The 121896-nt window shown below is 40.2% G+C and overlaps 4 protein-coding genes across 6 annotated transcripts; 2 read left to right on the top strand and 2 right to left on the bottom strand.

The window, feature by feature from the left end:
• Positions 1-787: 787 nt before the first annotated feature.
• Positions 788-34206, bottom strand: faf2 (Fas associated factor family member 2). 2 transcript variants are annotated; one of them, XM_072263774.1, is made up of 12 exons: positions 34130-34206; positions 26637-26726; positions 23119-23187; positions 22711-22845; positions 22101-22177; positions 21614-21752; positions 19661-19746; positions 18622-18713; positions 9388-9565; positions 6034-6205; positions 4832-4975; positions 788-3593 (listed from the first exon to the last, which is right to left on the bottom strand). In XM_072263774.1, the coding sequence occupies exons 2-12, from the start codon at positions 26703-26705 to the stop codon at positions 3411-3413; spliced, it is 1344 nt and encodes a 447-aa protein (XP_072119875.1). In that variant the 5' UTR covers positions 26706-26726; positions 34130-34206; the 3' UTR covers positions 788-3410. The 2 variants fall into 2 exon arrangements, with proteins under 2 accessions (XP_072119875.1, XP_072119874.1); XM_072263773.1 differs by lacking the exon at positions 34130-34206 and adding an exon at positions 26810-27173.
• Positions 34207-34340: 134 nt separating this feature from the next.
• On the top strand, positions 34341-62042 carry cltb (clathrin, light chain B). Its single transcript, XM_072263775.1, has 5 exons — positions 34341-34590; positions 43598-43644; positions 44741-44858; positions 54135-54246; positions 60463-62042. Exons 1-5 carry the CDS (start codon positions 34401-34403, stop codon positions 60632-60634), a joined length of 639 nt encoding a protein of 212 aa, XP_072119876.1. The 5' UTR covers positions 34341-34400; the 3' UTR covers positions 60635-62042.
• Positions 62043-83235: 21193 nt separating this feature from the next.
• On the bottom strand, positions 83236-97999 carry higd2a (HIG1 hypoxia inducible domain family, member 2A). Its single transcript, XM_072263772.1, has 2 exons — positions 97658-97999; positions 83236-84889 (listed from the first exon to the last, which is right to left on the bottom strand). The coding sequence occupies exons 1-2, from the start codon at positions 97803-97805 to the stop codon at positions 84720-84722; spliced, it is 318 nt and encodes a 105-aa protein (XP_072119873.1). The 5' UTR covers positions 97806-97999; the 3' UTR covers positions 83236-84719.
• Positions 96844-111224, top strand: nop16 (NOP16 nucleolar protein homolog (yeast)). Of its 2 annotated transcripts, none has more exons than XM_072263770.1 (5): positions 96844-96932; positions 105822-105930; positions 109466-109526; positions 109826-109932; positions 110798-111224. In XM_072263770.1, the coding sequence occupies exons 1-5, from the start codon at positions 96925-96927 to the stop codon at positions 110936-110938; spliced, it is 426 nt and encodes a 141-aa protein (XP_072119871.1). In that variant the 5' UTR covers positions 96844-96924; the 3' UTR covers positions 110939-111224. The 2 variants fall into 2 exon arrangements, with proteins under 2 accessions (XP_072119871.1, XP_072119870.1); XM_072263769.1 differs by lacking the exon at positions 96844-96932 and adding an exon at positions 98046-98237 and having other exon boundaries at positions 110798-111220.
• The last annotated feature ends 10672 nt before the right edge of the window (positions 111225-121896 follow it).

Raw genomic sequence — 121896 nt, 5'->3', positions numbered from 1 at the left:
AGTCTAGTCAGTAACATTGCCATAAAATATGGCAGCCCACAATAATATCCCACAAATAGAGCTGAGGTATTGAACGCTTAATTAATTTAGCAAGGCCAAAAATTATCCCTCTTAATATTACTAGGAAAACCTCCCAACTTCTCTTTAAACCTCTCCCAAATGAGAAGTGAAGTTGGTATTGTGTACATATCATGTCAAAAGTCTGCATCTCTCAGATGGTGCTCAGGGCTGTCAAATACAATTATCTCAGTATTTCTGAATATAAATGCCAATGGAGATACTAGAGACCAATTTTGTGTAAATAGGTTCATCAGTGAATCAGACATTTTAAGCCTAAAATAAAGTGCCATGAATGAAATTCTAACAGAAGGTGGCACATAAATAAATATCTTAGCTATTGTGAATGTACTGAACCAAATTATAAACTTAAAACACAAGAATCTTAAATTACAAATTACTCACACATTCAAGATATTATTATTTTGTATTCATTCAACTTCAATAAGTTACAAGACAGGGGTCAAGGATCTGAATTTACAGCAATATACACAGAAAATTCAATTTCAGATTGAGCATGGAAACTTATTTTCAGAATTCCATTTCAGATGCACTATCACTCAATGCCTTATTCTTGTTCTATCTTTTGAATCATGGTTTGAAAATGGTAATTTCCAAGTGAACAGAAAACAGTAGCAGGTTTTGGCATTAGTTTGCATTTAGCCTACGTAATTCTCATTACCTATCACAAATCTATTCACAGTCCGAACAGAAGCAAGTGGTTCAAAAACTTGCTCTCTTCAGAGTGACAGAGAAATTAATTTCAACATTTGCAAAGAAAAGCCATGAAATGTAGGAAGGTTATCCTCTGGCAAATTAGCAAGAATAATCGGTTATGTCATTAGAAGAAAATCACTTCCAAAATGGCTTTAAAAATTAATTTTTAATGTTGAGCACTCGATGAATTTGGCGCTTTAAAAATAAAAGTCTGAGAAACATCAAACTTCAAAAGAAAAACAAATGTGGTCCTTTAAAGAACGTTTGTTTCATTTTTCTCAAATAAGACCATCGGGAATATATTTTCTTACATTTTTACAAAATTATTACAATAATAATCTACATGAGCATTAAAATATCCAAGAAAAAATATTTGCATATTAGTAGACTGATGGGAGTACTTCTGCTAAGGGAAAGATTCTTAAATCATTCAATCCTAAAACATCAATGCTTGTTTCATTGTAGTTTTCCCCAACTCAAATTTAGAACTTTACACCAACTGCATCAAATTGGGAGCCAATCAGAAGCACTGGACAAAACACAAAGATAGGCATCCAAAGTTATTAAGTTGCAAAATTTTGTGGTAAAATATCTATGATACAAAATAACTTATTCTGTTTGGAAGACATTTGCTCCATATATCCAAATTCCTAATCTATTCAGGCTATGCAATAAGCCTCATACATAAACATTAATGGAGAAGTTTCTTTTTGCAGCTATAATCTGCAGATCCTCATTTGTATAATTATATACAAAACAGATCGCAATTTTTTTTGCAGATCATTAGCCAATGTGAAACCCAACAACTTGGTCCACATCTACGGAATGTAACGTCAAATATATGGAAAATTCAGTAATTGGTGACACAAAGTACATAATATTACTGAAATTATTGTCCATAATGCCAGACAGGTTTTCTAAAATTAAATACAAAAATGAATCAAGATTGTAGTTCCTTCAGTCTAAAGCACTGAAGGAACTTAAAACCAATACTAATCTTTTTCAAACCAACTTGTATGAGAGCCTATATTGCATCTGGAAATGCTGACTGCTTTGGATATCAGACACAAAAGTGATGCTGAATGGTATTATAGATCTATATATTAAAAAAAATAAAGGTCAGCTAGGCTTTAAACAAAACAAAGATCCTAAATCTGAACACTACTGATTAATAATTGTAAGCAAACTTAAATTGAACACATTTACATTTACAACACAGAATAAAACTTGGGCATCTAACCTTGGAGTAGTGTATATAGACACTCCAGAATAATCAAACATATTCACAATTCATAAAAAATTTCTAAGTATGTGTATTAAGGAAAAAACAGCTACAAGCACTTATCTAGAGTATAGACGGACTAAAAAGAGGAATATCTCAATGGTATCGCTTCATTATAATTAAATGAGCCAATATATTATTAAGGCCGATAGTTGTTTAGGTGGTAAAATAATTTCATTATTGGTTACCACCAAATATCCATTCAAGATCAAGAGAGAAGTCATATTGCATTTTGCTGGAACAGCAGAACAAATAACATGCAAATGATTAAGATGCTATTGAGTGAATGAAGTGCAATAATCCTAAACAATATTCCTAATTAAACAGTATTGAAGAAACAGTACATTTACTTGATGGATTGCAACAAACTGATAAGGAGGAGGCCTTTGAACACATGGTTTAAAAGTGGGGGGGGGGCAGGGAAGGTGGCATGCTCCACTGAAAAACGTTAACTTTCCTTGGTCCTATTCTCATAGGAGGCTATAAATATGCATTTTTCTAATAAGATAAAAACATAGCACTATAAATAAGTGCAACAAATCCAGCAGGAAAAGCTGATATGAATTTGATGCAACAATATCTGTACATGAAAGTACAGTAGTGGAGAATGACCAAGAACAAGCAAACACTGACAGGAAGCTCAGAAGGAACAAGTGGTGAAGACAATATAGACTTTTAATGCTCATTAAACCTGCCTAATTAGCGCACTGTGAACAGCTACTATCAGCTGTAATTAAGTTACAGTAAATGGTTTAAAAACAAATCTATGCATACAAAAATGATTCAACACAATAAAATTCTAAAACAGTTTTAATTTAAACTGTTGGAATAAATTACACCTCGAGGACGACAAGGCTGCTCAGGTATTAAACATGGAGCAAGCTCTAGTTACCACAGGCACTATAGGCTGACAAACTACTTACTGAGGCTTCACCATAGCAAAGGCCATGGTAATAAGAACTTAAACCAATTCAGCTTCCAATAATTCAATAACAGCCAACCCTCCTTTGGTCTATTTTTTCATCTTTTTTTTTAATAGAAATACAACATAAATATAAGTGGGGGCGGGGGAAACAAAACCAGCAGAAAGGTGTTAGGACCTTCCAAGGGTGGAGAAATGGGTTCATTTATTTTTTTTAAATCTTCTGATGGAAAACTGCTCAATGTTTCGGCTTTTTTGTTTAAAAGTAGAATATTGATGGACAGTGCAGTTCATCCCAGGAAATGTCGAGCAACCTAGCTGCATAGATCTTTGTCAATGTGTGCAGCAGAAACTTGGCTCGTTTGTGAAAAAGTCTCTGCAATCCTTTATACTGTGCAGCTATTGAAACTTATCCCATTACCGGTATCTGATTCAATCATCAGTAAGATCTTGAACAAACAAGACTTCACAGCGGCTTAATCCTGCCTGCTGCAGAGTGGGGGGATTCGGCTCCTTCTCTGTGGGCAAGCAAGGAAGCACTCTACGTGGAAAGTTAGCAACTATCTGAAATTTTTCTGGAGTTTCTTTCAAGGAAAACAAAAAGTCATATATTACCTAGAATGAAAGAACAGCATATTAATTTCTAGGAAAAAATATTATAACTTAAAGAAATGCAACAGCCCTTTTCTCCCTTAGATTTCCCCATTCTTGACACAGATTCAATGAATCATAGGTTACTATAAAAGGGCATTTCTATAAGTCTGGTCATTCACCAATACCTTTCCAAAGTGCCCACTATTCACTAGTTCCACTGTCATGAGTTCCACACAAGCCTAATCTTATCCTCCATAACATCCACATAGGTCTATTTCAAGAAGACATTGCAAATAGAAATGAAGAGCAGAAACCCTGACAGCTTTCTCAAGTTTGCCAAGGCCATGTGCAATGTGAATACCATAAGTACAAAATGAGATTATTAGCAGAAAGCAGGGAAACTGACGACCAGTTCAGTTAACTAAATGGGCAAACTCATGCACTAAGCAGGGATCAAATTTTATGGACACAAAAATGGTAATCATCTTTGTCACTTCTACATACTGGTGCACATCTTCTAAAGCTTTGATTATCGAGTTTCAACAAATGGCATTATTAATGGAACTTTCAGTATTAGCATATAATTATGAGAAAATGCTAAACATAGAAAAAGGAATGTTTAAACTAACAAAGGACTTCAAAAGACCTAGTTGCAAACTATTCGTATCTAAACTGGGAGAACTGAAGGGAAACGAGGAAATCTGCAAATGCTGGAATTTCAAGCAACACACATCAAAGTTGCTGGTGAACGCAGCAGGCCAGGCAGCATCTATAGGAAGAGGTACAGTTGACGTTTCGGGCCGAGACCCTTTGTCCTGACGAAGGGTCTCGGCCCGAAACGTCAACTGTACCTCTTCCTATAGATGCTGCCTGGCCTGCTGCGTTCACCAGTAATTTTTATGTGTCAACTGAAAGGAAGAAATGTTGCAGAACAACAATGCCAAACAATTTTCCAATATTGCTCTTGTAACCACCAAAAAGATCTGTTGCAATACAATAACCAGTATCACATTTTAATGCTTTGACAAACAAGTAAATGCAACTTCATACTTTTAAAGTTTCCAAAACAATTTACAAAAAACACTTCTGTTGGAGTGCTAATAAATGAAGCTGTAAAATGTTGTGTGTTATTACATTTTAAACCTGTTATTAGCTTATTTGCATCCATGCCCCAACTCTCCAACCATGATCTATCCCAATGTTAAAGAAATGCAAAATTACAAATATTTTATTACATAAAAAGTACAGAAGATACTTACTGTCAATGACTGGGTAAATAGAAATCGTCGCTCTACTCGAGTATCATTTGGCAACTTAAAGACAATCTTAACACTATCTGGATGGTCAGGAAAAGGCTCAGGGGGAAGACGTTCAGACTTGCGTTCCTTCTCTTCCTGCAAACTCTATAGTCACACAAAAAGTAACAAATATTTTTCCCCATTAAATTTATATGCATTGTTACATTTAATGCCAATTTGTGATAATTACTTAATTTTAGGAGTCAAGCACTATTGAAATACAGTTGAGCAGTAGTCGGGATGCAGCACCAGAGTTATTCTAGGTTCAATCTACCCTGGATGCTGTCTTCATGGAGTGTGTATGTTCCCATTACTGCATGGTGTTCCTCCCACATCCCAAAGATGTGTGGGTTGCTAAGTTAAATGGCCACTGCATATTATCTCTGGTACATCGTGAGTGGTAAAATCTGTAGGGAAGTTGCCAAGAATGTGGGGAGAATAAAAAAAAACTGGAAATAATGTAGGATCAGAGTAACTGGGTGGTTGGCAGTTGGGACCGACGTGCTCAAGGGACTGTATCTGTGCTGTATCTCTATAAATCTGAACCTGTTACCAATCCAGTGTAAATGTGATGCTATGTTGCTGAGGACTTGAAGTAATCTTTGGTCTACTGTGACTATACCAAAGGCAGATCAATGTAGAAACAGATGCAAGCGATTTGGCCTCTCTAGCCTGTTCCAGAATTCAATAAAATTTTGGAAAGAGATTGCAGATATGAGAATCTAGAACAAAAAGAGCAAACCGCTGGAGTTCAGAAGGCTGTGCAGCATGTGTGGAGAAAAGATCAAAGTGTTGATAGCTTCTTTTTCCCCTCCACCCCAACCCCACCTCTCATTGCTGCGTTCTTTACCCGATGAATTCCTCCAACACCTTGTTTAGTTTCAGATAATGATACGGAGCAGGAAGACTAGCTACATTTGTTTTTGATTACTTATTGACATTGAAACCGCATCTTAACCGGACATACTGAGGCCATTTAAACCAAAAATGGTTTGTTTAGCTCCGATAAACATTCCATTAGCAGACTGGCTATCAGGACACCGTGTTTGCTTAGAGATTAACATGGAGACAATTACAACATTACACAATGACTCTTAAAATGAATAAAAGTACATACTTTAACAAAATACCACTGTACATTTTTTTTTAAAAAACAAGCTTACTTGCTGCCTTCTTTCTTCTGCAAGCATCTGTTGCCTGACGTCCTCTTCTGCCTTTCTCCTTTTTTCTAGTTCTTCCTTCCTCTTCCTTTCTTTCTCCTGATCAGCACGAAGTGAAGCCAAATAAGCTTCATCTTGCTGTTGTCTCAGCACTTGCGTCTGATTCCTCTCCTCTCTAAAACAAAATTATGAGAACAGAAAAAATATCAGCATCATCAGCTATCAACAGGCCCCAACAGTTTTAACTGCACACTGTTTACATGCCACCAAGTCAAATACCAGCAATTCAACACATTGATGAAATCATAAAGACAACACACTAGCGGCTCTACTTCATTAGGAGTTTGAGAAGATTCAGTCTGTCACCAGACACTTACAAATTTCTGTAGATGGGCAGCAGAGAGCATTGGGACTGGCAACATCACATCCTGGTATGGGGAAGCTCCAATGCACAAGGTCACCAGAGGTTGCAGAGGACTGGAGACTCAACTGGCTCCATCAGACACACAACCCTCACTATTATCAAGGATTTCTTCGAGAGGCGGAATCTCGAGAAAGTTTCATCCATCACTAAGGACCCTAACCACCTGGGTATTGGCCCCTTCTCATTACTATAACCAGGGAGGAGATATAGGAGACTGAAGACTAACACTCAACGATTCAGAAACAGCTTCTGCCTTGATGTTATCAGATTTCTGAACAGTCCATGAACAGTTTTTTTGGTCATTATGCTTGTAATTTATAAAAAGTTGTCTTTATACCATATTGCTGCAAAATAAGCTTCATGCCAAGCATCAGTGATAGTAAGTCTGATTCTGACTTTAATATTTCAGAATTCCAGCATCTACAGCATTTTTGATGTTGTTTAATAAAACTATTTAAACAATAGTTTCCAATCAAAATTAACTACCATTTTCACCAAGGTTCACCAGATTGATTCCTGGGATCGCAGGACTTTCATATGATGAAAGACTGGATGAACTTGGAATTCAGAAGATTGAGGGGGGGATCTGATTGAAACGTATAAAATCCTAAAGGAATTGGACAGGCTAGATGCAGGAAGATTGTTCCCGATGTTGGGGAAGTCCAGAACGAGGGGTCACAGTTTGAGGATAAAGGGGAAGCCTTTTAGGACCGAGATTAGGAAAAACTTCTTCACACAGAGAGTGGTGAATCTGTGGAATTCTCTGCCACAGGAAACAGTTGAGGCCAGTTCATTGGCTATATTTAAGAGGGAGTTAGATATGGCCCTTGTGGCTAAAGGGATCAGGGGGTATGGAGGGAAGGCTGGTGCAGGGATCTGAGTTGGATGATCAGCCATGATCATACTGAATGGCGGTGTAGGCTCGAAGGGCTGAATGGCCTACTCCTGCACCTATTTTCTATGTTCCTATTTTAAAATTCATGCCCTGCCCCCAAAAGTAGTTCTTGATGCAGTGAGTTCCACACTGTTCTTTCACTGCCAGACTCTGAAAGCAATTTAACATGATGGTCATTCAAACTTGGATCACGAAGGGCAAGTGAAACCAAGTAGAACTTACATACAATGAAGCTGTGCTGTATCCAACCCAAAAGTGCTCAATGCCAAAAATTTCAATCCTAGTACTAACTTTATTGACTACAAACAAGTACTAGTACAGCTGCAAGAAGTTGTTTGTAATTACCTGGTTTTCGGCATTAATTACTCATAAAATATGGTCTGATTCTTCATCCAAGTCACAATAATAGACAAACACAATCTGTCTAAACTAATAACACAAACAATTGTACTTTTTCTCGTCATTACTGAGTACCCCATTTAAACAATCATAATCTAGATTCAAAAAAGTCTGTGAACCTCTGGGGTAATGCCTTCTACAAAAGCTATTTGGAGTCAGCTGTTCTGATCAGTGAGATGAAATTGGAGGTGAGAGTTGTAGGGGCGCTCTGGCCTAAAAAAAACACTAAATCAGGTTACTGACAGCACATGCTCTTCAAAAAAGATCTGTTTATGTGCACCATGCCTTCAACAAAAAAAACTTTCAGAGGACCTTAGAAGAATTGTGGAGATGCATGGAGCTGGGGAAAGCTAGAAATGCATTTCTAGATACCTATGTTCATCAGTCGACAGTAAGACAAGTTGTCTACAAATGGAGAAAATTTAGCGCTGTTGCTACTCTCCCTACGAGTTGACGTCCTGCAAAGATTACACCAAGAGCACAATGTGCAATGCTGAAGGAGGTGAGAAAATCCTGCAGAAATCTCGAGAACTGCTAAAGTCCGCGATCATGTGTCCACTATAAGAAAAACAATGAACAAGACAGAGGAAACCACTGCTCTCCAAAAAATTACATTGCTGCACTTCTCAAGGTTGCAGAAAATCACCTGGGTGTTCCACAATGCTTCTGAGACAAAAGTTGAACTTCTTGGCAGAAATGCACACTGTTATATTCGGAGGAAAAAGGACACTGCACATCAACACCAAAACCTCATCTAAACTGTGAAGCATAATGGAAGGAGCATCATGGTTTGGGGCTGCTTTGATACCTGTGGGCCTGGACAGCTTGCAATCATTGAGGGAACAATTAAATCAAAATTATATCAAGACATTTTGCAACAGAATGTCAGGTAGCGGTCTGTTACCCAAAGCTTAATAGAAGTTGAACGATGCAACAAGACAATGATCCAAAACACAAGAGTAAATCAACAAACAGAATGGTTTAAAAAGAAGAAAATTCATGTTTTAGAATGGCCAAGTCAGAGTCTAGACCTTAACCCAATAGAGATAATGTGGCATGACCTTAAGAAGGTTGTTCATACAAGGTATCCCAGAAATATTGATCAACTGAAACAGTTTTGTATTGACGAATGGTCTAAAATTCCTCCACACTGTTGTGCAAGTCTGATCAGCAGCTACAGAAAATTTGCTGCTAACGGAGGTTCCACCAGTTACTAAATACAAGAGTTCACGTACTTTTTCCAGACTGGACTGTGAATGGTTAAGCAATGTGTTCCATAAAGACGTGAAAAGTACAATTGTTTGCATGTTGTTAGTTTAGGATGATCATGTTTGTCTATTATTGAGACAGATGAAAATCAGACCATAATTTATAAGTAATTAACACAGAAAACAAGGAAATTGTAAAGTGTTCACAAACTTTTTCTTACAACTGTTTATAAAAACTGTATATAAACTGTATATACTTGAACAAGCCCTCTATCTCTGAAGAATCTACACATTATTTTATGTACCACGATATGTTATTCCATGCATTTATCCACATCATGGATTTGGTTACGTCGACTATAAATCAAAATTAGAAAATTAAGGCACACGTTCTATGATTAATGAAATAGTATTTTCCTTCTATATCTTACCTATCAAGTCGTTCTGATACCAAATATGTAGCATTAGCATCCATAATAAATGTCAGCTGATTCACAAAGTCTTCTGCCTGAAGAAGACCTTCCAGACGACCGACTACTGTCATCCTTTGCTCTTTCAGCATAATCATTGCCAGAAAAGGGTAGGTATTCTCCCGTAAAGCCTGAGATACTGAAATATATAACCACATATTAGCTCACTTTAGAAGAAAACCCCAAAGTTCAAAGTAAATTTATTATCAAAGTACACGTCACCAAATACAACCCTGAGATTCATTTACTTGCAGACATACTCAAATAAATTCAATAACTATGTCAGAATCAATGAAAGACCACACCAACTCTGCACATGAGTTTGAAAAAGACAACAGTGTAAATACAAAAAGAAATAACAATAAATAAATAATAATTAGAGAACATGAGATGAGTCCTTGAACATGAGCCCATAGGCTGTGGAAACATTTCAGTGACAGAGCATATGTATTTAAATAAAGTTATCCTCTTTGGTTCAAGAGCCCAATGGTTGAGGGCTAACAACTATTCCTGAACCTGGTGGTGTGAGTACTGAGGCTCCTATATCTTCTTCCTGATAGCAGCAGTGAGAAGAGAATGAGCTGGGTGGTGGGGGTCCTTGATGATGGAAGGTGTTTCACCGCATCAACACATCATGTAGATGGACTCAATGGTGAGGAGGGCTTTACCCATGATGGACTGGGCCATATCCACTACCTTTTGTAGGCATTTCCATTCAAGGGCAATGGTGTTTCCATACCAGACTGTGGTACAGCCATCTAATTTACTCTCCACCACAGAACTACAGAAATTTCTCAAAGTTTTAAATGCCATGCCAAATCTTCGCAAAATTCTAAGGAAGTAGAGGTGCTGCTGTTCTTTGTTCGTAATTGCACTCGCTTGCTGGGCCCAGGACAGTTCCTCTGAAATATCACTGAGGAATATATAATTGCTCCTCCTGTAGTCAATAAACAGCTCCTTGTTGTTGCTGACATTGAAAGGTTGTTGCTGTGGCACCACTCAGTCAAATTTTCCAATCTCCCTCCTATATGCTGATTCATCACGACATTTGATTTGGCCAATGACAGTGACGTCGTCAGCAAACTTGAATATGGCATCGGAGCTGTGCTTAGCCACACAGTCACCATTCATATATTTACACTTCGGCCTCGCATACAGAGTCACAGACCAGCCGATTTTGTGCTTCCGACAATACAAAGAAGCATCTCCTGAAATGGGACACCAAACCATTTGAATGTTTTTCATCTAGGCAAAAGCTGCACAAGAATCCACTAACAATATAGATCCAAAGGCATCTTTAATTAAATTACGATTTTAAGTTTTTATTTCAAAGAACCTGTAACTGGCTCTCAAGTGGTCAACATAGTTGTTTCATCAAACTCACATCTACAGGTCTATGCTGCCATTAGGAGCTCATGGAAGACTCCCCCCCCCCCCCATCACCCCCATACTTCACCTAACCTTCACTTATACTTCTCTTTCATTAAACACCCTTAAGCCATTCACTTCATCTATTCCTTTTCATTGCCACTCCCAGCATGGACCTGATGAAATGTTAACCTGATTTTTTTTCTCCACAGCTGCTGTTTAACCTATCCATCATGTTCTGTTTTTCAGCATCTGCAGTTAAGTTATACTGATAGACATTAACCTGAATGATTTCCTCCACAAGTGAATACACATTTAGCAAATTTCATTCGATTCCCCACTGCTCTCCTGTAAACTAGTCAGTTTACAGTGGCCAATTAACCATTCCACATCAAAAAACCCCATCAAGTAACTCTTATTCTTTCCCCGAGAAAGGAGCACCACTCTTTTCAACTCTCAACTCCCACCCCAGAACTCCTCACTCCCCAGGTAGTTCTAACCATCACTCCAGTAATTTTTTAAACCTTCTCCTGTGGACCCACTACCTTTTTATAGTACACTAACTAGACTCTTCACAGTACTCCCAGCCCCTTTATTAAAATCTAATTAGTGTCTAACATGACTTCCCTGCTTTTAAATTCGAACCCTCATTTTTCTTAATGACCTTATGAACCTGCACTGTCCTGAGAATCTGTATTCATTTCCTGTCCTTCTTCCATCTGGCCTCCACTTACTTTCTAGAAATGCACTGACCCACACTTGTGCACTGAAATTCATTCTCCAAGTGTAGTCTCATTTCCTTTATGTAAATAAAAAATTATTTATTGACACTGGATACACTTCCAATTGTCACACCCTCTCACATTTTAATGACATTTAGTAATGACTATTTAAGCTTTAATAGGCAATACAAGTTAAAACTACCACATCTTTCAGTTTTCTCCACTGATGTACTTGTTGACTGATACAACAGTATTGTAATCAAGGTCTCTTTCAGAATCTTTTTTTTCCAAAAAGTTCTATACCATTCCCTGCACCCTCTGCTAAGGCATGTCACCTTGCACTGACTTTTCCATCTTTCATGTCACATTGTATCATTTCTTAATGCATGTATGCATTTCTAAATAACAATAAAAGAGGATTGAGTGTTCTCATAATCTAACTAAGTTCCTTTTAACTCTCTTTTGGATCGGGACTACAGAGCGTCGTGGGAGCTGAATTCTGAAGGAGGGCAATTTTTTAAAAACTTCTTCGAGTACAAGAAGGGCGAGACTGCGCAGGCGCGTGACGTCAACAGGACCGCGCGGAGAGTTTAAAAAGGAGACCACCCTATACAGCGGGCAGCAGAGTGAGTGGGCACAGAGTTTAGGGCTTTGGCGGTAAACGGGAAGAGGCGAGAGCGAAGCGCCAACTCTTTCTTTTCTCCCCCCCCACCACCACTTCGCGAATCGGCCCGGACAGACAGGAACAGCAGGGCTCTCACAGCTAACGGTTTAAAAAGTTCGTCTGTTTGGCGAGGTAAGTGGGTGAGTAGACTTATTTTTCCTGTTTCATTCTTGTAGAATTAGATAGCATGCCTGCAGGGTTAGTGCTTTGTTCAGGGTGTCAGATGTGGGAATCCTGGGAGACCTCCAGCCTCCCTGAAGGCCACATCTGCGCCAGGTGCACCAACATGCAGCTCCTCAGAGACCGTGTTAGGAATCTGGAGCTGCAGCTTGATGACCTACTGCTTATCAGGGAAAGTGAAGAGGTGATAGACAGGAGCTACAGGGAGGTAGTCATCCCTAGGCTACAGGGGTCAGAAAACTGGGTCACTGTCAAGAGAGGGAAGGGAAATGCCCGAATAGTGGAGAGCACACCTGTGGCTGTCCCCCTCAGCAACAAATATCTTGTTCTGGATGCTGTTGAGGGGGATGACCTGACAGGGGACACCCACAGTGACCGGGTCTCTGGCACTGAGCGTGGCGCTGTTGCGCAGGAGAGAAGGAGGGAGAAGAAAAATGCAGTAGTCATAGGGGATTCCGTAGTCAGGGGAACAGACAGGAGATTCTGTGAGCCTGACAGAGATACCCGCATGGTGTGTTGCCTCCCAGGTGCCAGGGTGTCTCGGATCGGGTCCTGAATATTCTAAAGGGGGAGGGTAAGCAGCCAGTTGTCTTGGTACATGTTGGTACCAATGACATAGATAGGACAAAGGAGGAGGTCCTGAAGAGAGATTTCTAGGAGTTAGGAAGGAAGCTGAGAAGCAGGACCTCCAGGGTAGTAGTCTCGGGATTGCTACCTGTGCCACGTGCTAGCGAAGGCAAGAATAGTCGGATCAGGCAGATGAATGCGTGGCTGAGAGACTAGTGTAGTGGGCAGGGCTTCAGATTCTTGGATAATTGGGATCTCTTCTGGGGGAAGTATGACCTGTTCAAAAAGGACAGATGTGGGAATCCTGGGAGACCCGAAGGGGACCAATATCCTGGTGGGAAAGTTTAATAGAGCTGTTAGGGAGGGTTTAAACTAATTTGGCAGAGGGATGGGAACCGGAATGATAGAGTGGAGGAAGGGGAAAACAGAAATAAATCTAAGATAGTGAGCAGTGAAGATATCAGGAAAGACAGACAGGTGATGGGGCAAATTTGTAGCCATTGAGATGAGTTGCAATGCAATAAAGTTGCAGTGAAATCAAAGCCAAAAGTATCAAATACTGGTCTTAAGGTGTTGTACTTAAATGCACACAGCATAAGGAATAAGGTGGATGATCTTGTACAGCTACAGATTGGCAGGTATGATATTGTGGCCATCACTGAGACCTGGCTAAAGGATGCATGTCTCTGGGAGCTGAACATCCAAGGATACACAGTGTATCGGAAGGATAGGAAGGTAGGCAGAGGGGGAGGCGTGGCTTTATTGGTAAGAAATGATATTAAATCATTAGAAAGAGGTGATATAGGATCGGAAGGTGCAGAATCTTTATGGGTTGAGCTAGGAAATAGCAGGGGTGAAAGGACCCTGATGGCAGTTATTTATAGGTCTCCAAACAGCTGCAGGGATGTGGACTACAAATTACAACTGGAAATAGAAAAGGCTTGTCAGAAGGGTAGTGTTATGATAATTGTGGGGGATTTTAACATGCGAGTAGATTGGGAAAATCAGGACAGCACTGGATCTCAAGAGAGAGAATTTGTAGAATGTCTACAAGATGGCTTTTTAGAACAGCTTGTTGTTGAGCCCACTAGGGGATCGGCTATACTGGACTGGGTATTGTGTAATGAACCAGAGGTGATTAGAGAGATTGAGGTGAAGGAACCCTTAGGAGGCAGTGATCATAATATGATTCAGTTTGCTGTGAAATTTTAAAAGGAGAAGCCGAAATCTGATGTGTTGGTATTTCAGTGGAGTAAAGGAAATTACAGAGGCATGAGAGAGGAACTGGCCAAAGTTGACTGGAAAGGGACAGTGGCGGGAAAGACAGCAGAGCAGCAGTGGCTGGAGTTTACGCGAGAAGTGAGGAAGGTGCAAGACACGTATATTCCAAAGAAGAAGAAATTTTCGAGTGGAAAAAGGATGCAACCTTGGTTGACAAAAGAAGTCAAAGCCAAAGTTAAAGCAAAAGAGAGGGTATACAGGGAAGCAAAAATTAGTGGGAAGTCAGAGGATTAGGAAGTTTTTAAAACCTTACAAAAGGAAACCAAGAAGGTCATTAAGAGAGAAAAGATTAACTATGAAAGGAAGCTAGCAAATAATATCAAAGAGGATACTAAAAGCTTTCTCAAGTATATAAAGAGTAAAAGACAGGTGAGAGTAGATATAGAACCGATAGAAAATGATGCTGGAGAAATTGTAATGGGAGATAAGGAGATGGCAGAGGAACTGAACGAGTATTTTGCATCAGTCTTCACTGAGGAAGACATCAGCAGTATACCGGACACTCAAGGGTGGCAGGGAAGAGAAGTGTGCACAGTCACAATTACAACAGAGAAAGTACTCAGGAAGCTGAATAGTCTTAAGGTAGATAAATCTCCTGGACCAGATGGAATGCACCCTCGTGTTCTGAAGGAAGTAGCTGCGGAGATTGCGGAGGCATTAGCGATGATCCTTCATAAATCGATAGATTCTGGAATGGTTCCGGAAGACTGGAAGATTGCAAATGTCACTCCGCTATTTAAGAAGGGGGCAAGGAAGCAAAAAGGAAATTATAGACTTGTTAGCTTAACATCAGTGGTTGGGAAGTTGTTGGGAGCCAATTGTCAAGGATGAGGTTACAGAGTACCTGGAGGCATATGACAAGATAGGCAGAACTCAGCATGGATTCCTTAAAGGAAAATTCTGCCTGACAAACCTACTACAATTTTTTGAGGAAATTACCAGTAGGCTAAACAAGGGAGATGCAGTGGATGTTGTATATTTGGATTTTCAGAAGGCCTTTGACAAGGTGCCACACATGAGGCTACTTAACAAGATAAGAGCCCATGGAATTACGGGAAAGTTACATACGTGGATAGAGCGTTGGTTGATTGGCAGGAAACAGAGAGTGAGAATAAAGGGATCCTATTCTGGTTGGCTGTCGGTTACCAGTGATGTTCCACAAGGGTCAGTGTTGGGGCCGCTTCTTTTTACATTGTACATCAACAATTTAGATTATGGAATAGATGGCTTTGTGGCTAAGTTTGTTGATGATACGAAGATAGGTGGAGGGGCCGGTAGTGCTGAGAAAACGGAGAGTCTGCAGAGAGACTTTGATAGATTGGAAGAATGGGCAAAGAAGTGGCAAGTGAAATACAATGTTGGAAAGTGTATGGTTATGCACTTTGGCAGAAGAAATAGACGGGCAGACTATTATTTAAATGGGGAAAGAATTCAAAGCTCTGAGATGCAACAGGACTTGGGAGTCCTCGTACAGGATACCCTTAAGGTTAACCTCCAGGTTGAGTCAGTAGTGAAGAAGGCAAATGCAATGTTGGCATTCATTTCTACAAGAATAGAGTATAGGAGCAGGAATGTGATGTTGAGGCTCTATAAGGCGCTGGTGAAACCTCACTCGGAGTACTGTGGGCAGTTTTGGTCTCCTTATTTAGTGTGGTACAGAGAAGATTAACTAGAATGATTCCGGGAATGAGAGGGTTAACATATGAGGAACGTTTGTCCGCTCTTGGACTGTATTCCTTGGAGTTTAGAAGAATGAGGGGAGACCTCATAGAAACATTTCGAATGTTGAAAGGCATGGACAGAGTGGATATGGCAAAGTTGTTTCCCATGATGGGGGAGTCTAGTACGAGGGGGCATGACTTAAGGATTGAAGGGCGCCCATTCAGAACAGAAATGCGAAGAAATTTTTTTTAGTCAGAGGGTGGTGAATCTATGGAATTTATTGGAACGGGCAGCAGTGGAAGCCGAGTCATTGGGTGTATTTAAGGCAGAGATTGATAGGTATCTGAATAGCCAGGGCATCAAAGGTTATGGTGAGAAGGCGGGGGAGTGGGACTAAATAGGAGAATGGATCAGCTCATGATAAAATGGCAGAGCAGACTCAATGGGCTGAATGGCCTACTTCTGCTCCTTTGTCTTATGGTCTTAAGTTCCTGACCACACACCTTTCAACATTCATCCTACACAGGCTCCTTAATTAGTCTGGGTCATCTTTAACATAAGTTGACCTCTGACCTTTTCATCTTAGTATCTTTTTCAATTCTGTTCTTCAATGTCCTTCAAGATTTCCCAAATAGGATTTTAAATCAAAAGGTTTTATATTTTCTATTTAGACAAGTATGTTGCAATCTTAATTAACTTTCTGTATAATACTCAAGAACTTGATTAAAATTGCTCCTTACTTTCCAGTGAGGATTCTTTCATGTGATTGGTTGCCCAGTCAATGTTATCACAACCACTAGGCATCAGGGATCTCTGAACTGAGGTATGGCAGAAGCAGGAGTTAATCTAGGGAAGTTTATCATCAAACAGACTGCTGGATCTTTGTCAGGCTCTTCTCTCAACATTCTCCGAATCTCTACTTGCAACAAGGTCAACAAGAAATGCTATTACCTTGCCACTGATGGCATATTGGACCTTCAAAACTGGCCACTAATATTACCAAAAGGAATCAAGAAACTGCACACTGAATAATGTTCAAACACTCCAGGAAGCTACTGAAAGGAATGGAATTGCCCAAGGGAAATAAGTTATCAATGGCATGAGTCTGGGAATTAAGCCACAATAGTCATGCTCCAGCACTGGAAGGCTCCCTGGAACAAGATATCTTTCACTACTCTTGAGCAAAGAAGTGACAGACATCACTGTAAACAACTAGACACAGAAAGAACAAATACAAACACCAAAGAAGGATTTGCTTTCAGAAAACAAAAAAAAAAAAAAATCACATGCTGCAGCAGGTCCATCACAAGACTAATCAATCATCCAACTATTCTTTGCATCTGTAGTAGTTATCAGGGACAGATCATTTAAAGTTGCATTGAAATGGGAACCAGTGTGGTAGGGCAGATAGTGGAGAGGTTGTGGGAAATTATGATGTCAAGCCTACATACAAAGATAGGAACCACAAGGTTGAGAATGTTCTTGAGTTGTGTATATTTCAATGCAATGACTATTGTAAGTAAGTGAGCTTAGAGCATGGATCAGCACATGAAATAATGACATTGTACCCACTAGTGAGACAGTGTTGTAGGAAGGCAGGACTGGTAGCTCAGTATTTCCATTGTTTTAGATATGATAGATAGGGAAATATTAAAAAGAGAGAGGGCATGACAAGCCAGGGAAAATGCCACAGTTATCCTCACATTGTACAGACTGGAGGGCTTGACCATTGAGGCTGTATAATGGAACTGAGGAATAAGAGAGGGATGACCACATTAATGGATTATATATTATAGACCACCCAATAGTCAGCGAGATTTAGAGGAGCAAATTTATAGAGAGATATCTGACAGAAGGAATTTAATGCAGACAACTGTGAGGTGTTGCACTTCAGGGGACAAACCAGGGTAGACTTACATAGTGAATGGTAGGTTACTGAGAGGTGTGGTAGAACAGAGGGATCTGGGAATACAGATACAAAATTCCTTGAAAGTAGCATCCCAGGTAGACAGGGTCATAAACAGTTCTTGGCACACTGGCCTTCATACAATAAACATACTGAGTATAGGAGTTGGGATGTTATGTTGAATTTACATAAGACATTTATGAGGCCCAATGTGGAGTATTCTGTGCTGTCCTGGTCACTTACCTAGAGGAAAGATATCAATAAATTTGAAAGGATACAGAAAAAATTTACAAGGATGCTGCCAGGACCCGAGGTATAGAGAAAGGATGAATTAGTTAGGATTTTACTCCCTGCATTGTAGGAGAATGAAGAGAGATTTGATCAGGATACACAAAATTATGAACTGTATAGATAGGGCTAATGCAAGCAGGTTTTTTTCCATTGAGGTTGGGTGAGACTAGAACGAGAAGTCAAAGGCCAATGGTGAAATATTTAAGGGGAACTTGTTCATGCAGAGGATAGTGCAAGTATGGAAAAAGCTGCCAGAAGTGGTGAATGTGGGTTCGACTGCAACATTTTAGAGAACTTTGGATAAGTACATGGATGGAAGGGATATTGAGGGCTATAGTCCAGGTGCAGGTCAACGGGACTAGGCTGAAAAACATGGCATAGACCAGATGAGAGAAGAGGCCTGTTTCTGTGCTGTAGTACTCTATAATAAATTTAGCATTACCATTGATTTAAGGCATAATTTTAGATTCAGTGCAAATAAGTAATACTGAATTAAAAAAGTAAATTTCTTTAGTATATAAGCAGAGTATTTCCGTAAAGGTAAAAACACTTACCCCTATAGCCTTCTGGCTTACTGGTGGAACAGGCCCAGAAAAGCATCCTAGTGTTGATGAAATTTACTACCTCTGGAGAGCACATTGTATTACTGAGGTAGAAACAAATTGACATTTAGTTATCCAAAGACGGAATTCTCAAGACAGTCACCTTCAATCACACACCCTCCCCACATCACTACCAATATGTAGTGGAGAAACTTCATAATAGGACAGTATCTTTATGTGGCCGTTAGTAAGCTGATGTGATACCCCTACAGTCAAGTATCCTCCTAAAGGTCTATCTAGACATGCACATAAAGAACGGCCACTTTCATTCTTACTAGAGGCATCCTGATCACTGCTCAACCATATTTTAAAAAAATTATTGAAAATTACAAAATGGAAAATAAAAGTTGTTTTTCACGGAGTCAATTTACACAGTACAAAATCAGAACCTAATCAAATCAGAATTTCAATAGTTATATATTGAAACCTTCCTCTAAAGTTGTCCAAGATTATAATTATTATGCTATTCCCAAAGGGACCAAAATGAATCCTTGCCCCAATGAACCTGCTGAACCTCCACATTTTCACCCAGAGCTATCACCATTTACACAATAACAAATACGGAATGATACTTTCCATGGTCTCTGGGACACGCTCATTTAAATATCTACTTTAATTAACAAAAAGTCAATTAACTAGTCAAAAACTGATACAGCCAGTTGGTTTGTCATCCTTAATCTACATGCACATCGTTGTTAAGGCAAACATCAGCACCAAACAGGTCAAAATCAGAAATGGGCTCTCCAAGACTTGGTAACTTGATCTATTAAAGCATCAGGCCATCAGCAGCTGCATACATTTTAAAACATTAAAGAAAATAATATTTCATATCTAGCTGACAGTAAATCAGTAGAGCAGCCAGAAACATGTAAACAATGCCCATAAAGGTAGTTGTAGTATTATTGAAGACACTAAACACATACAAAAACGATCAAGCTTGGGTTTTGATGAAATAACAAACCAGAGTTTAGGTACAACACACTGCACTCACCGACAGAACTCATCTGTATCCTGATGGTCATCTCCATGAAGATAAACTAATAAATAACGAAGCTCCCGTTTGGCATCATTCAGTGCCTGGATTCGGTACAAATAATAAACCAGAAATAATGAGAGCTAAATTGTACGATAATCTTCCAAACTGAATATGCAAACAGTAAAACTGACTAAATAATTTTGATAAAGGAAAATGGTGAACACTTAAATTTTTGAACTACATTTTACAGAAAATGCTTGAGTAACCTAGAAAGTCCAATCAGTACACTTAGTAGCTTGTAGCAATAAAATAAATGCCACTATTCCTCCTGCAATTCAGCTTATAACAAATAGAACTGAGTTGTTTCCTATATAGGTAGAAAAATTCAGATCAATCTGGCATGACAGGGACACATAATTAGCTTCACTGAAAAAACTGGCCATGTTTCTATGATTAATTACTATGCAAATATGCTCTTCTGTTCTTTGGCCATAGACATATTCCATTTTTTAAAAATTTTTTTTAAGTAGTATGTATTAGGTAGGTAAAATGTAAAGTATTGTTCCTTTTGGACCAACATCAGAGTCTCAGCAAATTTAATTAAATTTAAAAGAAATTCACATTTTTATCATTTTCTATTAATCTGCAAAAGGCTAGGTCATGTAGCATACTATTCACAATGTTGTGCAAGGAACAAATTCACAAATCATGCTTCACGAAAATGTTGACCTGAAAGGGAGATGACAAATCCACATAGAACCACATTCCTGTAAATTTTCTGCAGTTTTGTTGTAAAGAAACTATATGTCCTTTTTTGCTTACTTACATACAGATGCTCAATCAATATGTAAGTCTCACTATTCCAGTGTTCCAACAGCATGAGAGTTTGTGATGTACAGTGCATAAGCTGCAGTATATTATATATTTAATAGAAGAATACTGATCTTCATTAATATGACACACATGGACTGGTTTCTTGTATGGAATAGCATTAATATTCAAGTTTATGTGCAGTTTATTGTCATTCAATCACACACGTGTATACTGCCAAACAAAACAACGTTCTTCTAGACCAACATAGCACAGCACAGTTCATACAATTCAGAGACACAACACAAAGTAAAATTACTACAAATAAATTTACAAAAAATTTACATTTATGACAGAAGTTAAAAAGTAAACAATATAACACTACTGGTGCTTCATACATGAAAAGCCCTAGGTGGTGGCAGGGAGTTTGGAAGTTATTTGGCCTGGGGAAAGAAGTTGTTTCCATCATAACAGCTCTCCAAATGCTACAGTACCTCCTGCCCAATAATAGGGTGTCAAAGAGATTGTTGGATGGATGGGAGGGATCATTGGCAATGTGAAGGGCCCTGCATATGTAATGTGCTAGACAAATACCTAATGGGTGGAAGAGAGGCCCCGATGATCCTCTCCGAAGTTCTCACAATCCACTTCAGGGACTCGTGGTCAGATGCCTTGCAATTCCCAGACCAGACGATGATGCAGCTGGTCAGGACACTTTTGTTTGTGCTCCTGTAAAATATGGTTAAAGTTTTGGGGGGGGGGGGGGGCGGGGAGAAGAGAGCCTCACTTGCCTCAATCTTTTCCAAGAAGTTGAGTTGCTGCCATGCTTTCTTGACCAAAGAGGTGGAGTTCAGGGACTGGAGGAGACTGTCTGATATGTGAACTGCCAGAAACTTGGTACTCTTAACTCTCTCCACAGAGGAGCCGTTTATGTGCAGTGAGAAGTGGTCAGGCTGTACTTTCCTAAAGTTAATAGTCATCCACAAATATTAACAGTGGTGGCTTCAGAAATAGTTTACCATTACAATTCTTGAGGATTGTAGACAATATCTGCGGAACCAAAAGTGGGTGGAAGTAGAACCTCAAATCATTACAACTGCAGAACACTCTCAACAGCAAACTTCAAATAAAATTTTAAAAAAGTACACTTATACAAACCTGACTGTATGTTCCTTGATAGAAGACTGGATGAATCCTCCCATATTGTTCCTCAAAATTCTGAATGAATGAAACTACATCTCCAACAGGGTCAGTTACGCGGCTCCGAGGATCTGGCCGAATAAATCGTATTGCAAACCTATGCAAAACAGAGTTTGTTTACTAATTTACAGGCCCTACCAGCCCAATGAGCCATGCCACCCTACAATCCTCCTATTTATCTCTACACAGGACAACTTACAATGTCCAATTAACCTACTAACCAGTACACGCTTCAACCATGGGAGGAAACCAGAGCACCTGGAGGACACCCACATGGGTCACATACTATGGAGAACATACTAACACGTTATAGACAGCGACGGACCTAAAACTCCGACTCTGATGACCCGAGCTGTAATAGAGTTGTGCTAACCACTATGCTAGCATTCAACTCAAGCTAGATTTCTAATAAATATATATTAAACAAACTATCAGAGAATCTCACCTAAAAATGTCCAGTAGCGTGTAATAGGTGAATCGGAATGGAAGCATTATCAAATAATAACTCCATCCTAAGAGGCCCTGAAAAATTGAACAGGCATCATTAATACCCATGAAGGGGAAACTCAGAATCCAGTTTAATATCACCAGCATATGTCATCAAATTTGTCGTAATCTTAAATAAAAACTTGAATTTCAGTCTAACCTAGCACACAAGGTGATATACTGCTTCACCATACTATCTGCCAACCCAGAAAGGAAACAAAGCTACAATGCAAGGTAGAAAGCTTATGCAATTCAAGTAAGGACTGATCTAAGAAATTCCTTTAATATCAAATTACTTTCCAATTTAGTTCATTTCTAATAGCAAATGTCATCCTGTCAGGCTTTTTCAGGAAAATTAATACATAGAAAGAAAGTGTGACCTGTTCACAAGATGGGACTATGAAAAATAGGGGACCATTTTATGAACACAAAATTTAAAAAATGAGTGCACTATGGAAAATACACCAAATTTAGTTACAGTATAAACAATTCAAAATACAATAATAAAGTACAATTTCAATTGAACTCTAATGAATTTTACAAAATAAGTAACTCTAAAATGTAGTTACCCTGGGCTGTGGCCTTGAAACTACATAACTATAGACCCGGTGGTCAGCTGTGTGGACTTGAAGTGGTCGAGACGAAGGTGGGTTGAAGACGCTGGGAACTCCTTCTTGTTCATTTAACCTATCTTGAACAGCTGCCTAGAAAATACATGGAGGTGTTTAAGAAACAAAACTGAATCAAGAATAAACCCAATCCTTATTAAAAACCTCTATTAAGATGAACAAATTCATCCAACCATCGAAGTATATGGGTTATATTAAAAGCACCATACACTTTATGGCAATGCAACAATATTAACATGCATAACAAAGAATTTTTAAATTATACGTAATTTTAAACGAACAGGAAACGGCCATACCATAGCCAACGATAATATTTTACATGCATATTAGAAAATTTGCTTTCTTTACCTCAATATTCCAATGGTGCTGTTCCAGTGTGCGTCGACATTGGTCCATTGAGTCGATACCAGTCAAGTCCTGCAGTGAAATGCAACGAAAATTATTTTAAAAATCAGTCACATTTTCATCTTTTAAACAATAACTTTAATGCTCTGATTGTTAAAGATGTTGAATGATAACTTATTTATGAGTTCTATTAGGCAAGTTTCCTCTAACTTTAGCATTTTTAATTAAAAGTTATCTCCTGTCGTGGTATGAAGAGCTCTGGAACTGGTACACAATGCTCAAAAATACAGAGTTTTGATTCTTCTGCATCATTTCAGTATTTAATAGCATTAATTTAGTCTCTATTTTGTATCGCTGCTTATACAATATACATTTTATACAAGTATAAATTTCCACCAATATTATAAAACCAAAGGCATTACCTTTACTCAAAACTATACTTTCTGGCTTTTACTATTCCTCTCATTAGTAATTGTCTGAAACAGGGCAAGACCATTTGCAACTCAGGTATTCCTCTCCCTAAGATTAACTTCCAACCATACAACAACTCCAAGACCAAAGTTATCGCCACTTATCTACTTAGCATTGAAATGTGACCATGTATCAATTCATCCACTGCCAAAACCCTTATCTTCTGTTGTGGTACAAGGAGCTCTGGAACTGGTACACAATGCTTAAAAATACAGAGTTTTGATTCTTCTGCTTCATTTCAGTATTTAATAGCATTAATTTATTTGTCTCTATTTTGTATCGCTGCTTATACAATATACAAGTAAAAATTTCCACCAATATTATAAAACCAAAAGCATTACCTTTACTAAGAACTACACTTTCTGGCTTTTACTATTCCTCTTAGTAATTGTCTAAAACAGGGCAAGACCATTTGCAACTCAGGTATTCCTCTCCCTAAGATGAACATCCAACCATACAACAACTCCAAGACCAAAGTTATCACCACATCTGCTTAGCATTGAAATGTAACCATGTATCAATTCATCCACTGCCAAAACCCTTGTCTTGACTTTTTCTTTGCATCTTAAATTGCAAATGCTGCTATTGACGTGTCCCATATAAACAAGTTAATATGACACAAACAAGTTTAAAGCTGTAATTAAAGTTTAAACTTCAAGCTATCAGTAGCTTAGGAACATGAACATGTATGTAATGTCAAAATGGTCTTTTTATTTTCTTGCTTTCCTTATAAGGAATACAGGAAACTGCCCTGCCTTGACAACGTTCAATTCCACCACCTGATAATGACTGAGAAAACCACAAGTGCAATCAATTTTACCTACTTTTGCATTAGTTTCAGTTACAGTGGCAATCTAAGAGTACAAAAGATCAAGTGAGATATTTCATACTAGATTTAAACTATTTGAGTTTTGGATGCAAAGTGATTGAGGCCTTGTTTTCTGCAGTTTGTTCTTTTTCCAGCTAATTAAAATCTGCCATTGTGCTCTTCCATTTAGTATTTTGATTTCAGGGCATTTCCTCAGAATAAAATTATAACTATTTATTTAAACAATTTCAGGATTTAACCACATTTTAATATGGACACAGAACATAGAACAGTACAGCACAGTATAGGCCCTTCAGCCCACAATGCTGTGCTGACATTTTAACTTACTTTAAGATCAATCTAAATCTTCCCTCCTATTGAACCCTCCATTTTTCTATAATCTATGCCTATCTAATAGAGTTTCCTAAATGCTCATTTATCTGCCTCTACCAGCACCCCAGCCGGATATTCCACAGACTCAACACTTTGTGTGTAAAGAACTTGCCTCTGAAACCTCCTATACTTTCCTCCAATCATTTTAAAATTATGCCCCGTTGTATTAGCCATTTGCAGCTTGGGAAAATGTCTCTGGCTATCCATTCAACCTATGCCTCTAATCATCTTTTACACCTCTATCAACCTTTCATTCTCCTTCCCTCCAAAAGAAAGAAGCCTTAGCTCACTCAACCTATCTTCAAAAGACATGTCCTTAGTCCATGCACCATTCTGGTAAATCTCTCTAAAGTTTTCACATCCTTTCCATGAGGTGACCATAACAGAAAGTGAGATTCTAAGTGTATTCTAATCAGGGTTTTATAGAGCTGTAACATTACCTCACGGTTCTTGAACACCTATACACCATAAACTTCTTAACAACCCTATCAACTTGCTTGACAGCTTTGAGGGTGGTATGGCCAAGTACCCCAAGTTCCCTCTATTCCACCACACTGCTAAAGATCCTGCCATTTACACTGTATTCTGTCTTCAAATTCAACCTTCCAAAATGAATCACTTCACACTTTTCCAGCTTGAACTCCTTCTTCCCAGCCCTATATCCTGTCACTATCCCACTGCAGCCTACAATAATCCTCCGCACTATCTATAACTCCATAACCTTTGCGTTTTCTGTAACCTTCCCTTCCACTTCCTCATCCATGCCATTTATGAAAAGCACAAAGAGAAGGGGTCCCAGAACAGTTTCCTGATATCCAGGCAGAATATTCTCCATCTATTACCACCACCTGGAGTTATAGGTCTATGGGGAAAGCAATTCTATATTCACACAGCCAAGTTTCCTTGGTTTCCATACCTCCTGACTTTGTGAATAAGTTTATTTATTGGGGGAATCTTATCAAACATCCCACTAAAATTCATATACACCACATCCACTGCTCTATCTTCAATGTGCTTTGTCACATCCTCAAATAATTCAATCAGGCACCTTAGCCATAACCTGACCCTCACAAAGCTGCACTGAATAACCCTAATCAGACTATTGCTTCACCAAATACTCATGAATTCCGTCTCTAAAAATACTCTCCAATAATTTGTCTATCGCTGAAGCAAGACTCACTGGACTATAATTCCCAGGGTTATCCCTACTCCATTTCTTGAACAATGGAATATCATCTGCCACTCTTCAATCACCTGTGGTACTCCTGTGGTAAATCCACAAGATTCCCAATTTCATTTAATCCAAAAACCGGATATAAAATATAGAAAAAGCATTTAAATGGTGAAATCAAATTAATGCTTTTGAATAAGTTTCTGTATAGAATTTTAAGTTAAAGTTTTAATAAAAGTGTAAACACTGTTCTGTGGGTTTATTATATTCCAGCTCTACGAGGACTCTTTAGTAGATTTCATTAAGTCAAAATTATGGCGTTTAAGTATGCACTATCTGCAAAATTAAAGTTAAATTGGTTACCGTTAACATTTGTTGCCAGGTAATGTTTATTTTGTACTTAGGTGAATTAAATCAATTCTACTTTTTCAACCGTTAGCATTTCTACTGTGGAAAATACGTTAAATAATATTGTCACTGATAAACCGAGGCAAGGGTGTAATAATTTGTGTCAGATCGGGCTTTACCATAAAATTTTATGAGTAGGGAAAATGCCACAGGTGCAGAGACTTCAGCGTTTCAGTATGATTAAATGAATCTTAAAAATGAATTAAAAAGTGGTCTGGAAAAGTAACCAGTGTCACTTTCAGTGGTATTGCTTTACATTAAGATATTCACCTGAAACTGCAACAGTTTCTCTGTCTGTTCTTGCGTTAGTTCCTCCTCTTCATTCCCAGGCGCCGCCATCTTGGACTTTGCGTTTCAGGCCTGTGCGGAAGTAGATGATCTTTGGGTAAAGTCACATTCGTAAAACCCAAAAAACTACAGCTCAAGGCTATTCCACTTCTGACCTCGGGTTATGATTCGAGAACTAGACCAGGCATTTGCGCGGATCAAGATTTGGATTTTAATGCGCTCGTTCCCGGCCAGTGCGCCAGTGCCGAAGGCAGCCGAACCTCTTCGGCAATTGTCGGGCTCTCCCAATGTCGACCTCAGCCAACTCGGTTAGCGGTGGAGTGGCAGGATGAGGGAATTCTCTTCTTCCGAGGCTGGGCAGTGCGGAGTGAGCCTGCAACACGCGGAAACGCGGGTCCCGAACGCGGCCGTCTCGATTCCGGTCCGGGGTTCTAGAACTCGGACCTCGCCGAAACTCTCAGACCACTTCTAAAGACACGTGTCTTTTCGTCTGCTTTTTTGAAAAAAAGCTCAGCTCCGGAAATATTGGACCACAGAGGCCAATCACATACAATATTGCGTTTAATCATTGACGTGCATTAGCCAACGGAGTCATTCAAATAAAGAAATTTAAACAACAGGAAATGCTGGAAACACTCAGCGAATCAAATAGGATCTGGTGTGGCAGGAGCTGCTAAATGTTTCCAGCCTCTTCTGTGTCTTTTTTTAAAATTATACTTTATCAACAGCTCTTTGATTTTCTTGTATAATTAAAACAAACACGGTAGGAAGAATTATGCGCATATTATGCGATTTCAAATTTATCGCCATGTTCATAACTTTCAAAGAACTGAATAACTAATAACATTTTTAAAATACTCCTTATATTGTTGCACGTCTTAGAACAACACCAAGACATTCCAAAGGAAAAGATTCTTTCTGGCAAACTCATACTAGAGAAGATCTGTAGATGCTGAAGGGCTTCGGCCAGAAATGTCGACTGTACTCCTTTCCTAAATGCTGCCTGGCCTGCTGAGTTCTTCCAGCATTTTGAGTGTGTCTTTCTGGCAAACTGATTGCATTGATTCTGCTTTGATATCAATTGCATGGTTTTTAGTGGGCAGAATATTGCTATTGCTCTCAGTGCTGTTAAACCATAAAGCCAAATCACTCCAGATAAATCGATCAACAGCGAATCCTGACATGAAGGGCACAATTAATGGAATCCCAAGTCAAACAAAACATCCACAATCTTGACACGTTTACAAAGCTAAAAAGACTATAATAAGTTGTTAACTTTTGAATCCGCACTGTGCACTTCACTGCCCAATGTTAACTAAAAGCTTCAAGGATATGCAGTTTCAGGGAAACAGTAATGGGGAAAAGAAACAATGTTTTAGAAGTAATAATGATGATGTCATTGCTTTTCAGTTCTCCAATCATAAGAGTATTGAACTAAGGTAGGTAAGTCAACAGTCTGGTTGTGCTTTTGGGCCATAAACAAGGTGGCAGTCCACAGATTCAAACAAAGAACACTTGCTTGTTCATTCTGGCTCTAGCTTACTCTCCATATTGTAGTGCACCACAATACAGCGTATTCTAGAGGGTTGGAGTACAGTTTCTGACATGATAAAGTTTCAAGCTTATATTTCATTTATAATGAGGCTTATTGTTTGTAATCAATTAAAATATGGGACTGAACGAGTTGAAAGAAAGGCAGCCAGGATGGTCTTTGGCTTCATTGTTTCCAAGCAAAAAAAAAGAATTACTGAGAGTTTTGTCCACCTAATGGTTGTTGTAAGTGGGTAGACACCAAATCAGGGTAGATGGGAAATGATCACATTGTTTTGGCAATAAGTCACTGTCTAACCACACACCTGGAGAATGAGAGTTTAAACAATTTACTGGAATGTGACGTACATAAAAACAGATCAAATTTCAGATATATGTGGCATCTTGTTAAGCTGTTTCCATCATACAACTCAGAGCTCTCATAATTATCAATGTTATATGTTTTATCATGACTATATAGCACATAAAGATGACGAAGGTATTTGCATTGCATTAAATACAAATATCTCATGGCTCCTTTTCAAAGAATTACACATCACTATTAAATTGATATTTATATGTCTAACCTTTTTTTACAATGATCACAATTGTAGAATATTCACTATAAAGCAAGTGGAAATGATCTGTGATATAAACTATTGTGGAGACAGAACTCAGAAATTCAACAATAATTTACTTGCAACCTATAATCTAATAAAAAGTCCCAAAGCAATTAACAGGAGTATAATCAGACAGATATTGACCCTGAGCCAGTTAATCTGACATTGCTTAAACATAATCAGGTGCTGTAGACACAACTTGTCTTTTGGTATACACCCAAAACATAATGCTGGAGAAAATTCACACATGAACAGTAGAAGAATTTCATAATTCAACCCATACCATTCAGGAAAATGTTAAAAGGAGTTTTTTTCTGGTTGAGCTTATAACAGCCAAATCTTAAAACATTTTGGTGAAGTTGTGCCCTTTAAAAGATTTGTCCCATTGTCTTTATATACGTTACTATTTTTCCATTTGTAATATTTAATTGGCATAAAACTTCCTCTATTTTTATAATATATTTCTACATATTTTCTGAGGAAAAGATGATTCTTCATAATATATAAGTAGAATTAATACAATATTTGTCATAGCTCTTAATTACTATCAATGGTATAAAAGAAAAATGTTAAATTAATAAAGTACTATGAATACTTACATGTCATCCCTTAGTAAAAGTAGAAATTGATGGCTACTAAAGTCCCTAAGTTTTGTAGACACATGGAGAGCAATATTATTTGAATAATAATTAATTGAAGTGGCTTAGGAATGGCCTGGTTTTAAGACATTTGAGGTAGCTGTAAAATTGAGTAATGTCTGGTAATAGTGCAATGAGATTGATTTTAAGATGGATTTTATTTAAAGGCTTCCAATGGATGAACTTTTTTAAGATGTATTTGCTGGATACAGAAATTGCCATTCAGGCCAGCAGTTACACATAACTGGACTTTTCAGAGAGCAGTTAAGGATCAATAGTACTATGAATCTCAACTAATAAATAAGCCTGACCTCATTGGGAGAACAGATTTCCTATCCTTAGAGTGCATTTGTGAGACTATTTTTATAACAATCCATTAGTTTCATGGTCACTATTGCTGATATTCACTTCTTACTTCCATCTTAATTTTGATTTAATTTATTCACTAAATATAAATCCTCCAACCATCAGGATAGGTTGTGCATCCATTTCTCCAGATCCTGAGTCTCAGCCTCTAGATTCCCAGTTCATTAACAAAAATATGCTAGTAGTAGTTAATAGAAGTATGGAAATAAGAGATTGTATTAAAATGCAATTCAAGTTTGAAAGAAGAACCAAAGTCTGTACACTCTACTGTATATTGTGTACAAAGCAGGCATTTCAAGCAAATACCTCCACATCGCTGAGACTGGAAAATAAACACATCATTTGAGACAATGCATGAAAAATTTACTAGATTAGTCCAGGAGGAAAGACATAAGTAACCCAGAAAAATAAAATTCTTACTTTAGTTGAGAAGACTTGAGAGTTGGTTTAAAAGGTTTTCAGTGGCATTTGAGGAAAGCAATGAATAAATTGAAATTACTTTCCTGAGGGAAAAGTAGAGAACCAAAGAAAATGGGGAGATAAGAATTGAGTGAAAAATAGAAATTTACAAAATAATAAGTTATGATCTGGACTAGAGTTCACTGTCTGAAGGAGTGAATATCTCTTATTTCCATACTTCAATTAATTTTTCATGCATTGTCTCAATTCACTGACTTGTTCATCAGTCACTGAAAGTAAGCATGCAGGCACAGCAGGCAGTGAAGAAAGCTAATGGCATGTTGGCCTTCATAACAAGGGGAGTTGAGTATAGGAGCAAAGAGTTCCTTCTGCAGTTGTACAGGGCCCTGGTGAGACCACACCTGGAGTATTGTGTGCAGTTTTGGTCTCCAAATTTGAGGAAGGACATTCTAGCTATTGAGGGAGTGCAGCGTAGGTTCACGAGGTTAATTCCCGGGATGGCGGGACTGTCATATGTTGAAAGATTGGAGCGACTGGGCTTGTATATACTGGAATTTAGAAGGATGAGAGGGGATCTTATTGAAACATAAGATTATTAAGGGATTGGACACGCTAGAGGCAGGAAACATGTTCCCGATGTTGGGGGAATCCAGAACCAGAAGCCACAGTTTAAGAATAAGGGGTAGACCATTTAGAACGGAGTTGAGGAAAAACTTTTTCACACAGAGGGTTGTGGTTCCTGTGGAATGCTCTGCCTCAGAAGGCAGTGAAGGCCAATTCTCTGGATTCTTTCAAGAAAGAGTTAAAGCTCTTAAAGATAGCAGAGTCAAGGGATATGAGGAGAAGGCAGGAAAAGGGTACTGATTGTGGATGATCAGCCATGATCACAGTGAATGGCGGTGCTGGCTCGAAGGGCTGAATGGCCTACTCCTGCATCTATTGTCTATTGAATGAAGGAGATTTGGACATGGCCTTTGAAAAGAAATTAGGCAATGATGTGAAGGAAACTAACTTCAGAGAAATTGTAAAGTGGCCAGTGAATAGAACTAATTAAAGTAAAATAGAAATGCTGTAAACACAGTGCAGCCCAAGCAGCACCTGTAGAGCAAGAAATAATTAATGTTTAAGATCGATGACCCTTTATTAAAATTCTTCTGAGCTTGCAATATGTTAACTCTGTTTCATACTCCATGACTACTGCCTAAGGACTTTAATTTTATTTCAGGTTTGTAAGCCTGCAGTATTTTGCCTATAGGACTAACTGGATTGCTCTAACAAAGAGGCAAAGTGAACTCAAGGGATTAATGATCTTATTTTATGCTATTATACATAATTTTAAAAAAGTTAACATTTCTAGTTGAGACCCTGCATCAAGTTAGAGTGCTGATGGAAGATCTCCACCTGAAAGATCCCCTGAATCTGTGTCTTGACTGATATTCTGTTAAACCCACTGATTTCCTCCAGCAGTTTTGTTTTGCTGCCGATTCTAACATCTGCAGCCTCTTGTGTCTAGTCACTGACCTTCCATCAGAATAAGAGATAGTTAGAAACTTAACATGCATTGTATTGCAAAAAAGGAGTGCAGGAAACAACACATATTTAGAATGAGGATGCCATCTTAAAGAAGGTGACTAACAAGCCAAAATGTAACTAATAAGCTCTCAAAAGCCCCTGTCCGTCAGCACCTTCATCATTTGTATCAGTTAATCTTGGTTTTGATATTATAGTTTTAAGATTATTTGTTGATAGACTTGATGTAACGAGATGGTAAACTTGAAATGCTAACTTTGTTTCTCTGTCAGCAATTTTGACTGGCTTTCTGGGATGTTTCCAATTTGTCTCTTTATACAGTATATCAGGTTTTCAGCATTTTCCTTTGCTACATAAAGTTTTATTTTCACTTACTGTCCTGTTTTATTGTCTGAGTTTTTTTTTGATTTGGCATCCTGAAGAAGCAAGTATTTTTATTAGATTATTTTTAATGGTGATAAATGGTTGCCTCATTAATCCACTAGGAAGGATAGGACATTGTTGTTGGCAGATAGCAGAAAAATAAAATGAATACTGCAATATCTCCACTACTCTATAGCAAAATAAAACAGGAAATATTGGAAATATTTAGCAGGTCAGGCAGCATCTACAGAGAAACAAACTGAGTTAACGCAAGAGGTCAATTACTAAACCTCTAGCTAAACTGCAAAATTGTACATTCTGCAATATTACGTCTCAGCTACAAAGGTTTGAGCCAGTACATCAGTGACATATGCTACCCCGTACACTAACAATACATATATAGCTAGAGGATCGATATTTAAGGCAAGAGGGAAAAGATATAAAATGGATTTGTTTCCAATTTTTCACACAGAGGGTGTCAGGCATTTGGAATGAGCTGAGAGATGAAGCTGTAGAGGCAGGTAATTTTACAATAGACATGCAATGGCAGGAAAAGTTTTGAGGGGTAATGGCCAGATTGGATTAGCTCAGATCTAAGTCTTGGTCGACATGGGTGAGTTGGGCCAGAAGGTCTGTTTCCATGATGTATGACTTGATAACGTGCACAGAGAAACTGGCTCCTTTTGTGCCGGTCTGGCAAGGAGGCAAACAGCAACGGCACAAGAGCGAAGCAGACAAAAGGGTGGATATGCAAATACTTCGGTAAGCAGCTACCAGGCAGCGTGAAAAATGCAAGGCCCATCTGCAGAGCTTTTGAAGAATGGCTTCGGCCCGAAATGTCGCCTATCTATTTATTTCCTTTGATGTTGCCTGACCCACATTCCTCCAGCATTTTGTGTGTGTTGCTTTTGAGACAGGTAGCTTGATTTGCTGATTGGGCACAGTCAGTGACACCAGTTCGAGAACTTTAATTGGATTAGGTGTTAGTGTGATATCTTCACCAGCAGGAGTGTAACAGGGGCACCTCTTTCACCATCATAGGCCCTCGATTCAGCCAATGCTGCAACTTATCCCTGACAACTAAGGAAGGATGACAATTGATTCTCAGTAAGATAGTAAGATTATTTTTTAAAATATAAAAAGCAAAAAATATATTTATTTTAAATTGCTTCTCTCACTAATCACCTCTGAAAAAATATGGCAACTGATTGACCTTTGCAAATAAACACTTTTAATAAAAAATGTTTTTTTTAGGCATCCATTAGTCTTATGAGACCATGGATTTGCACCTTGGAAGGTTTCCAGGGTGCAGGCCTGGGCAACGTTGTATGGAAGACCAGCAGTTGCCTATGCTGCAAGTCTCTCCTCTCCACGCCACCGATGTTGATCAAGGGAAGGACATTAGGACCCACACAGCTTGGCACCAGTGTCGTCGCAGAGCAATGTGTGATTAAGTGCCTTGCTCAAGTGTGGTCATCCAAGGCTTGAACTAGCGACCTTCAAATCACTAGACGAACGCCTTAACCACTTGGCCATGCGCCAACACACTTTGTAATTTGCCCTCTTCTGTAAATCATCTGTTTCCTTAATAACAGGAATTCTGCAGATGCTGGAAATTCAAGCAACGCACATCAAAGTCGCTGGTGAAAGCAGCAGGCCAAGCAGCATCTCTAGGAAGAGGTGCAGTCGACGTTTCAGGCCGAGACTCTTCCTTCAGTTAATCCTGACAAAGGGTCTCGGCCTGAAACGTCGACTGTACCTCTTCCTAGAGATGCTGCCTGGCCTGCTGCGTTCACCAGCAACTTTGATGTGTGTTGTTTCCTTAATAGTTCAGCCAATATTATTAGGATGTTATTTATTACAGTTCATCACAACTCTGTTAAAAGTTATTGTCCTGAAATATTAGCCCTATTTCCCTCTTCACAGAGACTACCTAACCTCCTGAGCATTTTCTTTTGTTTTCCTGTTTATTTTATATTGCATATTTCCAGCATCTGCAGTGTTTTACCTTTGGCTCAGTTCTCCTGAACTGGTTATGTCAGTCCGAAATAACAGTTCCAACAAACCACTACTGTGCCGGAGTGTCACGCCTCCGAGTTGAAGCATTGACATGATAATCTGTCTGGAATGTAACCTTTGCACCACAGGGGCGGTCACGCGCCGACCGGGCGGGGCCTCGGAGCCGAAGGGGGAATAAAGGTGACGTCAGGTATCTGGAGTGTCTTCCGGTGTGTCGTGGCTTGCTTCCGGTTTCGTACAGTGTCAGGCGCCCGCTGAAGATGGCTGAGGACTTTGGTTTCTTTTCTTCCGACAACGGTACTACAGGCAGCGCCGAAGAGGACCCGGCCGCCGCCTTCCTTGCGCAGCAGGAAAGCGAGATCGCCGGCATCGAGAATGACGAAGGGTTCAGTATCTTGGACGGAGGCGAAGTGCCGTCGGCCTTGCAGCCGCATTCGGACGATGTCGGAGGTGAGTGGGGCGCGGGAGGGCCTGCGGGGGAGTTGGGGCACTGCCGCGACTCATGTTCCAGCCTTGTTCTGGATAGTTGCACCTTGTTTCGCTGGTCCTTCCCCGACGTGACATGTTTAGCTGTTGCCATTTATATTAGGTATCATTGGATAGTGTTGTTGCCTGAGTCCTGTTAAAAACTCCTGTCTCAGTCGGCAAGTAAGCCTTGTATTATTGAGATCGACTTCGGCTTCTCGGTGATTTGTAAGTAGCGGTCAATAGCATTGAATATCGCAGCGTCATCGGTTCGAGATGACATTGCTTGCTCCGTAAAGGAGCTTGTGTTCCTGTGTCGCCTTCTTTACTTTCCGCTTTGGCGTCGCTAGAGAGAAATTTCGTATTGTTAATCTGTCATTGAGCAGCTGGAAGAACAGCTAGTGTTACCGTGTTTCCCGCGTACTGTTTCGAGAACTGCTACGGAATGTGCTGATATTAAAGCTGTAGATTAAGTCTTTTCCGCGCCGATTTTTGAATGTTTTTGCTAATGTGGTACTTCGATTAGTTTTTTTAATGTTTTCATTTGAAGTGCATTTCTTTGTATGGATTTGTGACCTCCGGTATATATTGTCCCTGAATTTTGGGTTCAGTTGTACACTGAACCCTACCGTGCTGAGAGGCTAATTCACCGTTTTAATAAGTTGCATGATAAATATAATCACATTTATTGTTATAAATATTATTGGATCTGTGTTTGTATTCTGTCACCAATATTAATATCTCGAACCTTTAAACAGGTGAGTTTCAAATCCCTAGACATTTTTCATGTGATGTTTTGATACGGAGTTCTGGGCCACATTATACATGGGATGCACTAATAGTAAATTTGCCTGTTTAATATTGAAATGTTTGTATCTTTGCTCAATATAGTTGATTGCTTCCATATTCCAATAATCCTGTTCAACTGTTATATGAAGGATGAAGATTGACATTATTTATTTGTGTGCAGGGTAACTCAGTAGTCATAGGAAAACTGTATTTAACTGTCCAATTGGTGCACCACTGTAATTTGTTGCCCTTCCACTGGTTTAAATCAGTTGTCACAGTACAGACTGAGCAAGATGTATAATTCTACACTGAGGGCAGATTATTATACTTTATTGTCGCCAAACAATTGATACTAGAGCATACAATCATCACAGTGATATTTGATTCTGCTCTTCGTGCATTTAGTCAGTAAGGCAGTCAGGAAAGACAAATTCAGCTATAGTAACTATCAATAACAGAATTGGTTTCACTGTTCTAAGCTTCTTCCTATTAAGTCTGGTTTGACATTTAATTTTTTTTTTGAAAAGTTGAGTATGCAGTAAAAGAAAGCCCGAGCTCGTGAATTTTAATTTATCCTAGTGCTTACTTACCAATAGGATAAGCTAAATGTTCTATTGTTTTGCCAAGAAATAATCATTAACTTTGGCACTTACTTCCATGCTTTCCTTCATCTTCTACTCTAGATATTTCACTGAACTAACCTTGACACTGCATTAGTGTGCTCCTTCTTGATTGTATAGCAAGGAGTGGTTGGCCTATGACACTGTTCAAAATGCTTAATTGAACAGAAAGGGGACACCTAGTCATGTGCTCCTGCTTCCAAGCACTGTCCCCTTTACTCTCCAACCCTCCCCACAGCACTTAAAAGAAATGCTAAATAAAAGCTGGCCTTAAATTCTGATTTAGTGTCTTTTGTTTTAGCATCGTTTTTGCATTCTGGTTTGTACATTGAGGATCATGCTGATACAGATTGTTTATATTCTAATGTTCTGTTCAGCTTGAAACTGGGAAGGTTAAATTTTCAGTTTGCTGAACAAGCAATTAACACTCTAGCTTGAGACTGTTTTAATGTTTAGGCTTTGTGCCCTGAACTTGGTACAGCTTACCAGCAAAGTACAGTATATTAAATAGTGTATTTTCCTAAAGTGATTCACTGCTGGTGTTACAATAAACCTAACAATTTCTCATCCTTGTCAAATTGGAACTATAAACTGTTACCACAGTGAAGGGCTGTTTTCACTCTTTTGCCCTCTTGTTCTGCCTCCCTCTTGTTTCACCTGACGTGCAGTCTCATGGGGATAACATCATAAGATGGATTCCCAATTTTGTCAAATGATATGTGTAATAGAACTTAAAATGTGTGTAATACCTTATCTAAGTCCCTTTTCATCTGCCTGATTAGGCAATTGAGGACCTTCAAGACCATACGGACAAGTATTGAAGTTGTTGCAAATAGTAAGTGGTTACTGCATGAGAAAGGCAATTTGGCTAGTGGAGTTTGTTATGGTTCAATGTAAAATCAATCCACTTATAGCCAATCGTTTGTACTTTCCATGTTACCTTGCAGTTTCCCTTTATGTTCTTCAGCACTTGGTACTGCAGATGAATCTACCTTTGTTAATGTTATCTTAGGATAGATATCAAAAAAAATTAGAGTAGATAAGTTCCCCAGGGCCAGGGTGGGATATACCTCAGGTTAGTGTGGGAAGCAAGTGATGAGATAGCCATGCATCCTCACTGGCCGTTGGAGTAGTACTGGGTAAGATAGCGGTGCACGCAGATGCAGCAGCCTCTACAGGGCCAACCAAGGGTGTTGTCTTTTTTAAGCATCTTTTTTACAATTGCAAGACTCTACTCGATATTAAGAACTTCGAGTACTGCACGTCTGTTCCATCAGCGAGGAGTTGTTTGGTGGAGGAGCTGAACTTGGTGTGGACTGTGTTGCTGGCCGCCTTAGAGCGGCGTCAGAGTCAGTGCATGAAGGCGGTGTGCAGTCTTAGAGTGATTGTTTCTGTTTTTCTTGTGATCACAAGACCCTGTTGAACACTGGTAATGTGGAATGCTACAAGTGTGGTTAACTGGTTTAGTGGAGAGACGGGGAAGCTGTGTGGATTCGGCCTCATGCCATGATATCATCTGTTGCAGCAGTCCAGGAAAGATTATGCCTGAGGCGGTGTGGTGCAGCATCCATGCTGGTCGGTGTTGCTCTCCAGTGTTCTGCGGAAGACAAGTTGATTGCATTCTCCTACAGTGTGCTGTTGGCTTGGTCTTGCCACCAACACTTTTGTGTGTATGTATGTTTATTGCTATCTTGTATGTGCTATATGTGCCTTGTGCTGTGTATGATTGTTGGTACTGTTTTGCAATTTTGTTCTGGAAGAACACTGTTTCATTTTGCTGTATTCATGGGTATTCATGTATGGTTGAATGACAGTTAAACTTGAAGGGTAGTACATGTTATTCCTTTGAAGAAAGGGAGTAGGGATAACTGGGTATTATAGGTTAGTGTATATTCAGTGGTGGGAAAATTATTGGGGAAGTTTCTTAGAGACGGTATAGTCTGATTAGGGATAGTCAGCATGGCTTTGTGAGAGGCGGGTCATGTCTCACAGCTTGATTGAGTTCTCTGAGGATGTGACAAACTACATTGAAGGTAGTGCAGTGGATATCATAAAAATGGATTTTAGTAAGGCATTTGACAAGGTTTCCCATGTTAGGCTCATTCAGAAAGTCAGGAGGCCTGGGATCCAGGGAAACGTGGCTTTGTAATTCAGAATTGGCTTGCCACAGAAGGTAGAGGGTGGTAGTAGATGGAGCATATTCTGCCTGGAGGTCTGCGCCTGGTGGTGGTCTGCGCCTGGTGGTGGTCTGCAGTGATCTGTTTTTTGTGGTTTTTATAAATGACTTTTGCCGAGGAACTGGAAGGGTGGGTTGGTAAGTTTGCAGATGGCACTAAGGTTGGTGGTGTTGTGGATAGTGTAGAAGGTTGTCATAGGTTACAATGGGACATTGACTGGATCCAATGGAGCAGCTGGAGTTCAACCTGGGAAAAGTAGCAGGTGATTTTCTTTTGAAAGGACGAGTTTGAAGGCAGCATACTGGGTTAATTATAGTATTAGCAGCATAAAGGAACGGTGGGACCTTGAGGTCCACATCCATAGATCCTTCAAAGTTGTGCAAGTTGATAGGGTTGTTGGGAAGTCGTATGGTGTGTTCCCTTCATTAGGGGATTGAGTTCAAGAATTGCAAAGTAATGTTGCAGCTCTTAAAAATAAAAATCCTCGTTACGCCAGACTTGGTATTCTGTTCAATTTTAGTCACCTCATTATAGGAAGGATGTAGATAGTTTAGAGAGAGAATGTGGGCTTCTAGCACTGTATTTAGTTCTAGTACAGCTACTCTAATTCTGAAAGCCAGCAATCCCATTAACCTGTTACACCTTTACACTAACTAATGTGCTTTGGCATGAGGGTCCCCCAAATCCTTTCTGCAGCTCTCTGCAATCTTTAACCGTGGATCTGCTGTCATTCTTCTCAAGGCAATGGCCTTCCTTTTCATGATCCTTGGTTCTCATCAGCCAATGGCATTTCTAAAGGTGGCAAACCTATAAAGCGGGCAAAAATTTTGTTGGCACATGGCGTTCAGTGCCACCCTTAAATTCTTTAAATCCCGTCCATAATAAGATGCCAAATTATTATCTTTACTGCCAGATGAAGAAGCAAATGAATTTTAACGACACAAGGGTGGTGAGAAGTTTTCACAGCAAAATCTAGCTTAGTGCCAGCTAGACAGTTGCTAGAATAGGTGGTGTTGCATGATAAGGTTTGAAATTCTTGCCTATCTAGTGCACAAATCAGTATTTGTATAGTAAATGGTCATAATAATTCTACTTGGCAATCTTATTTTTCATTAAACCCACAAGATCTGGAAATCCAGAGCAACACAATGCTGGTGGAGCTCAGCAGATCAGGCAGCATCAATGGAAATGAATAAACAGTTGACATTTTGGACCAAGACCCTTCATCAGGACATGAAAGGAATGGTGAAGAAGCCAGAATAAGAAGTTGTGGGGTGGAGGGAGGAGGAGGGGAGATGGAAGAGGAAGGAGGACAAGCAGGAAGGTGATAGGTGAAGCTGGGTGGATAGGGGGTGGGGGATGAAGAAAGAAGCTGGGAGGTGATGAGTGGATGAAGTAAAGGGCCGGAGAAAGAATCTGATAGGAAGGGAATGTTGACCATGGGAGATGGTGAAGGAGGAGATGATGGGCAAGTGAGAAGAGGCAAAAGGTAAGAGTAGCAGAATAAAGTGGGAAGGGGGAGAGGATAAAGTTACCAGAAGTTGGAGCAATCAATGTTCATGCCATCAACTTGGAGACTGCCTGGAAGGAATGAGGTGTTGCTTGTCCAACCTGAGAGTAGCCTCATCATGATAGAAGAGAAGGCAAAGGACTGACATATTGGAATGGGGACAGGAATTCAAATGATTGGCTACTGGAAATTCCACTTTTTGTGGCTGGAGCTGAGGTGCTCAACCAAGTGGTCCCCCACTCTACGTTGGGTCTTGGCAACATTGAGAAGGCCAGACTGCTTGCAATAGATGACCCCAACAGATTCGCAAGTGAGGTGTTGCCTCACCTGGAATGACTATTTGGGACCCTGGCTGGAGGTGAGGAAGAAGATTCTGCTTCTGCTTGTAGGGACAAGTGTCTGGAGGGAAATTAGTGGGGAGGGTCAAGTGGACAAAGGAATCCTGGAGAGCTATCCCTGTGGAAAGCAGAGAGGGGTAGGGGTAAAGGTATTTGGTCGTGGGGTCACATTGAAGACGGCTGAGGTTGCGGAGAATGATATATTGGATGTGGAGGGTCATAGGATGGTAGGTAAGGTCAAGAGGAACTCTATCCCTGACAGGAAGATGGGGTGAGCTTGGATGTCCAGAAAATGGAGGACATAAAGTGGAAGGAGCCAAAAGAAATTGTTGAGGGTGAGGACCGGTTCCTTCCCAGGTGGAGGGGAACTGATTGGGTCTATTGTTAGGAAAGAAGTGGAGAGCTTTGAGTCCTCCTTGATGGGGTGGGGGGCCAGGAAATAGAAGTATACAGGTACAAGACATCCATGGTGAAAATGAGGGATTTAGGACCAGGAAACTGAAAGTTGTTGAGATCGCAATTTCTACCATCTTCAATGGGACCCAGCCATTGATTGCATCTTTCCTTCCCCACCAACTCTTAAGGACTGGTCCAGTGCCTGATAATTTATTTCATATCTCCATTGCCATTCCAACTTGTTGGGCCATGGTCTCCTCTTGCCACAATGAGGCCAATCTTGATTAGAGGAGTAACACTTTGTTCTGTCTTGGTGGCCTCCAACCTGATGACATGATTATCGACCTCTCTAACATCTATCAATTTTTTTTTTTTAAATCCCTTCACTCTTCTTTTCCCTACTCTGGCCTCTTGCCCCTACCTTTCACCTCCCCCGTTTCCCTCCTTCCCTTTTCCCATGCACTCTGCTGTCCTATCAGATTCCTTTTTCTCTAGCCTTTTTCACATCACCTCCCAACTTCTAGCTTCATTATCCCTTCCCCACCTATCTGGCTTCACGTACACAAGAGAGTCTGCAGATGTTAGAAATCCAAAGAAACACAAAATGCTGGAGGATTTCAGAAGGTCAGGCAGTATCTGTGGTGATTATTTTCTCAGTACTGAAAACTACCACTTTCTAGCTGGTGCTCCTTTCTCCCCGACAGCTTTATTTGACTTCTTCCCCTTTCCTTTCCAGTTCTGATAAAGTGTCTCGGCCCAAAACATTGTCTGCTTATTCATTTCCATTGATGCTGTCTAACCTGCTGAGCTCTGCCAGCATTTGTATGTTAATTTTCAATTTAGAAAAAAGATTAATATTAAAATTTTGGATAGGTTTTCTAAAATGCTTAATTTCAGTCTGATTTACTTTTTATTAATAGTAAAACAGTGAATACACATAAATAAGCAACAGAACTCATCCTTTTTCCTTAACATCCATAATTATTGTTAATTCATTAATGAATGATTTCTGCTCAAATTTATGACCTGATAAGAGAATTTTTGTTGATTTAGGTGCTTGCTCTCAAAAGGTTTGCCACCCTTGGCCTATACCATGTGTGAGTGCCTCTTGGATCTATATCCTTGGCTTCAAGAAAATTAAACAGTTTTTCCTGTATATCCATATAATTAAAGCCTTAACTGGATTTACTTGCTAGACAATCAACAAAATTTCACATGCTGGAAATCCTGAATTTAAAAAGTGCTGGGACAACTCAGGTCGGGTAACATCAGTGGAAGAGAAACCGTTAACCTTGTTTTTTTTTTTTTGACTGTTCCATATCTGAAGCATTAGTGGTTCTTTCAAAAGATACTGCCTGATCTAAATTTTTCCAGCTCTGTTTTTGATCACTTTTGGTGACCTAATTTCTCATTTAGATTGTAAGCTTTTACATTTTAGAAGTATTATCTCAAGCAGGATTCAATAATTCAGTTGTAGTGAAACTTTTTTTGTTCATGACTTTGTTATTAATATTAAGGTCATGTATGTTTATAAACCACTTTCTTAACCTGTCCTGTCTTTACTAAACTCCCATGTATATCAAAAGCGTCTGTAGGAGTTGGTCTGTATAATCTTCCACACGTCCTTCAGAAGGTTCGGCATACATTTCACTCTTCAGTTTCTGACCTTGCACTGTCTAGCATGAACAAGTAATATTATGCTTGCCCTCTACTGACATTGGTAAGGCTTTATATTGGGGAATATTGAGCAGAAATTTGGGTGCTTCCTGTTCCATCATCCCACCCTCCACCCAATCCCATGAAGTACAGGAGGGCAGGCAGTTTTGCTGTCTTCCAAATGTTTGTTTATGTTTTGGCTTCACCTGCTGTCTGTCAATGATGGTCAAACTGCCTGTTTTGATATCAAAGCTATTGAATTATATTAAACATTTAAAGTTAATGCTTCTATCTATGGCAAAACATTACAAACCTGAGTCTTTTACAAATATATTCTGTGCCTTGTGTTGGCTGAGCTTTTGTCAAAGTAAAATGTCTGCATCTTTCAGAGTGAATCTTTGGTTTCAGGCCCTCTTCTTTTTGAATATTTTTAATCATGTTTACTTCTTTCATCAAAATCTTGTGCTTCTCTAGTTTTACACCCCATGTTTGTAAACTTCATCCAAAATTCAGGAACTGCATTTAGAAAGGTGTCTTTTGAGGCTTATGAATCACTGGAACTCCAGAGACCCATGAGAGCTGAATCATGAATATATTCATGACAAATACACTTTGGATTAATGTTATTTCTTATTCAAATTTGACTTTCTCAAGTACTCTTTACTTAGTTTGGGCATATTTCTTCCAAGACAAAATACTCCCTAAAATGAATATTCTTAAATATCCGACAATAAGCCAAGACATTAATTTATCTAACATGAACAATACCTCTGGAGCCGAAAGGTTTTTGCCAACAGACTGACTGTTCATACTTTATTCAGATACTGCTGACATCCTTGATTTCGACAGTGTCATAGAAGCTGGGGAAATAAGGACATACATGGTAAAATGTATGAAAGAACTAGCAAAGGTCAAAATGCTGTCAAACCTTACACTTGTACATGTTATGACCTCAGAATGAAATGTAGCTCTATGTCTTAAATAATTTATAGGACATCTTGATGACACGAGGTGTATATTGCATCAATTTGAATTGTGTCCTGGGGTTGTTTCCTCTTGCTATTTGTATTTGATTGCTCAGTGCAAAACATCAAAAATCATCCTGATTTCAGAATTCTATTTTATTGTAGACTGCTTGCTTCTGCAGGAGAGACAAAAGCTTGCTTATGTATATTCTAAGATTTTAATTTGCATAAGTTTAATTTGCAAATGAGCATTGAAATATTTTGGTCAATACTGGCTGGAATCTGTTGGGCAGGGATTTTACAGTAGAACAGTGTCTGACAGACTGTTTCTGTCATACATGTCTATACTTGTGTAAATCAGTGACAAGGATGCTTGCACTCTAATTATGTTGGCACATTCACTGAAATTGAATGGTATGAACTTAAAATGCAACACAAACAAGGCAGAAAAAGATTGAGACTTGCCTAATCAGGTCAAATCATAAATGTTGAAGATGCAATGTAATACTTAATGATCAAGACTTTTTTTTTGTCCCCACAGATGGTTTTAAAGAAGAATTAGCTGCAGTTAATGGAGACGTATACCAGGTTAGTATGGAAAATTGCAGTAATTTCAGTGTGCATAATCTGCTCAACAGCCTTTGTAGATGTGCAGAAATAGTGCCTGCATTCATTTGAATAGAAGTTTGTTCAAGTAATTTAATCCTTTTCCTTTTTAATACCTGACGCGTGTTTTTTATTTGAATTATTTCAGTGTGTTCTAATTTTGGATGAACTTTAAAGTGATTTGGCAACAGTTTGGCAGCATTTTATAGCGGGGGGTTTTACTACCTCTATCACTGTGAAGGGAATTATGCAATTGAAGTCTTGATGCTATGCAGTCTTGGGAGTATGAATGGATACTGGGTGATTTAAAACATGCTAATATAGCACTATGGGTCAGCACTGTTTGCAAAATTAAGACAATTACATTGGATTCCAGGGTATGGGCCTTATTGAACTGTAATGATTTGAAGTGAACCAGGGCTTCCCTGCTGAGATTTTTGAATCTTGTGTAAATTCTGTTCCAATTGTGAAGCTTGCTTTTCAGAGCAAGATTTTTCAGTGTGGCTCCCAAAGCTTTGCCTGAAAGCAGAAACAATTAGAAATTTGGTTAAAATGTTTTTTTTTAACTGAACAGGGAAGTACTCTGCACTTTAATGAACAGGAATTATTTTGCACTATACTGCTGCTACAAAACAATTTTCATGTCGCAAGACAATAATAATCCTGATACCTGATTTGCCATAAAACATGGGAAGAGTGGGCAACAAGCTTGATCTGAATGTTGTTTGCAAGTTAATTTAAAAATCAATAATATAACCTTGAACTTTTCTGAAGTGATAGTGATGTGACAAATCATTGGATAGTGATGTCACAAATCACTTAACAGTAGTGGTTTTGGTATTTTCATGCCTCAGACTTAGTGGTGTAGTATATGGTGAATTATAATTTAGTGGAGGAAACTCATTAAACACCAATGAAGAAAATAAAAACTTTGCTTGCCCCTATCAAAATGCTCTGGGTACTGATCATACTTAAGCTTAATCTAACGATGAAACACTTGGCATAATTGACCATATTGTACACTTAAGCAGGCTCATCAATAGAAATTGAGTTGTACTTGTGTAATCTGCTATTACAGGAATCAAATGGTCCAAATGACAGTTATGCAGCAATAGCTCGGGCAGATCGCTTGAGTCAGGAACCAGAAAGCATTCGAAAGTGGAGAGAAGAACAGATAACCCGTCTCGAAAATCTTGGTAAGTACCTTGTATGCATGTTAGTAAACTTGAAAACCAAATGCTTTACCTCAAATGAATATGTGAACTAATCCTGTGCAACTAAAAGCATCAGTTTGTTTTCTACATTTGTCCAAGTGGAGGATCAATACTTTATAATGAGAATCTTGTACTTAAAGTATTACTTTTTATGGAATGTTTCAATGGAAGAGAAATTTCTGTACACACAGGAGAGCACTTGTCTGTTAAGTTACAGTGCCTTGAAAAAGAATTCAGGCCCCACAACTATTTTCACATTTTACTGTCTCATTTTTCTAAATTTAAAATATATTGAGTTGTGATTTGCTGTGAGCTAATCTACAAAACATTGGGCATCATGTCAAATCAAAATAAATATTCCAAAACCTGTCAATATCCCCCCCCCCACCCCATTCGTGACAAACCAAGCCAAAATGAAGACAAAAGACTATTCAAGACTAGTCAGTAAAATGATAATAGAGAAGAACAAATCTGGGGAAGGGTACAAGATTATCTCAAAGGCATTGAACATGCCTCTGAGCTCTGTGCAGTCCATTGTAAAAATAAAAGAAAGGGGGGAAAAAATGAAACCAGAGTCACACTCCCTAGGTCAGGCCACCCCTCTAAACTTAGTGGCTGGAAAAGAATGGCACTTATAAGAGAAGCTACTGTGATGTCAACAGAAACTGAGTGAACTCCAGAAGTCAGTAGCTGCAACTGAAGATGAAGATCATGTTCCACCCTTGCACAAAGAGGTTCTTTATTGAAGAGTGGCAAGGAAGAAGCCCTGGTTTTAAAAAAAAAAAACATTTCCTTGCTTATAAAGACTTCGCAAAGTGTCACTTTGAAGATACTGTAAAAATGTGCAAGAAGGTCTTGTAGTCAGATGAGACTGAAGTGGAACTTTTTGGCCTCAACACGCAGTATGTGTCGCGTAAATCAAATACAGCCAACTAACACCATCCCTACCGTAAAGTATAGTGGAGGTAGCAACATGCTAAGGGAATGCTTTTTCAGTAGCAGAGACTGGAATGATGGGAAGATGAATGCTACTAAACACAGAGATCCTAGATAAGGACTTGCTAGCCTCTGCCAGAAAGCTTAACTTTGGGAGGAAGTTTGTCTTTCAGCAGGACAACGATCCAAAGCACACTACCAAAGCAACCACGGAGTGGTTTCAAATGAAGAAAACTGATGTCCTAAGTGGCCAGTCATAGTGCTGACCTTAACCCAATCTAACATCTCTGGCAAGACCTCTAGATACACTTACCAGTCCTCCTAAAGGGATCAGAAGTGGAGAAAGTGAGCAGTTTCAAGTTCCTGGGTGTCAAGATTTGAGGATCTAACCTGGTCCCAACAATTGATGTAGTTATAAAGAAGGCAAAACAGTGGCTATACCTTATTAGGAGTTTGAAGAGATTTGGCATGTCAACAAATACACTCAAACTTCTAAGATGTACTGTGGAAAGCATTCTGACAGACTGCATCATTGTCTGGAATTGGGGGGGGGGGCGGAGGGCTACTGCACAGGACCAAAAGAAACTGCAGAAGGTTGTAAATCAAGTCAGGTCCACCTTGGGTACTAGCCTACAAAGTACCAAGGACATCTTCAAGGAGCAGTGTCTCAGAAAGGCAGCATCCATTAAGGAACTCCAGCACCCAGGGCATGCCCTTTTCTCACTTACATCAGGTAGGAAGTACAGAATCCTGAAGGCACACACTCAGCGATTCAGAAACAGCTCCTTCCCCTCTGCCATCCGATTCCTAAATGGACATTGAACCCTTGGACACTACCTCACTTTTTTAATATATGGTATTTCTGTTTTTTTGCACATTTTTAAAATCTGTTCAATATATGCATACTGTAATTGATTTACTTATTATTTTTATTTTATTATTTTGTTCTCTTCTATATTATGTATTCCATTGAACTGCTGCTGCTAAGTTAGCGAGTTTCACATCTCATGCCGGTGACAATAAACCTGATTCTGATTGCTGTCCACCACCAAGGAGGAATGGACAAACCTTGCTCTATCATGTTGTGCAAAACTAATAGTGACTTATCCAAAAAGACAACGCTGTAATAGCTGCGAGAAGTGGTTGAATTAAGTACTGGGGGTGGGGGGGTGGGGGAATGAATACTGCTGGCATCAGTTTTTGAATTTTTAATTTTTCATGCTTTACAATTTTCTCTGCTTTGTGTGGGGGGGGGGTGGAAGAGGAGTGAGCATGTAATTCACAAATAAATTCTCAGCTAATTGATCAAAAATCCCTGGTTCTAATACTCATTTATGTGAACAAGGGGTTGTGGACTGAATACTTTTACAAAGCACCGTAGATGATTGCACAAGACACTTTGCCCTTTGTTTCGGTTGTTTGCACAAGCTTAGTGTACTTGGCTAAATCACTTACAGTAACAAACAAAATGCTGGAGGAACTTGGCAGGTCAGTCATCTATGGAAAAGAGTACAATTGACATTTTAGGCCGAGCCCTTTCAGAATTGGAAAGGAAGGGGGAAGAAGTCAGAATAAATGTGGTAGAGGGGAAGAAGTACAAGCTAGGATTGCTGGGTGCTGGGAATCAAACTGAAGAGACGGAGGAAGAGGCAGTTGGCTCACAAATAGAGAAAGCTTGGAGACAGTGTGAGAGGGAGGATAGGCAGGTGATAGAGAAGGGATGCGCTCAGACTGATGGTTTGAGATGTGTCTATTTTAATGCAAGGAGTATTATAAACAGAGCAGATGAGCTTACAGTGTGGATCAGTACTTGAAGCTATGATGTTGTGGCCATTACAGAGACTTGGATGGCTCAGTCACAGGAATGGTTATTTTGAGTGCCAGGCTTTAGATCTTTCGGAAAGGACAGGGAGGGAGGCAAAAGAGGTGGGGGCATGGCACTGTTGATCAGAGGTAGTGTCACGGCCATAGAAAAGGAGGAAGACATGGAGAGATTGTCTAAGGAGTCTCTGTGGTTGGAAGTTAAGAACAGGAAGGGGTTAATAATTCTACTGGGTGTTTTTTATAGACCACTTAATAATAACAGGGACATCAAGGTGCAGATAGGGAGATGGATTCTGGAAAGGTGTAATAACAACAGGGTGGTCGTGGTCGGAGACTTTAATTTCCCAAATATCGATTGGCATGTTCCTAGAGGGAGAGGTTTAGATGGGGTGGAGTTTGTTAGGTGTGTTAAGAAGGTTTCTTGACACAATATGTAGATAAGCCTACAAGAGGAGAAGCTGTACTTGATCTGGTATTGGGAAATGAATCTGGTCAAGTGTCAGATCTCACAGTGGGAGAGCATTTTGGAGATAGTGATCGCAACTCTATCTCCTTTACCCATAGCATTGGAGAGGGGTAGGAACAGACAAGTTAGGAAGGCGTTTAATTGGAGTAAGGGGAAATGTGAGGCTATCAGGCAGGAACTTGGAAGCATAACTTGGAAACAGATAGTCTTGGTGAAATGTACAGAAGAAATGTGGCAAATGTTCAGGGGATATCTGCATGGAGTTCTACCTAGGTATGTTCCAGTGAGACAGGGAAAGGATGGTAGGGTACAGAAACCGTGGTGTACAAAGACCTGTAAATCTAGTTAAGAAAAGAGCTTACGAAAGGTTCGAAAAGCTAGGTAATGATAGAGAGCTAGAAGATTATAAGGCTAACAGGAAGGAGTTAAAGAAAGAAATTAGGAGAGCCAGAATGGGCCATGAGAAGACCTTGGCAGACAGGATTAAGGAAAACCCCAAGGCATTCTAGTATGTGAAGAGCAAGACGATAAGACGTGAGAGAATAGGACCAATAGTGTGTATGGAACCGGAGGAGATAGCAGAGGTACTTAATGAGTACTTTGCTTCAGTATTCATGGAGGAAAAGGATCTTGGCGATTGTAGGGATGACTTACAGTGGACTGAAAAGCTTGAGCATGTAGATATTAAGAAAGAAGATGTGCAGGAGTTTTTGGAAAGCATCAAGTTGGATAAGTCACTGGGACCGGGTTAGATTAGATTCATTGTGCGGAGTACAGATACAAAGGCAATGAAATGCAGTTAGCATCTGATCAGAAATGCAAAGAATAGTGTTATTTACAAAATAACTGCAAATGGAAAGTGCAGCACACAAATATAAAAGTACTGAGACAGTACAAAATAGGTGCAATACTGCTTCGTGCTGTGATGTGAGCTCCTGTAGCACCTACTGGATGGGAGGAGAGTAACAAGTCCATGGTTAGGATGAGATGCGTCCTTGATAATGTTTTTCGCCCTGCCCAGGCAGAGTTTATGGTAGATGTTCTCAATGGTGGGCAATTGGGTGCCGATAATCCGCTGGGCAATTTTCACCACATGCTGGAGTGCTTTGCGGTCTGATACGGGACAATTGCCATACCACACTGAGATGCAGTCGGTGAGTATGCTCTCAATGGTACAGCGGTAAAAGTCCGTCAGAATCCTGGGACAGAGGTAAGCTTTCTTCATGCTCCGCAGGAAATAAAGGCACTGTTGTGCCTTGTTGATCAGGATGGAGGAGTTCAGGGACCTGGTGAGATCCTCGGAAATGTGGACACCAAGGAATTTGAAGCTTGATACATGCTCCATTACAGCTCTGTTGATGGAGGTGGGGACCAGAGTGTGGCTGCTAGGATGCCTGGAGTCCACAATGATATTGTTGGTCTTCTGGGTGTTAAGGGCCAGGTTGTTGTCGGCACACCATGTGGCCAGGTGCTGGACCTCATCCCTGTAGGCCGTCTCGTCATTCCCTCTTGATCAGGCCAACCGCTGTGGTGTCGTCTGCGAACTTGATTATAGAGTTAGAATCATGTACAGGAACGCATTGAGGCATGCCGGTGTTCAGGGTGAGAGTGGAGGAGGAGAGGTTGTCTAACTTAATTGATTGGGGTCTGTTAATCAGAAAGTCCAAGGGCCAATTGCAGAGGGATGAGCTGGTACCAAGCTGATGAAGTTTGGCGATCAGCTTGGAGGGGATCACAGTATTGAATGCCAAACTAAAGTCAATGAACAGCATTCTGATGTAAGAGTTGGGGCTGTCCAGGTGGGTCAGGGCAGAGTGAAGTGCCGTGGAGATGGTGTCCTCTGACCTGTTGGTGCGATCGGCAAATTGCTGGGGGTCCAGGGTAGTGGGCAGACAGGATTTCAGGTGTGATAGAACCAGTCTCTCAAAGCACCTTGCAATGATGGGGGTGAGTGCAACTGGGCGGAAGTCATTCAGGCCCATGGCAGTGGAATGCTTCGGCACTGGCACGATGGTGGCGATCTTGAAGCTTGTGGGGACAACTGCCTGGGCCAGGGACAGATTAAAAATGTCTGTGAAGGCCCCGGCCAACTGCCCTGCACAGACTCTGAGCACACGGCCAGGTATTCCATCCGGACCAGCTGCCTTCTGTACATTCACCCTGCTCAGGGTGGCGGAAACATCGGAGGTGGAAAGTGAGAGAGGCAGTTCACCAGGTGGGAGATTGGCTTTGAGGGTGATCTCCTTGTTCTCATGGTCAAAGTGAGCATAGAGGTAATTGAGCTCATCAGGGAGGGAAGCAGAGCTGGAAAGGGGCACAGTACTAGGTGGTTTGAAGTCTAATGCCCTGTATGCCATGCCACATGCACCGGGGGTCCAAGGAGTTGAAATGCTCCTCGATCCTCTGTTTTGTATATGTACTTAGCCTGAGAGATTCCCCTCCTCAGGTTGGCCCTGGCTGAGCTGCAAGTCTCCCGGTCTCCAGACCTGAAGACCTGAATCTCTGGCTTTGAGCAGGAAGTGAACTTCTCTTTTCATCCATGGTTTCTGATTGGGGAAAACTTGCTTGTTTTTGTGATGTCACTCTATCTACACACTTGTTGATGTGCTCAAGGACAGAGTTGGTATATAAGTCAATGTTAATCTGAGAGTCTGTGTTGGCATGGGCAGCAAACACGCTCCAGTCTGTGTGCTGGAATTGGTGTTGAAGAGTAGAGTCAGCATCCTCCAGCCGGATCTTAGTCTTCATTGTGGTAGGAGATGTACCCCAGGCTACTGTGGGAGGCGAAGGAGGATATTGCTGAGCCTCTGGCAATGTTCTTTGCATCATCAATGGGGATGGGAGAGGTTCCGGAGAATTGGAGGGTTGTGGATGTTGTTCCATTATTCAAGAAAGAGAGTAGAGATAGCCCAGGAAATTATACACCAGTGAGTCTTACTTCAGTGGTTGGTAAGTTGATGTTGAATATCCTGAGAGGCGGGATTTATGAACATTTGGAGAGGCATAATATGATTAGGGATAGTCAGCATAGCTTTGTCCAAGGCAGGTCATGCCTTACGAGCCTGATTGAATTTTTTTTTTGAGGATGTGACTAAACACATTGATGGTACAGCAGTAGATGTAGTGTTTATGGATTTCAGCAAGGCATTTGACAAGGTAGATGCAAGGCTTATTGAGAAAGTAAGGAGGCATGGGATCCAAGGGGAAATTGCTTTGTGGATCCAGAACTGGCTTGCCCTGCACTCTGTCCGCCAGAGAAAGCACGATCTCCCAGTAGCCACACATTTTAATTCCACATCCCATTCCCATTCTGATGTGACTGTCCACGGCCTCCTCTACTGTAAAGATAAGCCACACTCCGTTTGGAGGAACAACACCTTATAATTCCGTCTGGGTAGCCTCCAACCTGACGGCATGAACATTGACTTGTCAAACTTCCGCTAATGCCCCACCTCCCCTCGTACCCTATCCGTTATTTATTTATATACAAACATTCTTTCCCTCTCTGTCCCTCTCACTATACCCCTTGCCCATCCTCTGAGGTCCCCCCCCCCCCACCTTTCTTTCTCCCTGGGCCTCCTGTCCCATGATCCTCTCATATCCCTTTTGTCAATCAACTGTCCAGCTCTTGGCTCCATCCCTCCCCGTCCTGTCTTCTCCTATCATTTTGGATCTCCCCCTCCCCCTCCCACTTTCAAATCTCTTACTAGCTCTTCTTTCAGTTAGTCCTGACGAACGGTCTTGGCCTAAAACGTTGACTGTACCTCTTCCTAGAGATGCTGCCTGGCCTGCTGCGTTCACCAGCAACTTTGTGTGTTGCTTGAATTTTCAGCATCTGCAGAATTCCTCGTGTTTGCCCACAGAATGCAAAGTGTGGTTGTAGACAGGTCATATTCTGCATGGAGGTTGGGTCAGCAGTGGTGTGCCTCAGGGATCTGTTCTGGGACCTCTGCTCTTTGTGATTTTTATAAATGACCTGGATGAAGAATTGAAGGGATGGGTTAGTAAATTTGCTGATGACACAAAGGTTGGGGGTGTTGATAGTGTGGAGGGCTGTCAGAGGTTACAACGGGACATTGATAGGACGCAAAACAGGGCTGAGAAGTGGCAGTTGGAGTTCAACCTAGATAACTGTGAAGTGGTTCATTTTGGTAGGTCAAATATGATGGCAAAATATAGTATTGATGGTAAGACTCTTGGCAGTGTGGAGGATCAGAAGGATCTTGGTGTCCCAGTCCATAGATGTTCAAGGCTGTTGTGCAGGTTGATTCTGTGGTTAAGAAAGCATAGTGCATTGGCCTTCATCAATTGTGGGATTGAGTTTAGGAGCCAAGAGGTAATGTTGCAGCTATATAGAACCCTGGTCAGACCCCACTTGGAGTACTGTGCTCAGTTCTGGTCACCTCACTACAGCAAGGATGTGGAAACCATAGAAAGGGTGCAGAGGAGATTTACACGGATGCTGCCTGGATTGGGGAGCATGCCCTATGAGAATACGTTGAGTGAACTCGACCTTTTCTCCTTGGAGTGATGGAGGATGAGAGGTGACCTGATAGAGGTGTATAAGATGATGAGAGGCATTGATCATGTGGATAGTCAGAGGCTTTTTCCCAGGGCAGAAATGGATAGCATGAGAGGGCACAGTTTTAAGGCACTTGGAAGTAGGTACAGAGGAGATGTCAGGAGTAAGTTTTTTTACACAGAGTGGTGAGTGTGTAGAATCAGCTGCTGGCGACGGTGGTGGAGACGGATACGATAGGGTCTCTTAAGAGACTCTTGGACAGGTATCTGGAGCTCAGAAAAATAGAGGGCTATGGGTAACCCTAGGTAATTTCTCAAGTAAGGACATGTTCGGCACAACTTGTAGGCCGAAGGGCCTGTATTGTGCTGTAGGTTTTCTATGTTTAGAATGTGATGGGTAAAGTCAGGTGAGGGCCAACGAATGTGGGTAAATCATTAACAATTTTATCTAAATGTTGCTTCCAATATTCAAATCTTAGTTAGCTATGATTTAGGCTTGACCACATAGAGTGCTTGACTTATGAGAACTGAGTCTTGAATGTAACTAAGCCAGTTTCTAATCGCTATATGAAGTGCTCTGGAAGTATTCAATAGTCATAGTCATACTTTATTGATCCTGGGGGAAATTGGTTAATTATATCAAGTCATTATATAAGATTCATTGAATGATCAGGTATTTCACTTTAAGCTTCGTTTGCAGTAGGCTGTCCTGCTCATGCATGTTGGTTGCCATCTTGGGTTTGTCTCAAAGTGAAACCTATTTGGAACATGGCAAAATTCATTTTGCATTGACTGTTCACAAGCTGCCAATCAATTCGTGTCCCTGGCAGCCAAAAATGAATTGCTGATTTCTAACACACATTCGGTAACTTCGCAAGTTCTGGACCTGCTTTTTGTGTAAGCATTCAGTAAATGTGCTTCTGCCTCTGCTTTTCCAAGTAATGAATTCTATCCCATTGCTCCAGAATATTTCTTTCTTTCCTCCTGTTCTTTCAACTTGCTTTACCAACGTAATCTAGACCTCCTCTATTCATCTCTAATGATCTCTGTTCAGTCTTTATACTTCAAACAATGCAGTCTTAGCATAGTTATTGATCTTATTGTCCCATTTCTGTCAAAAACTTGCTGAAATCCTTCTGTACTCTATTTGATAAATAATTACTACTTGCTATCTTTCCGTGGTCTAGATATTTTTCTTTTTGTGAATCACTCTGCTAATTTGGCATTTTAGGTAAACTTCTCAATCAATTTGAGTTGAAGTATTTATTATACAAGTAACTGTGTGCTAAATCGACCTTACATTCTGCAGTTAACATAACTCATTGGTCCTTTGCAGTCCTACAGAGCATTTTTAATTTGCCATCTTTTCGTGGATCTCATAAAAATCGGACTCCCTACTAAAGTAACAAAATGAAACCTAAGAAAATTTGACGTTTGAGCAAGTGTAACGCATTGGCTTTTCAAGTATTTGTAGCTTTATCAAGTCTGTAACTAAATCATTTCTTTATCAGATGCTGCTTCTCGAAAAGCAGAAATGGAATGGAAAGAGAAGGCAAAAAAGGAACTGGAAGAGTGGTATATTCGGCAGAATGAGCAATTGGAGAAAATCAAGAAAAATAACAGGTATGACAATGATTGAAGTTTATCTCTTGACCATAAGTCCTAAATTGTGGAAATCTTGTGTTTGCTGTTATGGAGAGCTTTAGAATGCTCAATAATTTTAAATTCACAAGAGCATTGTAAAGTTATTAGTTAATCATTTTATGATTGTATAACTTTAAGGAAAACATTGCAGTAAAGAGAAATCTGGTTGTATAATTTTGTGATTGAATAGGGTTGGGGTAAAGCATTCTGTGTTTAACTGGATTGTGTGAGGGATCCAATGTTGAATTAAGATGCTACAAACTATTTCCATACACCACACACTTAGCTTGCTCTTCCTATCACTGGTTATGTCAGGGAGGGAAGCATTTGAACTATGGTTTTAATTTTCTTAGATTTCTTTTTTCATACAATGATGTGCTTTAAACAAATCAATTTAAATTTCTCCTGTTTACAGTGTGATCAAACCCATTTGTTTTGGTGAGAATTCATTCACCAAAGCAAGTGGCAATTGCTGAGGAACAGTTGATATCTCCTGAGTGTAAAATCATATCTTTTTTTATAACGAGCCATAACATATAATTAAAAAAACTAATCTTAAGTCTTGCACTTTGCAAGTCAACTTAAAATGCCTAATGCACTAAGTACTTGAGTGTAATTGAATATTATGCATGATCTTTAGCAACTGGATTTCTAATAATTCTTTTTGAACTTGTTTATTCTGTTAAATTTGGTTTGATTAACTTTCTTAGATATTTGTAAACTGAAATGCATAAACCACTGTAGATGACACCACTAAGACTAAAAATTTATACAAAGTTTAAGAGAAGGCATGAAATGCAAAGAAAGTACTGGTTAAGCTTCAATTTTGGGCACCCTACTTTATGAATGTTGAGACTTTGGAGTATTTGAAAGCTGCAGATAGTTTGCTTGTTGAGGTTGGGAGTGGACTAAATTAAATGGAATTGTTCTCCCAAAGGGCAGTGCAATTCTGTTGGCAGAAGGGTTGGTAACTAAAGGGCAGCTTTCTGAAGTGAAGAAAAGAATGAGTGATTGAGAGTTTTTTTTTAAAAAGCAGCAAATCGCAGTGTAGAATGCACTGCGTGATTTTTGACATAAACACTTCAGGCAGGGGATTTAATTAAGTATATGTCAGATGGGTTCAGGAACGATATTCATCTTTAATTATGAGAAATTGAAACAAGTTTTGAAGGAATTTGATTCCCCAGAATCAGATTTTGCTGTCCTTATTGCAATTGTTTACTGCAGTATGCAGAAATGTTTTTTTTGTGATGGGATTACTAAATGTACTAGTATTGGGGAAAATGTATAACATTTTTATTTGGAATCTCACAGTTAAAAGACATGCTTATAGCTTTGGAATGCAGAAATTTGAATGTTAAAGTATGACCATTCAGGATAGTGATTCATTTCAATGAAAATCAAGTCCATACATGTGACTATTGTAAAATTAGATTTGCTTTGGATTGCCAGAATTAGATTGCCCCAACAGTACTTTTCCACTGCAGGTTTGCAATGGAAAATTTCTACTATTTTCCTAGCTTTATTCCAGGCAAAGGTAAAATAATTACTAAAAATATTAACACTGTCCTTCCTCTTTTTATCCCTTTTTCTGCACCTACCTTTTGCAACTTCTGTGCTCCCTTTGCTGTTGATCTGCTGGTTCACTTTCTGGACTAACATGCATGTGCACTAGGATCGCTGATGAAGCTTTCTACAAACAGTCCTTCGCTGATGTGATAGGCTACGTGTATGTTGGCTATTTTCTTTTTAATTGCACATTAGCTGTAGAACACCTTTTCAGAATATTTACATATGCAATTTCAAATCTTGAGTTAAGGTTAGTGCCTTGGGACTATTTTATAATGTCTGATCTTTAGATTAGAACACCGGGCCAATCAATATTTGACAACCAAATTAGTAATTTATTTAGCAATCTGATTACTCTGTAGCATTGTAACTTGTAACTTTGAGTGGAAGATGTTAAGACGTTTCCTATCTTTGACTAATAATCACTGCGCCCTTTCCCCTACCAGAGCCTTAAGCAGCTGTTCAGGTGAGACTAGACAATGTGTTGGAGCTAATTTACCAATATCATTGAACCTATATGTAACTGATCAAACACGTCCATATTTTATATTGATTCGTTATTAATGGATACTAGCTAATTTCTTCTTGTGTTCAGCATAGGCCATAACAGCAATATATGTGAATTTGGTTCAAATTGGGTTATAAAACTGCTGGAGGAACTCAACAGGTAACGCAGCATCTCTGGATGCAAAGGGATAATTGGCATCTTGGTTCAAGACCCTGCATCAGGATGGGGTCCTGGAGGTACTGTACAAGCTACAAGACAAAATGTTAGCTGTTCACAAACATTCTCCTCATTTGGAATGCTTGTGACATTAAAACTTGGACAGTAGTTTTAAGAGCACATGTCTTCTGTTGCATTTAGTATTAGTTGTAGATTGCTTGTTCCATACCTGTTTCAACTTCATTGCATTGCTTCCTCGATTCAATACATGTAATGAGAGCAATTCTTTTAATGTTGATCAAAGCGTTGATTTTATTTACTTTCATTTCACATCCACAACGAACTTGTGTTTTCTTGCTGTTTTTTAAAAAAAATCTTGTCATAAATTAAAACCCAAATCTTCCAGACAATTGTAATTATAAATTCTAGGCATTGTTTTTGCACTAAGTTCCAATATAAAGCCTTGACATTAAGCAGTTGGGGTCACTTGCTATAGGTAGGTTATTGAGGGATTGGAAATCCAGATAAGTGGCATGCTTTGAGTAAATATGAACTAAGAATTGGGAATTTTAGAGTAGATGTATTTAAAATTGTGAAGCAGTAAAATGAAGTTTGAGGGATAACATAAAGATTATAGATTCACAAGTAAAACTATGATAAATAAGTTGGTGAATGAAATTGTGCAAACTTTTAAATGAGTGATACAGAACAATAAAAGTAAGAAGTGGACATAAAGGAACACATAAATTCCTGGAGGAACTTGGGTCAGGCAGCGGCCATGGCCTTTCTTTAGTGTCTTGGCCTGAAACATCGACTACTCATTTCCATCGATACTGCCTGACCTGTGTTCCTCCAGTAGTTTGTGTGTGCTTGCTTTGGATTTCCAGCATTTGCAGAATTTCACATGTTTATAATTTAGTGGAAATACAGGATTTAATTGCTGCTTGTGTAGTGTTAGCGCCACTGACGGTGCATTTTTTTTTAATAGTATGGTTTTCTATTAGCAGTGTCGATCATGGTTATTCAAGACATTGAAATTTAAAAGTATCTATGAAAAATGCATGCTCTTGTATTGCATCGTGTTTTAACTGTAGGATGAATTAAGATATGAGTCAGCAAGTCCAATGTGTGCACAAGTGGAAAGTATTCATTTTTGAGCTTTTTATTCTGGACTAGAGAATGGAATGTCCCATGATGACAATATAAAACAAACATTGTCTACTACACTAAGAACTTGTAAAAATAACTAAACCTTATAGAATTTATTTTGTAAGAGAAAGCAAATTGATATCTAATAACACACAAAATACAGGAGGAATTCAGCTAGTCAGGCAGCATCTATGGAGGGGAATATACAGTCAACATTACGAGCTGAGACCCTTCATCAAGCCAGAAACTAAGACCCTTCATAAACCAGAATATGAAGGTGGGGGAGGGAAAGGAGTACAAGTTTGCAGGTGACAGGTGAAACCTGGTGAGGGGGAAAGTGGGTGGGAGGGGGAGGGGATGAAGTAAGAAGCTGGGAGATGATCCTAGCTTTTGCGATAGACTGAGTGGAGGTGCTCAACAAAGCAGTCCCTTATCGAGGCAGGATCTCCTGGTGACCATCGATTTTTCATTTGACTTCCCATTCTAACATGTCTCTGTTGCCTCCTCTACTGCCATGATGAGGCCATACTTGGGTTGTAGTTACAACACCTCATATTCCATCTGGATAATGTCCAATCTGTTGGCATGAACATCAATTTTTCTCTCCTGATAAATTCTTCCCCCTCTCCTTCTCTTCCATTCATCATTCTGGTTCCTCTCTCACCCCTTCTCTTCTCACCTGCCCATCATCACTTTGATTCCTCTCTCTTTCCCTTTCCCCATGGTCCACTATCCTCTCCTATCAGATTCCTCCTTCAGCCCTTCACCTATTCCATCTCTCACCTCTCAGCTTCTTTCTTCATCCTTTTTCATACACACACCTTCATCCTCATCTGGTTTAGCTATCACTTGTACTCCTTCCCTCCCCACACCTTATTCTGGCTTTTGCCCCTTTTTTATTTATTAAGATACAGCATAGTATCCTTCCAGCCCTTCTGGTTGCGCTGCCCAGCAACCCTGATTTTAACCCTGGCCTAATCACTGGACAGTTTATAATAATCTACCAACCAGTATGTTTTTGGACTGTGGGAGGAAATTGGTGTATCTGAAGGCAGCCCAGGTAGTATGAACTCCTTACAGACAGCGATGGGAATTGAATCTGGGTCACTGATACTGTAAAGTGTAGTACTGTGCCACTGTACTGTAAAGCATGGTATTATGCTACTGTATTGATGAAGGATCTTGGCCTGAACTGTAGACTGTTTATTCCCCTCCATAGATGCTGCCTGACTTGCTGAGTTACTCCAGCATTTTGTGTGTGTTGCTCAACAGTTCCAGCATCTGCAAAGTTTTTTGTTTATGAAATCTGCTAACTTCATGTTTCTCCGAATTTGCTCAATGCAGACATTCCCAAACAAGCTGTGGTCATGTGAAAGCCAAGAAACATCCAGTGGTTATATTTAGTCAAACATTTGGTTCAATTTGACTTTGTTGTCAACAATCAGACTGTCAAGCTTTGAATTTTAAGTATTTATGAAGATACTATATTTTTAAAAAAATCTGACTTGGGTCTGTATTTCATCTCATTTCCTTACATGTTAGTACATTGCAAGTTAGATTTAAGTGATCTGTTTGTGTGAAGAGATGTCTTAAACTTCATCTGATTTGTTTCTGTTTTTCTGCAATTCTGCTTCTAATAAATCTGTTTTTGGACACATCTAAGTTGATCTTTATCATCGTAATGAATGTAAAGGATATTTGGCCTTGATTTTCTGGAGTAACAAGACTAATTTCTTTCAGAATTTGTTTGTTCTCTTGGTTACCTTTTAAATCAGAGCTATGAACTCTGCTGTATGCCTTTTCTAACTTATTTCTGTTCGTTTGGAAATCTAATTGAATGTTTAATCTTCCAAATTGGTAGCTTTGTCACCCAAATGAGTATTCAATCCAAGGAAGCAGAATGTATACCCTGGAAATTCTTTTCTCTGGTAAAACAAAAGATAAAAATGAAAATTTGTCTATTCTAACTGCTGTAGGACCAACCTTTGAAGTAAAGTTCAAACTCGGACTGTGGATTTTGGCAAGTTTGTATGTTTGGCTGTATCTCTGAGAATTGCATGTAACCAATCACTCAGGCATTCAACATTTTTCTCATTCATCATTGGGTTGTAAAGATGTTTTTCATCAAGTTGTTTCTCTTTTACAGCCATTCTTTCATTCACTTTCAATGAATTTGCATAGCAACAGGTGAAATGCAGTTAAGAGATTGTGATCTTAAACAGCCAGATGTAGGTGTTCATAGACTTGATTCACATATATTTTGGAACAGAAAAATCCTCAAGGCAAAGTGACTAGGCTAAAAGCATGCTTATTGGATCAGCAAAGACTCTGTAAAACAAGGTAGAACCCTGGATTCTGCTCATTGATTTATTAGAAGATGAGCAAGTTAGTTATTTTATGGCTAAATGTTATAGTTTTCTGAGACATGCAGCCATCAAGATTCTGGATGCTATCCTTTACCTGATTATTCTAGATAGTTAATAGGATTATTGCAAATGGCCTCCACCTTTTTCAGTAAAAAAATGGGAATACCCTAACCCATCAACATCCAGTGAAGCATTGGGTTGGAAAGAAACTAATGGTAAGCTCAGCCACAAAGCTCCAAGTTAGTTAATTTGTCTAAACTTGCTGTTGAATAGCTGCTTGGGGTACTGTGAAGTATTATTGCTCCTGTCTAAGCAATTGTACCCCCATTAAAGACTCGTAGAATAGTTAGTGGCAGTAGCTAAAATTTGCATCACCAGTATTTAAGTAATTAAATTCTGTTGTCAAAAAACATGGTGCTGGATTCTCACCTTTGGCTATCATTTCAGAGCTGCAGAAGAGGCCTTTGTCCAGGACTGTGAAGAAGATACACCAGGAACAGAATGGGAGCGAGTAGCACGTCTTTGTGATTTCAATCCCAAAACCAGCAAGCAATCAAAGGATGTATCGCGTATGCGTTCTGTACTGATATCACTTAAGCAGTCACCATTAGTCCGCTAGACCAATGCGACATGTGTGGGCTTTCCTGTTACTCTAATCGTGTCCTACAAAATTGATGGCCATTAGAATAGAAGGATGGGTGTTAGTCATTCCAGTTTGGACCAAACCAGTGTAAATTGCAAAATCTGAGTTTGATTATTTTTGGAACTGCGTGTGGTTTGTTGCCAATTTCTTGGGTTATTGGGCAAGCAGATAAAATGGTTGCTCTCATACACTCCTGATTCTCATTAATGTTTAACTTTCTCAATTATTGATATCCCCACACTGTCCTTGTGCTGCATCACATTATTTATGCATGAATTATGAGTGCAATCTATTGGCCCCTGTTTAAGAAAATCATGTTGACTACACTGTTATGAATTAAAGGTTAAATATTAAAACTTATTCAAAGTTTGTTCATACTATTATTAACTTGCACTTTTTATTCAAATGAACAATGATTTTAGCCTCATTCTATTATAGATTGATGAAAAAGTAGTTGGACATGTTCAATGTATTGTGTGTAAAACCTTTAGCAATTTTCTTGTTGAGAGTGGACAGGAATACAGTTTTCTAGAGATTCTGTATCTTCCGGACTTCTGCGCTAAAGCACTGAATGTATTGATGGAAAAGATCATACTACTGTGTATGATTACTGAGGATGACACAGAATTTGAGTCTGCTTTAATCAAAGTCTGTCTTAACTAATTTCAAAACTGCCTTGCTGAGGTTAATGAAACAAATGTCCTAGACTTCTCTGTTCTACATTCACTACAGATGGTTTATGTATTTCTTGCTACCAAGATGAAGTGGCTTCTTCAAATATATTTTCTGTGGGTTATAACTGAGCTTTTACTTGAGTTTTAGATTAGTTTTTAATTTCTGCTTTTTCATTTAGATGTGCAACTCTTTCACAATTTTTTAGGTTAAAGATCAAAGATTATTCCATGTAATTATTTCCAAAGACCTACTCCTTGAAAGTGATAAGCATGTGGAGTACTTTGTTACCTGGATAAAAGGAATTAAGAGCTATTTTCCTTGGAATTTGGGTTATCATGTAAGGTTCCTTAGTATTGATGGGTGCGAGTAGTATGTGGGAGGAGTCTTTCTGCTGTTTGCAGAATTTTGGGACCAGGCTTAATTTAAGAAATTGTATCAGAAATTGTTTTGTGAAAAGTGTTATCCAAGTAATATTTTTCCCAGTACAAGCTTACCTCTGTGGAAGATCCTACAATTGAGATTGTCAAACAATCTGAAGATCAGGATGTTCATTAGCTGGCTGCTATCATGAGTTGAAAGATTGCAGGATCAGCAAAATCCCTTGGTGATCATTGTATGCTGCGAGGAAACAGACATTAAATTGGGGTAGGGACTTGATGTACTGTCTAGTTTGGGATTAATAAATAAAGGCTACATCTATCCAATGAAACTTACTGCTGTTTTGAATGATCTAGTTACTGCAGATGAAAATATTTTTTTGTACAAAGGTTTTTATATAAAAAAAAAAATCCCTACTTAAATCTTCACCAAACATTTTAAATGAACTATGTTGTGTTGGCTATTTCCTGTTCACAATATGCTTGACTTATGATGCAAGGATATAATGCTGAAGGTTTACAAGGCATTGGTCAGACCACATTTACAATATTGTGAGCAGTTTTGGCCATCATATCCAAGAAAGGATGTGGCATTGGGGAGAGAGGGTGGACCAGAGGATGTTCACAAGAATGATCCTGGGAATGAAAGGGTTAATGTATGAGGAGCACTTGATGGCTCTGATGCTGTATTCTGACTTTATAAGAAATGGTGGGGGAGGGGGGCGTGAAATCTCCTTGAAACCTGCAGAATATTGAAAGGCCTACATAAAGTGGACACGGTGAGGATGTTTATATTACCGGGAAGGTCTGAAACCAGAGTGCATGGCCTCAATACAAGGATGTTCCTTTAGAACAGAGATGAGGAGGAATTTCTTCAGCCAGAGGGTGGTGAATCTATGGAATTCATTGCTGCAGTTGGTTGTAGTGGAAACCAAGTTATTGGGTATGTCTGAAGCAGAAGTTAATAGGTTCTTGATTAGTTAGGGTGTCAAAGATTATAGAAGACCGAAGAATGGGGGTTGAAAGGGAAAATAAATCTGCTATGGTTGACATGCTGAGCAGACTCGATGGGTCAAATGGCCTAATTTTATGTGTCTTGTAGTTTTATGGACATCTCAAATGAATTAAGTGTGGCAATTTCTTGCAATGACTGCCTCACACCTAGCATGCCAATTTTGTGCATTTGCTTCACTTCACATTTGAGATGTGACTGGTCAGATAGAAATTATTTCAAACATGTTTCAGAAAATTTTCAAACCATTCTAAATTAAAGTTGCCAATAGTCTTCATGCAAATTGGTGCTAGGATCCAACATTTTCTAATTGAACATATTCTTTACAAACATGAAAAAAATCTGTAGATGCTAGAAATCCAAAGCAACTCAAAATACTGGAAGAACTCAGCAGACCGGGCAGCGTCAGTAGATGGGAATAAACAGTTGACATTTCAGACGGAGACCTTTCATCAGGACTGGACTGGAACGTGGGGGAGGAGAAGTTTGAGGTGAAGTAAAGAACTGAGAAGTCGATTGGTGAAAGGTAAAGGGCTGAAGGAGGAGATTCTCGAGGACAGAAGACCATAGAAGAATGGGAAGAGGAAGGTGATGGACAGGTAAGGAGATAAGGTGAGAGGGAAATGGGTAATGGTGAAGGGGGGGGGGGGTCATTACCAGAAGTTTGAGAAATCTCTGTTCATGCCATCAGGTTGGAGACTACCCAGACAAAATATATGTGTTGCTCCTCCAATCTGAGTGTGGCCTTATCCTGGTAGTAGAGGAGGTCATGGGTCGACATGTCAGAATGAAAATGGGAAGTAAAATTGAAATGGGTGGCAGGACCCCACTAATGAGCGCGAGGCCATTGTCTCCTGCACCATCACCAACCTTATCAACTCTGGGGATCTCCCATCCACTACCACCAACTTCATAGTTCCCTTACCCTGCACCTCCTGTTTCTACCTCCTGCCCAAGATCCATAAACCAAACTGTCCAGGTAGACCCATTGTTTCTGCCTGCTCCTACCCCACTGAACTTGTGCCTGCATACCTCAACTCTATTTTATCCCCCCGGTTCAGTCCCTTCCTACCTGCATCTGTGACATTTCACATGCTCTTGATCCTTTCATTGGCTTTGTGTTCTCCTTCCCTGATTGTCTCATTTTCACTATGGATGTCCAGTCCCTATACACGTCCATCCCCCATCAGGAGGGCCTTAAAGCTCTCTGCTTTCTGGACAGTAGTCTCCTCCTCCTCCACCACCACCACTCTTCTCTCTGGTGGGAGTGGTGGAACTGGTCCTTGCTCTCAGTTTCTCCTTTGGCTCTTCCTGCTTCCTTCAAACTGAAGGTCTAGCCATGGGCACTTGCGTGGATCCCAAGCCTACATCGGGATCACTCCCCAACTCTTCCTATGCTACATCGACGACTGCTTCCTGCACCCATACTGAGCTCAACTAGTTCGTCAACTTTGCCTCCAAATTCCAACCTGCCTTTATATCTACTTGGTTCATTTCTGACACTTCTCTCCCCTTTCTCCATCTCTGGAAACAGTCTATCTACTGATACCTTTTATAAACCCACGGACACTTATAGCTATCTGGACTATACCTCTTCTCACCCTGTTAGTAAAAACGCCATCCCCCTTCTCTTAGTTCCTCTGCCTCCACCGCATCTGCTCTCAGGACGAGACTTTTCATTCCAGAGCAACTCCAATGTCTTTCAAAGAAAGAGGCTTCCCTACCTCTGCCATCCATGCTGCTCTCACTTGCATCTCTTCCATTTTGCACACATTTGGCCTCACCCCATCCTCCTCCTGCCACACCAAGGATGGGGTTCCTCATGTCCCCACCTACCAGCCCACTAGCCTCTGTGTCCAACAAACACTTTGCCATCTCCAACAGGATCCCATCATCAAGCACGTCATGCCCTTCTTTCCCCTCACTCCCAACACCTTCTCTCCCCCTGGCTTTCTGCTTTCCACAGGGATCACTCTCTATACAACTCCCTTGTCTACTTGTCCCTCCCCACATATCTCCCTCCTGGCACTTATCCTTGCAAGTGGAATAAGTGCTATATCGGTCCTTAAGCCACCTCCCTCACTAGCATTCAGGGCCCTAAACAGTGCTTCCAGCTGAGAGGACACATGACCTGTGAGTCTGTTGGGGTCATATACTGTATTCGGTGCTCCTGATGCAGCCTTCTATATAATGGAGAAAACAGATGCTGATTGGGAGACTGCTTTGCCAAGCACCTTCGTTCCGTTTGCCACAAAATGTGGAATCTCCCAGTGGCCACCCATTTCAATTCAACTTCCCATTCTGAGATGTCAATCCATGACCTTCTCTACTGCCAGTTTGAGGCCACACTCAAGTTGGAGAAGCAACACTTTGTATTCCATCTGGGTTGTCGTCAACCTGATGGCGTGAGCATTGATTTCTTGAACTTCTGGTACTGCGCCCCACCCCGGCCATCTTCACCATTCCCCATTCCTGTTTCACTCTCTCCTTGTATCCTTACCTGCCTATCATCTCTCTGTGGTGGTGGTGCTCCTTCCCTTTCTTCCATGGTCTATTGTCTCCCCCCCCCCCCACATCAAGTTCACCCTTCTCCAGACCTTTATCATTTTCAACAATCAACTTCCCAGCTCTTCTCTTCACTCCTCCCCCTTTCCTGATTTCGCCTATAACCTAAATGACAATAAACGAGGACTGAGTGTCCTCATAATCTTAAAAAAAAACTTGCCAGCTTGTACTTCCTTCCCTCCCCCCCCACCTTACTCTGACTTAAACATAGAAACATAGAAAATTGGTGCAGGAGTAGGCCATTCGGCCCTTTGAGCCTGCACCGCCATTCAGTATGATCATAGCTGATCATCCAACTCAGAACCCTGCAACAGCCTTCCCTCCATACCCCCTGATCCCTTTAGCCACAAGGGCCATATCTAACTCCCTCTTAAATATAGCCAATGAACTGGCCTCAACTGTTTCCTGTGGCAGAGAATTCCACAGATTCACCACTCTGTGTGAAGAAGTTTTTCCTCATCTTGGTCCTAAAAGGCTTCCCCTTCATCCTCAAGCTGTGACCCCTCGTTCTGGACTTCCCCAACATCGGGAACAATCTTCCTGCATCTAGACTGTCCAATCCCTTTAGGATTTTATACGTTTCAATCAGATCCCCCTTCAATTTTCTAAATTCCAATGAGTATGTCTAGTTCATCCAGTCTTTCATCATATGAAAGTCCTGCCATCCCAGGAATCAATCTGGTGAACCTTCTTTGTACTCCCTCTATGGGAAGGATGTCTTTCCTCAGATTAGGGGACCAAAACTGCACACAATACTCCACAATACTTCTCCCCTTCCTTTCCAGTCCTGAAGAAGGGTCTCAACCCAACACGTCAACTGTTTACTATTTTTGATGTTGCTTCGCCTGCTGAGTTCCTCCAGCATTTTGTGTGTGTTGGATATAATTTTTTTTAATTTTCTACCAGTCTAGATCCAAGGTAGAGTGAAGCAATTTTGTCATTTCTTAAAGTGAAATACAAATTGTTTATATAAAGATTTTTAATAGAATTAGATTCCAGTGTTAAATATACTGTGCAATATTTAACATTGGAATTTCAAAGGTTCCTTTCAGACATTCATTTAATGAGAATGTATACAGTATACAACCTGAAATTTCTACTCTTTGCAGGTATACATGAAATAATAACTGCATCGAATGATAAAAACATTGAAGCCCCACCCCCCCAGGCACGAGTCTTTATCAATTCCCATTTAGTTTGGCAGTCAGAAATCAACATTCCTCATTCTGTATTGGCATAGATTCAGATTTAATATCACCAGCATATGTTGTGAAATTTACTAACTGTTACAGCAGCGGTGCACTAAAGTACATGATAGATACAGGTATAGCGAAAAAACAGTTGCATTGTGTGTGTGTGTCCATAACAGTTAAGTTAAAATAATTAATGCAAAAAAAAAACAAATAAGTAGGGGGGTAGTATTCATGGGTTCAATGTCCATTTAGGAATCGGATGGTAGAGGGGAAGAAGCTATTTCTGAATCGCTGAATGTGTTCCTTCAGGCTTCTGTACCCCCTTCTTGATGGTAACAGTGTGAAGAGGGCATTCTATTAAATCTACTTTGAGTACTTACAAAATACCAAGGAAGTCTCATGAATAGTAGCTGGTTTTAAGGTTCGTCAACTCAGCCTCGTCAGTCACATGCATTTTAATAAAAAAAAATCAACTAATTTTGAAACTTGATTTTTAAGTTAAATCAGATAGATCATAAGCTGGAAACTGCTTGATTGGTATTGGAGAGGATATACGAGAGGATATTGGTAAGATGTTTCCTTAGCCATACTGTATATCAAATATTACAAGGTATTAGAGATTTATTTGAAAAATAAGTAACTGAGAGGAGTTCCTGTCAGAGACAAACATTCAGTCACATTAACTCCCTTTTAGGATATGGGTTTTGTTCTCTTGGTACAAAGCTAAGTCTTGCAATTGGATATATTCCTTTTGATTCAACTTTTAGTCAATGTATTGCATTAAAAAATTATCTCTGCAATTATGTTTTTAAGGAAACTAATTCATTTTAACAAAACGCTTGCTAGTATAGATATTGTTTAATTTTAGATGTAGGCTTGTAAGTGACTAATTACTTGTCTTTTTTTCCTTTGTGCCTACTGCCCAGCTCAGTTTTACTATGCAAAATGTCATTTGGATTTTTGAAAGTGTTTATTTTAGTCATTTGTATACTGTATGTAGTGCCATCAGGCAACATTAAGGTCTCAGTTCATACATTTGAAGTTGTAATTTCCTTTCATGTTACAGATGTCAGAACTTTAATCTAACCATCCTAAATACTATGATTTTATTAACTCAATGTTAGAAACATTTGGATCAGATGTGTATCTGTGATATGTAAAACCTTGCATTTGTGTAAGGAGACCTTTGCTTTCCACAGACCTGAGCATCAGTTTTTTCAGTTTTTTATCAGTTGATTTGATTTATCATAATGTAGCTTTAGCCTATGATGAGATGCCAAGCTAAAGTTGGAGCGGGCAGTGTTCTAATTGTTAGGGCTGCAAAAAGATGGTAGTTTTAAAAAGCTGGTGGTGTAGGTTTGGAATCTGTACAGAATAACTCTGGATGAATATGCATTTGTAACTGGAAGGGATAAGAAGTTCATGTTGATATCAAAAAATGTGATTCGGTCTTTTGTTTCCCTGATATTTATCTACAGATTTCAACTTGCAGGACTGAATTTTGAAGAAGCAGAATGGGATTTAAAAACTAGAACACCACAGGCAAACAACAGGAATTCTGCAGATGCTGGAAATTCAAGCAACACACATAAAAGTTGCTGGTGAACGCAGCAGGCCAGGCAGCATCTCTAGGAAGAGGTGCAGTTGATGTTTCAGGCCGAGACCCTTCGTCAGGACGACGAGTCTCGGCCTGAAACGTCGACTGCACCTCTTCCTAGAGATGCTGCCTGGCCTGCTGCGTTCACCAGCAACTTTTATGTGTGTTACACCACAGGCAATGCTGGAAGGTGTCATTCAGTACTTGGAGGAAAGAGGACAGTTTATGTTTTAAGTCCACGTCATCATCGACATCTTGTCAACTGTTGATTTTACTCCCTTGATGCTGCCAGAACTGCTGAGATCCAATAGGATTTTGTGTGTTGCTCCAGATTCCAGCATCTGTAGTCTTGTCTCTTGATTACATTAGCAAGAGGCACAGGGAGGGGAAAATTATAGAATGAGGCAGGAAGGATATGGAGCTCAGCAGCTGATATATTAAACAAAAATAAATAGTCCTTTTTTTACCAAAAAAAGAGGCTCTTGTGAAAGATGGACTACTTTAAAATGCATTAAGATTACTGTATCTGTGAAACACTGATTTTAGCAAGAACAGTAGGATGGTGCAGATCCAAAAGTGTTAAAGCACTGGTTCCACTTTGAATGACTTGGTATGAATTCTGAATCTTCATATTTGTACAATTCTCCCCAAATAACTCAAGCTACAGTATATACAGTAGATCATCCCTGAGTTATGAATAGGCTCCAATTGTGCACGTGTCAGAAATACACAAATCACTTTATCATTCCACAAGCAATGTAATGACTTCAAGGGCATAAAATTCAAAAGAACAATTAAAAGTTGATAAGTACATGTTTATGAATAGTTTTGTGAGATCTCTGAATTTAACATAGTGGGAGATCAATCATATGTAAGGATCTCAAGTTTGCTGTTTATTACAAGGGCATAGCTAGGATAACAATTATTCTGTGCTTAACTCAATAACAAAAGATGAAAATCTGAAATTTTCCAAGTACACTATTCTATACATGAGGATATACACTGTACTTTAAGAAAAAATACTGCTTCAGCAACCTCTTTATAGGGGAAAACTGCACATCTGGCTTTCAAATTCATTTTAAAATGTGGCAACTTTAACATGTAATATTGGTTAAAGGGATGACCCAACCAATACTCCTCTATCTAGAAGTGGTCTTCACCCTGAACAATACCTTCCAGCTCCTCCTACTTTCTCCAAACTCAAAGTGTAGCCATGGTCCCCAGTTAAGCCTTGCTTTTTGTGAGCTATGTGGAACTGTCTATGTTCCAAGCCTTCCCTGGTAATGCTCCCCAAGTCTTTCTGTACTACATTAACAACTGCATTGGTTCTGCTTCATGTACCCATGCTGAGCTAGTGAATATCATCAACTTTGCCTCCAACATCCATCCTGCCCTTAAATTGTTCTATACTGCACATCTCTCCTCTTTTTTGATCTCTCCATCTTCATCTCTGGAGACAAAGGTGTCTAGCACTCTAGCAATATCTTTCATATCTTCTATAAACCTACTGACCTCCCACCCTGTCTTCCTTGAAAATGCCATTAGATAAAGGAGCAGAATTAGGCCATTTGGCCCATTAAGTCTACTACACCATTTCATCATTGCTGATCCAATTTTCCTCTCAACCCCAATTGTCTGCCTTCTCTCCATATCCCTTTGTGCCCTGACCAATCAAGAATTTATTAATCTCTGCCTTAAATTTACATAAAGACTTGGCCCCCCACAGCTGAATATGGCAAAGAATTCTACAGATTCACCACTATCTGGCTAAAGAAATTCCTCCTTGTTTCCATTCCAAAAGGACACCCCTGTACTTTGAGGCTGTGTCATCTGTTTTTAGCCCCTCCCACCATAGAAAACATTCTCTCCACATCCACTCTATCAAGGCCTTTCATCAATTAGTAGGTTTCAATGAGGTCAGCCCTCATTCTCCTGAATTCCAGTAAATACTGGCCCAGAGCCATCAAATGTGCTTCATATAACAAGCCATTCAATCTGGAATCATTTTTCTGAATCTCCTTTGAGTCCTTTCCAGTTTCAGCACTTCCTTTCTAAGATGAGGGCCCAAAACTGCTCACAATACTCCTAGTGAGCCCTCACCAGTGCTTTATAAAGCTTCAACACCCTTGCTTTCATACTCTAGTCCTCTTGAAATGAATGCTGACAATGCATTTGACTTCCTCATGCCTCAACATGCAAATAACTCTTAGGGAATCCTGTACAACTACTCCCTAGTTCCCTTTACATCTCATTTTTTTTTGTATTTTGTCTCAACTTAGAAGAGTCAACCCTTTCATTTCTTCTACCAAAGTGCATGTCCATCCACTTCCGGATACTGAATTCCGTCTGCCATTTCTTTGCTCATTCTCCCAATCTGTCTGTCCTCCTGTACCCTTTACTTCCTCAAAACTACCTGCCCCTCCACCTAACTCAAATTGTCTGTAAACTTTGCAACAAAGCCATCATTCTATCATTCAAATATTGACATATAACATAAAAACAATCGGTCCCAACACGGGTCCCTGTGGAACACCACTAATCACTGGCAGCCAGACAGAAAAGGCTCACTTTATTCTCACTGTTTGCCTCCTGCCAGTCAGCCACTGCTTTATCCATACTATAATCTTTCCTGTAACACCATAGGCCTTCTGAAAATCCACATATGCAACAACCAATTCTCCTTTGTCTATTCTGCTTGTTATTTCTTCTAAGAATTCCAACAGATTTGTCAGACAAGATTTTCCCTAGTGGAAACCATGCTGACTATGGCCTATTTACCATGTGCCTCCAAGTGCCCGAGACCTTGTCCTTAATAATCGACTCCCAACATCTTAGGAACATATGGAGAGGCATAATATGATTAGGAATAGTCAGCATAGCAATGATCTTTACATCAATGGGGACAGGAGAGGTTTTGGAGGGTTGCAGATGTTTTTCCCTTATTCAAGAAAGGGAGTAGAGGTAGAACAATGAGTCTTACTTCAGTGGTTAGTTAAGTTGTTGGAGATTTAGGAACATATGGAGAGGCAGAATATGATTAGGAATAGTCAGCATAGCTTTGTCAGAGGCAGGTCGTGCCTTACGAGCCTGATAGAATTTTCTGAAGATGTGACTAAACACATTGATGCAAGTAGAGCAGTAGATATAGTTTATATGGATTTCAGCAAGACATTTGATAAAGTACCCCATGCAAGGCTTATTGAGAAAGTAAGGAGGCATAGGATCTAAGGGGACCTTGCTTTGTGGATCCAGAATTGGCTTGCCCACAGAAGGCAAAGAGTGGTTGTAGAGGGGTCATATTCTGCATGGAGGTCGGTGACCAGTGGTATGCCTCAGGGATCTGTTCTGGGGTCCCTTCTCTTTGTGATTTTTGTAAATGACCTGGATGAAGAAGTGGAAGGATGGGTTAAGTAAATTTGTTGATGACACAAAGGTTGAGGGTGTTGTGGAGAGTGTGAAGGACTGTCAGATGTTACAGCGGGACATCAATAGGATGGAAAACTGGGCTGAGAAGTGGCAGATGGAGTTCAACCCAGATAAGTGTGAGGTGGTTCATTTTGGTAGGTCAAATATGATGGCAGAATATAGTATTAATGGACTCAGCAGTGTGGAGAATCAGAGGGATCTTTGGGTCCGAGTCCATAGGACACTCAAAGCTGCTACGCAAGTTGACTGTGGTAAAGAAGGCATATGGTGTATTGGCCTTCATCAACCATGGGATTAAGTTCAAGAACAAAGAGGTAATATTACAGCTATATAGGACCCTGGTCAAACACCACTTGGAGTACTATGCTCAGTTCAGGTCACCTCACTACAGAAAGCATGTGGAAACTACAGAAAGGATGCAGAGGAGATTTAAAATGATGTTGCCTGGATTGGGGAGCATGCCTGATGAGAATAGGTTGAGTGAACTTGTCCTTTTCTCCTTGGAGTGACGGAGGATGAGAGGTGACCTGATAGAGGTGTATAAGATGATGAGAGACATTGATGAGTGGATAGTCAGAAGCTTTTCCCCAGGGCTGAAGTTGTTAACACAAGAGGGCACAGTTTTAAGGTGTTTGGAAGTAGGTACAGAGAAGATGTGGGTAAGTTTTTAATGTAGAGAGTGGTGAGTGTGTGGATTGGGCTGCCGGCGACAGTGGTGGAGGCGGATACGATAGGGTCTTTTGGAGCTTAGAAAGATAGAGGGCCATGGGTAATCCCAGGTAATTTCTAAAGTAAGTATATGTTCGGCACAGCATTGTGGGCCGAAGGGCATGTATTGTGCTGTAGGTTTTCTATGTTTCTATTTCTTCCCAATCACTGAGGTGAGACTAACTGGCCTATAGTTTCCTTTCTTCTGTCTCTCTCCCTTCTTGAAGATTGGAGTGACATTTGCAATTTTCCAGTCTTCTGGAACCATTCCAGAATCTAGTGATTCTTGAAAGATCATTACTAATGCCTCCATAATCTCTTCAACCACTTATTTCAGAACTCTGGGGTGTACACCATCTGGTCCAGGTGACTTAACTACCTTCAGAACTTTCAATTTCCCAGGAAACTAGTTATGGTAACTTCACATACTTCATGCCCCCTGATACCTGGAACTTATACCATACTGCTAGTGTCTTCCACAGTGAAGACTGATAGAAAATACTTATTCAGTTCATTCGCCATTTCATTATCCCCCATTATTACCTCTTCAGTATCATTTTCCAGTGGTCTGATATGCACTCTTGCCTCTCTTTTACACTCTGAGAAACTTGGTATTCTCTTCAATGTTATTGGCTAGCTAGCTTTCGTATTCCATCTTTACCACCTTAACTTTTTTAGTCCCCTTCTATTGGCTTTTAAAAGTTTCCCAATCCTCTAACTTCCCACGAATTGTTGCTCTCTTATATTGCCTCTCTTTAGCTTTTATGTTAGCTTTGACTACTCTTATTAGCCAGGGTTGTATCATCTTCCCTTTAGAATACTACTTCTTATTTGGGATGTATAAATCCTGTGCCTTCTGGATTACTTCCAGAAATTGCAGCCATTGCTGCTCTGCCATCATCCCTGCCAGTGTTTTTTTTCTAATCAATCTGATCACTTTCCCCTAAGGGTTCTTTTACCTTAAGCTTTCTAATCATTTCTGGTTCATTGCATGACACCCAATCCACAGTAGATGATCCTCTCATAGGCTCAACCATGAGCTGCTCTAAAAAGCCATCTTGTAGGCATTGTAGAAATTCCCCTTCTTGTAATCCTGTACCAACTTTATTTTCCCAATCTACCTGCATATTTACATATTGAAATCCTCATGACTATTGTAACATTGCCCTTTTGGCATACATTTTCTACCTCGCATTTTAATTTGTAGGCCATATCTTTACTACTATTTGTGGGGTCTGTGTACAACTCCCATCAGGATCTTTTTGCCCTTGCAGTTCCTTAGCTCTATCCACAATGATTCAACACTCATACCCTATGTCACCTCATTCTAATGATTTGATTTCATTTTATATCAACAGAGCAACACCATCCCTTCTGTCTTCCTGCCTATCCTGTCGATACAGAATGTATCCTTGGACATTAAGCTTCTAGCTATAATCTTTTAGCCATGATTCAGTAATACCTACATCATACTTGCCAAACTGCAATTATGCTGCTCATTCATTTACACTCTGTATTCTGCACGCATTCAAATACAACGCCTTCAGTCCTGTATTCACCCTTCTCAATTTTGTTTGCCTTTACATTGCAACTCATCCTGTTGACTGCAATTTTGCACTATCAATTGCCTCTCCTCAGCATTTGTGGAAGCTTAAGGAAGCTGGGGTCATCACTGAGTCCAGAAGCCCCAATGCATCCCCAGTAGTGGTGGCCAGGAAGAAGAATGGGAAGGTACGGATGTGTGTGAACTACAGGACTCTGGACAGGCGCACTGTCCCCGACCAGTATACAGTCGCTGTTTGGGCACCATTGGGACACTCTTCCTCAATTAGTGGGGTGTTAGCAAAAGGCAACGTATACACATTTGCCTCTGTTTGTAAACCAGCTGCCTCATTTTCAGCACTACTATCCACCTTTCCCATGATACTTGCATTCAAGTACAGGCAGCTCAGGACACTAGTCACACCATGCTCAACTTTTTCATTCCTAACTTTGCCTGAGGTCTTACCAATATCTAGCTCCACAATCTCTCCACTAACTGTTCTGGCACTCTGGTTCCCATCCCCCTGCAACTCTAGTTTAAACCCCACTGTGCAACATTAACATATCTTGCAACTAGGATATTAGACCTCTTCAGTTCAGGTGCAAACTGTCCCTTCTGTATAGGTCCCACCTTCCCTAGAAAACAGCCTCATGATCCAAAAATCTTATGCCCTCCCTCCTACACCAATTCCTTAACCGTGTATTAAACTGTATAATCTTCCAAGTTCTAGCCTCACTTGCACATGGCATGGTAGCAATACTGAGGTCAAAATCCTGGAGGTCCTGTCTTTTAACTTAGCACCTGCCTCCCTCTACTCCCGATACAGAACTCTTCACTTATCCCACGTGTGTCATTGGTACCTACATGGACCACAACTTCTGGCTATTCATCCTTCCATTTAAGAATGCTGGGATTCGTTCCAAGATATCCCGGTCCCTAGCACCCAAGAGGCAATGTACCATCAGGAATTTCATTCTTGCCCACAGAATGCCCTGTTCATTCCCCTAATTAATAAATCCCCTATCACCACAGCATACCTCTTCTCGCCTCTTCCCTTCTGAGTCAGAGGCAGACCCAGTGCCAGAGACCCAACTGCAATGACTTTCCTCTATTAAGTCATTCCCCCGACAGTATCCTAAGTGATATGCCTGTTGTTGAGGGGGATGGCGACAGGGGTACTCTGCACTGGCTCCTGAATTCTTTTCCCCAGTTTCCTGTGTCCTGCACTTTGGGTGCAAATACCTATCTATATATCCTATCTATCAGCCCTTTAGCTTCCCGAATAATCTGGAGTTCATCCAGTTCCAGCTCCAGCTCCTGAATGTGGTTTGTGAGAAGCTGCAGCTAGAAGCATTTCTTGCAGTTGTAGTTGTCAGGGACACTGGAGGTCTCCCTGCCTCACCACATCCCACAAGAGGAGCATTGAACTATCCTGCTTAGCATCTCTAGTACCCTTGTTCTGCAAATATAAAGAAGAGAAGGAAAAAAAACAAGCTTATCTTTCCTTTGCTTTCTCTGACTGAAGCCTCAAGATCACCACTCAGACAATGGCCACTGTGCTTGCCCGCCTTTCTTTACTTTGCTTTTACTAATCAATCCCTGATGCCGACTGGTCGCGAGTCAAAGCTGAGTTATGCTGCTGTAACCTGTTGCTGCCTTTTATCCCTGAGCAATGGATTCCCCTTTCCCAGGTTCTCTATCTCTGCTGCATCTATTCCAAGGATAAAGCTTTCCAGAACATCAGAGATGTCCCCCTCCAAAGAATGGGGATTCTCTTCCCCCACAGTTGATGCTGCCCCCACCTGCATTTCCTCTAAGCACATCTTTACCTTCCCCGCCCTAACTCTGCTTTCTATAGGGAATGCTCCCTTTGTGACAATCTTGTCCATTCATCCCTCCTGGCACCTACCCCTGCAAACAGAAGTGCTACATCTGCCCATTCACTTCCTCCCTTGCCTTCATTCAGGGCCCAAACAGTCCTTACAGGTGACACAATACTTCATCTGTGAATCTGTTGTGGTTATCTACTTTATCTAGTGTTCCCGATGCAATCTCCCCTACATTGGTGTGACCTGATATAGATCGGGGAACTAGTCTTCTTTCCCATCAGATTCCTCCGTCTCCAGGCCTTTCCCACTTATCACCGCCCAGCTTTTAGTTTATCTCTTCCCCCCTTCCCCCACCCACCTGACTTCACCTATCACATTCTAGCTTATCCTCCTTCCCCTACCCCCCAACTTATTACAGTTTTGTTCCCCTTCCTTTGCAGTCTCGATGAAGGGTCTCAGCCTGAAATGTTGACTGTTTATTCACTTCCGTTGGTGCTGCCTGACCTGCTGTGTTATTCCAGCATTTTGTGTGTGTTGCTCCGGATTTCCAACAGCTGCAGAATCTCATTTATGGAATGAATGACTCCATAAATAGCCACCGAACCACTTAGTTGAACGCTGTAAGATGTGAAACAATAAATTGAAGACAGATGTTACTTAGTGATAACGGGTGATTTTCATCAAATGCTACCCAGTAATTCCATGAGGTACTAAAGCAGATTAATTTAAATGTATCAAGGTGTCATATTTGAAAAATGTTAATTGAGTAATCCAAAAGGGACTCCTGTGTGGTGTGTTGCCTCCTGGGTACAAGGGTCAGAGATGCCTCAGAGAGGCTGCAGGGCATTCTGAAAGGAGACGGTGAGCAGCCAGCTGTCATGGTGCATGTACATACTAATGATATAGGAAGAAAGCGGGATGAGGTCCTACAAGCTAAATTTAGGGAACTAGGAGATAAATTCAAGAGCAAGACCTCAAAGGTAATAATCTCAGGATTATTACCGGTGCCACATGCTAGCCAGAGTTGGAATAGCAGGATAGCTAGAATGAATATGTGGCTTGAGTGGTAGTGCAGGAGGGAGGGTTTCAGATTCTTGGGGCATTGAAACCACTTCTGGGAGAGGTGGGACCGGTACCATCTGGACAGTCTACATCTGTGCAGGGCTGGGATCAATGTCTAAGGGAGATTGTTTGCTAGTGCTGTTGGGGAGGTTTTAAACTAATATGGCAGGGGGATGGGAACCCACACAGAAAAGAAGAGGGAAGTGATGCAGAGACCAAAGCTTGAGTTAGTGAAGAAAAAAGTAAGAATAGAGTGCATAAAAGTAAAAAGCAAAAATCGCATAGGTCACTAGATTCTAAAAGGACAATGAGTATAAGGCACTTTACCTAAATACCTGTAGTATTAGAAACAAGGTTAGTGAACTTGAGGCACAGATCAGTACCAGGGCATATGATTTAGTGGCCATTACAGAAACCTGGTTGCAAGATGGAGATGGCTGGGAATTAAAGGGTATCAGGTAATATGGAAAGATAGGTAGGAAGGCAAAGGAGGTGGGGTGGCACTCTTAATTAAGGATGAGATTAGGGCAATTGTGAGAGATGATATAAGATCTATGGAGCAGAAGTTGAGTCCATCTGGGTAGAGATGAAGAATAGTAAAGAGGAAAAAATCACCGGTGGGAGTTGTCTATAGGCCACCTAATAAAAATATTGCAGTGGCAGAGGTGATTAACCAAGAAATAACTGAGGCTTGTAAGAACAGAACGGCAGTTGTCATGGGGGATTTTAACTTCCACATAGATTAGGTGAATCAGGTTGGTCAAGGAAGTCTCGAGGAGCTTCATAGAATGCATCTGTGATGGCTTTCTTGAGCAGCATGTTAGTGAACCTACAAGGGAAAATGCTATCTTACATCTAGTCCTGTGCAATGAGACAATTAAGATTAACATCTTGTAGTCAGAGATCCTCTTGGAAAGAGTGATCATAGTATGATTGAATTTTGCATACAGATGGAGGATGAAATAGATCTAAAACTAGTGTATTATGCTTGAACAAGAGAGACGACAACAGGATGAGGGAGGAGTTGGCTAATGTGGATTGGGAGCACAGGCTATTTGGTAGGACAGTTGAGGAACAGTGGAATACTTTCAAAGAGATATTTCACAGTGCTCAACAAAAGTACTGTATATTCCAGTCAAAAGTAAGGACAGTAAGTGTGGGGAGATCCAGCCTTGGATAACTAAGGAAATAAAAGATAGTATCAAATTAAAAGCTCATGTGTACAAGGTTGCCAAGAGTAGTGGGAGACTGGAGGATTGGGAAAACTTTAAAAAGTAACAAAGAACAACTAAACAAGAAATAAGGAAAGGGAAGATGGAGTATGAAAGTAAATTAGCACAAAATATAAAAACAGATAGCAAAAGTGTTTATAAATAAAGTGGAAGAGGGTGGCTAAAGTCAACGTAGGTCCCTTGGAAGACGAGAAGGGGAAATTGATATTGGGTGATAAGGAAATGGCTGAGGCATTGAACAACTATTTTGTGTCGGTTTTCACGGTGGAGGACACATCTAATATGCCAAAGAGTGATGTTATGGATGAAATGGGAGGTAATGACCTTGATAAAATCATTGTCACTAAAGAGATAGTGATGAGCAAACTAGAGGGCCTGAAGGTAGATGAGTCCCCTGGTCCTGATGGGATGCATCCCAGGGTGCTGAGGGAATTGGCAGAGGTTATAGTAGATGCATTGGTAATCATTTACCAAAACTCTCTAGACTCTGGACAGGTCCCAGCGGATTGGAAGACAGCAAATGTCACGCCACTTTTTAAAAGAGGATGTAGGCAAAAGATGGGCAACTATAGGCCAGTTAGTTTAACATCTGTAGTTGGGAAAATGCTTGAAGCTGTCATTAAGGAAGAAATAGCGAAACATTTATAAAGGAGTGGTTCCATTAGACAGACACAGTATGGATTCAGAAAGGGCAGGTCCTGTTTGACAAACTTCCTGGAATTCTTTGAGGACATAATGAGTGCAGTGGATAGAGGGGAGGAGGTGAATGTCGTACACGTGGATTTCCAGAAGGCATTCAATAAGGTGCTGCACAAGAGACTTATAAATAAGATACGGATGCATGGAGTCAGAGGAAGTGTATTGGCATGGATAGTGGATTGGTTAACAGATAAAAGGTAGAGAGTTGATATAAATGGGTGTTTCTCCAGTTGGCAGTCAGCGGTGAGTGGGGTGCCGCAGGAGTCGGTGCTGGGCCCTCAGCTGTTTACCATTTACATTGATGATTTGGAAGAGGGGACTGAGTGTAGCATAGCAAAATTTGCTGCTGACACTAAACTGAGTGGAAAAGGGAAATTGTACAAAGGAGGTGTTGAGTCTGTAGAGGGATATAGATAGGTAAGTGAGTGGGCCAAGTTCTGGCAGATGGAATACAACGTTGGTAAATGTGAGATCATCCACTTTGGGAGGAATAATAGAAGAGCAGATTATTTAAATAGTGAAAGATTGCACCATGCTGTTGTGCAGAGGGACTTGGGAGTGCTTGCTCATGAATCACAAAAAGTTGGTTTGCAGGTACAACAGGTTATTAAGAAGGCAAATGGAATGTTGGCCTCCACTGCTAGAGGGATTGAATTCAAGAGCAGGGAGGATATGCTGCAACTACAGATGGTACCAGTGAGGCCGCACCTGGAGTACTGTGTGCAGTTCTGGTATCCATACTTGAGGAAGGATGAAAACATATAGAAACATAAAAAACCTACAGCATAATACAGGCCCTTCAGCTCACAAAGCTGTGCTGAACATGTCCCTACCTTAGAACTACCTAGGACTTACCCATAGCCCTTCATTTTTCTAAGCTCCATGTAGCCACCCAGGAGTCTCTTAAAAGACCCTATCCTTTCCGCTTCCACCACCGCCGCCGGTAGCCCATTCCACGCACTCACCACTCTCTGCGTTTTTAAAAAACTTACCCCTGACATCTTCTCTACCTATTTCCAAGCACCTTAAAACTATGCCCTCTCATGCTAGCCATTTCAGCCCTGCGGAAAAGCCTCTGACTAACCACATGATCAATGCCTCTCATTATCTTGTACACCTCTATCAGGTCACCTCTCATCCTCTGTCGCTCCAAGGAGAAAAGGCCGAGTTCACTCAACCTATTCTCATAAGGCATGCTCCCCAATCCAGGCAACAGCCTTGTAAATCTCCTCTGCACCCTTTCTATGGTTTCCACGTCTTTCCTGTAGTGAGGCAACCAGAATTGAGCACAGTACTCCAAGTGGGGTCTGATCAGGGTCCTATATAGCTGCAACATTACCTCTCAGCTCTTAAACTCAATCCCAAGATCAATGAAGGCCAATGTACAGTATGCCGTCTTAACCAGAGTCAACCTGCGTAACAGCTTTGAGTATCCTATGGACTCGGACCCCAAGATCCTCCACACTGCCAAGAGTCTTATCATTAATACTATATTCTGCCATCATATCACCTCACACTTATCTGGGTTGAACTCCAACTGCCACTTCTCAGTCGTTTTGCATCCGATCAATGTCCCACTGTAACCTCTGACGGCCCTCTACACTATCCACAACACCCGCAACCTTTGTCATCAGCAAATTTACTAACCCATCCCACCACTTCCTCATCCAGGTCATTTATGAAAATCACAAAGAGAAGGGGTCCCAGAAGAGATCCCTGAGGCACACCACTGGTCATCGACCTCCATGCAGAATATGACCTGTCTACAACCACCCTTTGTCTTCTGTGGGCAAACCAGTTCTGGATCCACAAAGCAATGTCCTCTTGGATCTCATGCGTCTTTACTTTCTCAATAAGCCTCGCATGGGGTACCTTATCAAATGCCTTGCTGTAATCCATATACAGTACATCTACAGCTCCACCTTCATCAATGTGTTTAGTCACATCCTCAAAAAATTCTATCAGGCTCGTAAGGCACAACCTGTCTTTGACAAAGCTATGCTGACTATTCCTAATCATGTTATGCCTCTCCAAATGTTCATAAATCCTGCCTCTCAGGATCTTCTATATTCGTATTACCAACCACTGAAGTAAGACTCACTGGCCAATCATTTCCTGGGCTATCCCTACTCCCTTTCTTGAACAAGGGAACAATTTTCACAACTCTCAAATCCTCCAGAACCTCTCCTGTCCTCATTTATGATGCAAAGATCATTGCCAGAGGCTCAGTAATCTCATCCCTCGCTTCCCACAGTAGCCTGGGGTACATCCCGTCCGGTTCCAGTGTCTTACCCAATTTGTTGCTTTCCAAAAGCTCCTGCACATCCTCTTCCTTAATATCTACATGCTCAAGCTTTTCAATCCACTGCAAGTCATCCCTACAATCGCCAAGATCCTTTTCCGTAGTGAATACTGAAGCAAAGTATTCATTAAGTACCTCTGCTATTTCCTCTGGTTCCAAATACACTTTTCCACTATCACACTTGATTAGTCCTATTCTCTCACATCTTATCCTTTTGCTCTTCACATGCTTGTAGAATGCCTTGGGGTTTTTCCTTAATCCTGTTCGCCAAGGCCTTCTCATGGCTCCTTCTGTCTCTCCTAATTTCATTCTTAAACTCCTTCCTACTAGCCTTATAATCTTCTGGATTCTTATCATTACCCAGTTTTTGAACCTTTCATAAACTCTTCTTCTTGACTAGATTTACAACAGCCTTTGTACACCATGGATCTCGTACCCTACCATCCTTTCCATCTGATTGGAATGTACCTACTCAGAACCCCACGCAAATATCTGCTGAACATTTGCCGCGTTTCTTCCGTGCGTTTCCCTGAGAACATCTGTTTCCAATTTCCTGCCTGATAGCCTCATATTTCCCCTTACTCCAATTAAACATTTCCCTAACTTGTCTGTTCCTATCCCTCTCCAATGCTATAGTAAAGGAGATAGAATTGTGATCACTGTCTCCAAAATGCTCTCCCACTGAGAGACCTGACACCTGACCACCAGATCACGTACAGCCTCTCCTCTTGTAGGCTTTATCTACATATTGTGTCAAGAAACCTTCCTGAACTCACCTAACAAACTCTACCCCATCCAAACCCCTCACTCTAGGGAGATGCCAATCAATATTTGGGAAATTAAAATCTCCCACCACAACAACCCTGTTATTATTACTCCTTTCCAGAATCTGTCTCCCTATCTGCTCCTCAATGTCCCTGTTACTATTGGGTGGTGTATAAAAAACACCCAATAGAGTTATTGACCATACTGGTCCCCCTGGGATTCAAGTGCAATCCGTCCTTTTTGTACAGGTCACACCTACCTCAGAAGTAGTCTCAATGATCCAGAAATCTGGCTTTGGAGGCAATGTAGAGGAGGTTCACCAGGTTGATTCCAGAGATGAAGGGGTTAACCTATGAAGAGCGATTGAGTCACCTGGGACTATACTCTCTGGAATTCAAAAGAATGAGAGGGGATCTTATAGAAACATACAGAATTTTGAAAGGGATAGATAAAGATAGAAGTAAGCAAGTTATTTCCATTGGTAGGCAAGACTAGAACTAGGGGACATTGCCTCAAGATTCAGGGGAGAAGATTTAGGACGGAGATGAGGAGAAGCTGTTTTTCCCCCAGAGAGTAGTGAATTCGGAATTTACTGCTCAAGGAAGCAGTTGAGGCTTCTTCACTAAATATATTTAAGATACAGCTAGATAGATTTTTACATAGTAGGGGAACTAAGGGTTATGGGGAAAAGGCAGGTTGATGGAGCTGAGTTTATGGACAGATCAGCCATAATCCTATTGAATGGCGGGTCAGGCTCGATGGGCCGGATGGCCTACTCCTGCTCCTATTTCTTGTGTTCTTATGAGTACATTGGACAGGTAATCCAATCTTTTACAATCTATAATGGAATTACTTCAAATTTACTTGTTAGTAAATGGGTTAATTAAACAAACTCTGCAATCACATCATCTTGAACTAGAAGCAGCAACCATGCTACTCAGAAATTTTAGATCCACCAATACCATCTAATTGTACAATATTATTTGTTCAAAAATTTCTACCATGTGTACTTCAGGCTACAATAATAATTGATGAAAGGTCCTGATGACTCCTGAGTTTTACAAGTCTTGACGGAGAGTCTCAACCCAAAACATCAACCGTTTATTCTGCTCCTTAGGTGCTGCCTGATCTGAGTTCCTCCAGCATTTTGTATGTGTTACTCTGGTTCTGGCTTCTTCGCCCATCCTGTCCAGTCCGATGAAGGATTCTCTGCCTGAAACGTTGACTTTCATAGATGTAAGTTGACCTGCTGTGCTCCTCCAGCATCTGCAGAATCTTGTTTATGGGAATGAATGACTCCCAAAATAACTTTCTCTTATGTTTGCAATAATACATGGCGGTTTTGTTGGGGAAAATGTCTCCATCCTCAGATTCCAATTATACAATTGAAAGTATATTTTCAATTCAAGTGACTCCAGTTCCCTGTTCAAATTAGTTATGCTACAAAATTAACAAGGCACAAGGGATATCACTAAAATTTGGCCTTGATCTCAAAACTGAATGCTTCTCCCAGCTCAACAATATGTTGACTGCTCCAAAGTTGGATATAAAAATAATACACTTTTTTTTTTAAAAGGAAGAGCACTTCAATATTAAAATCACGTAAATTTTAATATACATATTTTCAGTGCATGTTTTGCTAATTTCAAATTACATAATTTATTAATTTTGTTATTCAAGGAATAATTACATATTTAATGTAACTATTTCTTCTACAAAAAAAAGTTCTTATTAAATTGTATGAAAGTAAATGCAAACAGCGTAATAACTCTAGCAATACCAAGCATTGCAGCTGGTTTCCTCTAAATTGATGTAAAATGACTAAGCAAATGCTTTCTAACCCAACTTTTTGAGATTTAGGAAGCACAACAATGAATCACTGAATCATATGGATTTATCAGCACAAGAGCTAAGGTCAGGCATTATGAAGCAACTTAACCCTGTACTGTTTTGTAAACAGCAGGGATATCGACTTGCCTTCTGGTACATCTGAAGAATTTAAATGTTCTGGATCACTGCCAAACAAAATTACTCTTACTCAATTTCTCTCTCACAGTCATTGCTATTTAACTCAAAATTTGGGAATTACTACTATTCTTTTGTAAAAGATAGACAGTCTAAGAGTACTTTTACCTACATCTAATACCAGGCAATAATTTACAGACTTTAAATGAACTGTCTGAATAACAGCAGCAAGTCAAAGCAGGGCTTGTAAAAGTCAAATTACATAGTCATTTTATCCGACCTTAACTTAATCCTGTTACGTTCGGATAGGATTGCTTGGAGAACAAGAATTAGAATTAAATAAATATTAACTTACATACTCCATAATTTCATTCCTTTGCAGACCTCAAAGCCTCGGCAAAGGAATGTTAACATTACAATTGATTCTAAAAGTATGCAAGACAGTAAATTTAAATTAAGTATCCATTGAAAATTAATGTTCATTTCAGGAAATAGAAGTGAACACTCTGCTAAAGCACACCATGCTGTTTTAAAGGATATTTGTAATCTGGCTGAACACAATCTTAAATGTTTTAATTTAGCCCTGTTGGTTTGATACGTGCTTCCTCATATGACATTTATAAATTGAACTTTTCAGGTTTTGAAAAAGCAGTATACAGGCATGATGTCCATTCGTCGTGAGAAATAAAATCAAACAAAGGTGAAAAGGAAGCCCATCAAAGCAAAGGCTGACACAAGAGACTTCAGATGCTGAAATCTGGAGCAACAAACAGCAAATGGTGATTAGCAATGAAGAACTGCTTGAGAAATAGTCTAAATTGTGCAGGACAAGATACAATTAAGATGTGGGACTGGTAGGGAGGTAAAAGTGAAACAATTTAATCATGACTTGCTGGAGAGCACATTTTAAGAAAACTTATTTTTACAGTAAAACTTTGAAATGATAATGCAGCAACCATTGCTCACAGTAACATTTTCTACTGGAAATGCACTTAAAATTACCGCTATAGAGTTTAAGCTTTTTTTATTATTATGAGTTACAATCACATTCCAAATGCCAAAGAAAACAAACTTCCAACTTTACACTTGATTCTGTTCATAGAATAGAAATTCACTTTTCCTTGCGCTTCATTGCAGTGGCTACCACACCAACCAGGATAGCAGCAACAGTGAAACCTTGCGCAAAGATTCTCGCTCGCATTAACATCTGGGACTGTCGAGTCTTGCCATGTTTGAAAGCAATCAAACCATAGGTAAGGGCACCTGCTGTACCCAGCAGTCCTATAAAAGAAAGAGAAACAAATTATGACTCAAAACTACCATTAAGGAGCATTTGACATTTTACAAGCATTGGGAATTACACAGAAGTGACTGTCTCATTGATTGTAGAAATCAATATTCCTGTTTAAGCCTGGTACTAAGGCAGCAGCAATAGCTACCATATTTAATATGTGCTGTGGATTTAAAAAAAACTGGCAGATATATTAAGCTGAAATTTCCATAAAGTATGTAAAGCTGTAATATCAAAGATGTGGATAATAACAGCTTCAAGCATAGGAGATGAATACTGGACTGGCCAGGCAATAATGTCCTTTTCTCCCCAGATGGTGATATGAAAAGTGTAGCGTGGCATAGGGGCTCGTAACTTTTGAAATGTAAATATCTGGGTGAACACATGAATATAGATATTGAATAGGTAGAGGGAGGCAGAAAAGTAAATTGTGAAGGGGATACAAAGCCACAAAAGGATATTCACATATTAATTTGACAAAGGTATGGCAAATGGAGTACAATGTATAAAAATGTGAAATTGACTACTGAGAGAAAAAAAAATCGAAGTTTTATCCAACTCGTGAAAGATTGCAGAGGGATCTGTATGGTACTCAAAAGGCAAATAATTAAATTCCAAAAAACTGAATACAGAAGGATGAAGGTTATGCTTCACTTGTATAGGACATTAGTGAGAGAATATATCTGAACTAAACAAAACACAAACACAGAAGAAATCCTCGTTATGAAGACTCATTCCACCTTGACCATAGCTTTTCACATCATTATAATATTTTTACTACTAAATGTATGAAGTTATTCAAGTTGGAGGTTCAGCCTCACCAATTCAAAAGCAGCAACTTAAACTTCTGTCACATAGCAAACCTCCTGAGACACTTAACAATTGTTGGTAAATATGGTGAATAAGTTCGCAGTCATGGGAATGGCATTCAAATTTTGTTCAAAGTAGATTTGAGAAAGCATTTGGGAGTATTCCTTGACAGGGCAGACAAAGCCAAGGCTGAGGATGGTAGAGAAACGGAGATAAATGTGTTTTACATGATTTACTTTTCCTTCCTCAGACAGGAAGCTGCTCATTTATTCTAATGCCCATTTCAAAGATTGCAAGTCACACCTATGGAAGTGTGATTGGTGCTGAAATGCTAGCTCTGTGTGTTATTATGCAACTTGGCATTTTTCTGCATTGATTTGAGCATGGTCAATGTGGCACTTACGTTCTCCTTAGATGGCCATGGTACACCTGTGCATATCCCCACAGCATCTGGTGGCCCTGTGACTCTGTCCCAGATGACGGTGTAAGAGGGTGAATCCAGGAAAGATGTACCAGGCAGGATACTGAAAACCTGAGCAAACCAGCTGGCTGGAGTGTTCAAGGTCATCTTCAATCTTTCACTGCTGCAGTCAGAGGTTCTTAGAACGACAGCAATCATATCCGTGCCCAAGAAGAACTGCCTCTACAACTGTCATCCAATAGCACTCACATCTACTGTGATAAAGTGCTTGGAGAGGTTAGTCATGTCTAGAACTAACCCCTCTCTGAGCAAGGAACTGGGCACACTACAATTTACCTACCGCCCCAAGCAGGTTTACAGCAGATGCAGCCTCACTGGCTCTCCACTTGGTCTTCAACCACCTGTGCAGAGGTAATACCCATGTCAGGCTGCTGTTTGTTCATTACAGCTCCAACTCAGCACCATCATCCCCTCAGTACATGGGCCTTTCTACCTTCCTCTACATCTGGATCCTTGACTTCCTCATCGAGAGACCATAGTCAATGCGGATTGGTAAAAATTTCTCCTCCTCACTGAATATATGCACACCTCAAGAATATATGCTCAACTCCCTATTCTACTCTTTCTACACTCATAACTATGTGACTAAGCACAGCTCAAATACCATCTATAAATTTGCCAATGGCATCACTGTTGCTGGCAGAATCTTAGATGGCGATAAGATGGTGTACAGGAGCAAGATGGATTGGCTGATTCAGTGATGTCACAACAACAACCTTGCACTCAAAGTCAGCAAGACCAATGAATTGATTGTGGACTTCAGGAAGGGGAAGTTGTGGAAATACACACCATTCTTCATTGAGGGATTAGCAGTAGAAAGTGAGCGGCCTCAGGTTCCTGGGTATCATCTCTGAAGATCTATCCTGAGCCCTATGTATCAATGCAATCATGAAGAAAGCATTCCAGCAGATTTACTTCACTCAGATTTTGAAGTGATTTGGTATGTCACCAAAGCTTTTATCAAATTTCTTCAAATGTACAGACAGCATTCTGACTGGTTGCATCACCATCTGGCATGGAGGCTCCAATGCACTCCACACCACGATCAAGAGGACACAGAGGGTTGTAGACTTGATCAGCTTCATCACTGGCATGTCTGCCCTCATTCGAGTTTATCTTCAAAAGGCGGTGCCTCTAAATGGCAGCAAAAGTCATTAAGGACCCCTATCACCCAGGATATGCTATCCAGGTACAGGGGCTGAAGACCTGCACTTTTTTTTTGGAAAAAGCTTCTTCCCCTCTGCCATCAGATTTCTGAATGGTCCATGAACACTTCCCTGAGCTTCTCCATGGTATGCACAGAGACAAGAATTATCAATTTAAAACCTCACCCACCTCTTCTGACTCCACATGAAGCAGCCATATTGATCCTTAAGGGGCCCTATTCTCCATCTAGTTACTCTCTTGCTCTTAGTAAACTTGTAGAATCTGTTCAGAACATCTTTCACCTTGTATGCCAAACCTAGTGTCCTCTTTTTTTGCCCTCCTGATTTCCCTCGTGTACTTTTACTTTTATACTCCTTAAGGTATTTACTTGATGCCAGTTGCCTATACCTGATGTATGTCTCCTCCTTTTTCCTGATGAGAGCCTCAATATACCTTGTCAATCATGGTTTCCTAATCCTGTCAGCCATATCCTTGACTCCAACAGGAACATGCTGGCCCTAAACTCTTCCCATTTCATTTTTAAAAACATCCCACTTTCCAGAAGTCCCTTTACTTGCAAACAGCCTTTTCCAATCAACCTTTGCAAGTTCCCATCTAATGCCATCATAATTATCTTTATCCCAATTTAGAACGTTAACTTGACCAGTTCCATCATTTTACTGGACTATTTTCAAACTAGTAAGAGTTTTGGTCACTGATCCCAAACTGCCCCCACTACTGACCCATCAGTAATTTGCCTTGCCTCATTGCCCAATAGGAAGGGTGTTGCCTCCTCTCTACCAGGACTTTCTACATATTCTTTCAGGAAACCTTCCTGGACGAGCTTAGCATGCTTTGTCCCATCCAGTTTTTTAGCAACATAGTCACTATTCATTTTCAAATCACTCATGTCTTCGAGATTTCCTCAAATAAGCATGTCTTCAAACAAATCAATTTGTTTTACATGATTGTCAAAATGGCTGAGGGTGCACTGTTTACAGCCAAATCTACAGGATTACACAACATTCTGGCAGATTTTAAAAATTTGCTTCCTGAACTAGTCATGGCTAAACTATTCCGTAACAGTTACTGCCATCTACTGGCAGTACAGAAAATTGTCCGTGTATACCCCATCCACAAAAAGCAAAGTTCAAAGTAATTTTTTTTATTAAAGTGTGCATGTTACCATATACTACTTCAAGATTCATTTTCAAGCAGCCACTTACAGAAAACTATACACAAGAGACTAGGACTGACAAATAAAAGACAAGCTGTCCAATTTTAAAAAATGCTGAGAACATGAGTTATAAAGAGTCCTTGAAAGAGAGTCAGTAGGTTCAGAGTCGTATTGACTGAAGTTATCCATGCCAATTCAGGAGCCTGATGGTTGTAGGTTATTAACTTTTCAGGAGGTGTTGTGGCACCTAAGGCTTCTGTACCTCCTGCCTGATGGTTTTAGTGAGAAGAGATTGTGTCCTGGAGGGTGGGGTTTTGATGATGGATGCTGTTTCCTTGTGGCAGCGCTCTGTTAAACTGTACTTAATCATGGGAGAGCTTGCCTGTGATGAACTGGGCTGCATCCACTACTTTCTGCAGCCTTTTCTGTTCCTAAGCATTGGTGTTTCCATACTAGGCCATATTGCAACCAGTCAGGATACTCTCCACTGAGCATCTGTAAGAGTTTCTACACAAACTTCTAAGAAAGTAGAGGTGCTTCTTTATGATGATGTGTGTGCTCATTCCAAGGTAATTAAAACTATTGACTCTCTCCACCTCTGTTCTTTAAAAGAGGAGTGGTTCTTCATCCTCAGCTGTTTCATTTCACTGATGTTGATCGAGAGGTTGTTGTCGTGGTACCATTCAAACAGATTTCAATCTCCCTCTTATATGCTGATTTGTCACCACTATTGATTTGGCACACAGTGGTATCAGCAGCAAACTTGGAGCTGTACTTGGCTACACAATCACAAGTATAAAGTGAGTAGAGCAGGGGGCTAAGCACATAGCCCTATGGTGCACCAGTGCTGATGTTGAGTGTGGAAGGGACCAGAATTAGGTTTAATATCACCAGATGTTGTGAAATTTGTTAACCTAGTGGCAGCAGTACACTGCAATACATGATAATAGAGGGAAACAAATAAATCTATTACAGTAAACATATATATATTAATATGTAGATCACCTCAGTGCTGGTGATGCAAAAAGACTACATAAACTCATCAAAAAGGCTGGATTTGTCCTTGGCTACAACCTAGACTCTTGAGTTAGTGGTGGGGAGGAGGTCACTGAACAAACTTATCTATTATGGACAATCAGACACATTCTCTCCATGACCTACTGAATAAGCAGCAGAGCACCCTTTCGAACAGGCTCATTCAGTTCCACTGATGCAAGGATCGTTACAGAAAATCTTTCCTACCAAATGTAATAAGCATATACAGCAGTTCATCTCTGTGCAATAGGAGAACACACATCATAGTACAATAGTCTGTTTTATTACTTCATACATTATTGCACATGGTAAATTGTGTTTATTATTCTGTACTTATTAGTTAATATTAGTATACAGGCGTCCCCCACTTTTCCAACGTTTGCTTTACAAAACCTCACTGTTAAGAAAGACCTACATTAGTACCCTGTTTGGGCTTTCAGAAGGTGTTTTCACTTATGAAGAAAAGCAGAGCGTGATAAAAAAATCAGCGCGCGCCCCGAACACCCGGATTCGGAACGGCATTGCTGAAACACGTTGCATTGAACAGCTGTTAGCAAGATGAGTTCTAAGCTGTCGGAAAAGGCTGAAAGAGTAAGGGTGTTACACTTAGCGTAAAACTAGACATAATTAAGCGTTTTGATCGTGGTGAACGAAGTAAGGACAACGTGAGTTTGGCTTGTGGAAGCTGACGAAGATGATGTTGAAGAGGTTTTGGCATCCCACGACCAAGAAATGATAGATGAAGAGCTGGTGCAATCGGAAGAGGAAAGGATAACAATCGAAACCGAATGCAGAAAGTGAAGCAACTGCGTGAGATTTTCGCTGCAATGATAAAGTACGACTTTAATTTTGAAAGGATACGTAGGTTTAGGGGATATTTGCAGGATGGGTTGACTGCTTACAAACAACTGTATGATAGAAAAATGCACGAGGCTCAGCAGTCAAGCAAGCCTTCCATATCAGCCACAGCAGACGACGAACCTCGACCTTCGACATCGAGGCGAGCAGTCACAGGAGAAGATGAGCTGCCTGCCCTGATCGATGATGAGATGACACCCCCGTGTCCCACCACCCCAACACTCGGGCCCCGGACAGATACTGTACCGATTCACAAAGAACGCAGCGTTAGCCAGGAGGCACACAGCACATCTTTAAGAAAAAAGCCAAAATAAACATGCTAATTAATTAGGTGCTGCCCGACACGTAAATGTCCGCGCAGATCAGAGGCGATTGCATCACCTCTGATCTGGGCCAACAATTACGTGCTTGGTGGCACCTAATTAATTAGCATGTTTATTTTGGCTTTTTTCTTAAAGATGTGCTGTGTGTCTCCCGGCTACCGCTGTGTTCTTCGCGGCAATGTATCGGGTCGGCGGCCCGGAGGGTGGGGGCCACTGCACCACCCAGCCTGCGACGACTCAGTCTAACACACCATCATCAGTGTGCTCGGCACTGTTTTCCCAATTCCGGTAAGTGATACTACACTGTACATACATTATTTCTACTTTATATAGGCTGTGTACTTTTACGTGTTATTTGGTAGATTTGGCAGCTTAATAGTTTAAAGGTTACTGGAGAGTGCGTTTATGCTAACAGCACTTGCGTGAGATTTTCTGCTGAGAGTGCTTGCGTGAGATTTTCGCTACGGAGATCTGTATTTCTACTTTATATGAGCTGTGTATTTATCATACCATTCCTGCTTTTACTATACGTTACTGTTATTTTAGGTTTTATGTGTTATTTGGCATGATTTGGTAGGTTATTTTTGGGTCTGCGAACGCTCACAACATTTTCCCATATAAATAAATGGTAATTGCTTCTTTGCTTTACGACATTTCAGCTTATGAACCGTTTCATAGGAACGCTCTACCTTCGGATGGGGGGGGGAACCTGTATCTATTATAATTTATTATTGCTAAGCGTGTTTTTAAATGTTGCTGGTGTAATGAAATAATTTCAACTCAGGCTCAATAAGATACTTATTATTAAATGGTTAACTTAAAAATAACACAAAAACAGAAATATAAAAACAAAAAGTCAGGTAGTGTTCACGGGTTCAAGGGGAAGAAGCTGTTCCTGAATCACTGAGTGGGTGCCTTCAGGCTTCTGTACTTCCTTCCTGATGGTAACAATGAGAAGAAGGCATGTCTTGGGTGGTGGGGATCCTTAATGATGGATGCCACCTTTCTAAGGCACCACTCCTTGAAGATGTATTTGACACTATGGAGGCTAGTACCCAAGGTGAAGCTGTCTAATTTTACAACTTTCTGTAGCTTCTTTCGATCCTGTGTAGTAGCCCCTCCACCCAACCATACCAGTTGGTGATGCAGCCTGTCAGAATGCTCTCCATGGTACATCTTAAGTAACAAACCACATCTCCGCAAACTCCTAATGAAATATAGCCTCTGTCTTGCCTTCTCTATAGCCGCATCGATATGTTGGGACCAGCTTCGATCCTCAGAGATCTTGACACCTAGGAACTTGAAACTGCTCACTCTCTCCACTTCTGATCCCTCTATGAGGATTGGTTCGTGTTTCCTCATCTTGCCCTGCCTGAAGTCTACAATCAGCTCTTTGGTTTTATTGACATTGAGTTCCAATCTGTACAAACAGGTCTGCCAGTGAGGAAATCGAGGATCCGGTTGCACAGGCCCAAGTCTTGGAGCTTACTGATGAGTTAAAGTCAAAAATCAAGTTTATTGTCGTAAATACTTACCAATTTCCAATACTTCTACTCAAAGTGATGGAAAGGGGCATTAAAAGTGATATCAAGTCGCATTTGCTCACTATGAAGCACATTTTCCTAAGATCATTTAGCTGCTGAACAGCCTTGGTCCAAACATGGAGAGCAGGGCTGCATTCTGGAGCCAAGAAGAGAATGAATACATTTGACATCAAGGCACAAGTGAAGCATTTAGGAACCTTGGTAAAAATCTGAACATTTATGACACGGGAGCCAGCCATCAACACACCATGTCCAAGTCCATAGATTCAACAGTTACACAACACAGAAACAGGCCCTTTATACTAACTTGTATATTCTGACCAAACTGCCTTTCTAAGCTAATATTTGTCTGCATTTGGCCCATAATCCCCTAAGTCCTTCCTATGCATGTTCCACATAACCCTGTTATCTGCCTGTTCATGTGTCTTGTCTAATGCCTCTTACGCCATTGTTACCATGCCCAGGTCATGCTGTCTACTCTCTACTCCACCCAAGCTACCATCAGGTAGAAGGAATTTGAGCCTCAGCACTCACACCACCAGGTTCAAGAACTGCTATTAACCCTCAATCATCAGGCTCTTGAATAAAAGGGGATAACTACACTCACTTGCACCATCATTGAAATGTTCCTACAACCAATCATCTCATATTATCTCATGTTCTCATTATTTATTGCTATTTACTTATATTTGCATTTGCAGTTTGTTGTCTTCTGCACTCTACTTGATCTTTCATTGATCCTGCTATAGTTACTATTTTATTGACTTGCTGAGTATAACCTCAGCAAAATGAATTCCAGAGTTGGATGTGATGACATATGTACTTTCGAGAGTCAGAGAAGTACAGCACAGAAACAGGCCCTTGAATGCGGAAACCACTTAAACTGCTTACGCCCAATCAACATGCACCTGGACCATAAACCTCCATGTCCCTACTATCCATGTACTTGTCCAAATTTCTTTTTAATAACTTTGATAATAAAATTTACATTGAACCCTGACACCAATGTCTGTCTGCTGATCAGGACGTGACAGAATATTCACCTTCTGTGATAGTCACCACAGTTATTGCTGAAGTTCAACACCATCTGGATTAATGTAGTCACCCAACTCTCAAAAAGCTCATCATCCAGAACAAAATTTGGATAATGTTTCGTTGGCACCCACCTACTAACCTAAATATTCATTGCCTCCACAAGCAGTGCACTGTGACTACATATGCATTTTACATAAACTACACTGTGATTACTTGCCTACTTTTATTCAGCTTCTCTTGGATTGTTACCTTGTCGTGGTGGAGAAGCTTGTGTGGTCCTGTGATCCCGAGAGCAATGCTGTCTGGAGCTATGCTCCTAGTAGGATCACCCATGGCAGTAAGGTCCAGGGTGAGGTCCCTGACAAAGAACAATCCAACCAAGACCTCAACGGTGGAACAGGCGGACGAAGTTACTTCAAACTCAATGGCTGTGAAGGCGGATGAAGGCTGCAAAAAATCCATCAGCTCCAATCATTGTGGTTTCCATGCCATTGGAATCAGTTGGTTGATTTGTGAAGCATCATGTGCTTCTTGGAGTGCAACATCAAGTACACATTAAACTAATACACGCACAGACGTCTTCGCTCTGTGGGCCACTTCTTCAGAACGAAGATCACCATCCTCAACCTAGAGGGATAGCCACGACGATGACGACGACTTTTATTAGGCTGGTCCAATAAAACCTCCCAATACAATAACATCTAGCTTGGTGGCCACACCCACATATACAAGGAAATACCACCACTTGCAGATTTGAAAATGTACACCATTAAGATCTGGCCAACTCTAACCACCCGCACCCCCCCAATTCTTTCTAGCTATGAGAGTGGTGTCAGAAGAATGGAGGATCATGAAATACTATTGTTTAAAAATGGACATAGGGATAAATCAGTCAGTTTGTTCAACTTCACTAGTAGGCAATTTAGTAAAGCTCAGCTTAATCAGGAACTGTCAGCATAGATTTGTTTCAAGAAACTTGATTTAAATTCTTTGACCGCTGACAAGGAAGGTCTGAAAGAAGTGCCTTTCATTTAAATCTACAAAGAATTTAGCAAATTGTCTCACAAGGTCCTGCATTGCAGGCAAGTTAATAAAAAGGTGAAAATAACAGGGCTCCTCATGGCTCAGTGCTCAGCCCTTGTTTTTTTTGTTATGTTTATTAAATGATTTTGACTCTTAAGTGGCATGATTAAAGTTTACAAGATGCTCCAGTTAGAATCGGAAGAATGCAAATAGAATTTAATGCAGTAAAGTACAAGTATAGGAATACAATTGGAGAGCTGCAATAATACACAGAATACACAAGGAGAGGTATGTGGAGGAACAGAGAGAAATTGGAGAGATCTTGAAGATCTATTGAGTAAATATGGACTTAATTTACTTAAAGAAACCTTAACGTCTTAATGTTTAAAAAGTTTTTGGATATGTACATGATAAATCATGACCATCAGGACTGGAAAGAGCAATTAGACTAGAGTTATGTTTTTACTGGTCAAAACAAAAAAGGGCTGAACAACTCCCTGCATTCAACATTTTTTTTGATTAAACGCCAAATAATCCTTCCAAGCAGCACCCCAACATTCTGTACCCAATGTGGTGGAAGGTGTTATCAGTAATACTATGAACAGATACACCATTCATCTCCAAACCATACTGTAGATTAGGTCCAAATGTGGGCAATTAGAATTTTAGTTCTGAGCAAAGACTAAGCTGCCTTGAAACCAAGGCATCATTTGACAGTAGGTTGCATCAAGCAATCTGAGTAAAATTGAAGACAATGAATGATAGGGTTATATTCTCCTGCCCTTCCAAATGGAAATCATTGAAATAGAGAAGTTCCCTACGTTACTGACTTCCTTACCATTGGTACTGTCTATATGAAGCATTGCCTCAAAAAGTCTACATCTATGATCAAAGACCCCTCCCCCCGCCCCCCCACCTTCTGAGTTATAGGACCTTAAAACATAGAAGCAGAATTAGGCTATTCAGCCTGTTGAGTCTGTTCCGCCATTTCATCAGGTTGATCCATTTCTCTCTCAACCCCATTCTCCTGCCTTCTCCCCATTACCTTTCATGCCCTGACTAATCGAGAACCTATCAATCTCTGCCTTAAATGCACACAATGACTTGGCTACCACAGCCATCTTTGGCAACGAATTCTACAGATTTACCACTGTCTGGCTAAAGAAATTCCTCCTCATCTCTGTACTAAATGGACATCCTCTATGCCATCTTCTCACAGCTACCATTGGGCAGAAGTTACAGGTTCAAGAACAGCTACTTCACTTAATCCATTTGGTTCTTCAACCAATTTGCACATCCCTAATTACTACCTCATTACACAATCCTCACCACCATTACCACAACATTACATCATTTCTCACTACAATAGGCTTTATTTTATGTTCTGATTGTTTTTTTTCTTATATAAATTGTTTTTTTGTGAATGTTGTGTATCAGATGCCACATGCCTGTAATGCTGCTCCAAGTAAGCTCTTCATTTCACATGTGCTTAAATGACAATAAAACACAGATTTGACCTTAATCATGTTACCTTTCACTCAATGTCAATAAGACCAAGGAATGAATTGTAGACATTGGGAGAGGGAAACCAGAGGTCCATGAGCCAATACTCATTGGAGGATCAGAGGTGGGGTGGATCAAGAACTTTAAATTCCTGGGTGATACTATCTCACCCAGGCCACACTCTTTTCTCGCTGCTGCCATCAATTAGAAGGTACAGGTGCCTCAGGACTCGCACCACCAGGTTCAAGAACAGTTACTACCCCTCAACCATCAAGCTCTTGAACAAGCTCTGGTGTTCCCACAACCAATGGTTGCACTTTAAGGACTCTTATCTTGTTATCTCATGCTCTTATTACTTATTACTATTTATTTATATTTGCATAATTTATTGTTCATTGATCCTGTTCACATTTGCTGTTCTATATATTTGCTAAGTATGCCCACAGGAAAAAGAATCTCAGGGTTGTGTGTGGTGACATGTATGTACTCTGATAATAAATTTTACTTTGAACTTCGATCAACAGGTTGGAAATGAAGATAACTTTTCTCACACCTAGTGTCCACAGCTATTGTGTAGAGAGAACATTATTGTCCATTTAAATATCAGTCAAAGCTAACGGGGTTTAACCACAATCTCTTGGTACTGTAACTCTTGCCAGTATGAGGTTCACTGTTAACCAGAAACAAATGTACAAGAGCTGATCAGAGGGTGGATCTCTCTCAGTGGGTGAACTCTTAAATTAGACTTCCCAAGCTTTTTTTTATGCCATGGACTCCCATTATTTACCGAGAGGGTTCGTGGACTCCAGGATGAAAGCAGACATCCCACCTCTCCTGGAAGTTCTGGGAGTCTCCCGCAGATTGATAGTGGCTCCCTGATGCCCAGAAATTATATACAAGATCCCAGCAATCGAATTTTTAGAGACAGAGACAGAATCCTGATTGGTCTCTCTTCGTGCTAAGTAGACCTATCAGTTTTCTCTGTGGGCGGGCTTTACAGTCCACATCAAAAATAATGACAGTGTTGTTTGCTGCACTGTTTACAACAGTGACTTTTCTATTGCCCATGATGGGTTAAAATATAAAAGACATGTTGAGGTGAGTTTAACAGGTATCATTCGTTCATTAGCATAGCTAACGTTATTTAAACTAGCTGGCTAGCTGCTAAGGCGCTACTCTATTGATGTCCTACGTGATGAGGCCAAACTTCCTGTAGACTTGCTTAACATTGTAATAGAACAAACATGATTATATAAGTACATATTTTAATATCACATTTTCTGCATATACCCAACTTAGTTTACAGATTAGACAAAATCACTAAACAAAGTATTACATACGCCCTTAGGGTGGGGGGTGAAGGGGTTCTACCTCCCTGAAATGAGTTTTTCTAGGGTAGAGTATCTGTGAGAGGCCCTGCTTTATACCATTTTTCATGCGATTCAAGTTAGGAACGCGATCAAATGCTCTACCAGCCGGGTTAAGTCCAGTCCAATAATTCATGAACAACTATACAGAGTAAGATATTTAAGTTGCCTAGTTTTCTGCGCAGCATTCGAAACATTCACCATTTTGGTAACAGATTATATGTTTCATATGAGAATCGATAACATTAAAATGAATTTGCAAAGTCATGGGCCATCCACTTGCACTAAATTCTGTAGTCTACATGCCATTTCCAATCGTCTAACCTAAAAGTAAACAAAACAATTCTGGAAGTACACAACAATTTGGGGATATTGTGTAAAGAGGGACAGGAAGAACCAGTTCTATCACAGGACATCAAGGAAAGATGAAGCATCACAAGACACTGAACAGCTCACCGATCGGAACGAATGGATTCTCCTTCGTTTTCCTGATGAATTTGTCCGCAAACCCTTCCTCTTTAGGCTTGGGCAAAGGAGTAAAGCCCTCAATGGCTGGGGGCTTCGTTAAATCAAGCGGCGAAGTCACCGCAACCGGCTTCGACATCGTTGACGATATCCCGGAGAAACGAAGCAAAGTCAGGCAAGTTAGCCGCCAATTGGACACCCTAAAGTGCTGCTCAATCTTCAAGGCGGGGCTAGCTTTATTATGTAACTACAAGGGATTAAAAAAAGGGTAAAAATAACAGTAGAATTGTCGAAAATGTATTGCAATATGGGAGGAATAAGTCTTATTTGTGCTGGGATTGTTTCTACATTTGTGGGAGGATGGCGCTCGTCGGAGGTCAAAGTTGAAAGGTGGGCCGGCCGCGTTGTTGAGTGAGTGAGTGAGGGTTTTTGGCTGTTTGTCAGGGTGTGGAATTTGCAGCAAGATGCCGAAAGCCAAAGGTAAAACCAGGAGGAAAAAGTTCGACTACAAGGCAAATCGGAAAAAGCTAAAGCGGAGGATGGCGAAGAAAGCGGCTCCTCGGATTGAGTGGTGAGCGAGAGTGGCGGGCAACACGCGGTCCTTCAACATTACAGAGATCTTCTCATAAAACTAATTTCAAACAGAAACGTTTCGATAGCCAAACAGAAAATAAAACGCGGTTGCTTTTGATTCCCTTAGTGTTCCGGGGTAGGGGGAGCATGAAATTACGCCTTAGCACCTTCGCATCTGGTCTTTACATAATTGTACCATCTTCTGTGGTTCTCCCCTACCTTTGGAGTGGAACAAGCGCGGGCATTATATTAGATGAATCTAATCAGTTATTAGTAAGGCGTGATTCTGAGTCGGTTGTATGGCCGGTCTGTGAGGTAGTTCTCCGATTCGAAATCAGTTCCCACATGTTTGTGAGGGAGACTTTGTAAGACCAGTTAGGCTGGGAAGAGCTCTGTGGTCTTTGATTACAATTCCTGGGTCAACGCTGGCTGACCCCCCCCCCCACCCAAATATTTTTTGTTCCAACGTGGTGTTCAGAATCTAACTAAGTGGTTTTCTGAGCGATTTCATAGGAAACAGAATGGTCAGCTACGTGGATGCTCTCTCAAGTAACATATGAGCTCAATACCATAAAACGCAACAGCACAATGCAGGACCAGGCCCTTTGGCCTACGATGTCTATGCCAAACATGATGCCAGTGTATCTGCCTGCATATGGTCTAAATATGTAAATTCCCTGTCAGTTCATCTTCCTGTTTAAATGCTTTTAAATTTTACTTTCATATCTGCTTCCAGTGCTTGGCAGTGTGTTCAAGGCACCTACCACTCCCTGTGTAAAAGAAAACTTTGCCATGGAAATTACCTATAAACTTTCCCCCCCTCACTATAAGCTGTGCCCTCTAGTATTGACATTTCCAACATAGGTAAAAGACTGATTATCAGCTCTGTCTATGATTCTCATAATTTTATATAATTCGATTATGTTGCCCCTCAGTTCCTGACACTGCAGTGAAAATATCCAAGTTTGTCCAACTTGGTAGTTTTGAGGAAGCAGAGAGGCTACAGAAAGACTTAAGAGAGATTAGGAGAATGGGCAAAGAAGTAGCAGGTGGCATACAGTGTCGGGAAGTGTATGATCTTGCAATTTGGTAGAAGAAATAAAAGTATACACTATTTTATAAATGGACGGAAAATTCAAAAATCTGAGGTGCAAAGGGTCTTGGGAGTCCTTGAGCTGGATTCCCCAAAGGTTAATTTGCAGGTTGAGTCAGTGGTGAGGAAGGCAAATGCAATGTTAGCATTTATTTCGAGAGGACAAGAATATAAAAATAAGGATGTAACATTGAGGTTTTAGAAGGCACTGGGGAGGCCTCACTTGGAGTATTGTGAGCAGTTTTGGACCCCTTATGTAAGAAAAGATGTGCTGACATTGGAGAGGGTTCTAAGAAGGTTTACAAAAATGATTCTGAGATTGAAAGACTTGTATGAGGAGCATATGACAGTTCTGGGCCTGTACTCACTAGAATTCAGAAGAATGAGGGGGGGATCTCATTGAAGGCGATTGAATTTTGTAAGAATCTGATAGTATATGTGGAGAGGATGTTTCCTGTGGTGGGGGTGGCTTAAGACCAGAGGGGACAGCCACAGAGTAGAGAGACGTCCATTTAGAATAGTGATGAGGCATTTCCTTAGCCAGAGAGTGGTGAATCTGTGGAATTCATTGCCACCGGGCCTCTGTGGAATTTGTTGTCATAGGGTGGCTGTGGAGGCCAAGTCTTTATGTATATCTAAAGCAGATGTTGATAGATTTTTGATTAGTCAGGGCATGAAGGGATATGAGGAGAATGCAGGAGATTGGGATTGAGAGGGAAATAGTGAAATGGTAAAGCAGACATGATGGGACAAATGGCCTAATTCTGCTCCTATATCTTATGGTCTTCTCTTTGTAACTAATAGCCTCTGAGTGCATCTGGCAGCATCTGAGTGAACCTCTTCTGCACTTCTTCAGAGCCACGTCCTTCCTGTACTGTGGTGACTAGAAATGCGCACAGTACTCCTGATCAAAGTTTTGTACAGCTGCAGCATGATTTTCCGCTTGTTATACTGAACTCCTTGATAGAGGAAGGCAAGCATGATGTACACGTTTATACCATCCTATCTGTTTTTTATTACTGCTTTCAGAGAATATGGACTTGCATCCTGAGATTGGTCCTAAGGGTCCTTTCATTAACTATGTACACGTTGAATATTTAACCCATTTCTTTGAATTGTTACCCAGGCCTTTAGATTATATGTCTGATAATTAAATCACTGTTACCACATTAAAATTTACAGATTAATTTGAGTTATTTATAGTGGTTTGATGTGGGAATAATCCTGTTGTCTGTATTTTGGTGTGCTTTTGTGTGACAAAACAAACTGCAAAACTGGATACTTGAAGTGTTGTAAGTTCCATTTTTCCAGCTGAGTTTACTGTGGGTTCACAAGATGATTAGTGAGGCAATGAAGTATTTTTAAAATCATTTAGTTATCTGAGATAAAGGAAAATGTGTAATTTGTGAGCTGTATGAGTGGTTAGATACTAGTACCTGAAACTAGTCACTATTTTGGCAGTTGATACCTGCAGCTTGTTTAAATCAAAGCAACCTGAGTAATTGCACTCCTTTAAATAAGAACTAAAGAAAAGCAGAGAGCTGCAGCAATCACCACACAGTATCTTTTTCATCCAAGACGAAGTCCTGGAGTGAGTGGAGCACCCTCATATTTAGCTGAATGCAGAAATTTGTCTTCATAGTTATATTTGCTTCATGATCACATTTAAGCCACAATACAACCAGTATCCATGTAGACTGCTGTTAAGCAAGGCTGCATAATTGAGAAAATTGTTGGGACAATCTTTAGTGCCATATGCTGCACATTTCCTCCTACGAGCTTCCTACTAAATGGAACTAATTTACAGCACTAATGGGAAACTGTTCAAACTGTATTGTATCCACTGGAGCTCTAAGGTCACACCTATCTTAGGCTCCGTCCACACTACACCGGATAATTTTGAAAACGAAGCTTTTTCTCTTTGTTTTGACCTTCTGCCCACACTGAAATGGCGTTTTCATCCCCTGAAAACAGAGATTTTCAGAAACAATCTCCAGAGTGAATAAATCTGAAAATGCCTAATATTCATTGTAGTGTGTAACCGGAGAGATTTAAAAACGCTGTCATGACAACACCACAACAACAATGCTTTTTCTGCTTCTGCTTGGTACTGCGCAAGCTGTTATTACGTACAGTCGGTGTGAACGGTGTGAGAGTTAAATTGTAAAGTGAGCTTTTTTGACTATTTAAAAACGCTGTCATGACGTGCCAGAACAGATAGCCGCAGCGTGGCATTTCGTTGTTTTCTTGAACGCAACCACCTAACAATTTCAGAACAGGCAGCAACGAGACTGAAACCAAAAGGGTTAGAAATGTACTCACCAAATACTTTGATCCATAGCTTATTGAATAAATAAGTATACTTACTTTGCCCTGTTTTCCGTCCTTGCTTGTGTGAAGGTGTTTCACCTATTTATGCAAGTACTTCTCTGACAGTAGATGTGAAACAGCCTAATGTAACATTGTATGGAAATACAAGATAACACTGATGCAGACGTTTTATACATTTAACAAGGTGCTTTATTAATGCAACAGAGTTAGTCAGTTTTTCAATATTCGTTGTCAGCCGGGTCATACTGTCCGTGAACTCCCTGTCGGTTGCCTCCATATGCTCCAGTATTTGTTTTTTTTAGTTTTAAGTCCTCCTGCACGAGAGCCAAGAGCAATTCCTCCTAAGCTTTTCTACTCTGTAACTGGACAAACACGCACCAAGTATACCATTTCCTCTTCGCTTGTTTTCTGTGTGTCCTGTGCATGCCCAGTAGGAGGAGATTTGCCCAAATATCTGTCTAATGTGGACGGAGATATTTTGAAAAACGCTTAGTGTGGATGCCTGTCGTTTTTGCTTGAAATCGGCGTTTTCAAAATTATCCGGCGTAGTGTGGACGTACTGTTAGTAGTCAGGTTACAGTACCCAGATGATGCCTGTGTGCATACCTATTCAGAGGCTAAGCACCAAGTTCCAGAGGTAAGCAGGAAGGTCTGCCTAGTGCTCAGCATCCACAAACAAGTCCTCAACCAATCTAATGCTGTTGTATACCACCATTTCTCCATCAAAGTCCACATATTGAGACCTGTGGGGACAAATGGAACATCAGCCTGACTCTGACTACCATTGCTGGTGGTGAGAAAATATAGCATTTGATCAATTGACTTTAAACCTGGCAAAATGCTTGTGGTTTCTTGGGCAGCTATGATCAGGGATTCCATCTATCTATAGTAGGCACCTTGGCACTTGAGAGGTATGACCCATGTTTGTCTTTGCAAAATCCTCTAATCCCAATGGAAGGAAAAGCAAGCTGACGTCCCCAACATTGATGATCTAATTGTGCTTGTTTGGGCAGGCTACGTCCTTCATGAGCTCTTAAAACATTCATTTCAGAATTCAATGAAGAGTACATTAGATGGACAGCAAATATGTATTCTCAAAGCCTCCTTGGATAGGGGTATGGGGGGTAGTAGGGCATGCAGTTTCACAACAGACTACCAAAAATTAAGGAGAAGCATTCAGCATGGCACTTACAGTCCATGCATTGAGAGCACACGTAAAGCCTATGTGGACAGCAGAGTGCATTGCTCACAAACTACCTTTCCGTGTGGTGGCACCTGCCCCACTTGTTTGTAGTAAAGGCTACAGAATATGAATTGGCCTCTAGTCTTTTTCAGGTCCATGAAACAAGTCACCCTTAACAGACTAAGATGTAAGAAATGGGGAACTGGTGCAATGGGACTGGGAAGCAAACTTGCATTTATGTATCTCTTTATGCAATCTTTGATTACCTCAAGTTCTTTGTAGCTAATGAAGCACTTTTGGAATGCCGCACCTGGTATCACTAAACACAAATTTAAAACAAACCCTAAAATATAAAACTATACATCTCAAGAACAGGTCCATGATGTTGCACCAGACTAATTAAGATAATGAAGCCTGATTATACTCATTCCTTCCACCTATATGTGGTCCATATATCTCCTTTCTCTGCATTTCCATATGCCTGTAACACCGACTGTGCTTTTTTTCGATAGATGCTGCCTGGCCTGCTAAGTTCCTCCAGTATTTTGTGTGTGTTGCTTGAAATTCCAGTATCTGCAGATTTTCTCTTGTGATTAGTTTGTCTAACCTCTCTTTATAACATGTGTTGGCATCCTGGTAAACTTCTATACCCTGTCCAAAGTCTCCACCACCTAGATAGATAGATACTGTATTGATTTGTAGGAAATTACAGTGTCACAGTAGCATTACAAGTACACAGATATAAATATTAGAACAGAAGTAGAAAGAATTAAAAAAATAAGTTACAACAAACAATCTAATGGGAGGAGTCATCACTTCCCTGGCTATAGGTTGACACATTATAAAACTTAATGGCTGAGGGTAAGAATTACCTTGTATAGCGCTCTTTGGAGCAGTGTATTTGTCTTAGTCTATTACTAAAAGTGCTTCTCTGTTCAGTCAAGGTGGCATGCAGAGGGTGAGAAACATTGTTCAGAATTGCCATGACTTGCCATGGGGTCCTTTGTTCTACCACAGCCTCCAGTGTGTCCAGTTTATTTCCTATAACAGAGCCAGCCAGTCTAATCCATTTACTGAGCCTGTTGTCATCACCCACATTGATGCCATTGCCCCAGCACATCACCGCTTAGAATATCGTACTGGCGACAGCAGACTGGTAGAACATGTGAGGGAGAGGCCTCTATGCTCCAAAGGACCTCAGTCTCCTCAGGAAGTAAAGGCGACTCTGGCCCTTCTTGGCCACGACCTCTTTGTTGGTGCTCCACTCAAGTCTGTCATCCAGGTGCACCCCCCAGGTACTTGTAGGTCCTCACCACATCCTCACTATCAATAGTAACAGGAAGCAATGCAGGCTTAGAACTGTATTCCTAAAGTCTATTACCATCTCCTTTGTCTTACTCATGTTGAGCAACAGATGATTCAACTTGCACCATTTGACAAAATCCTCCACCAGGGCCTTGTATTCATCCTCCCATCCTCCCTTTATACACCCAGCTATTGCTGAGTCATCAGAGAATTTCTGCAGATGATATAACTCAGTGTTGTATCTAAAATCCAAGGTATATAGCTGTAAGCAAGAAGGGAACCAATACAGTCCCTTGTGGGGCCCCAGTGATGCTTATAGCCATGTCTGATACACAGCTCTGAAGCTGCACAAGCTGTGGTTTGCCGGTCAGGTAGTCCATTATCCAGGATAATTAGATTAGATTCAACTTTATTGTCATTGTGCCGAGTACAGATACAAAGCCAATGAAATGCATTTAGCAACTGTCCAGAAATGCAAAGAATGGTGTTATTTACAAAATAACTGTGAATAAAAAAGTGCTACAGCACACAAATATAAAAGTACTGAGACAGTACAATACATATGCAATACTGCTTAGCGCTGTGATGAGAGGTTCAGCAGTGTCACAACCTCGGGGAAGAAGCTCTTCCTGTGCCTGCTGGTGCGGGAGCGGAGGCTCCTGTAGCGCCTACTGGATAGGAGGAGAGTAAAAAGTCCATGGTTAGGGTGAGATGCATCCCTGATAATGCTTTTCACCCTGCCCAGGCAGCGTTTATGGTAGATGTTGTCAATGGTGGGCATTTGGGTGCCAATAATTCACTGGGCAGTTTTCACCACACACTGAAGTGCTTTGCGTTCCGATACAGGACAATTGCCATACCACACTGAGATGCAGTTGGTGAGTATGCTCTCAATGGTACAGCGGTAAAAGTCCGTCAGTATCCTGGGATAATGGGGCAACTCATACCAAACTAAATTGCTCCACCTTTGTTTTGGTTCCTTGCTTGTCTTCCAGTGAATGAAGGTGGTGTTGGTGTGGGTCATCTAAGTGATTTTTTTTTTCCCAGAGAAGTTGTTGCAACTGAATGCTCCAGTGCTGGACTCCACAAGGAAACCAACATTGGAGTGCATGTCAGAAAAGATGGTTGAAGAGTGTGTAGCAGGTTCTGCTCTTTTGTGTTTGTATGTGCATTGTAAAAAAAACCATTTCTCTGAAAACTGAACTGTTGAATGTAACAATTTCAGATTGTGGTTCTGTTCCTCAGCACCTCTTCTAGTACACCCGCCTATCCGTTTCATTTGCACCTTTTACTTTTGTGATAATCTTCAGGCTGTAGTTACCCTCCCTCTTTTATTCCCTTTTTGTTTTTCATATTGAGTTCATTTTTAAGCTCTGATTTCAAGTACCAATGAATGTTCCTTTGTCTGTGACAAAGATTAATTGATCCTACTGAGCATGCCCAGCATCTTGTTTCCTTTATTTTTGTAATTGACTTTTAAATGGATAAGTTGGAGCAGGGTTCTTAAGTTTGAAAATGTTTTAAATACAATATGTTTTGTAGCAAGAATTTGCGAAGGAGTATCACTTATTCCTCTCATAATCTAGAATTATAGGTAATATTCTAGAATAAGTTTGAAAGGAAGTTTAACTGAGTGATAATGTTTAAATAATCCTAATTGTGTTTTAAAGTGCACAAATAAGAAATGCGTGGAACAACAGGAAATCAGTTGCTCAAAATCTGGCTGAAATGGGTTTGGCGTGTGATCCAAATCGCACAGTTCCTATTAAGAAAACTGAGGTATGTGTTTCTGTTCTTTCCAAAATCTTATTTATTATGTTGTAATATTTAATGAAATAAATAAATAGGCATCCGTTAGTCTCATGAGACCATGGATTTGTGCCTTGTAAGGCCTGGGCAAGGCTGTATGGAAGACCATCAGTTGCCCATGCTGCAAGTCTCCCCTCTCCATGCCACTGATGTTGTCCAAGGGAAGGGCATTAGGACCCATACAGCTTGGCACCAGTGTCGTTGCAGAGCAATGTGTGGTTAAGGACCTTGCTCAAGGACACGCTGCCCCAGCAAGGCTCGAACTAGCGACCTTCAAATCACTAGACCACTTGGTCACGCGCCAACACATTTAATAGAACAGTATGGAATAGCAACAACTGTTTCTTTTGATTAGCTGGAAAGTAGAGAGGATATTGAAATTTTAAAAAAACTGACAGCATCTTCCATATCACAGAATTATATCAAAGATGTGTTTATTAAGCATTGCCAGTTGGTTAAGTCAATACTTAAATCCTGATGGCAATGGTACTCTCAAAGTCAGGAACTTATGGCCATGTATTGATAATATGCAACTGTATTTTGTGTATAATTTGGATATCGTTTTCCTGTGGTGGTGTTACTTTTTTACTGCTTGAAGATGGTGGACTAGTAGGACAGATCTGATAGGGTGTGTCTGAATTCAAATTGCAATGATGCCAATCGACCCGACAGTCTTGACTTGAATGATAAACTTAAGTGTTGTGGGTTCTTAAGTTTGAAAATGTTTTAAATACAAAACGTTTTGTAGCAAGATTTTGCACAGGAGTATCATTTATTCCTCTCGTAATCTAGAATTATAGGTAATATTCTAGAATAAGTTTGAAAGGAAGTTTAACTGAGTGATAATGTTTAAATAATCCTAATTGTGTTTTAAAGTGCACAAATAAGAAATGTGTGGAACAACAGGAAATCAGTTGCTCAAAATGTGGCTGAAATGGGTTTGGCGTGTGGTCGAAACAGATGGGTTAAATTTTGGCTTTGAAATTTCAATGCTGCTACTTCTGATAGTACTTAACCTCTTTACCTGTAGTTGTGATTGATTATGCATGATTCAAATAATAGTTTGTTTAAATTGCCCTTTAAGTACTTTTAAGAAATTTGGCACTGGTAATGCCATTGAAAATTAGGGGGAAGTGTTTTCCTCCATTTAGGTCATTCTGGCACAACAATATATAGCGACCATTCTCAAATTGAGTTCAGTGTAGTTTGAATGAAAGATTAATTTTATCAGGTGTTTAAGTAATTTATAAGTTTATTGGTATGAAAACTAATTCTTCTGGTGGGAATTCCTGAATAGGAAAACATAATCTGGAAATTACAATCATTCACAACTTCCAATTTTAAAAATGCAGTATTATGTAGAAAATAACAGATCTCTTGAATGAATCTAGCAATGGAATATCCTTGGTATTAAATTTCAAATGATAGAATTAAGTGTAGCTTTATAAAGCTATGAGTCATATGGGTCCTAGAAATTTTTTGTGAATGACTGGCATGGAGTCTCAGAGCAACCTAGCCTGGTCATGGTGTCAACTCCCTTGTACCAAACACTGCAGAGGATTGCTACAGGTTCATTCACTTGAGTAAGATAAAGTTCAAAGCAGTTAGCCCTTTCTCTTTGAGCACAAGTGCACTTGAACCTTCAAAATTCAAGATTCAAAAAACTTTATTGTCATTCTAATCGTACATCAGCTCTGCAGGGCAGAATGAGACAGCATTTCCCAGGAGCAGTGCAATCATAACATAACAAACGCAACTCTAAATAAATGATCTCTTGGTAAAATACCATATACTAAGATCATCAACAACTCTATTTGGAATTGTTGTTGAGGCCCTACATTAGTCAGGGTCGACATGGATGTTGCATCCCAGCCGTCTACGTGATGTGCAAGCCAGGGTAGTATGATATGGAGAGCAAGCTGTTTCACACGTAGGAGGCTCTCCCTCTCGATGCAGTTGATAAATCCAAAGCAATGGCAGGGACTCATACAGTTTGACACCAACAACATCACAGGGGTTGCCAGCCAGCACTTAACTCAATGTAGGACTGCTTTAAGGACTCCAGCTCCAGATTATTCATTGGGTTTACTCCCAAAGCCTTCCCAATGAGTGGGTGTAGCCACAGGATAGTGGAGATTTGAGAATTTTCCTTCTCCCAGATGAGCTGCCAACCATGGCCGATGAGCCCAATTTGCCCAAAGCGACTGCCTTTGCTCCTTCTCCTGACAATAGGAATGGGTCCACCGCGCTTAGTGGCTGAGCTGCATGTGAAGGCCAGGAGCTGGACTTGGTTTCAGAGGCTATTTGAGATGCATGCCATTGGGAGTATTTAGTAGGTAGTGGGAGCTTATCCCCACTACTACCCGCAGCTATGACAACCTTAAGGAACCTTTTGGTTTTTTGGAATTGTATCTACAAAAATGTGTATCCTTGGGCTGGAAGGTATGAAATATATCTGGCAGTTTTTGGCATTTAAGTTAAAGCGTGCGCAAGGAGTGAAGTGCTCTTCCTGCAGCTTTGGAGAAAGAGACGGTAAAGAAGCATATATTCTGAAATTCATATATATCTCACTGAATGCTTCAACCAAAACCGAAGTATTCAATGTGTGAGTGCTGAAGATGGAATAAAAGAAGAACGGGCTTCCATAAAGAACTTTGAGTGGGGAATCACTCTTGCTTCTCAGCACTTCGTGCCAAATTGGCAGAGTCGCCATGTGATGTGTTTGTAAAAAAACTTTGAACAGCAGCTAAGTTTACCGGAGGCCTGTGTACTTCCCTACACGTCTGTATAACTAAACAGTCATAGTTACTTCTTTCTTTTAAAATATTCAAAATTGCACAAAATAGCATGTTCTGCTTCCAATACTGAGGTGGATCATCCAAGTAATTCCCTTCCTCCCAGACTTCATGATCTGTTTTGCAGTGTTTATGATTTGTGGAGTTATTCCAGCTATGCTAAAGCATAATGAAATATTCAATGAATGGCTTGATTTTTTTTGTACAGTGGGATTATTTTCCTTCAATTGGTTAGTTCAGATATTTGGTTTGAAAAAGGATCTAGTGCTTTCCCAGTGTAAATGACAAATAAACTCTTCTCAGGTTTCCAGCCGGGTACAGGTATCAACTACAACCAACGTTTCAATGACAAACTTGGCCATCTTAATCAGGGATGATGCCAGATGCAGATGGCAGAGTTTGTCATCAAAACATTGGAAAAATGGATATCTGTACCTGGCTGGAAGCCCGAGAAGAGTTTATTTGATATTTGGTCTGTTACACTGCATCTTGCAATGCTCATTAGCTTACTGTCTGTGGTAGGCAATAAGTGGATTGACATTGAAAATACACTGGCAAAATAGGTTTCGACAAAACATTTTGCACTATTCCTTTACCTCAATTTGGAGGGGATAGAATTCTAGCAGAAGGTAGTGAAAAATATTTGTCTTGAGTTAGTATTTTGCAAAAGTGATTTGATAACAAAATTTAAACTATAATTTCTTTTACAGAAAATGGAAGTGTCCTCAACAGGTGGAAAGCAAGTTGTAATTAAGCCATATGTCATTAATGGTTTGTATTATGAGAATTTTTATTCTTGGATATCCTCATTTTTGAATTGTTATTGACAATATAATCTTTCGCTTTGTCTTGTGTAAGTTGTTGAAGATGAATTGGTGTGGAATTTGGTGTATGGATTAGCAGAGGGCAAGACTAAAATCAAACAACGTTACTTTGGCATTGGAATTCATGCTAAATTCAGTAAATGTTGCTTTGTTAGTCACTTGTAATCATGCAAGATTATTTGCCCATATGTATGAATATGAAATAATTGTAAAGTACAACATGTAACACACTTTTCCCCACTGCAGAGCTAGAGGCAGAGGCAAGCCTCCCAGAAGTGACCAAGTCCACTCTTTCCAAAGAATTCATTGACTATGTACGGCATATGATTGAGAACTACAAGGATAATTACAAGGTATAGTACTTAAGAAAAAGTATTCCGATAGGCAGAGCTTGGGTGGGTGGAATCAGCAGTAGTTATTTCAGCTCCTCTTCACTCTGGTGTTGAGCAGGTCTTTTAATGTTGGTAGCTGACAGCCAGTGATCTTCTCTGCTGAGTGGACCACTCACTACAACCTGGACTTGGAGAGGGAGAAGGCGCCAGGAAACCAAACGATGATAGAGATTTGGAAATATTGAGATATTTCCACTAGTGGGAGAATTTTAAATGGGATCCCACTTTTTAATTAAAATAAACTTCTACCGAGTAGCTGCTTAAATCAAGCCAAACTTTTTTTTTTGCAAGTAATAGGAGGATGCAACTTCAAATCAGCTTGCAGTGAGCATTGGTTAAATTTGAAATTGCACTCCCATATCCATGCTTGGAGAAAATGTTGCTGTAGCAACCAGAAATTTTGATTTGTTTTGAATAGCATGAGATGGGAAAGTAATAAATGCCAAATGTTAATGTGTTTTGGAGGGAAGAACCCTGCCGGGGAGAAGAGACTTAAAAAAAACATTTGATAGGCTAGGATAACGAAAGCCAAATTTTCTCAACCTAAAGTATAAGATTGAACAGGTAATTCTTAGGGAAAGTAATTATTCTAAGTCTAATCCTATCCTTGGACATGGATAGGAATCAATTGCACAATCCCTGACAAGCATTCTATACTTTGCAGCTGTTAGATATTATTAAATCTGTAACTTGGATTATTTCAATCTTTAACATAGGGTCCGCAACTGATGCTTTAACTGGAACATACTAATGATCTGAATTATGATCTAGAGTCTGTTTCAAATGTAGAACCATTGAGCATATGCTTTACATTTTTCCCTCTTAGGCAATGGCCAGAGATGAGATGAACTATTACCAGGACACGCCACATCAGATCAGGAAAAAAATTGACTCTTACAAACGCTTTTATCCAAGTGAATATGCTGATTTGCTTGCTGCTGTACAGGAGAAGATGGATGTCTCTTGAGACTGTATCAGTTGTGCTTTTACCCAGTCAAAATATTTTTCTGTTGTCCTTGGTTACCATTGAGTTTTGCTAAGGCACATATTAAAGTAAAATAACAATTCTTGTAAGTATTGAAACCATCTTTAAATATCAGTTCTAGAAATGAGTGACCTGACCTGTTAAACTTTTTTGATTAAGTTGTATTGCCATAAAGTAACTATAACTGCTTTGATAATTCATGCCGTAAGCAAACTGAATAAAATGTATTTTAATAGTGAATAGGTAGTGTTACGTGTCCACAGTTTTGTTTTCCTGGGAGTCCACAGTTTTGTTTACTGTGGGCATCACGTGTCCCCAGTTTCGTTTTACTGGGAGTCCACAGTTCTGTTTCTGTGAGCGTTACCTTATGACGTATGCCGACGGTATAAAAGAAATGTGGACAGTGCTGAGAAGGAGTTGAAGGAAAGAGAGAGAGAGAGAGAGAGAGAGAGAGAGAGTGAAGACTACAGACTTCAAGCTATCCGGGAACAGCTCACAATCGAGAAGGGTAAAGTCTAATGCTTACCCATACCCAAAGGATTGGGTTAATCAGCGGCACACTGTGCATTGTGGAGACATGTCTGTCCTTCGTATAATCCATGGGTGTGGATTTTGTGACAGTCACTTTGTGAAATTGCTAATCGTGGACTTCGGAACAGTATTCTTTGGCTGGGATCTTTGGTAACCGTTTCTTCGTTCGCTAGCCATGAAATCTTTGGAATTCGTCGTGATCACCTCATCGCTGCACTGTGAATCCACAAGTCTCTCCTCACCTATTTCGTGAATTACTGGGACTCTCTGAACTGCCACTTTAAGACTGTGCTTGAGTAAGATTTGTTAAGAATGGGTTCTAAGCTTGACTGCAAGGGAGCTATAGACGCATAACACTGTTAACTTCTGTTTAAGAAAGTAGTTTATTTAATTTTCTATATTTTTGAGTAGATATAAATGAACATAGTGGTTTTAATATTAAAACCTGACTCAATTTTTCATCTCTTGCTGCTGGTACGTTACGAAATCGTAACAAAATTGGGGGCTCATCCGCGAAATGAACAAAATTGGAGCTTATTGATTTATCGAACTCATTGGCTACTACGCTTTTGATTGACTGGTGTGGGGAAACCAGCAGCAATGGATATTGGGGCATTTCTGGCATCGCCAGACCCTAAAGTATTAGGGGATGCCAGAAGGGGCTACTTGTTGGCCATTGCTAAAAATCTAAAACTTACTGAGGTGAAGTGGTCTATGAAAAAGGTGTAGATTCAGAGGGTAATAGCTGAGCACTATATACCTAAAAGCAGTTTGATGAGATGTTAAAAAGGTTTCCTGTAAGTAAAGAGATCCAGTTACAACTGGAACAAATAAAGTTAGGACTTAAATTAGAGGCTGATGGTAAAGAAAGACAAAGGCAATTTGATGCTAGAGAAGCAGACAAACAAAGGGATTCGAAGCAGAAAGAGGCGGTTTGAAATGGATAAGTTAAGGCTCAAGAGAGAAGTTGCTGGCTCTAAGGAGCTGGTTGTACTGTTTGTGGCCAGTCAGGAAATTAAACTGGTTCCTCCATTTGATGAGGCTGAGGTTGATAAATACTTCCAGCATTTTGAGAAAGTTGCTCAGAGCCTAAAGTGGCTGAAAGAAAGTTGGCCTCTCTTGTTACAGAGTGTGTTTAAGGGTAAGGCTTATTCTGCTCTATCAGTTGAAGATACAGCTAAGTATGAGATTGTGAAATGGGCTGTACTTAAAGTCTATGAATTGGTTCCAGAAGCCTATAGGCAAAGGTTTAGGAATTTGTTGAAGAAATCTGTGAACCAGACTCATGTGGAATTTGCTTATGAGAAATCTGTGTGCTTTGGAAGTTGGTGCACATCTAAAAATGTGGATGGTAATTTTGAGAAACAAAGAGTTAATTTTAATTGAAGATTTAATAGGTGCGTCCATAATGATATAAAGGCATATTTAGATGAAAAGGATGCTACCACTTTGCAAGAGTCTGCTAAATTAGCAGATGAGTTTGCCTTAACCCACAAGTTTAAGTTTACCCCGAGTAAGACCTTCCAAAGGAGTAGCATGGATAGTCAGGGTAAACCAGAAATCAAATCTGGGTCTAGTGACAAAGGTAAGGATGAAGGGAAACAATTAAAGGAGAAGCCCTCTGGTCCTACTTGTCACTATCGTGGGAAACCTGGTCATGTTGTGGCTAACTGTTTCCTTCTGAAAAAGAAGGAAGAGGAGGCAGTTCCAGATGCCTGTGTTTAAAACATTGAAACACCTGTGAACCCACGGGGTTCTGAACGTTCTGATGAAGCTCTGTCAAAGGCTAAAATGTTTGGTCAGGTTAGGAAAGAATTCCTTCATTTTACGTCAGATGGGTTTGTTTCAGTAAAGGAAGGGTCAACCCTGGTACCAGTGAAAATTCCTCAAGATACTGGGGCTTCTCAGTCACTTATGTTCGACAGTGTTCTAAAGTTTGGTGATGAGACTGCCATTGGTGAGGTAAATCTTATTCAAGGTATTGGGTGCGATGTTGTTTTTCCTCTGCACAAGGTAACTTTGAAGTCAGAGTTAGTTTCAGGACTTGTTAAAATAGGGCTACGACCCAGTTTACCAGTGGAAAGTGTTTCTTTGTTAGGGAATGACCTAGCAGGTGGTGAAGTTGTTCCTGCAGTGCAGCTGACAACTAAGCCAATCAATGATGATTCAAAGATAGACCCTAACATTTATCCCTCGTGTGCAGTAACTCGAGCCGGGGCCAAGAAACTTGCCAATGCAGATGGTCCTGTGCAGCATGATTGGGCTACTCATGATAGCCCAAATAGGGAATCAGATTTTGATGTCAGGGACTTTTCTGCCTTCATAGTTTCACCAGGATCCAGGTATTAAATCTGATAAATAAAGATTTATCTCTGTCTAGGAAGGAGTTTATAGCAGAACAGAGCAGAGACCCTGAGATTGAAGCTTTAAGAGAAAAAGCTGTCTCAGGTGAGGAGATTGATAAAGTGCCAGTAGGGTACTATTTCAAAGATGGAGTGTTAATGAGAAAATGGAGACCACCTGATATTTCTGCAAGTGAGGAATGGGGAATTGTTCACCAGGTTGTAGTTCCTAAAGCCTATAGGAATGAGATTTTAACTTTGGCCCATAGTGAACCCTTGGGTGGCCATCTAGGTGTGAAGAAAACAGTGAACAAAGTTTTAAAACAATTCTGGGCTAGTTTGAGGAAAGATTTTGCCATATTTTGCAGGACTTGTCACACTTGTCAGGTTGTGGGTAAACCTAATCAGAGCAACCCAGTGGCCCCACTGCAGCCTATTCCTGCATTTGGTGAACCCTTTTCTAAAGTTCTTGTGGATGTGTTGGCCCATTGCCAAAGACTAAAGCTGGTCATCAGTATTTGCTAACTATCATGTGTACAGCATCTAGATTTCCAGAGGCAACAACTCTCAGAAATATAAAAGCCAAAACTCTGTCGCAGGCTCTCATAAAGGTTTTTACTTTATTTGGTTTGCCTAAAGAAATTCAGTCTGCTCAAGGGAGTAATTTTATGTCAGGATTATTCCAGCAGGTAGTTTACAAACTGGGAGCCAAACAGATTACGTTGTCTACCTATCATCCAGAATCCTAAGGGGCCTTGGAGAGTTCCATTCTACCCTCAAAACCAGGATTAGGACATGGTGTATTGAAAATGAGAAGGATTGGGATGAGGGAGTTCATTTGCTTTTATTTGCAGTAAGGGAGTCAGTACAAGAGTCCCTAGGCTTTAGTCCCTTTGAACTTGTGTTTGGTCACCAGGTATGAGGACCTTTGGCATTGTTAAAGGAACAGTGGGTTAACAATGACCTGCATGTTAATTTGCTAGATTATGTTTTGAAGTTCAAGGACAAATTGCAAAGGGTTTGCAACCTAGCAAAGGAAAATTTAAAACCAGCCCAGGAAAGAAAGAAAACTTGGTATGATAATCAAGCCAGATTGAGGTCATTCAAACCGGGAGATAAAGTGCTTGTTTTGTTTCCTGTACAAACAAACCCTCTACAAGCTAAGTTTCATGGTCCCTATGAAATTGTGGCTAAAGTTAATGATGTGGACTATGTAGTCAAAACACCAGGTAGACGAAGGCCAACGCAGCTTTGTCACGTAAATATCTTAAGCTGTATCATGAAAAACAAACTAGCTGTGGCGGTTGCTATAAACAAAGATGGATGTGAGCTCTCTGGAAATTTATTAGCTGATCCATATGAGGCCTATTTTAAACTGAACATTATTTCAGCCAGATTGACATATTCGACTATTTTGGAAAATATTGATGAGAAACTGACTTATTTACAGCCACAGCAGCGGCAGCAGATGAAGCAGTTAATTATGAAATTAAAGGATTTATTTCCTGATATCCCAAAAAGAACTACAGTGGCCTTACATGATGTAGGTGTGGGTAATAACAAACCTATAAAACAACATCCATATCGTATGAATATTGAAAAATGTAAACTTGCTGAACAAGGAATTGAGTATATGTTAGAAAGTGATATATTAGACCTTCTACTTCGGATTGGAGTTCATCTTGTGTCATGGTATCTAAACCAGATGGCAGTATCAGATTCTGCACTGATTACCAAAAGGTTAATGTTGTAACAAAAACAGATGCTTATCCAATCCCTAGAGTGGATGATTGTGTAGACAAGGTTGGAAAAGCTAAGTTTCTTACCAAGATTGATCTGTTAAAAGGATATTGGTGTGTTCCATTAATGGATAGAGGTAGAGAAATTTCTGCCTTTGTGATGCCTTCTGGGTTGTATGAATACAATGTTCTGCTATTTGGAATGAAAAATGCTCCGGAAACATTCTAGAGAATGATTCTCTAATTCAAGGGTTAAAACACACAGATGCCTATATTGATGATTTAGTCACTGGGAATGACACTTGGGAAGCCCATATCTCTGCAGTGGAAAAGCTGTTTGACAGGCTTTCAAAAGCCAACCTTACAATTAACCTAGCTAAGAGTGAATTTGGCCATGCCACTGTGACCTATCTTGGTTATGTTGTAGGTCAAGATAAGTTGGCTCCTGTTCAGGCAAAAGCTCAGGCAATTTCTGAGGTTCCCATTCCAACTGGGAAAAGGGCTCTTAGAAGATTTCTGGGAATGGCCGGATTTATCGCAAGTTCTGTAAACTTTGCTGAAATTGTTCTTCCATTGACTAACCTCCTGAAGAAGGGTGAAAAGTTTGTTTGGACAGAACCTTGTCAGGAGGCATTTGATGAATTGAAAGCTATCTTATGTCACCAACCTGTGCTCAGGTCACCTGATTTTGCCAAGCCATTCTCCATAGCTGTGGATGCCAGTGATGATGCTGCAGGAGCAGTGTTACTACAAAGGGATGATTATGATTATGTTGACCATTCTGTGGCTTACTTTTCAAAGAAATTCAATGAGCATCAAAGAAATTATTCCACCATAGAAAAGGAATTATCACTTATTTTGGCTTTGCAGCATTTTGATGTGTATGCTTGCACAGCTCAGAAACCACGTGGTTTATACAGATCATAATCCATTGGTGTTCTTGAGTAAGCTGAATTGGAGTTTGAGTTTGATGATCTCATGATAACTCACATTAAAGGCAAAGTTAATGTAATTGCCAATTGTCTTTCTAGATGTTAAACTTGCAATGTAATTTTAATAATGGAGTAAAATTTAATATTTGTATATGCTCCTGAAATGTTGTATTAGTTTGTAGTGTGCTGTATGATAACTGTATATGTATTGTTCCACATATTGTAGATTGTAGTTAAAATTTTGCTCTCACAGATCATAATTTTTCTCTTCTTGGGGGAAGGTGTTACATGTCCACAGTTTTGTTTTCCTGGGAGTCCATAGTTTTGTTTCTGCGAGTGTTACCTTATGACGTATGCTGACGGTATAAAAGAAATGTGGACAGTGCTGAGAAGAAGTCGAAGAAAAGGGACAGCAAGTAAAGACTACAGACTTTGAGCTATCTGGGAATAGCTCACGATCGAGAAGGGTAAGGTCTAGTGCTTACCCATACCCAAAGGATTGGGTTAATCAGCAGTACACTGTGCATTGTGGAGATGTATCTGTCCTACATATGATCCATGGGTGTGGATTTTCTGACAGTCACTTTGTGAAATCGCTAGCCGTGGAATCTTTGGAGTTCGTCGTGATCGCCTCGTCGCTGCACTCTGAATCCACAAGTCTCTCCTCACCTATTTCGTGAATTACTGGGATACTCTGAACTGCCACTTTAAGACTGTGCTTGAGTAAGATTTGCTAAGGATGGGTTCTAAGTTTGACTGTAAGGGAGCTATAGACACATAACACTGTTAACTTCTGTTTAAGAAAGTAGTTTATTTAATTTTCTATATTTTTGAGTAGATAGAAATAAATATAGTAGTTTTACTATTAAAACCCGACTCAATTTGTCATCTCTTGCTGGTACGTTATGAAATCGTAACAGTAGTTTCTGCATTTGCTTATCAAGGAGTTTTTCCTCTTTATGTTTTCTTTTCATTGTTGGATCCAACTGTTTAATTTTAAGTGTCATTTTCTTTGCAGATTAACAATCAATTATCTGTTCGTATTTCAAGTAGCCTGTATATACCTAACAGTTTAATATGCCCTTAGTGGCTATACGAAGTGTAATTTCAAAGTAAATTTAATATCACAGTACATATATAATCACTGTATACAACCCTGAGATTCGTCGTCTTGTGGGCATGCTCAATAACTTCATAATGGAATAATAACCATAATAGTATCAAGTAAAAGACTGCATCAACCTGGTCATTCAGCAAGTGTGCAAAAGGCAACAAACTGCAAATACAAAAAGAAAGGAAGAATAAGAAATAAATTAAAATTGAGATGCAGTGTCCTTGAAAGTGAGTCCCTAGCTTGAGAGAACATTTCAGTGATGGGGCGAGTGAAGTTGTCACCTTTAGTTCTAGAGCCTGATGATTGAGGGGTAACACACACAAAATGTTGGAGGAACTCAGCAGGCCAGGCAGCATCTATGGTGGGGGGGGGGGCGCAGGAAGCACAGTTGGTCTTTCAGGCCAAAACCCTTCGGCAGGACTGGAGGAAAAAGAAGCTGAGGAGTAGATTTGAAAGGTGGGGTGAGGGGAAAGAGAAGCAGCAAGCCATAGGTGAAACCTGGAGGGGGAGAGATGAAGCAAAGAGCTAGGAAGCTGTTTAGTGAAAGAGACAGAAGGCCATGAAAGAAAGAAATAAAAAAGGAGGGGGGGAGCACCAGAGGGAGGCAATGGGCAGGCAAAGAGGTAACATGAGGGAAAAGGGGATGGAAAATGGTGAAGGTCAGGAGGGGGGAAGCATTACTGGAAGTTTGAGAAATCGATGTTCACGTCATCAGGTTGGAGGCTACCCAAATGGAATACAAGGTTCCTCCAACCCAAGTGTGGCCATATCACAACAGTGGAGGAGGCCATGATCCCCTTCACCATTTTCTCCATCCCCTTTTCCCTCTCATGTTATCTCCTTACCTGCCTATCACCTTCCTCTGATGTTCCTCCACCCCCGCCCACATTTTTTCTTTCTCCCATGGCCTTCTGCCTCATTCGCCAATCAACTTTCTAGCTCTTTGCTTCATCTCTCCCCCTCCAAGTTTCACCTATTGCCTGGTGTTTCTCTCCACTCCCCCCACCTATCAAATCTACTCCTCAGCATTTTTTCTCCAGTCCTGCTGAAGGGTTTCAGGCTGAAATGTTGACTGTGCTTTTTTCCATAGACGCTAACAGACCTACTGAGTTCCTCCAGTATTTTGTGTGTGTTGCTCAGATTTCCAGCATCTGCAGACTTTCTCTTGTTTGTGATTGAGGGGTAATAACTGTTCCTGAACCTGATGGTGTGAGTCCTGAGGCTCCTGTACCTTCTTCCTGATGCCTGCAGCAAGAACCAAATATGTCATAGTTGGTGGAAGTCCCTGATGATAGATGCTGTTTCATGTAGATGCACTCAATGGTGGGGAGGGCTTTACCCGTGATGGACTAGGCCGTATCCACTACTTTTTGTAGGATTTTCTGTTCAAAAGCATTAATGCTTTCATATCAGGCTGTGATACAACCAGTCAATATACTCTCCACTACACATCTATACAAATTTGTCTAAGTTTTGGATGTTATGCCAAATCTACGCAAGCTCCTAAGTAGCAGACCTTCCGCAAAATCAATTGAGCAAAAGGTCCTTAACATCACAGATACTTTCAGAGATCTTGCTTCCGTTGTCACTGACATTAATAGCCGTAAGGAAAAGTTTTCTTTCATGATTCATGTCCTGGACTTGAGGCTTTTTCTGAAGATCATAAATACTGAGTGCTCCAGCAAGGTCCTGTGGGTAAAATTGATAATAATTGAATAAAAGCTTTTATTTATGAAGAATGGTCAATGAATACAGAAGTGGCAAACTGTTGTATTTTTGTTTAAGCAAGTGGTTCAGGATAAAATTGACATCAATTTAGTAAGGCACAGCATATTCAAGGCAACAAGAAAATAAAGTTTTCATTACAGCATTAGTTCACAAAAGGGTTTAAGGAAAAATCCATGCTTAGATTGACAACAATGATTACAGAGCAATAGTTTTTTTTTGACTTTCAGGTTTGATGTTATTTGTTGCAATCTGAAATGGGCTCATGAGCCAGTTTAAATGATTAGGGATGGACAATTCATGCTGACCTTAACATCAATATCCACATTCCACAACTGAAAAAAAATATAACTGATACATTCTGAATATTATGAGAGGAAAACAGTTGCAACTTGACAATCTATTTTGCTTTCAAGCACCCAAAGGAGTACCTTTTTTAAACATCATATTAGAGGATTTACTAACCTGTTTATTTGTCAATAGCACTAGAAGCAGTGATAGATCTTTTCTGAGCAGTTGCCCCAGCTCCTACCCTGCAAGGGGCAAATATTCCTGATCTGTGGAATCCACCAGGTAGATTAAAGAGTTGTATTTACAGTAGGTATAGATTCCAGTAAGACTGCAAGATGTAGTTGCCATCAACTACACGAAAATTATAACGCATGTTACACTTCCTGTGATTTTCTGCATTTTCAACTGATTTGCAGTAATCCAACTAGGAGAATAATATCTACAGAATGCTTTTTTATATGTAGCAAGATGTCTCAGAAATACTCTGTGTAAGTATCAAGATAGATGGAAAGGAAGAAATGGACAAAGATCAAACGATTAAAGTTATAAAGAAAAGATTTGACTTTTATTTAAAAGTAGGAAGATGGTAAGGTAGAAAAGCAAAACAACTATTTTCAGAGACAGAGCAGAATAATAAAGGCTACATTTTGGAGTAGAGGACAAAAAGTAGCAAGATTTAAGAGCAAACTATGTTCACAGTAATATGAACCTGGAGAAGTCGGCATCGCCATGAAGGAGTTTGAAAGTAAGACCAAGAATGTTCTTTGCTACTGTGGATCCAAGCTGGAAGTATGGAATGGGGCTAAATGACGAGAATGACAGACTGAACCTATAAAGTGCCACATCCTCAAATAACTGTAACACAGAATGAAGCAGTAGTCATTAGAAAAAGTTTTCTTAATTGAATGAAGGCATGGATTAAGATAATATTGATCTGGAGAAGGGAACGGTAAACACGGTGGGGAAAAATTAATTAAAGTCAGAAAATAAAATTCTGATTCTGATAAGATAGTTCGTAAATAAGAATTTTAGCTTCCAGGATCTGAGCGCCAATCATGGTTAAAGTTATTTTGTTATTAACAATCTGAAGAAATTTCGCATACTTTAATATTCATTCCTTAAGAAATCCCCAATGAACAGGTTGCAGTTGTACTAAAAAAGTGAGCATCACTGTTATATTAAACCGTTTTAACGGGACACCACTCCATCTCTGACCTTCCCTTCTTTTCCATTGAAAATGCATTGTGGTCTTAAAAATTTATGCTCATTTTCTCCCAGAATTTTGTGCTTAAATTTCCCCAGTCAGGCTTCTTACCCTGTCATAGTTCCAAAATGGCTCTTCTTAAAGTCATTAATGGAATTAGATGATTTATCCTTCTTTGTGCTTCTCAACATGTTCCTTAAGACCTTTACTAGTGGCTGTTGTCCAGCTTGGATCTATTCTTATCTAGACAGTCGCAGACAGAAAGCTATCTGCAATGGCTTGTCTTTCCACAATTTCCTCTGGTGTTTCCTTCACCAATCAAGACCTTCTAAACCAACTCAAATTCAAGTACTTAAGCAACACACACAAAATGCTGGAGGATCTCAGCAGGCCAGGCAAATTTTATAGAAAAAAGTACTATCGACACTTCAGGCTGGGACCCTGCGGCAGGACTCAGCCCGAAACGTCGACTGTACTTTTTTCCACAGGTGCTGCCTGGCCTGCTTAGCTCCTCCAGCATTTTGTGTGTTTTGATTGGAGTTCCAGCATCTGCAGATTTTCTCTTGTTTGTGATTCAATTACTTAAAACTGAATGGTAAGGTTATGTTAATTGAAACAAAACAACTATCTTTCCCCTTTCTCAACTATTCTTACATCCCAAGAAATATGAAAATTGACTTGTAAAGTTCCTTTGATCTTTTCAGCAACAATTTATCCTAAAAGTTAAGATGACCTTCAATTCTTAATTTGCTGCCAATTATAAACCAGAGACACGAGAATTTGTAAATCTGGAGAAATGCACACAAAATGCTGGAGATGAAAGGTCTTGGACCAAAACATAGTTCATTTCCCTCCATAGTTCAGTCACCTTTTTGTGTGTTGCTGCCAATGATAAGTTGTTACATCAGCATCACCCATATTGTCATGTGAATGATGAAAGAAAAAATCTTAAAGGCAAACCTCTAAAGCTACATCTGTGCCACCAGAAAGACTGAAAGCCACTACCATCAGATACCTGTGCCTTTATAGTTTGTAAATCTGCTGATTATCTAGCAATCTTGG

Source organism: Mobula birostris, chromosome 7 (genome assembly GCF_030028105.1).
Source record: "Mobula birostris isolate sMobBir1 chromosome 7, sMobBir1.hap1, whole genome shotgun sequence".
Taxonomy (NCBI): Eukaryota; Metazoa; Chordata; class Chondrichthyes; order Myliobatiformes; family Myliobatidae; genus Mobula; species Mobula birostris.
The sequence above is the reverse complement of the archived record's forward strand: the minus strand, read 5'-3'. Positions and strand labels throughout refer to the sequence as shown.

Coding starts and splice junctions, on each gene's coding strand:
- faf2 (XM_072263774.1), bottom strand. CDS start 26,705: ATGGCGGCGCCTGGGAATGAAGAGGAGGAACTAACGCAAGAACAGACA. Junction 22,846..23,118: donor AGCACCATTGGAATATTGAG/GTAAAGAAAGCA, acceptor TGTATTTTCTAG/GCAGCTGTTCAAGATAGGTT. Junction 19,747..21,613: donor ATCAAGGAACATACAGTCAG/GTTTGTATAAGT, acceptor TACCGAATCCAG/GCACTGAATGATGCCAAACG.
- cltb (XM_072263775.1), top strand. CDS start 34,401: ATGGCTGAGGACTTTGGTTTCTTTTCTTCCGACAACGGTACTACAGGC. Junction 34,591..43,597: donor GCATTCGGACGATGTCGGAG/GTGAGTGGGGCG, acceptor TTGTCCCCACAG/ATGGTTTTAAAGAAGAATTA. Junction 43,645..44,740: donor TTAATGGAGACGTATACCAG/GTTAGTATGGAA, acceptor CTGCTATTACAG/GAATCAAATGGTCCAAATGA.
- higd2a (XM_072263772.1), bottom strand. CDS start 97,805: ATGTCGAAGCCGGTTGCGGTGACTTCGCCGCTTGATTTAACGAAGCCC. Junction 84,890..97,657: donor GAATCCATTCGTTCCGATCG/GTGAGCTGTTCA, acceptor TTTCTTTTATAG/GACTGCTGGGTACAGCAGGT.
- nop16 (XM_072263769.1), top strand. CDS start 98,131: ATGCCGAAAGCCAAAGGTAAAACCAGGAGGAAAAAGTTCGACTACAAG. Junction 98,238..105,821: donor GCGGCTCCTCGGATTGAGTG/GTGAGCGAGAGT, acceptor TGTGTTTTAAAG/TGCACAAATAAGAAATGCGT. Junction 105,931..109,465: donor TTCCTATTAAGAAAACTGAG/GTATGTGTTTCT, acceptor TTTCTTTTACAG/AAAATGGAAGTGTCCTCAAC.